Source organism: Microtus pennsylvanicus, chromosome 16 (assembly GCF_037038515.1).
Source record: "Microtus pennsylvanicus isolate mMicPen1 chromosome 16, mMicPen1.hap1, whole genome shotgun sequence".
Taxonomy (NCBI): Eukaryota; Metazoa; Chordata; class Mammalia; order Rodentia; family Cricetidae; genus Microtus; species Microtus pennsylvanicus.
This window is the reverse complement of record NC_134594.1, coordinates 40,686,841-40,818,318: the sequence shown is the minus strand read 5'-3', so window position 1 is coordinate 40,818,318 and position 131,478 is coordinate 40,686,841. Positions and strand designations below refer to the sequence as shown.

The 131,478-nt window shown below is 37.4% G+C and overlaps 1 protein-coding gene across 3 annotated transcripts; it reads left to right on the top strand.

Moving 5' to 3' along the window:
* The first annotated feature begins 37,195 nt into the window (after positions 1-37,195).
* On the top strand, positions 37,196-128,862 carry Zbbx (zinc finger B-box domain containing). 3 transcript variants are annotated; one of them, XM_075950558.1, is made up of 21 exons: positions 37,196-37,286; positions 39,435-39,527; positions 46,138-46,257; positions 50,524-50,637; positions 52,520-52,610; positions 58,696-58,744; positions 59,164-59,273; positions 62,393-62,488; positions 83,200-83,352; positions 89,636-89,810; positions 94,729-94,849; positions 100,758-100,867; positions 101,185-101,285; positions 102,382-102,461; positions 104,249-104,388; positions 108,167-108,471; positions 112,670-112,823; positions 114,050-114,166; positions 120,814-121,071; positions 126,207-126,342; positions 127,988-128,230. In XM_075950558.1, the coding sequence occupies exons 3-21, from the start codon at positions 46,190-46,192 to the stop codon at positions 128,112-128,114; spliced, it is 2,505 nt and encodes an 834-aa protein (XP_075806673.1). In that variant the 5' UTR covers positions 37,196-37,286; positions 39,435-39,527; positions 46,138-46,189; the 3' UTR covers positions 128,115-128,230. The 3 variants fall into 3 exon arrangements, with proteins under 3 accessions (XP_075806673.1, XP_075806672.1, XP_075806671.1); XM_075950557.1 differs by having other exon boundaries at positions 94,714-94,849; XM_075950556.1 differs by having other exon boundaries at positions 37,230-37,381; positions 94,714-94,849; positions 127,988-128,862.
* The last annotated feature ends 2,616 nt before the right edge of the window (positions 128,863-131,478 follow it).

The following is a 131,478-nucleotide window of genomic DNA, read 5'->3' as shown; positions in this document are numbered from 1 at the left end:
CTGCCTATGCCGTCAGAGTGCTGGGATTAAAGGCATGTGCCACCACTACCCAACTTGATTTGGCCCTTTTTTAAATTGAAGCTGCTTTGTCTGATGGTGATTGGTTTGCTGAATTATTCCCAATAAGTACATACAGTTTATGCTTTATGGTTTCAATTTATTTTTAAAGATTCAGAAATCAGATTGGCCTAATTTGTGATTATGCATCTATGGATAATTGCCCAGTGTTGTGTCTAAATGCGACCTCCACTTTTTTTTCCCCCTTGACAAATAAATAAACGTTTAAAGTGCCTGACTTCTTTATTGTTAGGTACTGCAGACATCAAGGTTGCAGATAATTGTATAAGAAAGGATGGGATTCAAATGCCTCAGTAATCTCCAAATGTCGAGCTCTGCAACTTCCCCGACAAAGAGCCTGAGAAAATGACAGGAGCTCTTCTCTTTCTTAGGTCAGGGAATTCTGGGGGCTTTATTCCAGAGCAGGAAGAGCGGTGTTAGAGTAATAGCGAACCAAACACAGAAACCGTGTCTGTGCTGTTACTTTGATACTAGTTTTGCAAGCGGCAGCTGTCAAACCCGTACTTCTCAGTCAGATGGAAACAGAAGTGGATAAACTATGTTTTTCTTTTCGGAGATGCTGAACAGCTAGTTCTACATGGATGAGCAACTGTGTTTACCGATAGTATCGGCCAGTCCTCATTCTTCAGCGGTAGACCAGTACTCTGCTGAATATAGTCAGTGTTACAGTAGCTTGAGTTTGCAAATGCAGGTGTCTGGAGACATCACTGCAGACCCCTGCCACAGCATTCAAATCTATACTTCATCAAAATAAAGAATTGAGGAAATTTTCTAACGTTTTGTTGATAACATAAAATTTTAAAGTCTTGACCATTTTTTTTCAAATATCTTTTTCTCCACCTAGTTTTCTTGCTTTTTAATTATATATATAGTGGACTATATTGATTCCTAACACAGAATTCTAATTTTTAAAATGTTTTTACTGTTTCATGGATTGATATAATTTGTTTTATATTATCTTATAGCTTATTAATATTTTATATTGGCTATAACTTGTATCTTATTCTATTATTTATTGTGTTACAGTTTTAGAGATTTCATTTTGTGAAGACTTACTCAGGTGTTTCCTTATTTATTTGTTTATTTCTAATTTTTAATCTGTTATTAAACATAGACTGTTTTCTCATGCAGTATAATCTGAATACACTGTGCTTTCCCTCTATTCCTCTCAGTTTCTCCGCACTTCCTCTCTTCCTTTATACTTTTGAAATTTATCTTCTTCAAGTCTCTGAATCAACCACAATATCATTATCATTTTAAGGTCTCTATTACTATTGACTAATTTGGGGATTACATTATCATCATGTTTATGTATTTATAGAGAGAGTTCATTAAAGGTAATTTCTGAGTTGATTATAAATATATAGTGCATAATATAGCATATATAAATACGTATAGTATATAAATGCTGATATACAAGTATATAAAAATTATATATACTATATACACACAGAGTGTTTATATTTGAGTTTTAGGTAATTTTTTAACTGATATTATGTTGGTATTCTGAATTTTGATATTTGTCTTAAAAGGGGATTAGAGGCTTTTTTACTAGCCAGTGAAACAACTTTCAGGCTAGACTTATACTTGCAAGATAAAAAAAAAAATAGAAAATCCATTATATACAAAAATAATAGCATGAAAGAAGTAAAATATGACTGGCATGTGAACGGTTAACCTAGGTGATAATTTCTAGAAACCACTAACAAAAATTCCATTTTCTTCTTCTTCTTAAAGCAAATGTTTACTTATTTAGCTTTATACTTTTTTTTTCTCACCTGTGTCTACACTGGCATTTCTCACTGAAAGAAAAGAAGGAAAGTGAGAAGTAGTCAAACCTGTTTTTCCTCCATGACCTCCATGGAGATTTCTCCTTTTTCCTGGGCCTCTTAGAAAAATGCTTTCTCCCCTCCCTTCTCAGAGGGCTGTTAATGAACATAATGGAGAAAGAACAATTATCATACTTGCAGTAAACATTGCTTTTGGCACGAAATGAAATATTTTAAAAGGTAGACTGCATCTAAAACCATGTGCTCTGGTGCATTTTCCAAAGATTGTAGGAGAAATCAATTACATTATCTAGAGATCATTAAGTAGTTTGTGAGTTAAGTGCACAGGCTGTCTCAAATATCCCAAATATTTACCTGCGTTCAGTTTTCAGTAGTGGTTTGTATAATTCTATACTTTGATTTTGAAAAAAGGATTAATGAAATCAGCAGGTGAGGATAAATATATACTAAATAGTATGGTTTGAGTCTTTAATGTCCCTCACAGTTCTGTATTTTGAGCTGGCCCCATATGCCAGGATGGGTGAGTAACTAAAGACTATATCTGCTTCTTTTCCAGTCTAGCTCTCTTGCTGCTCCTCTTCCACTGTGTGAGGAGGATTCAAACACATGTCTACTGCTGTGTACGCTCCCATGTTTTTCCCACCACGATGAGATAAAAGACACCCTTCTTCCCTCGTTTATGTTGATTCTATCATGTGTTTGTCGTGAAATGATATACCAAATCTGGAAAACATTGTGATGGTCCAGCTACATTCTAAATTCTAAGGTTTCTATAGAAAGCAATAACATGGGTAATCTAAAGGATTTAAGCAAATCAATTGCTAACTTAGTGATTTTTACCTAAATGATGATAAACCTAAATGATAAACAGCCCATTATATAGGTCACTATCTATAAATATTTAAAATTTTAATTGATCAAAGTATCTTTTATTAATACATCGAAAACATATATGTATGATTTTCCATTTAAACTATTTGATATAGAATGCTTCAAATATAAAAATTAAGTTGTCTCAGTTAAAATATACAAAAAATTAATTTTTAAGAAACACATTAATTCTTATTTTATTTTATACTGTCTATCAATGCTTATAAAAGTTTGTATGGAAATTCTTGAGGGAACATGATACTCTATGAAGTCAAACTGCCTATCTTATAATTTTAAAAATTGTTCTCCCCAGTTACCCTTCGGACTCTTATGAGCAACCAGTATCGTATTATAATGCAAAGCAACAGATAATGCAGAGACAGATAAAAGGCCAGGCTTATCTCCTACTGAAGAGAAATGAAAGAGATAAGAAAGATTCAAAGACAAGTCTCTCTTCTGTGTGATTTTTTTAACTTTGAAAATGGGATTTTTAAATATTATCAATTTAGATTGTATATTACTGATACTTTAAAATTAATTATCATAAATACATTTTACATTCACTTTATCTCCTAGTACAACTAAAGGATTGGGCATTCACAGTGATTTCTTTCTGTCTTTATGTCTCTCTCTTTGCTATTTAAAGTAGTAATATCATCTTTTTGATATTTCTGGTTTACAACAGTTTCACAAAACCAGAAAAAGACAGATTTTCAAATATAGAAATAGTACACAACTTTCTGAGAAAAAAATACTAATTTCTGAGGTGGCTGTACAAGTGTGTACTCCTACCAGCTCTGGAGGAATGTTCCCCTTGCTCCACATCCTTGCCAGCATGAGCTGTCACTTGTTTTTTTGATCTTAGCCATCTGACAGGTGTAAGATAGAATCTCAGAGTCGTTTTGACTTATGTTTTCCTGATGGCTAAGGATGCAGAACATTTTAAAAATGCTGCAGAGTGTTCTGGGACTGAAGCTTAGCAGAGTTGTCACCAAAGAGACTGGAAAGGTTTCATTGAATAACTAATGGAAGCTGATGCAAGAGTCCCACAGCCCAACATTCAGTGAGACTCAGGGTGTCTTTCCCAGGAGGGAGAGGAAGGATTGGAGGAAACAGAGGGGTGGGGGACACTGGTATAACAAATCCTACAGATCAAGTCACTGGGACTCAAGGGGGCTTGCAGAAATCAGGGAACCTGTAGGGGTCTGACCTTGGTCCTCTGCATATGTGTAATGGCTGAATAGCTAGACATTCTTGTGGGATTCCTAACAGTGGGAACACAGACTATCTCTGGCGCGTTTGCCTGCTTGTATGACTCTTTCTTTCCTACTGGATTGCCTCATCTAGTCTTAATGTGAGGTTATGCATTTGCTCTTATATTATATTGTTATGCCATGTTTGATGGATGTACCTGGGAGGTCTGCTCTTTTCTGACAGTAGGTGTGTGGATCTGGGAGAAATGGGAGATGGGAGGGGAGAGAGGAAAAATTTTGATTTGGTTTAATATATGAGAAAAAAATTTAAAATGTTAAAAAAAACAAATACTTCCTGAAACCATAAGTTTACACAACTGTTGTATATGATTATATAAGCTTCAATGGCATAGGAGAACCATTATTTTAAGACACATAATAAGTAAACAAAAGAGAAAATAGTGAATTTGCCCAACCAGAGTGTCTGCTTCTGGGGAAGAGGCAATGAACAGCTCTGCCCTAGGGGTAACTGTTTCAAGTACTCTAGCAACAGACCCTTTCCTATTACAGTAAAGAAGAAAGGATAGCAATCAGATATTAGAACATCACTACAGGACAGATAGGGAAGAGTAAAATTTGGCCATAGGAAGGTCCCAGAGACTCATTAGAAAAGTTTTCTAAATGTTATGGGTACATAAAGACATAGGCCCTAATTTTAGAGATCATTTATTCACAAAATGGAAAAGTATTTAATTTACTAAGTGTTTACAGAGGTCTTTTTTAGGGTAAACTAGAAATTTATTAATGTATAGTCAAGACTTTTGCCTACAAGAAACTCTCCCATGATATATAAGAAATAAGAATTTGAATATGCAGAGAAATTTGATTGGCAAAGGAGAAAGTACACAGCTATCATAAACACTCTTTCTAGAGGTAAGCAACACAGAAATTCCGCAGAAAATATCATAATACTGTATTTTTCTTCTCTTCTGAGCCTTCATAAAATTGATTTATCTTTGAAGATAGCCTTTGTAGCTGCTTCATACATATGGCTTGATAAAACCCTTGTAAGTTTCCTTTTACAAGCCAATAGCAGAGATTGGCTTGCAACTTTTCAATGTCAACTCCAAAGGTTTAAAATAATTTGGCAGGTCTATCTTAGGATATATGTCCACCTTTGTTCAAATTAGCTATTTCCTGGAGGATTTCGAGACATCAATATTGTTAATGTGTGGCAGTTTCCTCGGAGATTAAATTGTTTGATATCAGAGAAAAACTTCTTAACACATAGAAATGAAAGAGAAGTGAAAGAACAGTTTGGTTTAGGACAGGGTATTTTCAAGGATGCCCTGGGAGGAGGAGGAGTGAAACTCAGCAGAGGAGCTCCTTAAACTTAAGACAGAAGTAAACAACTCATAATAGCTCAACAAGTTCCTAAAATTTGCAAAATTTACTTAGCCTTTATCTCACCAAGAGTAATGACTGCTGAGATTCACTCACAGACCAGGTGAAATGCTTAAGACAGACTCAAGCTGAAAAGCCTGGAAGAAGCCGAGACCCGCCAAGCAGCCTGGAGCTGCCTAGGATAGGCTCAAACCCACAGAACCATCTGGAAAGGTCACCCTTCAGACTGCTGAGCTGCCTGTTAGTTGTAAAATGAACTCCAGGCATCCAGCTTTTGAGAACAGTCTCCATTGGTGGTGTGGGTTTTTGGTGATGCAGCTGTCTTTGAGATATTTATGCTCATGTTAATAATCTCTCAGCCATATACTGTAAGTTATGCCAACCCCACTTTGTCACCAGGTTGGACTTTAGTGCTATCTGTATTTTGATCTGTTGTTAAATCCCTATTTGGGATGAATAGACATTCATTCATGTTTACCCAGGAAGAGTATAACACAACCAGTGCTTATGGAAAAATATGCTAGTTTTCTCAAAAAGTAGTTTCTGAGCTATATAAACACTGTTTTTCTATAAGTGATATTTGTAAATATATTTCTAATATGTCTATCATTAAGTTTTTTTTGTCCTACTAGATCTCAGTCCAAACTAATTTTATCACATAATTATCACAGCCTTAGAAATGTCTATAAACACTCTTTACATATCATTTACAAATCTTCTTTATGAAAGTCTCCTAAACAATTTTCCTTATGAATTTTTGGATTTCTTAAGCAATGCGTTATTGAAAGGAGTTTTAACTCCTTTGGACTTAGGATTCTAGCCAAATTAATTTAAACCTATATTCAAGTACAGACTGGAGCAATTTCAGGAAATGACTATAGAAAAGCGTATGCTTGCAATGGAAGCCTATAACATTGGAAAATATGTTGAAACCATGCTTCTCAAATATTCTGTGTATGAAGGCACTATCATTCATATGAGAGAAGCCTAAATCTCACTCCCCAATGAGAGCCTAAATGTAGAAAATGTGTACTATTTGGTTTGACATGCAACAAAGACCTATCCCAGAACACCCAAAAGATGTACCTGTTTTGGTGGGAATGTGATTTACTCCCCTTAAGTCCTGTCTAGAGAAGCTGAGAAAAGACCAGTCTTAAGTCATTTATTTTGCAACCCTTCTATTTCTATCCTTAGTTAATGGTGGTGGGAATTAAAAGTCACATTGTGGTTTGTCTTACAGTACTTGTGAGCCCCTGTTTCTACATCAATAACTTTATTGAGAGAGGAAAATCGTTTGTGTATTTTTACTCTTCAGATCAGAAAGTTACATCTTAATCAGACATATTTTAGCTAGGTCAACACAGCATACATCGTTATAATAGATTTTTATAAATGATTCATGTGAAATTTTCAGAGACCCCTGTGATATTTTTATTTATGATGAGCTGTGCTTTTTCTTAGCTGTGCTCAGACATAATTTCTTTTCACAAACTCAGGAACTTGGTGTCGTACGACCTGTTTACAAGTCATTACATAGCATAGGAGATCACTAGTGTACTCAAAAGGCTGAATTTCAAATACGGAAGTTGTGAGGCATTAATAGGAAGCCGGTCTAGAGCCTAACTTCTCAATCCTATTCTATTTGCCTGTCTGCTTTCTGTCCTAGATTCAGTGGGTTCTTCACCGTGAGGTAAGGGAGTGTGAACCCATATAACAAACCTCCTCTTGTCCTCTTTTTGCCAAGTGTCTTAGTTAGGGTTTCTATTGCTGTAAAGAGACACCCTGTGACCACGGCAACTCTTATAAAGGAAAACATTTAATTGGGGTGGCCTGCAGCTGAGAGGTTCCATTATCATCATGGTAAGACATGGTATCATGGAGGCAAACCTAGTGCTGGAGACAGCCGAGAGTCCTGTATCTTGTGTTGGCAACAGGAAGTAAACTGACTTATTGGGTATGGCTTATATATGAAGTCTCAAAGCCAACTTCTACAGTGACAATTCACTTTTCAACTTCGAATTTATTTTGTAAATAGCCTCACGTCCACTCCCAATCCTTGCTTAGTTTGCTTTATGAAGTCCACTGTCACTGAGAAATTTTCCACTGTAGAATATCCGTTGTGACATCTAAGGACTGTGTGCTTCTAGGACACAGATGGAGTTTTGACCTGGAGGTTAGGTAGACATGCCACTAGATACAATACTGTAGAACAAAGTCGCAAGGGTAGAAGACATGAGGATGCCCTTGTGGGGACTAAGAGCTCCTTCTCCTAAAGCTTCTATACTGTTGAAGAAACTCATTGAATACAAAGAATTTGCATAGATGCAAACATAACAGCTGTTATGAAAGTTCCCTTATTAAGCAAATGAAAGGCCATTATTCCCTTTCAATTTGTGGTATATTTTACAAATTTTAAAGACTCATACATAATATAAGGGTTTTGAGTTGCCCTCTTGCCCAGTGAGTCTCGAAATTTGTAACAGCATTTTAGATCTTTTGAAGTTTGATGAAAATGAAAATGCTTTATTGAAACGCAATGGCCAAATTGAATTCTCAACTCCGAATTGTTTTACAGGTGAGGTTGGGAAAATAGAGACTTAAGTAAATTCCTTTACTTTCATAAAGTAGGGAATGTAAATCTAAGAAATACCTTTTAAAGGAGAATAAAGGAGACATGCATCACTATAAGAACAGGGGAGAAGCAGGCAAAATACATCTATTCCAGTATTCTGTTCTCTGAGACCTACCCAGAGTCCTGATAGATGCTTCTATTCACTTGGCTATGGGTTCTTAATGAAGATGTACAGAATAATCCTATGGAGGCACTACGTATATTTATGGAGACTATATGGGTTGAAAGAGCTATGGGTTGAAATTTTTCTTTCATGAATCATTTTGCTATTCTTGCTAAATTTACCTAGATATCACTCTTGAGCCTTCCTGCATCTGGGTTCCTAGACGTGGCAGGCCAAACCTACAACTGTACCCAAAATTATCGTGAATAACACATGACAGGGAATTCGCTCAAGCAATGCCCTTTACAGATTGATGATCCTTCAATGAAATTGATATCTTTCTTCGTGTGCCCTAACTTTCATAAGCACGGCCTCATATCATGCAGCAGGAAGACCTCAGACTCTGTAATACAACATCAGAGTGCCAACAGGATCATAAAGCTGAATTTCTTATCATCCTGCATCTGAGAGATTAGTTCCAGAGTATTCTTTCTGTTTGTGTTGCATTAAATCTTAAGATATTTCCCCATCCATGTGCTTTTATGACATCTGATATTAAAGCAGAGATTCGATGCTCATGCACGAGTGATGCCGATATTCACCGCTGATCTAAAGAACTGGCACATTTGGAGCCAGGTGAAGCATGGGCAATGTGCTCTGTTTTCAGGCTTGATGTTCTATGCAGCTACTTGAGGAGGCTACTACTTGTAAATCTTACCCCTTCCATGGCTCACCTTCTTGGCCAGCAGGTGAGGGAGCAGACCAGTGTGCCCTAGTTTTAGAAGTTCCAAGCGTTTTCTGTTCCTGTGTGTGAGCATCAATTGTGCACCTAGCCTTGTACTAAAGCTGTACTCTGCTGGACGTGAAAGATGATGTCCGTGGAAAGACGATGTGCTTGACTTCAGAGTCATTAGTGTTGTGCGAAGAGCAGATGTAGCTGGCTTGTCACAGAGTGGAAATCCTTGTACTAGAGGTGTTCCTGGTCATTAAGCAACTAGAGCTTCATGCTGACTGTGTTAAAAATTCAAACAGGGGAGATGAGTTCACTGGTCTATTAACGTCAGTACTACTTAGGTAAAGACTAAGCTACTGCTATTTAAAATATAGGTCTCAAATACAGTAGCTTAATGCAATTTGTGGTTCCTTAGGCAATGTCTTTACTTGTGTGATCAAAAATGATAAGGTTGAGCTTTTTTTAAAAAAAAAACTAATGGGTCAAAATTTTCACTTATCCCTTTCACATACATTTTTCTTGGAGATAACTAAATCGTATACCAGAAAAAAGTGCAGAGAAGTCTGAAATACATACTTGTTCTCTGAGTATCCTCCTAACCGCTGTAAGCTCTGTTCTTATGGAAGAACACCGTATGGGTTTGAATAAACAACAGAAGTCTCCCTCACAGTCTCATTCCAAACATCGAGATTTCTGCACAGTCCAGGCAACAAAGTGGCAATTGCTCCAGGATATTGTAGTGGGATGTTGCTATTAGAGGACCCAGGAGGAGGATAGTTTCCATGGGACAAGGCCAGACCGGCTCTCTGAAGGATGTTTGTACCTCCTTAGGAGCTGGCTAGGGAGGAAGTTCACATTTGCTTAGGATAACCTCAGAAGGCAATGAGATGGCCAAAGATAAGCATGGAGACACTGGAGGACATTGCCTGGGCACAGGGCAGAGCTCCTATGACAGTGGCACAACAGGAAAAACCAGCTCAATGCTGATAACAAGTATATCAGTAAGTATAATGGTCGTACACAGCTCTTGCAATCAATATGGTACCTAAGTCTGCCTTTTTACCTAGAAAAAACATAGATTGATATAGGCATTAGTTTGAGGCATTTTTTTTTCATGTGAGTATTTTAGCATTAATGGAAGAAAAAGTCTTCAATGCATTTATATCTGAAATATTTCTTTAAGCATTTTCCCTAGCATTCTAACTTGATTCTTGGATTCTTACTATATATTTGAAATATATAGTAAGGATTATAATCATGGCTATTCAGTGTGTGTGTGTGTGTGTGTGTGTGTGTGTAGCTAGCTATCTATGCATTTCAAACTTTAGAAACGCTTCATGCTTCTGGTTTCTTAAACTTATGTGATGATCTGGCGCCACCTAGCAGATCAAATGTGCATTGACTACTGTGTACTGTCCTGTGGAAGGACTTGAAGGAGGGGAAATGAAAAGGTGTGGAATTCAAGGATCAGCACTTTCTCAAGTCCTTGTGTCTGTAGGCAAAGAGGCCATCCCAGATACGAGGAGAAAGGTGAATTTTTTAAAATGTAATATTGTATTTTTATGTATATTCAACTTCATTTTTCTACACACCAAAGTTTCCCTCTTGTAAGGTTTCCAGTTCTTCCATCATTTACAGAGGCATTGAGGACTGGGTTCTTCCAGGTGCCTCCTCCTTTTCTGAATTTCCACAGATCTCAGTAGAGAACCGAGAATGTTTGCCAATTACCATGAAATATAAACTGTGAAATATTCTCCAGGATTTATTCATGGCAGTCATGCCAGGGATTATCCAAAGAGGGACTTTTACGGGCAGGACTGACTTAGATTTCTCAATCACTTTAATCAGTTTATACATCTTCCAGTATCATGAGTTCCCTGTAAAACCTCTCTAATTGTAAGCACTGCTGAAAATGAGGCCCAACCTGCTCACCCGATTGTTAAGAAAAGCAGATGTCATCTTTAAGTTTGTTATCTTATCTAATAGATAAATGCCTCCGTTAGACAATTCACACAGACAGGACTGTTCATGAAATGTGTGGCTAAAAGCTAAGTATCTGTGAAGATGTCATGCAAATTGTATTAAAATTATCCAGAAGAAGCACTAGTCATCTTTCTGGTTGGGAAGAGTACATTGGCCGCTCGAGAACCTGGGACACTTTTCTCACAATTAAAGTGCCAAGCTTCCGAAGACGAGCGGAAACAGTGTCCCAGGAATATCTTCCTTAATGACTCATTTCACGTCAAGAACTTCTACTTAGCTTAAAAGTCAAGCTCCCTGTAAGAACACATTGACATATTCTTCCACGGTGTCTTTCTTTTCAGTTTTTAACTTGACACGGTCAGATTCCCATCCTAATTCTTCTACTTGGTAGCAAAGCTTTGTTCGTTAGAAGTAGCTTTTATCTTTCTGTTTTTAGTATCTCTGCAGCACTTAGCTTTCCTGAAAATAATGCTCTTTTAAATTCCCATTTCTCATTGGATTGCATAATGTACTTTTTCTCAGTACCATTGAATTTCCTCAGGCATCCTTTTGTTCTCTGCTGTAGTATCATGTTCCACTGTCTACTGTGATGTTAGAGTCCAGTTGTCTTCTCTCTCTCTCTCTCTCTCTCTCTCTCTCTCTCTCTCTCTCTCTCTCTCTCAACACACACACACACAATGTCTCTCTTTCTCTGTCTTTTTTTCTCTCTCTCTCTGTTCCTCTCCCTGTGTCTCTGTCTCTCTCTCTGTGTCTGTGTCTGTCTGTGTGGTATCTGATAGTTCTCTTTAACTGTGTTTCAAACACTGTAACTATATTTAGAATGTCCAGTTTCTGGACTCATATCCTGACAATTCCATTGCTCACTTGACATTTCCAACAGTTCTTTACAGGTATCACAAAAGAGTCCCAAAGTGGTCTCCATGGCATTTCCTTTCCCACATGACGTTATGCCTTTAGATTGTTCTGGTGAAAGATAGAAATCAGGTTTTCTATCAATAATTTTTGAAGATTTTAGACATGTACGCATTGGTACCCTTCACCTGGACCAATTAAGTATGTCATGAAGCAAAATCATATGTAATAGTCTATTTCGTCATTTCCTATCATAAACTACGTACAAACCTATTACAAAAAAATTAAACATCAAACCTCAGTGGTAGTTGAGACCATGCTTGGCCCCATCTGTAGACAAGAGATGTAAACACATTATTAAATAATTAAGACACCAAATCAGCTATAACCACAGTATAGCCATGTTGTAGCAATTCAGATGTTGGGACCATTTGGAGTCCTGGCCTCCAGCTGCTCTTCCCTGCTAGAGATCTTTACTTTCCTTCTGATGTGAGTTGCTAACGGCTGTGTCAAAGTTGTTTACCAGCTCTGCTTCATGAGCATGTGTTGCCTTGGCCTTGAGGATCAGAGGATAAGGTTTTCACCTGTTGGCCCACCTGACTGTTGGGTACATAAGCCTCCATGTTGCTATTGAATAAGGGGCTTCTTACCAGTGACTAGAGGTCCGTGTCTCTATCTGTCTGTGTGTCTTTGTGTGCTTCAATCTCCAGCCCTTTGCTCGAAGCTCGCAAATGGTAGCGAAGAGAGCGCAGACAGGCGTTGTGCGCTGTATTCAGATGCAATATTTCAGTGAGTTCATTCAGTTGAGTACCCTCTTGAAAAGCTATGTAACCCTAGTCATATTTAGGACCCAGTCTTCCCTGAAAATTTGATAGCACAGTAAAACAATTCATGTCTCATGATTCGCACACATTTTTTCTTTGTATATCATACATGTAACACTCAAAACATAATAAGTGAATGCTTATATTAATAATCCTTTTGGTAAAGAAGTTACCTTTTACAGGGTCAGAAATCAATGCAAATTTTTTAACTGGAGTTGGGATGGTTATCTTTTATAGTGAAAACGTATTACTGGCTACATTATCTGGCTCTTTAGAAACCTTTTTTCCTTCCATGTTTGTTTCAGGTGACAATATCTGATACTTAGGACAAAATATATCTGCCTTTCAGTTGTTATCATCTTCTGCTTCTCATGAGATAAAATAGTGAAAAGAAGGGAAAATTCCACTAAGAAATCCTGACACATCGACACGTCCCTGAAACATAAATAAAGTGAGATTTTGAAAGCCTGCAATCATTTCCCCATTGTGGAGAGTCATTACCATCTTGCTTGATGGAACCATTCTCTGACTAAACGAGAATTAGAGCTCATTCATATTTTCTTCCCAGAGAGCGAGAGGAAAAGTCCCAGTACAAACAGGACCTACTACAGACCGCATTTTCACCGGAGTGTCAGGATGCCATCGGGATTGCTGTGCTTCGCTGCTGTCTCCATTCCCTCTACTTGGTTTTTTTTTCTGGCCAGCAACTTGTGCTTTCCTAAGATTAAGCTAATTCTTATAGGCAAGTACATTGAATCTATTTAACTAAGCTCTACATAATTGTCGGTGAGCTTGTTGAGGATTTCAAAAATCACCTAAAATTTCATCCCTCTCAACAGCTGCTGACTCAGCAGGACATTTTTCCTTTTCACAGCAGAGTTGTTTCCAGGGAAAGTTCTGAGGATGATTTGTTTTCTCCAAGGCTTCCAGCTTTTGTCATGGTCTGCATTTCTCTCATTGTAGAAGGCTCCCTCCTGCCTCTTTATTTGTTGACTACTGTGCTTACAATTTTTTTTTTTTGGAAGCAGAAACATTTTGCACCCTATGACTTTTGCTAGTCAACACAATTCTGTTTTGACAAGTTACATTTAGGAATAAAATATTAGTATATAGTACTAGGCAATGTTTCAAGAAAGTTAAAGCAAAGAAATAGCACACACACACACACACGGCAATTTTTTTAGAAAGTAAGAAAGGAACTGTATTTATACTTGTGTGTATTGAGAAATGTTAGGACTACTTTCAAGTTTAGAAATATATCATGGTATATCAACACATCATGCAGTAGTTCCTGTGGTGACATTAATCCCAGGTGCTGCTTACTTATTAAAACTTAATAGTTCATTGGGTGACCATAGATGTACCTAAAGGCAGCCTGGAAAGAAAACTTGCATGGGGAATAAGGCAAGTTGCAATCAACATCTCAGAAGTAATCAGTTTGTTTATGTTTATAAATAGAACAAGGAGAAATTTATTGATTAGGAAAGAAAAAGAAAAGGCAAACAATGCTATTCTTGTCATTGAACAGGATCACTGGCCTTTTTCTCTGTTCTTTATTCTCCAGTATTAGCCAGATGTAATATCATGATGATAATTTCTTTAAGCACTAGAAAAAATGGGAAAGGAATAGTGGAAAGGGGGACAGACATAGTGTATGAGAGAATGGCAGTGGGTGACTGTAAGGAAACAAGGTCTTCTGCATAGACATATCAGGGCAGATGCAGGTATGGACATATAGTGATTGTGACCGTAGGCACAAGACCAGTTCAACCCCAAGTTAGACTAAATCCCAGCATGGAGAGGGGAGTTGGGTATCACAATCCCACCCCTCCTCTTGGGACTCTTGATGGCTATCAGATGCTGGGTGAGTAAGAAGAAGCTATATCTAAAAGTGTTCTTGTTATGTCAACTATACTCCAGTGGAAGGCCACACAACTAATAGTATTTGGGCAGCACAATTGGTCTTGTTGATTTAAAGAAATAAAGCAAAACTGGGTAATTCGGGAAGTGGAGTAAAGTAGAAAGAGGGGACAAATTGATCAAACATATTACATAAAATTATCAAAGGATTAATAAAAAATTAAAAAAATCTGCATAGAGGAGCTGATGAAATTGCCAGCAAGTGAACACACTTGACTTTTATTCCTAAACCTAGAAGCAGGTAGCTGACTCCTAAAAATTATCCTCTGACTTATATATGCACGATGTGGCAGGTACATGCCCTTACATGTATATGCATACAGACAGACATGCAAATAAGTAAATAAATACAAAATAAACTTTAAAATATTTAGACATAAACTTTTAAAGATTTCAAAGAATCATTATTCATAAGTTTATTTTTTTCTATTTTTGTTCTTTAGGATTTTGTCTCTTTTTATATATTTATTTTTTTAAATTCATTTTACATAACAATCATAGTTTCCCCTCTCTTCCCACTTTCTCCCCTCCCTCCAACCCATCACTATCCATTCTTCAGAAAGGGTAAAGCCTCCCTTGGGGTGTCAGCGGGCCTTGTACATTTAGTTGAGGCAGAACCAACCCCCCTGTCCCTACATATAGACTGAGATAGGCATCCCACCATATGGAATGGGCTTCAAAAAGCCAGCTCATATAAATGTACTAGACCTGGTGCTTGGATGTGGATCTCTGCATCTACTTCTATACGTTACTGGATGAAGGGTCTATGATGACAATTAGGATAGTCACCAATCTAATTACAGGGGAAGGCCAGTTCAGGTGTCCTTTGCTTTACAGAAGCTTCTCAGTTTCAGGAGGTACCATTTATTCAATGTTGCCCTTAATGTCTGTGCTGCTGGGGTTATACATAGGAAGCAATCTCTTGTGCCCATATGTTGTAGGGTACTTCCCATTTTCTCTTCTATCAGGTTCAGTGTGTTCAGATTGATATTGAGGTCTTTGATCCATTTGGACTTGAGTTTTGTGCATGGTGATAGATATGGATCTATTTTCATTCTTCTACAGGCTGACATCCAGTTATGCCAGCACCATTTGTTGAAGATGCTTTCTTTCTTCCATTGTATACTTTTAGCGCCCTTGTCAAAAATCAGGTGTTCATAGGTTTGTGCGTTAATATCCGGGTCTTCTATTAGATTCCATAGGTCGACTTCTCTGTTTTTATGCCAATACCAAGCTGTTTTCAATACTGTAACTCTGTAATAGAGTTTGAAGTCAGGGATGGTAATATCTCTGGAAGTACTTTTATTGTATAGGATTGTTTTGGCTATCCTGGTGTGTTCATGTGTTCTAGATGGTTTTTATTTCTTGTTTCTAATCATTTATCATAGATACATTAATATTTACTCACTGTGACCCAGAGAGTAAATTTAGTATAGCAGTAACACTACTTTTGTTTACTAAATTTTGAACTTACATGGACTCCTCAGCTTTTTAATTATTCATTCAAAACATCACTGTTTGTTCTCTATTTGTTTTTTCGAGACAAGGGTTTCTGGTTGTCCTGGAACCAACTCTGTCCTAGAACCAGGCTGGCCTAGAACTCATAAAGATCAGTCTTCCTCGCCCCCCCCCCCCAGCCCTGGGATTAAACACACGTGGTACCACACCCGGCACTGTTTACTATCTTAAGAGAAATAGTCAGGTGGTGGTGGTGTGGGCCTTTAATCCCAGAACTTGGGAGGCAGAGGCAGGTGGATCTCTTTAAGTTTAAGGCGAGTCTAGTCAAAAAGAAATAGTTTCAGGACAGGCACCAAAGCTATTCAGAGAAACTGTTTCAAAAAATTCACATACATACCTACATGCATTACGTGTGTGGGTATGCATGTATGTATGTATGTAAAATCCCTGAGTTTTGCATATGCCAATAGCTTTTATTTAGAGTTCTTGTTATTAGTGCCTTGTATGATTAATATCCAGGTTATCATCTAATTCAAATTCAACAGGAAATTTGTTCCTATTAGTGATTCCTATGAAATACTACTGCTACTACTAACATATATTTTAAAATATTAAGTCTCTTAAGGTTTGATGATAATCACTTAGCAGTTTATTTGTGAATTATACAGGTGATCGTGTTTAATGACAATGAATGAGTTGTCACATGGTTAGTAATTCTGCATCATTTCTCTAGTGAAATATCTGTCAATATTTTCTTTTTTTCATGTTTATCATCAAGGTTTTTTTTATTGAAAAAATTTCCACCTCCTACCCACCTCCCATTTCCCCCTCCCCCCACTCCTTTCCCCCTCCACCCACTCCTCTCCCCCTCCACCCACTCCTTTCCCCCTTCCTCTCCAGTCCAAAGAGCACTCAGGGTTCCCTGCCCTGTGGGAAGTCTAAGGTTGTCCCCCCTCCACCCAGGTCTAGGAAGGTGAGCATCCAAACAGGCTAGGCTCCCACAAAGCCAGTTCATGCAGTAGGATCAAAACCCAGTGCCATTGTCCTTGGCTTCTCATCAGTCCTCATTGTCTGCCATGTTCAGAGAGTCCGGTTTTATCCCATGCTTTTTCAGACCCAGTCCAGCTGGCCTTGGTGAGCTCCCAATAAATAGATCAGCCCCACTGTCTCAGTGGGTGGGTGCACCCCTCACGGTCCTGACTAAATCAGAACCTCCAGGATAGATGCTGGATATTATTCATATACACATTAATCAGCAGTTCTGCTCAACAGTCATTAGCCTGACTGCGCAACCAGGAAGAACTCTGTGTGGACTTAGCTTCCCTGTATATCTCAAATTCCGGCAGCTTTCTACAGTTCCTGTTAAAGTATCCCATGGGTCCGGACTTGAATACATCTGCATTAGTCTCCATGGAGATGAAGTATCAGAAGATGAAGTTTCTTTCTTAGGACAGAACAAGTGAGTTTGAGAGCTGAAAGGGCAAAACAGCCTCTTCCCCAATCAATCATGACTTTCTCTTTAATCTCCTTAAGCTTCACATTTGGGAGAAAACACACAACTATGTTCTTTGAAAGGCTTGTTAAATCCTACATGGCATCTGTGTATATGAGGGTCATAACTTGATGTAAGCAGAAGTAAAATAACAGGTAAACTAAGCATTGTTGAGCAATGTCTAGTGGGAATAAAGCACTTTCAAAGACTTCAGGCAGAAACAGGGCATAGAGATTATCTGTGTAAAGATGAAGGCTAAAGTAAAAAGATAAATGTTGAGAAACATCTTTAAGTGTTTAGTTAGAGCACAACTCCACCACATGGATTTCTACTGAATTTCACTTCTGTTGGAAACACAATTCTGTGTTTTCTTAATGCATTTGAACTTTAAGCTAATAATTGCAGCCATGTCAAAAGTAATCAGTATTGAGGACTTAGAAGGGCCTGGGAGAAAATATACTCAGATGGAAATATGTCTTGGTATGGGGAGAAAATGTATTTCCTGTTCTGAATATATTTTGTGTATTTCATACCTATCTATCTCTGCATTTTGATCTATATAAATAAGTGATATCATTTTTACAAGGAACTTTACAAAGTTCTCAAGACAGTGCTTGGCTTTCTGCGTGACAGAAGAGTCCTGCTGCTTCTGCTCTTGAGTCATGTTCGTAATTGGTTGTGACCTGTAATCCAATAGTTCAATAAAACCATAAGTGAGATAATTGCATTTCACTTCCACCTTCTCCATTAACTTAGTGTGCTATTATGGGAAATAATTTAATATATCTACTCCAGTTTCCTCCTTAGTGAAATTCAGAAAGCCCCATTAACTTTTATATTTTAAAAATTTTAGTTTACAATCAATAATTTACTCAATTAGTAACTGGAAATAGTCACAAATCCACCACAAAAATCCTGATTAATATTCTACCATATGATAACAGGAGTTTAGATATCAAATCAACCTATTACTTTTTGAAAAAGTAGCCAAGTAAACAATGCTAAAAAAAAAAAACTCAAACAGACATGATTGTAATAAATACAATTAAAACAAAGAAAATAAATGCCAGTGGAGATCTGTTTAGTCAAGGCTAAGATATGATTGGATAAAGCTTCATGAATCAGTTAAGGGAAGCTTTAAGCTAGTCAATGAATAAATGCCAGACACACTTATGTTAAAATACAGGCTAAGTTTTCCTTTTACACAGGCCTGGCTTAGAGGGAGACATCCAGACAAAGAGGCTGAACACTCACATTTCAGTGTTAAGAATTTACTATTCAGCTCTATTTTTCTGTAAAGGAGGCTATGGCATGGAATCTCATACGATTCTACTGTATTGCATGGGTGCATGGAGAAAGGGAATGCTAAGCTGCCCAACATTCTTCTTGTTTTACTTAAAGAAAACATCGGAGGGCGACTGTAACTTGCATTTCTCCTCCTTGCTCTCATTCCATAGCTTGAAATTCTGTACCTCTGCTAGTGATTCACATGTTTAAACATCTAACCTTGCTTCCCTCCTTAATCTCCAGATTGGTACAGTAAGCAACACCTGACACCATCTCAAACTTAACATGTTAAACCTTACTGACACCAATATTTCCATGGAATTCGCTGTCCAGATTTTCTTCTACTTCAAATAAAGATAATTACTCATATTTTTCCCTCCTTCTTATTTTTGATTAAAAATCAGTACTTCAGTTAGAACCCATCACCCCATATTCAGGCTGTATTACTAGCTTCCTTTGCAAAAAGATGTGGTTCAGCAACTAAGATTTTTCTAATGGGACTTAGCTTAAAATTATAATGTAACTTCAAGTTTATATCTATGTCATAAATGGGTCAATTACTGGTTGGAATGTTTTTGAAAAGTATGACAATTGCTTATGAAGTTAAAAATAAATTTACCATTTCACCAATTACATCTTTCTACACAAAAAATTTAAAATTCTTACTAATAATGAAAATAGTTATTCACACAAAGACTGTATCAAGAATATCAACAGCAACTTTATTTATAATAGCTACACATGCCCACAGCAATTATCAGCAAAAGGCTAATGTAAATATAAATCATGGCATATATCCAAAAGCTTATTCTCAGAAATAAAGGGGAAAAAGCTGACGATCTACAGATATTCAAATCTCAAAACCATCAAGCTGAATAAGGAAGAGTTGTAAAGAAATATAAAAGCTGTATTGTTTATCCTCTAATGAATATTTAAATTTGTTATTACGTTTATTTAGTGTTTTGGGGAGGGCACAAATGACATGGTGTACCCAAAGAGATCAGAGGACAATTTCTAATGTTGCTTCTCTCCTTCCACCATTTGGGTTCCAGGGATCAAATTCAGGTTGTCAGAGTTGGGAGTCATCCTTTTAATCACTGAACCAGTTCACCAGCCTCCTAATAGAACTCTTTCTTTCTCTCTCTCCCATTCTCCCTCCCTCCCATTCTCCCTCCCTCCCTCCCTCCCTCCCTCCCTCCCTCCCTCCCTCCCCCTCCCTCCTTCTCTCTCCCTTCCTATTCTTCCTCTTTCTCCCTTTCTCTCCCTTTGTCTCCCGTTCTCTCTCTCTCTCTCTCTCTCTCTCTCTCTCTCTCTCTCTCTCTCTCTCTTCTTGAATTTATTTTGGATTATATTTCAGTGAAGGATATGGTCAATCATGGAAATAGGTATGAAAGACAGGAGCGGGAGGAGAATTGCCCCAGTGTGTCCAGAGTTAGGAAAGAGACAGTGATGAATACATGTGCTCAGCTGGCTTTCTCCTTTTCATTCAGTTGTGGACCCCAGCAGGTAGAATGATACTGCCCATATATAGGCACAGAGGTTTGCTCTTTAGTGATTCTAGACCTTGTTGTGTTGACAGTTGCTATTAACATTCACAGCTATAATCTACCACTGCCTGGAGTCCAGCCTTCAGCAGCAGAGGGCTTTGATAAGGAATCCATGGAATCCTCAACGCTAAATTTTTCTATCTGATGGAGGCTGGGGAAAAGGCACTCACAAACTCTCTTGATGGTTTCCTTTTTTATTCTCCTTTCTTTTTTTAATGCAATATTTTTATTTTTTTTATTTATTAAAAATTTCCACCTCCTCCCATCCCCCCATTTCCCTCCCACTCCCCCTACTCCGCCTCCCTCTCCAGTCCTAAGAGAAGTCAGGGGTCCCTGCCCTGTGGGAAGTCCAAGGCCCTCCCTCATCCACCCAGGTCTAGGAAGGTGTGCATCCAAACAGACTGGTTCCCAAAAAGCCAGTACATGCAGTAGAATCAAAACCCAGGTGTCATTATCATTGGCTTCTCAGTCAGTCCGCCCTCATTGTCAGCCACATTCAGAGAGTCCGGTCTGATCACATGCTCCATCAGCTGGCCTTGGTGAGCTCCCATTAGATCAGTCACACTGTCTCCGTGTGTGGGTGCACCCCTCGCGGTCCTGACTTCCTTGCTCGTGTTCTCCCTGCTTCTGCTCTTCATCTGAACCTTGGGAGCTCAGTCCAGTTCTCCAATGTCTGTCTCTGTCTCTATCTCCATCCATCGCCAGATGACATGCAAAATCTCTCTGTCTGTCTCTGTCTCTCTCTGTCTGTCTCTGTCTGTCTCTGTCTCTCTCTGTCTCTCTCTCTCTGTCTCTGTCTCTCTCTCTGTCTCTCTCTCTCTCTCTCTTATGTTTTTCCACAGATTTTATACCCCAACAAAATCTTCCAGGCAGTACAAGAGTCAAAATGGTTGCATTCCATTTCTCAAGTGAATTATAGGTAAAATCATTTTATGTATTACTAGCAATAAACCTACATACATTCATACTCAAGCAACTCTGAAGGCGTAAGTCACAAACAATGCCACACCAATTTGGGATTATGATTAATAGGGTGATATTTATTTAAAGGGGAAAAACTTACAGATCACTGTCCCAGGCAACAGCCCTCTACGCGACCAGGAGTCTAGTCGCCGGCGGAGCAGGAAGTGAAGAGAGAGAGGAGAGGGAAGTGGCCGCTTTTTTAAAGGGATAGAGACCACGCCCCAAGGGGCTGGTATCTCAGCGGCGATAGGTTGGAGGTGTGGGAGGACCTCCCGCAACACAACTCATTATAGATTAACTATGTGGGCATGTGAGGTGTTCTTTTCTGATCTTTTGATGGCAGGTAGCATTTTGCTGTTACCAAGAAACGGACAATTACTTTATTACTTACCTTGAAAGGTAATCTCATAAGGAATCTTTTTTGTTTGTTTGTTTTCTCGAGACAGGGTTTCTCTGTAGCTTTGGAGCCTGTCCTGGAAACTAACTCTTGTAGACCTGGCTGACCTCTAACTCACAGGGATCTACCTGCTTCTGTCGTCCAAGTTCTGGTATTAAAGGCGTGAGCCACCACTGTCTGGCTCTCATAAGGAACCTTAAGGGAATCATAAACCTAAACTTTTATATATGAAAAAGAATCAATCAGCTCTACTTTAAATCTTTAGGGTACATATCCATTCATTAATAGTTTTTTATATAAGGAGATTAAGGGCAGAAATGGGTTTAAGAAATTAATCATCACCTTTTGTTATCAACCAATTCTAGTAAGAATAGCGTGTCAGTTAGTAATGATTGGGCTGCTTTATTCTTGTTCCCTGGCCGTTTCCTAGTGCCACAAATATCAAACTCAAATACTAATACACATGGAAGTGATATTTTCTTTAGTTAATCCAAACTGTTTTTATATAAAGGAGGCTGAACCATATCCATAACTTCCTTTTGTATCATCTTTGTAAGCACAATCTTCACAATACTAGGCAAACCTAGAAGGATTCTTGGGCACTTTCAAAAGTGATCTCTGTAACGTTGTGCCAAGTGTGTTCAAATGTGCTTCCTCAAGAAGCATTTCCGAATGTGAATACGTTTGGGTTCACTGAATGAAGTGCTTACTCCTTCCCTTGCTGGATGCAGGTAATAAACCTGTCTCTATTATTTTATCTGCGGCTGTGCTTTAGAGTGTCACACTGCACAGCAATAGCAATGGGAAAACCTTTTGTGTTTAGTTACAAATTCATTACTGTAATCCTCAGCTCTCCTCAGCTGTCACTCATACACTCAGCGTAGACAAGCCAATCCATCGCTGAGTGGTCACAGAAAGGATCCATGAGAAAAGAAAATAAATAGCACCAATCCCTAAGCCTGTCTTGTGAATGCTTCAAGTCTCCCAAGCAAAATGTTTCAATTGTTTGTGTAAATGAATCCAGGCAACTTAAAGTTATAATCCATATGATAGCATCTTCAGAAAAATCAGTTGCAAAGGAAAATGCTTTTGTGAACATTGTACTCTCAAATTTAATATAAGCATAGCATTTCTTATTTCCACTGAGGAACCGGTAAACAGCTACTGTGGACACCAATAACCTCACAACTTTGTATAGATGGCAGCAATCTGCGTGTTCACTCAGATTCTGTCTTCTGAAAAGGTGATATTGAATCTGAGAGAGACTGGTGAAGCAGCAGTGTTCAGACAATTTCGATTGCAGAGATAAAAAATGAATAAGAAGAAGAAAAGGAAGCAGAGGCAAAGAAAAGGAGGGACATGCGGGTGAAAGAAGGGCGTGAGTGGGGACTTTGTCTAAGGATGTGTTCATGATGCATTCCTGGGTCCTTAAATTCTCCAATTCTCTTCTCTTTATAACTCCCTCTCTCCGTGTATGTGTGTGTGGTGCACACCTGTGACTAGGGGTAACCCCAGAGACTGGAAGAGAAGTCAGTTGCCTTAGAGCAACAGTTGTTACAGGTAGTTGAGAGCTATTTGATGTGGTTGGCGATAATATAGCTCTGACCTTCTACAGAAGCTGTAAGTCTAAGAACTACTGTGCCCTCTCTCCACCCATCCTCACTTTGCTGCTTGGACTATAATATATTGGTTTGGGTTATGAAGAACAAAGAATCATGTGTAAAATGACCAGAAGGAGAATTATAAAAATAATAGCAATGTTTTATGTAAATCAAGTCCAAAAATAAGAGTTCTAGAAAATCTCATTACAAGAGCATTAATCTCTGACTATCATAATTTTAAATTAGAATGAGATTGCAAATTCATTTTGGCATGCTTTGGAAATCATCATCTCCCCGAAAATCTAAAATATTCAGTTTACTTTTTAACCAGTTTAATTTCTTGGTTTATTTGTTTTAAGTTTAGCTAAACCACTTCTGCTGTGTGCAATTATTTATAATTGATGTAGCTGTAGGGAAAAGCTAATTTTAAGAAGGAAAAGGCTGGTATTTCAGTGGAAAAGTCATTCATTTCTGGTCCTTGCCAAGTTTTAATAAGTGTATCATCCTGTCTTCTGGAGATTTATGCACTGCTAGCTATACTTCATTTGAAAAATTTGCATTTTTCTCTTATGCACTCAAGCTGGGAGGCAAAAAACAAGAGTTACAAGGCTTCTTTGACATAAGATGTCTGACAGTAATTTTCTTTCGTCAGTTTTATTGTTCTAAAGTTCTAGTCCCCAAAGGTACATTTTTCATTAGATTTTTGAGAAACATTTTATAACAATAGCCTTAGCTTCACAGTTTCTCTGCAAAATGTTTCAGAGGAGTTGTCCTGACTCACTCCACTTGAGAATACATTGATGTATCAGCTCTTACACTTGCAGGGCGCCCTGCCCAGACATGTGCCCATTTTCATGTTAATTCAGAAAAAAAAAAACGCAAAGCATCTCTCTTAGTTTCTTTTTCTATTACCATGATAAAACATCCTGAAAAAAAATCAACTTCAGTGGAGAAATGGTTTCATTTGCATACAATCCCAGTCCACCATTGGAGGGAAATCAAGGCAAGACACTTGAAGTAGTTAGATGTATTCAGAGTCAACAGAGAATGATGCAAATCCATTATTCTACCTACTTTCTCAATTCCCATGCAATTCGGGACACAAACTCTATTCCTATGCAATCCAGGACACAAACAACAGGCTTATCGTCCCAAACCAAACTAAGGAAATCAATACAATTCACCACAGAAAGGCACACATGCCATCTTGAGCTAGACAAGTCTTCATCTGAGACTCTCTTTCCAGGAGTTTCTAGATTATGCTAAGAAAATTATTAGAGTTAACCATCATAGCATTCAACTTAGATGGTTTGGGTAGATGAGAGTTTTATTCAGACATTCCTCAAATGCTCATTGAAATCCAACTCTGTTCCCAGTATTCTGTCAGATAATGTTTTTGATAATTATATTCTGTACAGGAAGAACACATGGTCTTGCTAAATGATACAAATAAGTGTTCAGAATAATTATTACTAAAAACTGTACGAACATGAAGTAAGAAAGAATACTGATTCAAGTGTTGGGGGTTAAGAAATAGTCTTAGCTTCAAAGAAACCCTACCTATCTCTGACCCAGATGGTTGGTTAAGAAGAAAAATCAGAATGATTTAATGTTGTGAAAATAGTGAGTATTCTGTGTGTAGAAAATATGCAAACATTTCTACAATAAATTAGAAAATGATACATTTAGATTCCAGGGTAATTAAGTGGGACTATATATATGCTTTCTATGTGATAGGCACTTAGTTCAATGTCACATCCAACACACCTAAAACTTAGAAGGAGCAGACAAGAAAAAATCTTATTCAGACCAGCAGGTTCCAAAGAGGTGACAGGTTCCACAGAAAAAGATGACATGACCAGGGGGAAGAGAAAGAGAGAGAGAGAACAGAAAAGCTTGGGATCAGGAGGTCCTTTTTGAGTTATGTCTTATGCCAAGCAAGTTTACTAACAAGAATAGCATCACATACAGACAGCATCAGTAGAAATGAATCAAGTAGGCAGCTCATCAAGCACTGTTGCACAAAGGGAACACAGGATATTTCAAGGGTGCTACAGAGTGAACATACAGTGCCTTGGGGCTGATAAAGATAGCAGGAGTTGGGTTCTCAATATCTGCTGCTGTAGCTCCCCCAAGGCCATGGTGGAGGGTGGAGCTACTGTCTCTGTCAAGTATATTTCTGGGGTTAGAAAAGGAATTGTATTCTTTTTCCATATATAAGAACCTCAGGTGAAACCTACCAACGTCCTGAAGTCAGGCTTTTACTGGATGCTCCTGGGTTAGAGAAAGAGCCATGTTCTTTCTCTATACATCACGTTATCAGGAAACGCCTTGGATTAGCCTAGCACTCAACAAATCCTCCCCTTGAAAAAAGGAAAAGAAGTCACTGTTGAAAAATACCAACTACCCAGCCTATGGTGACAGAAAGTAAATCATGCTACTAGTTATATACTAAAAATATTCACTAAACATAGAATTAACTAGGTAAGAGAGTACTGAAGAATGATCCTAAAAAATTATAAGACTAACGACAGTGCAAAATTATGCAAATGACATGGACCTCTGGGGAACATCTCTTTATTTAACACTGAGTGTCTACTCCAGCACAGGTATTTTGGTAGGAGAGAGAACATTCACGAATCAGCTGACTTACTGCTTTCATTGACTTATTTTCCTTAATTTGAAAGAAAGTGAGAAAACACCAATGTCAATATGAGAACCTCTCTTAAGAAATTGTGTTTCCAGTGAGCCTATGACAACCTGGCAAGGAGCATCACTCCCCTTAGTTGGGAAGAATGAGTGTGAGTGTGGCAGATAAAGAAAAGGAAGTCAGCTATGACGACACTACAGATGGAGGGTAAGCAGATCTTGCTTGTGAGTTTAGAGAAATGGACACGGTAGGATGGAGAACAAGACAAGAATGATTAAAAGAGTGTACAGTATAATGTATTGTATAAAACTCATTTCTCAGAATGATAACTTATAGTTTATTAAAACATTAAAAAGAAATATATTTTACAGTATTTTGGTTAATAATGAAGGTCATAAACAAGTTTTCAAAAGGGAAGTAATAAATAATTTATATATTCATGAGTACAATAATGACCAGAGGATCTAAGAAATAAAGGGTCAAAAGGAGTACAGCCAAACCTGAGAGAGAGCTAATGCAATCATGCAGGCAAGATAATCACAAACTGATTACATTAAGGACTTAATCATGGTATTAAGATACAGGATGGCTATATAACAAGATCCAAAGTAGCAGTAGATGAAACAAGATTATTATTGACTTCTCTCTTAAGTGTAAGCAATCCAAACTAAATTGTGTTCAGAATAACAGAAGCCGAAAATCTTTGTATTGTGTTGCCTACTGGATAATACTTGACTTTCATTTAATGGTCTAAGAAAATTTACCCAACTCTTCTCATGAAGCTACCGTCCAAGAGCAACTGACTCAAAAATGTAGAGAATAAAAAATGAATATGTGTCTATTTGGGTTTTGTTTGTTTTTAATTAATTATTTTTTTAAAAGTTCTTTTCTCATTTTACATACTAATCCCAGTTCCCACTCTCTCCCCTCCTCACACTCCTTCTTCCTCCCCTCCTCAATCCATTCCTCTGTCAGGGTAAGGCTTCCTATGGGAAGTCAAAAAAGTCTAACACAATGAGGAATACTGAGAACTCAAGAACAATCGCAGTGGGTTTTTGATCCTACTGCACGTACTGCCTTTGGGGGAGCCTAGGCAGTTTGGATGATCACCTTAGGAGATCTGGATAGAGGTGGGCGGTCCTTGGGTTTCCCACAGGTCAGGGAACCCTGATTGCTCTTCGAGCAGATGAGGGAGGGTGACTTGATCGGGGGAGGGGGAGGGAAATGGGAGGCGGTTGCAGGGAGGAGGCAGAAATCCTTAATAAATAAATAAATTAAAACAAACAAACAACAAAAAAAAAGTCTAACACATTGCTTTGAGGGAGGACCAACACCCTTCCCCCTCTCCACTATATCTAGGCTGAGCAAGGTATCCTTCCAAAAAGAATGGGCTCCAAAATGCCAGTTCAAGCACTAGGAATAAATTCTGGTCCCACTACCAGTGCCCCCACAGTCTGCCCAAGTCATGTAACTGTCACCCACATTCAGAGGGCCTAGTTTGATTTTATGCTGGTTCCCCTGTTCAGAGTCAGTGAGCTCCCATAAACTCGAGAGGGGTGGTTAAGATGGGGGAAGGGCAGAGAAGGAGAGGAAGGAGATGTCTTGATTGATGCAACCATTATGGAACTAGTAAGAAACCTGGTACTAGGAAAATTCCCAGAAATCCACAAGGATGACCACAGCTAAGACTCCTAGCAATAGCGGAGAGGGTACCCGAACTGACCTTCCCCTGTAATCAGATTGATGACTACCTTAATTGTCATCATAGAGCCTACATCCAGCAACTGATGGAAGCAGATGCAGAGATTCACAGCAAAGCACTAGGTTGAGCTCCCAAAGTCCAGTTAGAAAGAGGGAAGAGAGCTAATATGTGCAAAGGGATCAAGAACATGATGGGGATATCCACTGAAACAACTTACCTGTTTGGGTTTTTTTTTTTTTTTTTTGTGTGTGTGTGTGTGTGTGAGAGAGAGAGAGAGAGAGAGAGAGAGAGAGAGAGAGAGAGAGAGAGAATGCATGTGTGTATGTTCAATTGGGTGTCTGCAACATGTATATGGAGGTCAGATTTCTTTTGAATTGTATTTCACTTTTTTATATTTATTTATTTATTATGTTTTTTTAATTAATTTATTTATTAAGGATTTCTGCCTCCTCCCCGCAACCGCCTCCCATTTCCCTCCCCCTCCCCCGATCAAGTCACCCTTCCTCATCTGCTCGAAGAGCAATCAGGGTTCCCTGACCTGTGGGAAGCCCAAGGACCGCCCACCTCTATCCAGGTCTCCTAAGGTGAGCATCCAAACTGCCTAGGCTCCCCCAAAGGCAGTACGTGCAGTAGGATCAACAACCCACTGTGATTGTTCTTTTAAGACAGTCTCTAGCAGAACCTGGAACTAGCTCACTAATTGGCTGGGCTGGCTGACTAGTGAACAGGAAGCCACCTGTCTCTTACATACATGCAACCAGCAGACACTTTTGACATGGATGCCTAGGACTTGAACTAATACCCTCATGTTTATGTGACAAGCAGTCTGCTGACTGAGCCATGTCCCCAGACTCATTGTTTTATTTTTAAAGTAATTTCATGTAAAAATTATGTCCTAAAATTTGCATTTCTGACAATGAGCTAGATTTTTTTCTAATAGGCATCCTCTCCATTTCTTTCCTGCTCCGCAAAGAAAAAGAAGAAGAGCAAGAAGAAGGAGAAGGCGAGCATGTAGAAGAGGAGGAGGAAGAAGAAGAGGAGAAAGAGGAGGAGGCTATAGATCAGTTTCAGTCCATCATGGCAGGAAAGAAGTAATACGATAGAACAGTCAAAGTCATGACAACCAGGAAAAAGAGCAGAGCAGTTTTAGCAAGTGGCCCGAGTAACATAAATTTCTCAGGAACATACCTTTGGAAACCAATGCTATTGAGTAGACACTACTTTACACAGTTCACTGACTAACAAAATTATATTCAAATTTAGAACATATATATATATATATATATATATATATATATATATATATATAAAACTAATTATTGTATCTGATCTTTTTATGATCCAATCATTTTTGGAATAACTGTCAGAAATAGGGGAGTGAAGTGTGATTATTTTAATCCCTAGACATTTTTCCAATCCAATTAAATTAATAAAATTAATCGCCAAGAATCTACTGCGTGTCAATTTAACACTCTAATGCATTTTCTTAAACCATAGCATTTTAATCCTCGTCTTTAAAGGGCTCATGTCCATTTTACAATCTAAAATGAATGCAGGCAGTCTCAAAAGTTCCCCCATAATATTAATATTTCAACATTTATGAAACCTCAAATTCAAAGAGGAAAGTATAAGGGAACTTCTTCTTGTGTAAACCCCCGTATATACAAGAGAGATTGCCATACTTCTAAGGCATAATGGCACAGTTTAAGATTTCCATTTCAATAGGAAGTAAGAAAATATCAAGGAGCAATATGGCAAAATGCAGAACTGTTCCCTCCAAACTGTAGCATTAACTCCAGGTGGGCTCATTAGATTAAGGAGTAAGAAGCTCAACACAAAAGTTTAAACTCACAGAGGTGGAGATATGTGCCTAGGTCAGGGCTTCCTAAAAAGGACACTCACAGCATAGGAAATAAGACAAACAAATGAAAATGGGATTTCATGAAGTTATGCTCTTGGCCATTACACAGGAAACTGTCAACTAAGTAAAGAAGTAGCTAAACAGTATAGGATAAAGTATTGACTATTTATACTATACATGTAGCAGGGAATTAATATCCAGAATACACAAAAACTTGAAAAACAAAACATGAAATTGGTTTTAAAAATAAGAGATAGTGATATTAATTTCATATTAAAGAAATTTCTTTCAAATGACTTAAAGTTCTATCCTTTGGGCCTATGATAGATGAAGTCAGACAAATTCTTAGACCACTGCCAGATGCAAGCATACAAGCATAAAAACCTAAATTCTGATCATTAATATTCACATAAAAATCCAGGGATGGCACAAGCAGACTTCTCCGTGCCCAGTACCCAGTAGGCACCACCTTTCAGAGAGAGAAAGAGGAATGTAAGTCAGGAGGTGTGGGTGAGTGGGATCACCCCTTTCCATCGTCTCAACTGAAGAGTCACAGTGCCTACCCTTGAGGAAGGTTAGAGGAAAGTGGGTTACCCTGCAGCCATCAACAGCCTAACATGTTCATCTAAATCCTGAGTCTTCCTGGTTCTTTTTAGAAGCCGATGACCTGTAAAATTCCTCCTGACCATCCTCTAAAGCACACACTTGTTAAGATGGTCTGATTTCTAGGCCTGACTGCTGGTCACTCATAAATTCCTTCCATTCAATCTCTTTCCTTTGAATGTGTGAAGACAACAGGTTCCCCAGGATGTATGAGGCGTTAGGTTCATGGCATCTACCTGCTCTGCATATCACAGGACATGGCCAGAGTGCTTGGAATCTATGCCAATAGTTATCAAGCTGGTCAGTGTGTAGGTCATGTACATATTCTAAGCAATGTACACTGTTTATCTATATGGAAGGATATAACAGAATACATGCTCTGGGTCCAATTGAAAAATTTTTTCTATTAAATGTACTTTTTGTGTGTTTTTGACTGTGCTCTAGCACACATATGGAGGTGAGAAGACACCCGGCAGGAGTTGATTCTTTTCTACCACCATGTGGGTCCCAAGGATCAACCTCAGGTCATTAGATTTTGGCAGCAAGCACACTTGAGTGGGATTCTCCTCTGTATGATATGAATATGTTATATATATATATATATATATATATATATATATATATATATATATATATATGTGTGTGTGTGTGTGTGTGTGTGTGTGTGTGTGTATCTATATACATGTATATATATATTCGATTAAAAAAATAATCTAAATTCCTACTTCCTCACCTCCTCCCATTGCCTCCACACACCCTCCAAGTATGAAGTACAACAGAATCTTTCTCTCATCTCTAGAGAGGAAGAGATCCTCAAAGAAATAGCAGCATATCAGTCAACATGCTGACAGGCAGCAGTAATTGGACCCAGTGAGTAATTAAGAACAACGGTAAAAATGACAGGAGATGAAAGGGGAGGAGACATGTTAAGAATGTCTAGGAGGGAGGGAGAAAGAGGAGCTGAGCTTTGTACAATCAAGATAAATGATTTACACACATGAGAGTGTTCAAAATAAATAAAAGATATTCTGTTTTTTTTTCAACCAGGGATGGCAGCACGTGCCTGTAATCCCATCAGTGAGGAGGCAGAAACAGGTGGAGCCATGGCGCTCACTGGTCAGTCAACCTAGTCAAATCAATGCGCTCTGGGTTTACTGAAAACTCTGTCTTGAAAAGTAAAGTGGAGAAAAAATGAGGAAGACACACAAGACACTATATTGACCCCTGACTTTCAGGGCAGTTACACATATGACCTCATGCACATCTATATGCATACAAAGCATCGTACAGCAAAACCAAAATTTGGATTATTGCTGTTGGTTATGCCAGAGAAGCAGCAAGTGGTAATTGAAGTTCCCAGAAGGGAATCATCTGATGGGCCAAGAGCGTTTAGGGAAGCCTAGGGGACTGCAGACCTCAGAATGTCTTTTGCTTCTGCTGTGCCTTTACATGTTTGCTGCAGCTCTCTTTCTCTGGTACCTGGCATGGTGTGAATGGATGTAGAAAGATCTCCACCACCTGTAATATGGTGTGTTGATCTATTAGAAACATCTCCTGAGCATTTTTGTCTGTGGATTGTGTTGATGACCCCTTCCTAAGCTTTACTGTCTAATTTGATAATAAAAGTGATAGCTTATCCAGAGTTTTAATGAATAAAACTAAATGCAAGGATATGTTTCATAGCTAGCATCTGTGAGTCTCATCTAAGTAGCTGCTGCATGGATTATAACTCAAGTTAATGACTAACAGTTGAGTCCCAATAGGCCAGCTAGTATAAATTCTTTTAACTTAATGTTAGGAGATGTGTTCACAGATCTTGGAGTGCATCAGAGCTGAGACAAAGCTTTGAAAATAACAAAATTAGACTAAAATGCTTTTGTTAAATAACTTGGAGGTGAAAAACCCAAAAAGACGAACTAAAGTTTCAGAAGGGCACACAGTTGAATGTGGAAGTCTTTTCCTATCTACTAACAAATTTAGCCAAATTGGTAGCCTTATTTCGGAGTGACTTGCAGTAAGGTCTTTAGGATAAGGACCAAGCAAGAACTGGTTTGAAGCTAAAGTGTTGAGGTACATGTCTTTATTAATGACATAACCATTCTAGCAATTTGAAAGTTTTTATGAGAATTTCCAATTTTTATTAGTTTCAGTACCTGTATGCTGATGACACTTTTGTGCACATTGCAACTGCTCATCATTTTCTAACACACCAGACCTATATTTTATTTCTATTACTCCCCATTCATATCACAAAATCTAGTGACTTCAAGTTGAATCCATTCCCCTTCCTCAATGGGCCGGCCCACTGTAGTACACTTGTCCATTCTCCCATGGTCCTTCGAGTGTGGGTCCGTGCTGTTTCCTCAGTTAGGCTAGCTATCAAATCTAGAGACCACCAGTTTCGCTCGCCGTTCCTCGCCAGTCACATTTCTTTGATCTTCAAACTTTGTTGAGAGTTTACAGTCTAATCATGTGGCCTCTGCTTTCTGCATTGCTTTACTCTGCACTTGGACCATTTTGTCTTGGACCTATATAACTATTGTTTAAGTCTGCATGTCACTCTATACTCTTGTTTCTATGTATCATGGCCAAAATTATCTTCTATGCTTCCGCAAGGATGCCGAGACTCTCATCTTCCTGATTTTAAATGACTGGAAGTTTCCATTATGGATAACTTGCTTTTGAATTTGATCTCATCACAGATTGTTATTTCTATCTATCTGACATATAAACTAATTTAGACTCTTCAGAAATTCCACGGAATGATACTAATGCTTTCACATAATCATATAATGCTTCTGTGTCTCATAATTGTTAGAATCATGCACGGCAGAGTAGATGTTTGTAAATTCTCAGTTGAGTTCCTTCATGGTATAAATGATGTCTGTTTTTTTCCTTACATCCATCTTAGGGAAATGCATGGAATAAAACACGTATTGACTATTACTGATTTAAAAAAGGAGGAATGTTCAAAAGATCCTGTATTTATTATTCAACTTGGCAAGCATTCTGTGCACTTCAGAATATGAACATATGGTCTAATGTTCCTCTTCCACTTGTAGAATATCAGTAATAATTTTTTTGTGTTACAAAAATTTATTTGATGAAGAATTCTATGCCATGGGTGACAGTTAAAATTTATAATTTTAAGAACAATTTTAATTAAAATGAATCATAGATTTTCTTTTTATGTTTTTTTGAAATTACAATGTAATTAAATAAATTCTCCCTTCCCTTTCTTCCCTCCAAACCCTTCCATATATCATTCCTTGCTCTCCCTCAAGTTTCTGGCTTAATTTTCATTTTTGTTTTCTTTCCTTTTATCAAAAATAGATTTATTAAAATAAAATGTATTATAATTGTAGTTTACTATGCCCAAACTTCTCCCAGATGATCTCAAAATCCATATCCTCTCTTCCTTCCTTTTCTTTATCTTTCCTTATTTCCTTCCTTCCTTTCCTTTCTTTCTTCTTTCTTTCCTTCTTTCTTTCTTTCTTTCTTTCTTTCTTTCTTTCTTTCTTTCTTTCTTTCTTTCTTTCTCTCTTCCTTTCCTCATTTTCTTAGGAAAGAGACAGAACTCTAAGCCCTAAGTTGGATGTCTCCATCAAATTCATCCCCTTAGGGCTAGGAAAACCAGGGGAGAAGATGTAGAAAGAATATAAGTTCAAGAAGGGATAGAGGACACTAAGAAAATATGAGGGCCTCTAAATCAATATGCTCAAAGCTCATAGGCACTCACAGTGACTGAAGCAGCAAGCCCCGGTACTGCATGAGTCTGCACCAGGTTCTCTGCATGTGTATTATGGCTTCCACCTTAGTATTTTTATATTTGGTACTGAGGACAATGGACTATCAGCAAATATTTGTTGAAGACACAATACGTGAACAAATGAATGAATAAATGAATGTTGAAATTATTTTGGCTGGTGATTTGAAGAGTATAAGGTTACAGAAAGGACACTGTGCACAAAAAACCTAAAGGTTTAATCTGGCCTCTTAACATCCATCATTTTACCAGGTTTAAAGGAAGGACCAGGGCAAGTCATATCATCGAATCTGCACTAGCAACTACGAAAGCCATGCCACCATTTTTACTATTTACACGTACTTTCTATGGGTCTAGTAAGGGTTAGGGACTTAATATGTTTTGTGCTGCTTGTTTTATTTAATACACGACAGGATTTATGGTATAGGTGTACTGGTATGTTATCTGAAAAGTATATTTTGGTGACATAACAAATTTTATAGCATTATACCACAATTTCAAGTATGTCTGACTCCAAAACCCAGATTAACGCCTTCTCTTAGGCAGAATAATTGTACTTTTACCCAATTTGGAATGGGAAAACAGTGAACTCTTTCTCAAGTGGAGGTTGGTGGGTACGGGAGACCAATGGTGCAGAGGTTACCATAGTAACTTTAATGGGTAAGAATACCTGTCTAGTGCTATGATGGATGCATTGTGGCTAAGCGTTCAGGTTATAGGGGAACCAACTGTAGAATCAATCACATTTTCTACCTGTAGTCTATAAATACAGAAATTTAATGAAAAAACACTATTTAGAGGCCAAAAATAGAATAAAATCACTACAGCAACCTCTCTGCTCAGGACAAAAATGTTTGAGTAGTATTGAGACTTTGGAAAGCAGCCCAGAATTTCTCTAGTACAAGCAAAACCAGAAATAGAATCATCATGTGACTAAGTCCATCACTCCAGGGGAATTCCCAAAGTCCCCAAAGTCCTACTGCAGAGATGCTTGCACATCCGTGTTTACTGCTGCTCCAGTCACAATTGTTGGACAAAAGAAGCAGCCTAGATTTAACTCAACTAATGAATGGAAAATCAAAATGTCATCCATAGTCATAGTAGGATTTTGCTCAGTTATAATAAACATGATGAGTGGGACTGGAGAAACATACTCCGTTAGTTAACCCAGGTCCAGACAGACAAAGGCCATATTCTCTGTCATATCTGACTGCTAGCTTCAATCTTTAGTTTGATGTTTTTAACTTGGAGTGCCTCTGGGAGCCATGAAAAATGGAAATAGAAAAGTTTAAATAGGAAGAGGGTAGAGACAACTGATGGAGACAAGAAAGCTTGGGAAAGAGTTAATCAAAAATCAAAGATATATGAAAATCAATATGGAAACCTATTACCTTATAATCTGATAAAATACAATTTAGATGATTATAAGAGACCATACATGTCTGGATAATGCTGCTTCTAGCCATGAGTTACTAAACACAAACCCCAATGCCAGATGTAGGCTCTGTTCTTGTGAGTATTGACAATAAGGGAAGTCTCAGTTGCCCTGACATCTACATACTCTTCTGTTTTTCTTCTTGGTTGATAAGATCCTTGTATTCATTTGGGTTTCTATTGTTGTGAAAAGACACCGTGACCATGAAAACTTTTATAAAGGAAAACATTTAATTGGGGCTGTCTTACAGTTCAATGGTTTAATCCAATATCATCATTGGGGGAAGCATGGTGGCATGCAGGCAGACATGGTGCTGGAGAAGGCGTTGAGAGCTCTGCATCTGGATCAGCAGCCATCCGGGAGAGAGGAGAGACACTGGATCATATTTGAGCATCTGAAACCTCAAAGTCCATCCCCAGTTCCACACTTCTTCCAGTAAGGCCATATGCACTCCATCAAACTCATATCTCTTAACAGTGCCACTCCCTATAAGCCTATGGGGAATATTTTCATTCAGTCCAACACAATCTTATTGCTACAGACATTACACATTTTGGTTGCATCATATAGATATATTGGGAAGTGAAACTAAGTTGGAAACTTCCTACCTGTTGACTAGCTTTCAGAGTCCTGTAAAGTACGATGACGTTTGGTGGGAAGAAAAAGCAAGGGCCATCTTCCTCAGCTCTGCAAGCGACATTACCAACCCGCTCATCAAGGTACACCATCTGTGAGATAGTGGTGTGACTGTTACAGGGACAACCAACAACCTCGTATTAAATTTGAGGCTAGCGTCAAAGGAGACAATCCCTGCATAGTACTGTAAACCCAATAAAACACATGACTTGGTACCTCACAGGCATTAGGGGGAACTTGATACTGTTTAGTTAAATTGGTGTAGTGCTAAACTCCCAGAAAAATAACTGTTTACACCTGTAGATGAATGCTACTCTCAGCCTTAATCTCTTTCCATTTAACAACAGCGGATTCCAAGACTCACAGCTTCTCCACATGCTACAGTAAGAGACGAATGAGTGCTCAGATCTAAACAAGAAATTTGTGCAGCCCCATATAAGGCTCAGATAATGTGGTAGAAGACCACCTTCTGGGTCTAACAAAGCCCCTCCCTGTAATCATGTACGTACAACTGTCATTATCTGACTACAGGGTTGTACAAAACTGGCCCTGTAAACAGTCAGTCATGGCAAGAGAAGAGTTCAAGGGCCCTACCTCTCCTGTCTTATTTATAGGCTACAGGGACTCTGCGAGAAGGGCAGTTCTTGTCTTTAGTTTTTGTGTTCACTGGTGACCCCACCAACCACCAGGGGGTTATAGCAAACCCACAGATACTCCTGTTAAACTCATTTAGTCAAAAACCAAAAAGACTTGAATGTGGGTTGCAAAACGGTTTTGTAGGGGGGATTGGCTGGGGAAAAAGGGAGATAGTTAGAATGTGTTATACATAATATATGAAATTGTCAAAGAGCAACTTCAATTAAAACATTTGAATGCATGATTTATCTGTATTTTTATGTATATGCATGTGATATCTTAATACATATGTCTAAAATACACATCCTTATGGATAAATTATTTATTACCAAGTGAATTCTGCACTTACCAAGAAAACTAGATTCTTGTCCTAATTTCTTGGCAGTCTTTTGAAAGCAGTACAACATTATACACGGGTGAAGGGCTTACTGAAGTTAAACAGCTGGAGTTAATTTGTGGGATTGTCATTTGCTAGCTTTGTAATTTGGTGTAAATTACTTGGATTTTTTGTGCCTTAATTTTCACACATAGATTGGGTTGCTATGAGGGTGAACTGAGTGGTACATGTAGGAATCTTTGATCCATACTTGCAATGCTGTAGCGGATCAGTAAATGTAGATCCATCCAGGCCAACCGAACGATCTCCCCAACACATCAACCTGTTGAATATCATTGCAGTTTCCTTCCCAGGATCAGAATTCCCATTCTCTTACCCATCATAGACTCTCTTCCTCCCTCTGGAGGCAGACAACAGCACTACCAAGCCCAGCATTCTGGTTGCTATGGGTACCGATGTAACGCGGTAACCAAGGGGACGAAGGCGGAAGCTTTAGGTGGCTGTTGCAGCAACTGCTGCAAAGAGGGTCGCAGGTGAGTTGAAGGATTAAGGAGGTACACAGCCAGTGGAGGATTTTGCCGTGGAGAGCCGGGAGATAAGCTGCATCTGGGTGGTACAGAGCGTGCAGGTGAGAAAGGAGACGCTCCGGGGTTGGGAGAAGAGCATCAGTCAGTCTAGGAGGTATATGCTGGACCCTTGCCATAGCAGACTCCTGGATCAGAAATAGCTCTGGATCAGGAGTTCACGTTTCTAAATAAAAGTCTTTGATCAATGATGTCATTACATACAAGAACCAAGCATGACGCCCAGACAGAGAAAGCCCAGCCTCTCTCAGTTACAGCATCCCCAATTCCCTTCTTTTCAAATGCTGGTCTCTTTTGTCCTTTGAAGTCACTGGTGCCCTGTAAAACATGTAGCTACCGCGGAAACCATCTCACATAATCCCTTTGCATCTTTCTTTCTGCCTGTCTGCTCTCATTTAGCCACTTCTCTCTTGAAGTTCGCTTCTCTCAAGTAATGGCCGGTAGGGCAGGAGTGCCTGGTTCCAGAAATACTAGAGGCAGTGGATGTTTAAGTCTTTTTATCTTTCTCATTCCTTTTTGATTGTTTTGTTTTGAAACCAAAAGGAGCATGAAGAGAGACTTTGGCAAGTAGTGTCAAAAAAAAAAAATACTTTGTGAAAGTAAATCTGGATAAGATTAAACTGAATTGTTTGCCCTTGGTAATCTCACCTCTTTCCCTGATCCTGTTGTTTGACCTGGCAGGCTACACAGAAGCTGGCCCTGATTTCCATAACAATGCTAGGTGTCTTACAAAGGAATTCCCTAAAATTAGTTTCCCTCTTTCCTTCTTCCCGGATGCTTAACATTTCCTGCAGTTATTTTGTTTGCTTTTTTTCGTGTTTTTAATTCCTTCATCAGAACAAACATTCAGAGAAGCTTGGTGTAACACTCACCTTGCTCTTTTGTACTTCATACTACACATAGAGATATTTGATAAACATTCATTGATTGCTCATTTGTATTTTGTAGCAGATATGTAAAAACACAAACATTTGTTGTGGGTCAAAGACTTAATATTTTTCTTCCTAGATATGATTGTGCGGTAAGTTAGGAGTAGTGGAAAATAAAATTTTTACAACTTAGTATGAGATTTTTCCACACTGTCAGATATGCAGAAACTGTGACAACACATGGAGATTCAAAGATCAATGAAAAGTTGCTTCTCAAATATCTGGGCTACCTAGAAAACAGCATCTATTTAAGCAGTTATGCAAAAATAGAGTCAATGATAATAAATGAAAACATACACAGTTTCTAAGAAGATTTCCCTTTTTCTTTTGGTGGAGGAAGCAGTAAGAAAGTCAGTCTTCCAACAGCTTAATGAATAGAATAATGGAAAAATAGAACAGGAGACTAGGAGGAAGTTGATACTTCATAGAAAATATTAATCCTAAATGCCAGCAGAGTACTAGAGTCATAGTTATTGTATGTAGAGTATTCCTTAAAATATTTATTGCAGTGTGCGTGTGTGTGTGTGTGCGTGTGTGTGTGTGTTACATATGGAGGTCAGAAAATGAGTGCAGAGAAGTTTTCCTCATTCCACCATGTGGATTCCTAGGCTTGGATTCAGCCTTTTAGTTTAATTGTCAAGAGCTTCTAAGTGGCGAGTCATCTTGCTGGCTTTCGAGAACTAGGGAAACAACTGGACACCAGACAGGTATTAAATATGTTACTATAAAATTTCCAAGTATGTAATCTTCTAAAGTGTGAAAGGCGATGACTGGGAAAGAGAAAGTAATATTTACCAATAAAATCTTGAGACATTTTTTAGACATTTAGATTGTTATGAATTTGACTTAATGATGTTGAGAGTAAAGAACTGTACTAGGTTTAACGTCTTTAGAGCAGCCGCCGGGACTAGAACAAGTAACAGAAGAGTAGTTCTGGTTATTTCGCCATCTTCACATGCTCAATGATCGAATGCCTAAAACATGCGTGGGGAAACAGAGTGACGGCGGGTCATGTGAGAACAGATGTAGCTGATAAAATATTAAAGGGCCTGGTTTCTGAAAACTGTAATCTAAAAATGTAAAAATTTCATTGTGGTTTGAAATCATCTAACTTTTTTTATTTGATCTTAAATTAATAATTGCTTCTTTCCCATTGTGTTTTTCATAGATTTTTAAAGGCAGCTAGAGAAGTGTTTACGTCGACAGAGTCCTCACTACTTAAAGGGGGGTCTTCTGACTTGAATCAGGTCTAACGTAAGATGTAAGTAACTTAAATTCAGTATTCTTTCTCATCATTTTTAACTTTATCGTCTCCTAAAAGACTATCTTACGTTGCTATCTAAATACAAACCTTCCCAGTTGTTTAGGAAAGCATTGGTATAGAGCATAAAATATTGGGCTGTGTGTGTACCTTCATTACGACTGAGCTGTGCCCTCCAGAGATCCTGAGTGGATAAAAAAGGCTGGAAATCAGACCTTCTGACTGATGTTAGGGCCTGTCATGGGCAAACATGACATGTGCCACTCACATCCAGCATCTTAGGCTGGAGATCATCTATGATCTCTTCATCCCTTGCACTTTTTAAAGATTTGACATACAGATATTAAGTAAGTGTTAATATCAGATATATTGAAATTTAGAGTTAATATTACTTTAGTACTTTGAAGTGTTTGTTTTCTAATAAACTTAATTTTTATTTAACATTTCTTTCATAAATCTCAGATTTCCTTGGACTATTTTACCCAATGAGGTAAAGGCGTTTAATCCTCCCCCAAAGAATCTAATCATTAGAAACTTTATAAATATGTTTTAAAGTAAAAAAAAAATAAACATTTTAGTGGTAAGCTCTTAAATTTTAGTGTATAAGGCTATTTGAGGCATTAGAAGATTAAAGTAACATACAAAGGAGTCTCGATTATGGCAGGGTATGTTCATTCATGATCTACTGACCATATACAGACAAGGATAGCTGTGAGCGTAATCCTGAATTGTAAGGTCACTTAAACCATTATGAGCTTTTGAGTTTCTGATGTAGCTTAACAACACAGTTCTCGAGTGTTAACTTTTTGGATTATATTATCATTTCTCAAGTTCGAAAGCTTGGATAATTCTGCAGAGATAAAATGTTCCTCAAAGTATTCATTCTGCCAATGGAAGAGGGCTAAGTTCTTTGGAAACTTGGGGTGCCTCTTAGCAACATTTTTTCTTGTTTCATGATCATTGTACATTCCTTTCTTCTATTGTAGTTACAAACACTCTCTATTCTGCTGGTCCCCTGGACTAGTTTCTCTCTACCCACAGGGTCCTGCTCACTAACTCCTGTAGGCCGCTTAAGAAATAACCACCAGGACAGGCTCCAAAACCACAGAGAAACCCTGTCTCGAAAAACCAAAAAAAAAAAAAAAAAAAAAAAAAAAAGAAATAACCACTTTAAGACTTAATATTAATTATATACTCTTTGGCCTATTACCTCAGGATTCTTGTTAATTAACTCTTACATCTTAAATGAACACATTTCTATTATTTTATATTTTACCACGAGGCTCGTGGTTTGTTACCTCTTGCTTTTTGGGTGGCTACATGGCATTTGCCTAACTTTGTCTCTTTTCTCCCTGCGTTCAGTTTAGTTTTCCTCTTAGCTATATTCTGCCCTGCCATAGGCCAAAGCAGCTTCTTTATTAACCAATGGTAATAAAACATACAGCATACAGATCGGTATCCCACATCATTCCATTCTGTGGCAATAGAGTGATTGGATTTCTTTCCTAAAATGAAAACATGTGTAGAAACAGTATCAAACTCTAATAGTAAATCTGGTATCCAATTTGATGCATAAATGTTAGTGAAAATTAATGTAGATGACAATAAATTATGCAAACAACCTAGCCAGGTAAAGGAAATACATGTGAGCTGGCTTCCCTTCACCTGTAACTTCAGTTCTGGGATATCTGATGACCTCTTCTGGCTTTTGTGAGCACTTTACATATGTCGTGCACATACTATATATACATACACTCAGACATACACATGTAAATAAATATATAAATAAACAAATCTTTAGAGAAAAAGAAGTCATTGGTATCTTGCAATTTTATGTTGTGTCTCCAGCTTTATGTTTTGCTATTTATGATTCAGACATTGTTATAGCTTTGCCATCTTGAGGAAGATGACTAATCATTTGTTGACTTTACCCAAAGAATCAGAGAGAATAGCATGACTCACCATAATAATCTTTCATTTTTATGCACGCCATAAATTGGCTTCTGTGCACGACTTGATAAACATTTAATTGAAAAGAAGCCTCAGTAACTGCATTCAGTGAAGTGAAGTGCCCTCTGAATAAGACTGTTTATTAGTTAAATCACATTATCATCAGAGCTGTAAATCTGAATCATCTCATTCTAATGAGATTTACAGGCCTTTCTTTCATCCTTTGTATGGATAGAATCAATCCTTGTGTGGAAGTTAAATGTCCTGCATATGCACATGCCTAGAGAGGCACATCCCACAAAGGTCCTAATGTGCAAAGGAAATTAGGACAACATATTATTTTGATGAACCAGAAGCATTAACTCCGGGCATCTTCTCCTGTTCTCCTAGTTTAGGCTTTTATGAAGTCATCCAGATAGGAAAGAAGGCTAGCAGTTTGATTTCCTGATGAATATCAGGAGGTGAGATGGACTGGGTGGACTCTATCTTACTGTCTGTTAATATTTCTGAAAGAACTGCTTGTTTTATTCTTCTCTCTCTCTCTCTCTCTCTCTCTCTCTCTCTCTCTCTCTCTCTCTCTGTGTGTGTGTGTGTGTGTGTTTGTGTGTGTGTGTGTGTGTCTCGTATGTGTGAATATATATATATGTGTGTGTGTATGTGTGTTTGTGTGTGTGATATGAATATGTATGTACACTCATTCATGTTGTTTATTTTCCTCTATCACTCCTCATCCTATTCTGAAGTAACATCTCTCACTGAACTTGTAGCTCAGCCAGCTGGCCAGTCATACTCCAGCATCCTCCTGTCTCAGCTCCACCCTGAGCCCCAACATTGGCATTACAGACACACACCTTTTCCTGTCTTTTATGTAAGTACTTGAGATATGAAAGAAGATTCTCATACATACTCAGAGAATACTTTATGGATTGAGCAATCTCCCCGGTACTCCTGTAGATGTTTAAAAGATACTTTTTATAGCCCCTGCTTGATATAAATACACAAAGCTACTTCCTACAGAGATAATTCTTAAAGGTGGAAGAGTAGATGAGCATTCCTTTTGCAAATATTACACTCTGCCCCCCCAAGCAAACCAGGTATTTGTTTTTTATTCCCTAGATACCTTTAGATAGCATGACAGTTGCTTTAGCCTTTAGAGACAAGACTTGGTGCCTGAGTGGGAGACAGATGCCTTCCTAGACTCTTTCTTTGATCAGAATGTGCCATAGTCCCACAATATTGTAACTATTCTATGGACTTTCCCTGGACAGAGTCTCTCTGGGGTAGACATTATGCTTTTTGTTTGTTTTGTTTTGTTCAGTATAAGGGGCATGCAGAGTAGCACATGAGAAACAGCTAGAATTATTTTTGTTCATTGAAATTATAAATATACCCCATGGCACAACCAGTATATTGCATGGCATGCAGCACTTCTGTGATTTTGCTTTTGTACTGAAACATTCGAATTATTTTCTTTGCACTTAGTGCCTTTTCCTTATATTATTGTTGGTTATTTGTATGTCTTATTTTCAGAATGTCTATTCAGACTTTTTTTTTCATTTTTTTAAACTGGATATAAATATTAGCTTTCGTGTGGTGGGATTTCCTTGTGTATCTGGAACACTGATTCCTAATCAGATAGTTTGCAAGTGCTCTCTTTCATTATTTTTGTTTTTATTAATTAAATTTATTCATTTATTTTATACCCTTACCACAGTTTTACCTCCCTCCTCTCCTCCTCTACCCTTCCCCCACCTCCCCCGTATTCCCCTTAATCCACTTCTCCTCTGTTTCTGTTCAGAATGGGGTTTGTTTCCTCTGGTGTCAACATAGCAAGGCCTATCATGGTGAGGTAGGACTAAGCTTTTCCTTTGTGTTAAGACTCCTAGCAATAGTAGATAGGTAGCCTGAACTGGCCGTCTCTTATAATCAGATTGGTAACTACTCCAACTGTCTTCACGGAGCCTTCACCCAATGACTGATGGAAATAGATGCAGAGATCCACAGCAAGCCCTGGGCTAAGCTCAGAGAATAACATTGAAGAGAGGTAGGAAGGGTGGTCTAAGCCTGGGGTGATGGTCGTGGTCATGGTCATCACCAGGGAACCCACAGAAACCATTAACCTGGGCTGGTAGGAGTTCACTGACTCTGGAACATATTTTATTTTTAAGAGGGATAGAATCAAATCGACCTATGAACTTGTTGGGTATGTGACTGGCTCTATAGACAGTTTTAAGAGAAGCACTCCCAAGTCATTGTGAAGAGTAATCATACTATTCAGATTCCATGGCAATTCTGCAGAGGAAGAACCTCACCAATTGCTTTGATTGTGTGGATTTCCATGTGGGGATGGAAATTTCTATATTGGTGCTGTTCTTAATTTTTTGAACAAACTTTTATATTCATCTTCTGTGTTTCTCTAAAAAAAATTTCATCAATTCTCCCTTTCTGAGGATTAAATTTTCCATGCTTGAACTATGCATTGTGTAGTACTGACTGGGCTGAGGCTCAAGTTCAGTGTTAAGCCTGGTTGTCTCACACTCCCAAGACCTTGATTTTGGTTTCTGACACTGAAAAAACAAAAACCAGTCCCTCATCATCTTCATCCTCTCTCTGTTCCCAGGATGCTGTTCTCTAGAAATTCTCTGCTAATTACCCAAACTGAATCTGTCATTAGTCCTCCTGAACTACTTTTCTCTCCCCATAGTATGGAATGATTAGCCAACTGATGTTCTGATCTCCAAACCCTTTGTTTTAAAACTTTATTTCAATGCGAGTCGGCCTGGATTCTTTCCTGTATCATGTCTATAAGTTTTATGGCCCTTATTATTTCTCCTTTGTTATATGGCTTTTATATGCAAGTTTATATGCTCTCTTTGACTTTAAGCTATTTGAGCTGAGAAACAAATTTTCTTAGGCCTTGACTCTTCTTACCTCCCAGCACAGAGCCATGAATACATTAGAGTTCTAGTACATATTTATTGAGGCCCTGGACACATAGCATTAAATAGTTTGGACAGTTAGGATATGGCCACTTCAGTATTTTTAGAAGAAATTTTTGAGATTTTTTTTTTATTTTGTAGATACGGTTTTATAGAACTACCCCCCTTTTTTTTGTTTTTGTTTTTTTTTTTTTTCGAGACAGGGTTTCTCTGTGGTTTTGGAGCCTGTCCTGGAACTAGCTCTTGTAGACCAGGCTGGTCTCGAACTCACAGATATCCACCTGCCTCTGCCTCCCAAGTGCTGAGATTAAAGGCGTGCGCCACCACCGCCCAGCAGAACTACCCATCCTTAAACTCACTGTGTAGCTTTCGATGACCTTGAACTTCTGATTTTCACGCTTCTGCTTTCTGAGTGTGTGCACAGCCACATCTGTTAATGGTCCTGTTTGGGCTCAAATCCAGAGCTTTATGTATCGCAGGCAAGCACCTTTTCAAAGAGATACATCTCTAATCTTAGATATTAACAATTTTTATTGATATGAAATACAGTAGTAGTGCATATGAATCTGTAGTTCAGCACTGCAGAATAAGTTGTTTTAAAATTCTGAGTATTTGAGACACTCAGAAAACAGTGTGCTCTTAATAATTTACTTTTATGGTTAACTCAGAGTTAACAAAAATATCTTTGTATTTACTTCTCATGGAGAATGTTTTTTGAAATATTCTCATTTTTTGTCTTAGACAAGAGTGTCCTTAAAGTTGCACATATATATATATATGTATATGTATATATATATATATATATATATATATATATATATATATGAGAATATCAGAATTCCTTTAGGTAATTATTACACACCTTAATTTTTGTGCTACATAATAGTTCTTGCAAAAAAGATATTTGAGTTGTGGCTCAAGGGTTCTTTTCATTCTTCAGTATATTAAGCATGTTTAGTATTTTAAATTAGGACTAAACAGTTGGTAAATAGTTATGCATTGTGAAAAGTGCATTTCAAGAGATGCATATTTAAGTGATTGGTCATTGTGAAAACATCATATACAAACTAATATAGCTTTGGGTTTACTAAAAGATAGTATTTTAAGGGATTGTGATCAAATATGGCTTCTGGTCTGGACCAAATGTTGGTATGAAATACATCACTGTCAATTTTTGTAGCCATTTAACCATGCAAAGAACCAAAACGTATGTTTTGTTTATTGAAAGGACTAGGTTCTTTTTTTGTTGTTGTTGTTGAGGACTAGGTTCTTTACTTTTAATTAAATATTTTCCAATTTTCTTTATTTCAGATGCAGGGACTTTGTACGTTGCCCAGACTGACTTTGAATTTCTCTGTACTCCAGGCTCACACTGAAGTCGATTTCTGCCATCTTGCTTGCCTTATTCAGTTTTGTCTAATTTATATTTGTTTTACTTGAAGTATATATAAGTATACATTCTGCATGTTAATGTACATAATATTTGTGTTATTTATTCAGACTTTGAAGCTTTCTCATCCTAAAGATTTTGATTTTGAAAGTTTTTCTGAAGGTCGGCCTCGTGACTCAGTCAGCATGTGCTTAACATTTCTGAAGTCCTAGCATTGATCTCCGACACTGCACAAACAAAGCAAAATAACAAAGATTTCCCTGAATTATGTGTGTGGTTTAGAATTTATAACTGCTTTAATCTATGGTTACTCTTTCTTTCTATTTTTCAGAAGTTTTCTGAAGCTATGATAATATTAAGACAGCATTAAGAAACAGATAATCATGAACACCAAAGATTTTGTAGTTATTCCCTGGGGAAAACCTGGAAATTCTGTAAAACTAAAATATAAGTAAGTACAGACATGTTTTCAAATTAAAATAGCTGCTAAAGTTTCTACATGTTATAAATTAAACTATTATTTTTTAAACAGGAAAAAGGTAAAAGTCAAATTTCATAAATTCTTACTCCTGTTTTCCTTCATTGCTGTTTTGTAGTAAGACTTCAAATTTATAAGCTATGTTCATATTATTGAGCATAAATTTATTAACTATTATATTACCAATGTGGAAAAAGTTATTTTATCACTTTAATGATAGCATCAGTTTAGTAATATAGCTTGTAAATTTAAGGTTTATAATTGTTTCCAAAATTAGGACTAAAATTATTTTATTAGTAGTAATGGAAATGTGAAGTTATATATAAAAGTTGGATTCATTTACTATTGAAGTAGTATAAGAGAAGGCTGTATTTTTGTGACCTATACCCAGGGTTAAGAGTTCAAAAAGAAGCTAAAATTAACGAGTCAATTAGGGCCAGAGATCTTTGAGCTTGGACACTGCTCAAGACAACATCCCAGGCACGGAATGGAATAGACTTAGAAAAATTTACCCTCCAGGTAAAGCCAAGTACTTCCAATGTCATGGCCGTCAATTCTGAGCATCCTCAGTATTTTGTAACTTCTCCTGGATACTAAAGGGATGCACTCACAGTTTTCCTTGGAGATTGGCTACTGTCATTGGAAGTTTTCTCAACTACTACTAAGAGCCAGCCAGGAAGGGTTGGGAACATGCTGCCCACTTAAAATTTTAGTTTTTGATTTTCCTGGTTCAAATCAGTGGTCTTATAATTATTGGATGTCCTCAGAGCATTTCATAAATTACACTTTCTTCACCTGTAAGTCATCGGGTGTAAAAATATTATAGAAACTGGAAAATGTTAGGCAAACACATGCTCTCACCATATTTAGATTTACAGTTGTTTTGCTGGTTATGGAAGTTGTTAAATTGTGAGTGTTGCTCTTTTGATCTTTAGAAACAAAGAAATGCCTGAGAGTACTCTATTGGATGTTTATTCTCTGTCTACACCTGCAAACTATTCACTAACAAATGTCTATTAGTGGTATACGTACTCTGAGAGCAAGTGGTGGCTACAAAGGGAAGAAACAAGAATCTTACTCTTTAAATAGCTTGCAATGGATATGTGGTACAGTTAAATTGACAGTATAGTCTGGTTTGTGGTATAGCATAGGCTACATGTAGGCCCAGGGGCTTGGGAGTATATCGTCTATGTGGGCAGAATTGAGCAGATGAGTCAAGTTCAATGGGAAGAATACAGGTTCTTTGGTAGTTGTTGAATGGGAATGTTGTATTATACAGCATAAACTTTGTTTTTAAGACATTATCAACTTGCCTAAGTTTATAATACATAGTCAGAGAGAAGGGACAAGCCTATATAATAACTAATGGGTATGCAATAATCTTAAAAGTGATGAGTAAAGACACTGCTTTATGCTCTTATATCTCATAGAACTGCAACTCACAAGAGTGTGAAGGAAGAGACAATATGCTTATGACCCTGTAGTTCTCTATTAATCCTTTCCTTGTTCCAAGCATCCTTCCTGTGGCACTCTTAACAGTGGTCCTTGTATTTCCTGACCCTCTGCTGTCAGCTTACCCACAACGTTCCCCCAACATCCTCTTTTATCTTTGCTGTGTTCATATGGTCTTTTCATGGTATGCCATGGTGCCTCATAGTGGACTTGCCTACCCTTCTAGCCCAGGGTTTAAGGTTTTTTCCTGAAAAAGGCCTTTTTCTCTTTCTTTCTTTCTTTCTTTCTTTCTTTCTTTCTTTCTTTCTTTCTTTCTTTCTTTCTCTTTCTCTTTCTCTTTCTTTCTTTCATTTTTCTTGCTGTCTTCTCTTTCTTTCTTTTTTTGGGAGTCATATAAAACCAAGCATGAAATATGCCCATTTCTCAAAAATAGTCTTTTCATCTCCAGCTTTTTCCTCTTTATCTGCTACAGTGGGGTCTTTAGAAGCAGTGTGTCTTCTAAGAAAATTAAATGACAATAATGTTTGTCCTTTTCAATGCTTCTTTTGAAAGCAGTAGGTGAACTACTGTAAGCTCTTGGATCATTGAGTATGTGGATCATCATGAGAATGTTTTGAATCTCAGCTCTGTTCTCCTGCTCAGAGTGTTCTAGTCAAAAACATGAGTAGTAATTCTGTGTTTAAGTTACTTGTCTGGGGTTACTTTAGATTTGTGCTTTGTACCCTCTTTGGTTAGCCATCTACTTCCTATCAGCCTATAAATTTAGTTCATTTTTTTAATTAAATGCTCCAATTTTCCTCTACATTTTCTCTCCTTAGATAATCATAATCACTACAGTTAGGATTTTTGGTGCCATTTCTTATCTGCCTGTCTTGCTTCTAAGCCTTTTTACTTCTAATTTGAATTTTCATGGTACAGCAGAGTGATCTTTATACACACAAGTCTGATCAAGTGTCCCTGAAGGAATCCTCATCGTTCACAGAACCCCCAGTCGCTGATCACACTCTCAGGGTTCTTTATGATCTGACCACCAGCCACCCAGCAGGCCCACTTCTTGATGTTTTCCCATCTTACACTTAGTGAGCTGAAGCATGGAACTTCTAGCTCCTTGATTCATGTTTTATCTTTTCCCCCTGTCCACACTTTTCTTTCTTCCTGGGCCACTGTTACTAGCACCTCCCTCTGAACAGGCAAATGCTCTCTAATCCTTTATGTATTAGCTCAGAATTCATTTACTCCAAGAAATGTTCTTAGTCTGAAGTTAAGGGTGTATTGTCTGTCCACAGGCTCGAAGTCCAGCTGTCCCTTCCCTCAGTAATAGCACAGTGACTGTCTGCCTTCACCTATTTCCTTCTTGATTGTATTCATACTGAATTGGAGACTGCATCTGTCTTGCTGCCTTTCATTCCTCAGTTCTTGTGTGTAGTGGGCTAAGTCTAACCTTTTGGATGTAATTTAAGTAACAAGCCATTTTCTCTATACTTTAGTTGCTTTGAGATATCACCATGGACTATTTTCACCTGTGAACCAAAGCTTGGTACATTTGCTTTTTAGTGAAGGTTTCTCACCTCTGTAATTTAAATCTCTTTTCTGTCTTCATTATTTCTTAGTTTGAATCAGACCATCATATTCACAATGATGTAGGAAAAGTTTTAAATTCACAATAGATACTGAAATCTAGACTCTTGGGTTGGCTTCTAGCTGTAGAATGGTTAGGATCTAAGTCTGGTAGGAGGGTGGAGCTTCAGATACTAATACAAAAATCTCTTAGGGATATGGAGATGATTCAGTGCAAACATGAAGATTTGAGTTCAGTATCAAGAAGCCACCTAATAAAAACTAGATATGCCATCACATGCTTAGAATCCTGGTGCTGGGCAAAGCAGAGGTGGGCAGATCTGTTTTTCTGGTTGGTTAGTTAAGCCTACTTAGTGAGTTCCAGCTCAGTGAGGGATCCTGTTTCAAAAAAAGGAATAAAGGCAATAAGTAAGTAAATAAATAAATAGGAGCAAAGAAAGATGTGGGTGATACCTGAGGAGTCTTAGCCAGTTTTTCCTCTGGTCTCCATAGGCAGTCACATAGATGTACACGTACATACTTTTGCCTTCTACAAACAAAGATGCACGTACACACACACACACACACACACACACACACACACACACACATCTTTTGTAGATAATCTCCTACAAAGTATTAATAGGAGCTTTCTTCCAAAGAGAAACAAATTGTTCTGATGCTCAGCTTTTTATATCCACATTAGACATTTACTGAAGGTTCCAAACTGCTGTTTCAACAGAATGAGCTCATGTAGAAGGAAAACAATTGTTTTAGGTGGAGGGTATGACTAGGTGATTAGAATGCTTACCTAGCAGGTATGCAGCTCCAGGTTAAATCTCTATCCCTGCATTAAATGGCGGTTTATGTACTATGTTATGAACTATGTGATATAGTAAAGTCAATTATAAAAGTATAATTTTCTTCTATTTGTCACAGATACTTGTATATATATATATATATATATATATATATATATATATATATCATGGCTCCTGTACAAAAGCAAATAATGTTTTTTCTGCTTTTAGATTTGAAGAGACACATGGCTTAAAGGGACTATTAATAACAGGCAAATACTTTTTAAAAAGGGCATAGGAACAGATGAACTAAGTCATTCTGTAAGCATTACTAATAGCTACAATTTAAGAGCAGAAGTCTCTATGAAATTTGCTCGCCTTGAGGCTTATTTGCTTGCTCTAAATGACTCTTCGAATCATCTGTCTTTAGAAATGCTCAGGAACTGCAAATGGAGAAAATTCAGCTAGAACTCGAGAACCAAACGATGGAAAAGAAATTCCGAGAATTCCAATCCACATGGAACAAAGGAAAGGAAGAAATGAAGTGAGTGAATGTTCAGAGAAGTTTTTTAAAAAGCACAAAAAGCACAATACTTCCTAATGTTGTACTGATTTAAATATTCTATTCATTTGACTGAATTATATAAAGATATTTTGTATAACTTTTGTTATTCTAGTAAAAACATTTGGTGGGCTGATGACTTTTAACTGTTCCCGAGGAAGAAGGGATATTAAATTCCCTTTACTTTTGATTTTTAAACACACTACATTTTAAAATTACCAGAACTTTGGTTTCTGTCAGATTACTAGCTTTTTTTCTGTTCCTAATTGCCTAATATGATAAGGTCTACAAGAACGTGAGGCCTGGAATGCACAGGAAAGCAATGAAAACTTGATTTTTTTGCTATGAAACAACTGCACTCAGGATACAGAAAACCTAGCTGATGTTAAGGGTATTGTTGTGAAGTGCAATTCTTCAGTGAGCAAGTGTGTCCTTGCACGACATCAGAACTATGTAAACCTGTAGGTATATTTAAAATATTTTAAGCAAACTATATAATTTTGTTTTGTTGATAAAATCTCCATAACAATGCATTACACTTATGCATTGTCGTGTGTTAATTTACTTTTTTATTATAACACTAACACACATCAGACTTATTTGTGTCAAGAGCAACTGACAGTTACATGATAAACATGATTTTTTAAGTCTAAGCTCACAACCAGTCCATTTCCTTGTACCATTTAATGAATAAATTTTTTTCCCACAAATGTCTCATCTTTGTATAAGTCTTTGTGGGAATACGTGGGTGTGTTTGGTATGTTTACAAATGGACTAATCTATAAGTTATGAAAATAATTCCCATCATAATATTTTGGTCTGTGCTCTAGCCATACACTGATTTATCCCATTTGTTAGTGGCTTACCTTAGCAATATTTTACAAATATAAATGCCACCATTGACCTGTACATGTACTTTTGCTTTTATACATGGCATCTTTGAATAAATTCCTCTCTCTGTCATTTTAGGTTCAGAAGCATGTTTATTTTATATTGTGCTTAACATGGATAAATTGCCCTATAAATGGACTGCAGGAGTTTACAGTCACCTATAAAGCAGAAGACTACACATTTCATATGTGTTTGGTTATTTTAGGTATCACTATAATTTGTAAACTGGAGTTCATGGAATCTGCTCCCGGAAGGGACTTTTCTTTAGCTGTGGAGCCTTTACTGGATGGTCTTTTAGAACATTCTTCAACTCAAATGGGTTTTAAGAGTAGAACTATTCTCTCCTAAGGTTTCACAGATAGTGTCACAGATAAAATGAAGACTTACCACCTGTTGCCTCCCAGGAAAAGGGAGACCCACAATTCCAGTTTGGGGTTTATTATTTAATATCTATGTGACATTGGGCAGTTTTCCAATGAAATATGATACTTTATTCTTGGCGTCCTCAAAAATGCTTTCCCCCCACAGTGGGCCTCAATGAACACTTTGAAATCTGTAACATTAGAACTTGCCTTCTTTGTAATCTGTGTTATTTCCAACATAGGAGCTCATTCCATCACCCGGCAGACCTGCTGTATTTTAGGGGTATAGATTTGTTCTTATTTTCATTTGTAGATACCTGGTTTTATAAATTTTAAGGCCATCTGTAATTTTTTCTATAAATGAGTAAAAGTCAGTCACTGTAAATGCCAAGTAGTGGAATGCTTCTGTGTTTACATGTTTCCCTTTCAGTCGTTGCTACACAGACATCACAGATAGAGAGGAGTGACCCTTAAAGTGATAAACTAGGTCATTTCTGACATCCTATTCCCAACTTATAGTGGTTTATCAGGCTGACATCCAGATTTTTATATGTTTTCACTAAAAGGACTAATGTTTTCAATAATTACATTTTGTTTTATGCCCATTGAAGGTCAAGTGGATATTACTGGAATTCTGGAAGTGTGGGCAAATTGGGTAACAAGTCACATCTAACATCACAAAGTAAAGTGAATGCCAGTAAGGTAAGAAAGAAGCCATTTTTTGAGCAAGAGGACATGCATTATGTTGTCGGGTTTTGCATTCTCTCTCATACTCAAAGATCCTCCATCCTTGCTTTACTAGCTTCTGTTTAGGTTCACAATCTTCAGGTTAATACTGGCTTTCATTATTCAGATATGCTTTGTTTTCCATGCAGAAGTATTTTTTTTTAAATAAAATATTTCAGAAGGTTCTTGAAAATTACTTACAGGGGAAATTTTGAATTCCAAACACAGTTATTCTATTTATTTAGAGGACATTAAATACAATGACAGTTCTATATTAAGGTGAAGACTAATATTATATGACATGATGGATTATGAGCTTCAGTTCTGACTTGATATTATTTTTTATTTCCTTAATATTGTTGCGTTCTGCTTGCATAATAATTACTCATACACTCTTAGCCACATGAGTAAAGACGTCCAAGAAAAGATTTGCATGGCAATTCCCAAGCAACCTATTCACTTTCTCATTACTGTGTCTCCCGAGTTCAATTGTAAATGATATCATGGCATCACATTTATGATTGCAAGTAGGTAGGTGTTTTTATATAAGGAAAACGTTTCCTCTGGATTTCCTTAGCACAACATTCGTGACTTCGTGAATTTTAACTTGCACAGCATTTTACTTTTATATACCTATTATTAAACTTTCATTGGGTCATTTGGCACCAATAAATATCTTACGCAGCACTTCTGTACTTTTTGGCTTCAGAGAAAGCATTTCTTTGTACACTGCCATCCCCTTTGTGAGTCAGGTTTCTTTCACTCTTGGGTTAAAAATTTGTAAGCCATATTTAACCCGTCATTATCTTTCCACGGTGCTGTCCTGTGTTGCATTTCAGATGTTACTGTAAATATGGTAAACATTTTGGCCACGAGCAATCGTGGTAGCATCCTCTTGTATTCCCAGAAATCACGAAGTTGAAGCAGCGGGCTTGCCAGAAGGTTGAGGCCAGTCTGAGTGATGGTCTAAGATCCCGAGTCAAAAAGAAAAGATCAAAACAAAACAAAAGGTGTTGGTTGTCATTGATCACCAAATCTGTGATCATGAGCTTGGATGTGAGGGCATTTGTAAAGTGCTCTTTTGGATTTCCAGCGATTTACTCCTTGTTTTCAAGGATGTCCTTGTCTAATATAGAAAAAATGAGTCATATCAAATATTTTTTAGTAAGAGCCAATAAAAAACATTTGCAGTCAACATTTTGGATATGAATAAATGTGTACTTGAGAAATAGCAATTTGGTTAATGACTTTATGTAGGAAAATATTTGAAAAATAAGTCAAAATCCTTGCTTCCATAAACATCATAGTTGTAAAAGAAGGTAGAAGTAGAAACTGTGGAAGGGATCTAGTGTATGAGAGACTGGAAAGGAGATTTTACAGAGGCTGACCAGTAGAATTACAATGTTATAAGAATGATTTGTGATGGTGTTTCTTTTCCAACTGACCATTTGTTTGTTACTAACAATATAAAGCAGGTAGGGTGTACACAGGTTGGTATGAAATTAAACAGTATTGAATAGACTTTGAACATGAATTTCCTATGTATATACTTCCATTGATTCAGGTGACTAACAGCTTTTCGCCCGATCATTAGCATGGAAATTAAAGGGAAGAGAAACAAAAATACAAATAAGTGTTTCTTTTCTACTTCCCAGTCACTTTGTGAGATGTTTTCACTATGTGTGCTTGCTGCTCTCTAGATCAGAGGGCACAGAGGTACAGAGGCAGTAGATGGCTAGAAAAACACCAGAGAAGTCATGCTAAGGACTGAATTCAAATGGAAACAGGAGAAATGTAAAGAACAGCATTGCCCCCAAAATACAGTGAGGAAAGAAAGAGGAAGTCAAATACACAGCATATGGTATAGACTTCATGGAGTAAGAGAGCTTAAAGGAAGAAGCAAGGAAAGTCTGTGGTACAAGTTTAGGATTTTTTATTTTAATTTTAATGTGATAGGTAAAGCCAAGTAAATCTATCCTTAAGAATTTACATAAATAAGAGAGATGTGAAGAATGAAATGCAAGGGAGGCCAGGGTGTGGTATATATGGTAGCCCTCAAAATACAATATTTACTCAGTATATTTTATACCAGCCAGGAGCTTATCTTAGTTGACTTTTTATTTTACTAAGCACTTATATCTCTCCCAAGAGTCAGTTTCTAATTATGGTTTCACAGATGAAGTAATTTCACATCAGAGAAGTAACCCGATTTGCTCAATGTCAAGCATGATGACCCACAATTCTGAATGCACGCTGTTAGGCTTGTTGTAGAATAATCTTCCAGTTTTCCAGTGAACATTGCCTCAAAGTAAAAGAAGGGCATGGGGCCAGAAACTTAGGATTTCTTAGAAGATTAAAAGCAAGGAAAAGCCTTTTTAGAACACGTGGAGATGCTAATGCCGTCCAGTATGTTGTACCTTAAAGAAATTTTACGGTAGAACAACTCTCAGTGAGGTAATTTTGTTTCTCTGGAGATCTTTGGCAATGTCTGAAGACTTTTGCACTTGTTACTGTCAAGAGAAGTGTTCTGTTTGATTATAGCAAAGATGCATAATGGGCCAGGACCAAGGTTGCTACTGAACTTGCTACAGTACACTGCAGATACTCCTGGTGTTAGCAGTGCTGAGGCCTTATAAATTAAAATTCTCATTCATTTAGCTATCCCCACAGTCACAGGAAAGTGAACCACTTTGACCCTCTGCTATGCATTCATAAGACACTCATAACTTTTAGAGTTCTGAGCAAGGTGAGAGATGTTACACGCAAACCTATTTTTGAATTGTTAGAATGTCTATATGTGGAAAATGAGACTATTAAAAGGCTGGGGTTCAGTTATTGAGCCACAATTAGATCATTGCAACCATATATTTCAAGTATTTTTTAAAAAAAATGAAAGAATGGGAGACAATGCAGACAAATTACTGTAGTGAACATAAGAGTAAGAACACATAGAGATTCAGTGGGGTCAAGGAAGAATTAAGTAGTTGGGGGTTTGGTGGACCCAAGTCAGTCCGTTATAGGCTGAGGAACGGGAGAACAAGTAAAGGAGAAATTGAAAATGCTAATGACAGAAAGACCAGTGGTTGGGCTGTGGTCTTTGAGAAGGTGGTTCATTAAAGACACCTTCATTGCGGAAGTGAGAACACATTTCCTCTGGCAAAGCAAAACAGAAAAAAAATAAGTGTAAATAAACATAAATGCTAAGGATTGTTTTGACAGATGATACAGTACCGTGGTACAGAAACCTGTAATGAGACACCGACATTCTCATGGAGTTGAATGTGATGGCGCCTGCTCAAGTGACAGACAGGAAACAGGACAGCTATGCGTTCTTGAGAGTGGAGGTGTGGAGTAGCATCTGTGGGAATCATGACTAGGGTTCAGCAGTAAATGATTGAACTCACTGCTAAGAAGTCCTGTGTGACCTGGGGGTGGGTGGTGAATTCAGCATGGGTTTGCAGGAAACCACATAGCATTATTTCATCACAATAGTAGGTAGAATGGGAGAGCTGAGAGTAGAAGGAAAAGGGATCTTACTTACCACTGAGAACTTCAGTGTTTGGAATTTTGTAGGTGTGGCCATTTAGAATGATGTCTAGCTGCAGGTTTGGTCACAATGGCGGGGAGCTAGAGGCATTGAGATGTTGCCAGCTGCCAGACTGTTGTAGGATCTTCAGTGTTTGGCATGACTAACGGGCAATGGGGTAAAGAGAAATATGGAGTAGGTTTCTGAGGTGTAGGTGGAAGAAGAACCTGGACATTGGTAAAGACAGTAAGTAGGAAGCGGTTATCAGTGGATGAGAATTTGCTGAGTGATGATGGTGGATTAGCACCCTGGGTAAAAGATGCAGATTTTTCCCACTCTATGCCAGTGAGTAACAGGGAGTGAAATAGTATCTAGTTGTCTGGGTAAGTGGCTCATTTGGAAAGTACTTACTTAGCATGCAGTAAGTATTGGGAAATGGAGCAAGTGGATCAGAGTTCAGGGTTATCTTCAGCTACATAGTGAGTTGAAGATCAGTCTATCCAAACAAAACAACAAACCCGCAAAAAGGAACTGGTTTCTGTAGACATTATTTTAGAGAAGCTTTGACCCATAAAATGGGCTTCAGTTAATATGAACTTTTGGGCTGAAATGCTTTTAGGAGAGATTAGTTAAGTGGATTTTTATACAGCATTTTATGGAACCCTAAGGAACTTGTGTTATATAGATAGTAAGCAGAGATGGAATATTTCAGGAGATGGAAATTATTGAAAAAGTCCTCCTGGGGGCACTTTGGGCACAGGAAGGCACTCGTGGAAGGTTGTAGGTATTTGTGTTGTTTGAGAGACCACTGACCATCACTTGGTTCACACCAGTTGCTCAGATGTTAAAGATTACAGAGCCAATTAAACCTTATTGAGAAGCTCTTGTTCAATACCTTCAGGCACAGCAATGAGTGGCTTTAGCATAATAAATTATTGTTTCAGATCCTTAGAATCATGTAAACACCAGTGTGTGCATTTGTATCCATTGGCTAACTCTACTTTATCACTCAATTATTTTTTCAAACATAAAAATCAAATTTAATGACAAAATTCAATTAGCTCAAAATAGAAGCTAGCACTTTGCTCACTCGAATATTTCTATGCAATTTAGATAAGTTGAAGTAAATATGAATACATTTATAGGATAGAAAAATATTATTCACAGCAATAAAAAGAAATTATGAAATTTCCCTAATAACTTCTTTATTTTCCTCACATACCTACTCATAAGGAGCTCATAGCCAGGCTGATCACATTGAGAGTCAGAATTCAGTTGTATCATTGAGGCAATCATGCTGGATAATTCAGTGAGGTTAAATTAGCTATAACTTGTATAACATCGCCAACTTAAAAAAATAAAAGTGTGATTCATATAAAGTTTGATTATTTCAATTCTATTTTCTTTTCTGCTGCGTTTGGTACAGAAAACATCTGAACAGCTACTTCAAAGAACGTGAACAATAAGTGTATCTTTGGAGCAAAACCACAGAGAATAATTAGGCCTAAATTTTCAAAGATGACTGCAGTTGGTACAGCCGTAGATATAGAGACGGCCATTGTTCTCATATCTTCATGTACAAATTGGGCAATTGAGCATGCAAATTGCAAATTGAAAGCTGGGCATGAATTGACAGTGTCTATGTAAATGCACACCATCCTCTGGGCTCACTGTGCACTTTAAAATGCTGGTTTTAATAAGACCCAGGCGAATGTGTTCAATTGGCAGGTCTCTTTCGCTGCCTACAATGTTAAGATCCAAAGGATTCAAAGGATTGTTTATATTGAAATTCACAGTATTGGCTCTTACGTTCTCAAGCATATTTTAGCAGTCATGTAGGAAAGTAAGGAATCATAAATAATACATAGGATTGGTTAAGACCACAGTGTTGAAATGTGGTTCTCTAAACTCTACAAATAAGATAATGCCATTGGCTTCTGCGGTTATGTGAACAGAGTGGTTCAGTCAGAATTCAGTGCGGATTCAGTGTTTATACATATCTTCAGGAGGAAGAAGAGACTTTTAAACCTTCACAGTATGTGAATGCTAGCATTTCCTTAAAATCAATTCACGATGGCATATAGTAGTTTTTTTGTCCTCCAGTTATATTACATACTTGCATAGAAATGTGTTTTTGAAACTTTGTATAATAAGAAAAATACTCTTGGTATGTTGTGTAATAATTGGTCTATGAACTGCATATGGCGGTTAATACTTTTATTGTCAGTGTTTAGGAGGAGTACCAGAAGGATCATGAGTTAGAGGTTAGTCTGAGATACATAGTGAGGTCCTGTATCAACAACAGAACACAACTAAAAATGATTTATATACCCAATATTTATTAAATTTTTCTTTTAAGTGAAATTTAAAATTTACATATGCAGTTAATTATCTTTTAGTTTCAAAGTATTCTCAAATAATATGTTTTCATGCAAAATGTACTCAGAGGGTAAAGCTATTTAACATTTTGTTAATATGCTTTCTTTGGGTAAGAGAATGTGTACCTGAAAAATAACATCTATTTTGTTCATGCAGCTCTCTTCTGGAAATGTGAAATTAAAGACACTGAAGGAACAGATTCAAGGTAAGCATCTTTCTGTATTATAGCCTAAAAGCAAGGCTCTTCATATATCATCTATAGAATATATATATATATATATATATATATATATATATATATATATATTAGACTATAGGGTCTAAATATCGGTATTGTCTAGTGACGAATGGTTCAGGTCAAGGAGGTCAAGGGTGTCTAAGCAAAGCAGGTAAAAGTGAATGCATGGTGTTGCCCTTACTTACGGGTGCTAGCAGACATCGCTATAGGTTCTATCAGATCAGACCTTCCTCATCAAGTTATGGAGCTAATGCATCAGTGCTGTGTGAACACGTAGAAACGTTCATAGTTTCATTACATTGCTAATCTAAAACAACAACAACAACGCCATCAAAAACCCCATCATACTTTAAACTGATTATTTTAATTCTTTGTTTTCCTTCTAGCACCAGCAAAACAGCAAGCAAATTATAAAATGGCTCAGTCTTTTGGAAGGGAAAAGCCCAAGACTAAAAAGAAAGTTTGTGGACAGTGTGAGAACAAAGCTGCGCTCCTTGTAAGTACACTACAACGCCAGCAGGACAGACCTACGAGGGCCCCTTAGACACCCTCTTCCCCTGGGTCTGCTTCCACAGTCCTAGCCCTGTAACTTTCCTCACATCATGACCAGGAGACTCAGTATGAGCTATCAGTGCTAGTCCTTAGCGTATGCAGACTCAGTATGAGCTGTCAGTGCTAGTCCGTATCGTTTGCTCGTTTCTTCCTAGACCTTCCAACTTATTTCTCTTCATCTATGTTTTGCCTCGCTGACTTTTTAACTTTTCTTCCCTTCTGTTTCTTTCTTTCATGGCTTCTCACATCTGGATGCCTGGTGATAGTCTGGCTTCTTGCCAGGATGCATCCCTCTCTCTCTATTTTTCTTCTCCTCCTTTTTCTCAAGCCTAGATTTCTCCTCCCACTTATTCTCTCCACCCACCAACCCCATCTATACCTTTTCTGCCTAAGTATTGACTACTCAGCTGTTTCAAACCGATCAGATGCCTTAGGCAGGCAAGGTGAAACAAATACAATGCATATTTACATAATTAAACAAATGCAACATAAGAAAATGTGTATCGTTACACACTTAGATATCCCACAACATGTGATACTCCTTTTCATTACTGTTACTCTATGTTCTGGCAGATAAGTTTAACATCTCTGGCCGGGCGGTGGTGGCACACGCCTTTAATCCCAGCACTTGGGAGGCAGAGGAAGGTGGATCTTTGGGAGTTTGAGGCCAGCCTGATCTACAAGAGCTAGTTCCGGGACGGGCACCAAAGCTACAGAGAAACCCTGTCTCGAAAAACAAAAAAACAAAAACAAAAACAAAAAACCAAAAACCAAAAAACATCTCTGAACATGATGCTCTCACTCTTTCTTGACGGCATCATTTATAATCAAGTCTGGCCTCTTTTCAATTATGCCTAGCAACACACAGAAGCAACAATATTTTCATAGCAAATGCAGTGTCCTGTCATAATTTTGAAAGGATGGACACCTCTGACACCATTCCCCATATGGTTCCTTTTAATAGTTTCATACCCTACCTGCTGTATCAAGATAGGTGTAAGCGGTTTGCAATCTGGAGATTTGCACGTCAGGTTTCCCCGTGAAGGACATAACCTTAAGTAAATTACTGAGTCCTTCTGAAGATGGTTTGCCACCTGTGACCTATGCCACAAAGCTAGCGATGGTTATAATTTGATAAAGTGCTTGTTGCTACATCTAACACATACAAGGGAAACAATACCTATAATGATTTTGTTGTTATCTTGTCAGCTTATGACTTTATGCACTTAAAAATATTAATAAAATCCAACACTTTCAATATTTTAAATGACATTTCAGAGGCCTCAGGCAGTTTCTCTATGCTAAAAGTAGAAAGAAAAGTTACCTTTTAATTTGGCACATGTGGATGATTTAATTAGAATGAAATGAGTTCTAAAAACTAATACAGCTGCTCTGGAATTTGCCAAATCAACCAGATAGTTCTTCAAATTGCACCCAGGAGTTTTTATCATTGAGGAAACTATGCAGCAAAATGGAATCCTTATCTATGGTTTAGTATGTTGCCGCCAGTTGCACAAACTGCCTAAAAAGATTTTCCAGTTGGCAGTCATTTTAACCCAATTTAAATCCAAATATGCTTGTATAACAAAATATGCGAGCTTGCTTGGCAACCCCAGCTTTGATCTTCTGGTCTAGAAATATCTGTTTAGCTGTTTTCATTAAACATCTGTTAATAAATACATGGCTTTGAATTCCATGCTGAACCTGGTTTTTCAGCTCCCTGACTCATATTATGTGGCAGAAACTGCCAAAGGTTTATGAAAAATTCAGAGGAATGTTAACAGGTATGTTCAAAAATTGGGATTTTGAAATATTCATTACTGTATTAATACTATCATATAGCTGTGTGAAATTATAACTTTAACATTTATTTGGCACTTAAAATTGTATAATTAAGGACTTTTTGTTATAACCTCTTAGAAAGACTTTATAGAGCTGTTGCTTTTTCTGCTTACATAAGATTTCCAGCTTTACGTTTTCAATTATCTTTGAAAATGTATTGAATTAATAATAGACCATGCAGTCATCTGACATACTTGATTCATTAAAGATTTTGCAAGGTTTTAAAGAAAGAACTGTTTGTTACATCATACTTAAGGATCTGCCTGGATGTACAAGTTAGTGAAGCCACAATGACATCCACGTGTTTCAACTCAGAGCTCAAGATCTCAACCATGATAAACACTGATGTTTGCTCAGTCAATCACTGACCATTGAAAACAGTACTAATCATTTCTTGACACAGACCTTCCGACACTCTCTCTCTTCTTCTATATAATTCCTTCTTCATGTTTCCCATCATTTTTTCATCCTGGGCCAATCTGAAACACATCACACTGTGAAGGTGTTGAAGCAATGTTACAGCAACTTCATAATAGCGACTTCAATCCTAGTAAAGCTTTTTTTCCCCTTCTCCTTACTTGCACTGTTTTTTAACAGAATCATGGGACAGGTACGTTGCATACCCAAACTTTCCACAGTTTAGTCAGTACATTTTCCTATTACTGAGAAGCCAGAAGGTAAACTGACCTGTGATTTTCTCAGTCACCAGAAACACCACATCTTGTTTTCTCTTTCCTTTGCACACACGTCTGACAACATTATCAAAACTGTATTTTAAGAATCACCAAGAAGGGAATGCATTCATGGACGCATGTGGAAAGTGTTGCAAGAGACATTATATATTGTTTTTAGCTAGTGTTGATGTGCATAAAAATAAAACATGTCATGAAATGAGAGTCTTAGTGTATAATATTTCCACATCATTTCCACCAGGTCAAGGAGTTTGACCGGATGCTATTAGTTTTTTATGACTGTTATAAAATGGTGCGTTTATATATGTATATAATATGTATAGCCAACATGACCACAACTATTATTTGTTCTCAGAGTAAATAGTTTCTCAGTGTTAAATTTTAGCATTTCGGCACTTTTTCATTCCAATGACATCTGTGTAGTTGGAGGAATAAATACAAAGCATATTAGCATCTTCGCGCAAACCTTTTCTGATGGTTGTGCTGCCTTTGTGTGCTCTCATGTACACACATGTGCGTGTTTTTAAAGGTGTGCCTGGAATGCGGTGAGGATTATTGCTCGGGATGCTTTGCTAAAATACACCAGAAGGGGGCACTCAAGTTCCACAGAACGACTCTTTTACAGGTAGGCCTCTTCCTAAAATGTTCCATCACAAATGAATTTAAACATATTTTATTATCTACAATTCATGAAATTTCATATTAACTTCTGATAATTCTGTTATGTATAGTCATCCTTGACTTGTATCTTAAAATTATTTCACTGAATGATAATCCAGATTCTAATTTACTGTGTAAACTTTTTTTTTTTTAAACACAGTCCCTCAAATACTTACTTAGCTCGATTAAAATCTTCAGATTATGCCTCTCTTGGTAAACATAAAATACTAAGATTATACAATATTTTTATGTGTCAAAGCTTTCAATTAATGATTTTTTTAAGTATCATTTCTAGCTAGTCTGTGAACAGGAATTTGTTTTCTTGCGTGTTGTGTAAACAGTCATTCGTCTTCATGAACTATCATTTAGATAAGCTCATCTCTCACTGGCACTCTTTTCTTCCCATATACTGGGATCTTTTATTTGTTCAGTTAAATCCATTGATTAGTGTGTAAAATGCCTTAGCTTTAGCCCTGATAAACGCCTTTAAAAAGTTTCGCACTTAAAGAATAAATATAGTTAGATATAGAGATGACATTACACTAGTTACACTTAATGTTGCATTCATTTGTACTAAACTTAAATACTTTTATAGCAGTTTATTCAACAGCAATTTCTGGAGTATCTTCTAGGATGCTAGGGTCTATGCTAGGCAGTGACGTAACACAGCTTAATGTTGCACACATCCTGCTGGTAAGAACCCAGAAAGAATGTGAGAATAAAAGACCCGGCTTACAGTTAAAGATTCCAATGGCCATAGGGAATGAAAAGGAGATGATCAAATTTGTGTCTGAAGACATCTCTGTGAGATTCGAATCTTTATATTTCCTTTCAACATAAATATGTTTAACTCCTAAAGATGCTGACCCATAATGAAAAATACAAAACACCTATAAATAAAAATACAAACTCCCTCTCTCTCTCTCTCTCTCTCTCTCTCTCTCTCTCTCTCTCTCTCTCCTTCTCTCCTTCTCTCTCTCTCTCTCTCTCTCTCTCTCTCTCTCTCTCTCCTTCTCTCTTTCTCTCTCTCTCTCTCTCTCTCTCTCTCTCTCTCTCTCTCCTTCTCTCCTTCTCTCTCTCTCTCTCTCTCTTCCTTCTCTCTCTCTCTCTCTCTCTCTCTCTCTCTCTCTCTCTCTCTCTCTGTGTGTGTGTGTGTGTTTGTGTACACTAGGGGACACCCACCATTCTTCACAAGCATAAACATTGTTTTTGCATCTTTGTTTCTCCCTGGGACCCAACTTCACTGCTTAGGCTCTATTGCCTGTCCCAGAAGTTCTAGAGATAGATTTTCTTTACCTGCCCAGCATAAAATTTACCAATGCATTCCATCATGCCTGGAGATTTATGTATGTGCTGGAGATTGAATTCAGGTCTATATCTTCCAAGGCAAGAGTACTATTCAATGAGCTACCTCCTCATTCCCAGTCCATTACTTTTGAATTGACACACAGTTTTTGGAGCTCACAAACAGAAAGGAGAGAGAAGGTGGTAAAATCCTACTTTTTTTTATCTTGGGGTAATTAAACTGAATATTACTAGAAGTAAAATTGATTTATAATAAGGAGTCTAATTGTTAAGATGTAACTGCTACAGAATTCATCCTGATGAAGGTAAATATCCAACCACCTGGCTGTAAATTCTTACTCGATAATTACCAGTGGGTGGCTTATTCCCTCATCACGTGTTTTTAACCACTATTTGGTGAGTGGAAACTTTGTTGCTTTAGAAGGAAGATACAAAGGAGAATGAACCTCAGCTTCTCCCTTTAACCTTAGTGTCTGAGTTTCTTGACGTATACAAATGGACTTCTCCTTTTCTTTGTCTTCTCTTCTCACTTTTCCTCTGTTCCCCTCCCCCATCTCCCACACATCCTCCCCAGGACTTTGATATAATATGAATTTCTATAGATATGTGGATATGAGTCAAATCATGCTTTCCGAAACCAACCTGAACTAGAGAGAAATTTATGAACACTGAGCTATTTCGATTGCATATTTCTCTATTACAATAACTGAAATGGATTCTATTACTCGATTGGATGAATTTAATCATTTTTATATTAGAATCCTATGGAATTCCAAATGTTGAATTGATCAAGAAAGTACGAAAGCATTTACTATGTATATATTAACTATTACACTTTTTAAAAACAAGAGTATACTTACTTTGAAATGTAAATCTCTTGTGGACTCCATAGTGCCTTTGTAGAGAGTATTTATAGCAATCTGTAGGCTATTTTCTTATTTTTACTGATATATAACTTATAGACACCGTAGCAGGTGTTCAAGCCCATTTGCTGTTTCTAAGTTTTGAGAAATACTACCCTAATCAAGTCAAGGCACATTTCAATCATTTCCTTCACCGTGTTGCTTTTCCTTTTCTTTTTGTGATAAAAGCCTACACTATTGCTGGCATTGTGCTCTCTAGTTTTGATTGCAGAGAAGAAAATGTTGTCAAGTCACAAATAGTAAAATGATATTTAAGCTCCCTGGGGATTTGAAATTGAGGAAGACACATTTGTCTCAAAAAGTTAGAATGGGTGAATTTCATGTTGTATTGAAGAAATCAAAGAGTATGAGAAGTCAATTCCTTGGAGGGGGGATGATGCACATAAAAGTGCTGTCAAATGACTCCTGAGAACACATTCTCTTTGGAGTTCATGGTTTACCATCCCTATTGCCTGCCAGTCTGTTGATACTGGTGCTGACATGGGACGAGTCCAAGGAAGCCTGCCTGGCCTACCTTCTGACTGTCTTCCTTCCTTCCTTCCTTCCTTCCTTCCTTCCTTCCTTCCTTCCTTCCCTCCCTCCCTCCCTCCCTCCCTCCTCCTCCCTCCCTCCCTCCCTCCCTCCCTCCCTCCCTCCCTCCCTCCCTTCCTCTGTCTCTTTCTTTCTTTCTTTCTTTCTTTCTTTCTTTCTTTCTTTCTTTCTTTCTTTCTTTCTTTCTTTCTTTCTTCTTTCTCTCCCTGCCTGCTCTTTTCCCTAGAGTTTCCTGTGCGTTCCTACTTCTCCCCATTTTTCTTTTTTCTCTTTTCTTTTACATTTACTTCTAAGACATTACCTAGTTTTACTTAAGAAAATCCCTACAATACTAAAATCAAGCTTTTTGTTACCATTTTCTTGCTAACACAATTTTAAACAATATTCTATTTTATTTATGAGTGATTTATGCTTGGCAGTGATTGAAACATCTCGGATTTCCATGCCTCTTCAAGCCCTATTACACAGTCAATCATGTGCGGAGTAAAGTATAAAGGCACAGGAACAACTGCAGACTATAAAAGTTATATTTTTTTAATTAGAAAAATTGTCAAGACTGATACTGGAGGGTTTTCTTTCTATAAGAAAAATAAGGTCTTCACACTGGAGCACTGGACTGAGCTCCCAAGGTCCCAATGAGGAGTGGAAGGAGGGAGAAGATGAGCAAGGAAGTCGGGACCATGAGGGGTGCACCCACCCACTGAGACAGTGGGGCTGATCTATTGGGAGCTCACCAAGGCCAGCTGGACTGTGACTGAAAAAGCATGGGTTAAAACCGGACTCTCTGAACATGGCGAACAATGAGGGCTGATGAGCAGCCAAGGACAATGGCACGGGGTTTTGATCCTACTTCATGTTCTGGCTTTGTGGGAGCCTAGCCAGTTTGGATGTTCACCTTCCTAGATATGGACAGAGGGGGAAGGACCTTGGACTTTCCACAGGGCAGGGAACCCTGACTGCTCTTTGGACTGGAGAGGGAGGGGGAGAGGAGTGGTGGGAGGGGGAGAAGGGTGGGAGGAGGGGGAGGGGAATGGGAGGAGGGGGAAAGTGTTTTTTTCCTTTTCTCAATAAAAAAAAAGGGTAAAGAGGCACCTGTGAACATTAAAATGAAGCAAATGCTCCGTTCTCAAGCAACAGTCAAACTACCTCAAGCTCCAGTTACCATGTAAATAGACTCATTTTGGCACAACATCCTACCGAACTCCAAAGAGAAGCAGACAGAGAGCTCTCTGTTCTCAGATACAGGCTTCATTCCTTCCCACTATGGTGCTGTTAGTTGTGAGAGATAGGATGAGTAGCACAAAATAAACAAACAGAACCCAAAAAAAGCAAGTAGGGAGTGCTGCACTAAAATGGTCAAGAGTTACCCAAATCTGAAATTTCTCTGACTTGCTTGTGCCTGTATTGTAGGTACCAGAGATCTGTAAATTAATGACTAGGTCTGCACAGAACCCTCCTAATTTCATCATCTTATGATGTCTCTTTTTCCTCCTCGCTTCCTTTTTCTTCCTATTTCTTCTTTTGTTTCTTCCCTTTTCTCTTTCTCTCATACTTCCTGCCTTTCTTTTCCTTTCTACCTACTCCTTTTTTCTTTCCATTCTTTTTTTGTTTGTTTTTTTAAAAATCCCTTTCTGTCATTACCTAATTTTATGGGATTATTTCTTCATGTTTAAAGATAAGAAGGAGTGAGATAAAATAATGTCAATTTTACAGGGTTAAAATTAAATGAGTTACTATCAAGAAAAAAAGAAAAATAAGGTCTTAATATAGCAAGCATTCGTATTTCTTTTTAACAAAATACACTCAGACACAGGAGAATGCTAATCAGAAGAGTAGAAGGCTGTAGAAACACAAAAAAGGCATTCTACTGTGAAGTAAGACAAGCACAGGGGAGGCTGTATTAACTAAATCATTAATTGATAGATTATAGTAAGTATCATTTCTTAATTGGAATGGAGATTCTCTTAACTGCCAAGTAGAAACCTCAGAAGATGGGAGGTTATGAACAAGAGAAGACGCCGTCCAGGCAGAATTTCATACTGTCTTGTATGAGGCTGTTTATCTCCATGGGAACGTGTGTTATATAAGCATGGGTGTAATTAGGAATATATGCTTGTATGAATAAACTTACCGGCAATAATTTGCTGAGTATATGAATCTCAGTGCTAGAAAACAATTTATACTTACTAACTTCATGATATTTTAAATTATATATTTAATTTGACGATGTCCATTACCAGGTTTTAGACTCACATTATTAGTGTCCCGTTAATGTTTAAGATGATATATTTTGACATAACGATTAGTCATTTTGGACAATGGTCTTATGAAGGCCATTTGCCATTCACATACATATTATACGTATGCTGGGCATGGCCCCCAGACTCTCTTATTTGCTACTTAGGGGCTCCGTTTTCTGACTGCTGAAACACAGCTGCAGATGGGGCATCATTGATACTGCCTCCGGAGTTTTTCTTGTCTATAGCATCTACCACCTCTAACATTGCTTCTAAAGGGTGGCCTGGTTTGTGTGTACTCTGCTATTACAAGACCCCACAGACTGGATTAAACATTTGTTCAGACCACAGTTTTGGAGGCCGGAAGGCTCACACTTGTCGGGAGGGGGGGGCGGGTTGGCTGCATTTGAAAAAGAGGGCCTTGTGGCACGCAAGACTCTGCAGAGTTTCAGGTTGTACAGACCATCGCATGGTTACAGGGACAGAAATCAACTTCCAAGATAAACTTGGATACATGATTTAATTAGTTATAATCACATGTAAAGATCTCATACCTCCACATCTCACAAATGGGGTTTATATTTCAATGAATTCTGGAAAGAAACCTACAGATCATAGCATAACCACCACCCACCAAATGTTCAAACATTCTCCTTGTTTCAATTTAGTCCCGCTCTGGAGGCCATGACACCTCCTGTCCCCCATTTTTTTTCTTACCAAATGCTCCTCCTAAGAATTAAGTGGGAGGTAAATCAGTACTGATTTGCTCAAGCGGTAAGGAGAGGCTCAAAGCCAGAAGAGGTTGCGGCTCTATTCATCTTTCCCCAATCTGTATTATGTATTTTATTATATTATGATATATTAGTAAATGTATTATTTTCCATGCTACGTTTTGTTCTCCCAGGCTGCTCCCTTTTTATATCTGGCATTGAGTTTTTTCTTGCCCTGCTTAGAGTTGGTGTTTTCTGAGCAATCTAGTAAAACACTGGAAGACACATCTTATAATTATTTTTGAGGAGAACTTGATTTCGTGACAGTGTAGAATTCAGAGTAAACTCTTAGCTCGTTATTAGCTTTGTTTTAGGGAATGAGAGAATTGTTAAAGGTCAGTGCATAGAAACTGAAAAGTTGGTATTCAAGTGCGAAGGTAGGGATAGGAGATGCAGCTATATTACAGACACAGTAAAATCTGCCATTATGCCAAGGATGTTAAGGCAAATCAACTTCTTGCTGCTTTGTGGAACTGCTGAAATTTCCTTTGGAGGGGAGAATTTTCCCAGAGGATTGACGGCTATCTAAATGAGAATGCAAACCCTGTACCTGAAACGGAACAGCTGAGCTTGCTCAGAGTCTTATCCCTCAAGCAGTGGCTCTCAACCTTCTTAATGCTGTGACCCTTTACTACATCTCCTCATGGCGTGGTGACCCCAGCCATACAATTCTTCCACTGCTGCTTCATAACTCTCATTTTGCTACCGATATGAATTGTAATGTAAAGATCTGATATGTAGGATATCTGTTATGTGCCCCTAAAGTCATTAGTAAGGTAGAACGATGCAGATACCAAGACATTACCCTTCAGAGGGGATTATCACATGTTCACTTGATCTTACAGTCAAACTGCAAAATTATCCTAAAAATAGTATAAATTGACTGCTTATAAATATTCATCCTGTACTTCAGGGGAAAGTAAAATACTTAAAATATATATAGCAACTGCATACTGCCGTTTTTCCTACTTCTTGAGTATGATTAATGTTTATCCCTATACTACAGGGCCAAGTTCATTGCTCTTTAACCAAACAATTATCAGTCTTGCCACCTCAGTTAAGGGACTTCTCAAAATTACCTTACTACTAACTGCTCACTCTTTCGTGTCTTCTGATAAAATTCCAACTCCTGTTAGGAATGTGTCAGATTTTTTCAGAACTGTATTCTCAGCACCTGTACCTGGCTCCAACAAATCAATTTTTAGGAGAATAAAAATAGAAATGAATCTGTAATGATATGATTAAATTCTCAAAATAAAAAAAACCAGCATTTTTAGGTAGCAAAAGATTATTTTTCTCCATATTTTGAAATCTAAAGAATTTATTAACTAAAATTGGATGAAGAATATAACTTATCTTAATATGTATGGGTGAAAAACTTATGAAAGTTTTTCCTCTTAAGTTTTAAATTTGGCCTTTAGTTAAGTCTGTAGTCCTTTCTTGGAGAAGTAGAAAAAGCTATCTCTGAAACATATTTACAGTAAATAAGACCTCTATTGGGCACACTGTAGTTTATCAGGAGTAACTGCAGATGGCAGGTAAGCTAGAGCTCCCTACCTGCAGAGAGGTTTGTAACCGATACATCCCCCGTGGGGTTTCAGAAGCCCTGGCGTGCACATTGCCTCCATGGAAAATCAGAAGTGCAAGCCAGACATATTATTCACATCCCAGAGTTGTGCTTCTGTCTGAACCCCTGCACAAGGCCCCTCCCAGAACAAACACTGATGCTTTCCCGCTAGCAAAACAGTATGCCTGTTTCTGAGCTGCCTGTTGGCCGGGGCAGCTTGCTGAAAGCATTGGAAGTCAGAAAGAATGCTCACTCAACATTTCATTTAAGTGTTTGATCACATACTCAGAATTTCAAAAATAGACTGAAGACCAAAAATTTTTTTTCTGGGGACAATTGATAGGATTGTTTTACACAGAGAAGTTATAATTCATATACCATAAATGTATTCATGTGAGATGTATAGTGCAGTGGATTTTAACACTCTTGCTAATATGTATAGATATTGGTCCAATTAATTTTGAACATGTTATCAGTTCAAAGTGAAACTGCTTATTTCTTCATGGCTGTGGTCATACTCCTGCTAACCATACAAATTCCCCACAATCTTCTACTTCTTACCTCTTATAGATTAGCCAGTTTTGCCACGATGTATAATTAGGGATCTGTTTACCTTATTTGTATGATGTTTAAAGCATTAATTGCTGTTGTGATTTAGTATTTCATTTATGTTTATGGATAAGTAGCAGCAGTCTGTAATATCCAACATTTGATGGGGCATCTGTGTCATCTTCACATTTAGGGCTGTTAGGAATAATATTAGGAAATTGTATATTCTGCTTTACTTTTGTGTATACGTATCAGGGATGAAGAGAATCTCTACGTAACTAAGAGTGGCCTTGAGCTTACAAATCTCCTGCCTCAGTCTCCTGTTTACCAGAATCCATTTCCCCTTCCCAGAAGGATCCATGCATGTGTGTTTTAGGGTTCTCTTTGTTGCCTAGTTTCTCTGGGGTCATGGACTATAAGTTAGCCATCCTTTGCTTTATGTCTAGTATTCACTTATGAGTGAGTACATATTGTGTTTATTTTTCTGGGTCTTGGTTACCTCATTCAGGATTATCTTTTCTTGTTCCATCCATTTGCCTGAAAATTTCATGATGTCACTGTTTTTCATAGCTGAGTAATACTTCATTGTGTAAAAGTACCACATTTTCTTTATCCATTCTTCAGCTGAGGTGGATCTAGGTTGTTTCCAGATTCTGGCTATTATAAATAATGTTGCTATGAATATAGTTGAGCAAAGGTCCATCTGAAATATATCTCTGTTCATCTAGAAAGCTTAGCTAACATGACTACAGTTTGACTATTACAGATGACTATCTACTAATCTGTATTTTTAAAATATACATTGCATTTTAAAATGAGCTATATAAACATAATACCTTAAATAATTCCTTAAACAAGAATATATATATATATATATAACAAAATTAACCTTGAAATAAACCTAAGTCCATACCATTGTAAAGTATTAATTTCTATATCATATCCCACATTAAATGATAATATTTATAAATAATCATTTTAGGAATTTAGGCCTACTTTTCTCCAAACTGCTTCCTGCTGTTTGTTGGACAAAGTATTTTTAGGGTTCATGGAGACCTTTTGAAGGGTCTTGTTCCATCAAATCATATTAGCCTGGAAGGAATCCGCAGGTCCTCATCTTGAGTGGAAATAAAGTAGAACCTCTTTTTCAAAGCAACATATCCTTTGACACAAAGTTTGAAGTTGAACCTTTATGTTGGTTTAACTTAGCAGCCTCCAGAATCAAATGTGTCTCTGTAGTCAAAAAATTTAAAGAAAATACAATAATATACATAATCCAGACTCTCTATGTATATTCCACTTTTATGTGGCTTATTTTGTTCACTCCTTTAATCTATGCCTTTCTGTACTCGTTCTCTCTCATAAGTCCATGTCCATAAGTCTAACACTATGACCCATTCAGAGTTTTTTTTGTCTGAATCTGCCTTATTGTGTATTTGTGATCATTTTCTGACCAGGAGTACTTTTAAAATAGTAAGCAGTTTGGTTGCAGTGGCCCTGGACACTGGCTCCACCTTTCTTGGCCTTTTAATATGGCAGAGGTATGTTTATTGCCAGCTTTGTGATCCGTGCTCATTGCACCAACTCCAGGGATGCAGGTGATCTATGTCATCATTAAGCAACTAGTAGCATCTGGCTCACAAACCACATTTAAGTGCAAGACTTCCTGAAAGTGCCAGAGCTGTTGTCTCTTAATGAAGCCATGCAGGAAGCCTTAAAGGAGCTGTGCCTCTGCTAGCTACCAGCAAACAGATCCTATCTGGAAAAAAATGTGGCTACCAAAAGGCTGTGCTTTGCTTCCATTTTAGTGGGTCTAGAATCTCTCTCTCTCTCTCTCTCTCTCTCTCTCTCTCTCTCTCTCTCTCTCTCTCTCTCCCTCCCTCCCTCTTTCTTTAATCTCTTTTATGTCTTATGTGGACTCATGCCCCAGATTGTGGATGCCATTTTTGTAAATAGGGATTGTATGTTCATTTACTCTAATAATCAAATAGAACCTATATTAATTACAACACCGCTTGGCCAATGACCCAGGCATATTGTTAGGTAGTTCTTATATCTTAATTAACCCATTTATGTTAATCTGTGCATCACCATGGAGTTGCGGCTTACCTGTGGGTTCCAGTGTTCTTCTCCTTTGGCAGATACATGGCATCATGGCATCTCCTTTACTCTGCCTATTCTTTTTCCATATCTCTGTTTAGATTTCCTTCCTGGTTTTACTCTGCTAAGTCATTGGTTAAAATAACTTCATACGTCAACTAATAAAAGCAGCACATACACAGAAGGACATCCCACATCATAAGGGTTCATCTGTCGTGTTGATTTCCTCAAAGAATCAGTTTGTTGTTTCACTAATTCTTTGTCCTGTTGTTTTTGCTTCTATCTTACTGATTTCAACCCTCAATTTGATTATTTCCTGTTATCTACACCTTGTTGAGCCTACTTCTTTTTCTTCTAGAACTTTCATGTGTGCTGTTAAGTTGATAGTACAAGATTTCTCCATTTTCTTTATGAAAGCACTATTCCTATGAACTTTCCTCTTAGCAAAGCTTTCATAGTATACCATAGGTTTGGGTATGCTGTGTATTAATTTTCATTGAGTTCAGGGAAGTTTTTATTTTCTTTCTTTATTTTTTCCTTGACCCAGGGGTGATTCACTTGAGCATTGTTCAGTTTCCATGAGTTTGTAGGCTTTCTGCAATTGGTGTCGTTGTTTAATTCTCACTTTAATGCATGGTGTTAAGATAAGGGGGCTATTCCATTTTTTTAATCTCTTGAAGTTATGCATTATATATCCATATATATATATATATATATATATATATGAATAAAAGATAGGTACCCTCCAAAAAAACTGAATCTGAATTAAAGTCCTGTGTCATCCAGCTTTTTAAAATGTGTATCAAAAGTTTGTGTCCTCTTGCCTCAAAATCTGGATGCAAGTTGTGTGTCTTCCTACCTCAAAGGTCCAGATTACAATTGTATCCACCCACTTCAAACAAAGTTGAAAATCTTTTACAAGTGTGCCCTCTATTTCTGGATTGTAGTTCATTTCAGATAAAATCCATGCTGATAACCAAGAGTTGCCATCACAGAAGGCAAAATATTATGTAATTCTAGTAGTGTGTTATAAGTAAAAATAGCCGAACATACACAACAATGTTTGCTAATGAATTCAAGGAGAAGGAAATCAGAGATGGAGTTCAATGGAGTCCATAGATGACAGAGTCTTGACACTGGAGAGATGGCACAGCCCCTGAGAATATTGACTACTCTTCCAGAGGAGCAATATTTGATTCTCAGTGCAAACATGACAGCTTATAACTGATTGCAACTCTAGCTGCACATGATATGACACCTCTCTGGCCCCTGATGGCAACAGACACTCGAGCTGTTGCATGGAAATATCTGCAGATAAAACACCCAAACACACAAAAGTACAATTAAAAATATTTTAAAAGCTGAAGTCCTATGGTTTTGATGTTCACAAAAGTGCCTGGAGTAACAGTAGGGCACCGTGTGCTGAGGACTTTTTCTATGAGTATATAAACCTATTTTGGAAAACTTTTATGATGTGGGAGTGTCATATATCAATCTGTTGATTTCATTCGTTAAGCAATAAAGAAAACTGCTAGGCCCATTGGATAGGCCCACCCTTAGGTGGGTGGAGTAAACAGAACAGAATGCCGGGAGGAAGAGGAAGTGAGGTCAGACTCCGCAGCTCTCCTCTCCGGAGCAGACGCAGGAGAGACGCCATGCTACCTGCTCCAGGGAAGACGCACGCTATGAAGCTCCGACCCAGGATGGACTTAGCCTAGAATCTTCCCGGTAAGCGCACCTAGGGGCGCTACACAGATGATTAGAAATGGGCCAGAGCAGTGTTTAAAAGAATACAGTGTCTGTGTAATTATTTCAGGGCATAAGCTAGCCGAGCCGGGCAGGCGGCTGGGGTGTTTGGGGACGCAACCCTGCCGCCGCCCATATCACTACACTTTTATAAAATAGTGAATGAAAGTTTCACATTTTGATTTATTAAATATTTAACAATATACACTCCTTCTTATTCAAAATTTTGGATAATAAAATGCTATTTGTAGAATTTTGAATGACCAACCACATACTTAAATATTTATTTGATGACACATTGCTGGATATTTCAGGATCCTTTAAAAAATACAGATACTAACTACATTGTCTCCTGATTTTTTTTACAAGGTTTGACAAACTTTACAGTTGTTTTGTTGGAATTAGTTTATGCTCATCGCTTTTTATAGAATAAAATTTTTCATTGGTGATTCAAGAGTGATTCTATATTTAACACCCAAATGTGACAGTTTTCTTGATCACTGTTTGCTGGTGAATTTATTCTGCTATGTCTGAAAATCTGTTATTCAAATAATTGAATATGAAACGTTTGTTCTTCATGTAGTTCAAATATGAGTAATTACTGAAAGCAGCTAACTCAGCTGAGTGCATTCATTATACACGTAATATTAGCTGAAAACAACAGTAAGTACTTGCTAAGATAATTATTATAGTGCATAATTATATGGCATCAAAACTGCAAATAGGTAGCAAGATTGCAGGTGTGAATTTCCTGTGTTGCTTTCTTTGGTTATCCTGGCTCACTTTAAAAATTGCTCCTTAAGAAATTCTTGATGCAATAAAAATTGAAAAGTACAATTATTTAGACACAAATCATGCCTTTTGCTTTCCTGAGACAGGATGCTTACAGTTTTTTTGGTAACACATTATATCTGGAGCAATAACATTCACATGTCATCTTGTCTTGTGAAAAAATGTTTTAATTGAATGAGATGTGTTTTATTTCATATGCACTGTTACTTTATGGTAATATTATATATAAAATCTAGATTAAGTTTATTTGGCATCATTTGTCTGTTGTGCAGTGAATTTCCAGACTCTTTATCATTTTGATTATTTCCTTAGGATACAGGAAAAATAATAATGCCTAAATCAACAATTAATAAAACCTGATAGGAACCAGTCAGTCCTTTATGGGAAAGGAACAACTGAAGGTATATGTTGCTGGAACTTCAGGCACATATTTTTATACTTCTAGGATTTGATTCCTGTCAGGTTTGCAGTTAGTACAATAAGTATTTCCATATTGGAATGATGCATGCTTTTGCAGTTATCACATGTTGTTTGGATATAATGAGCAGAAAGCTTCAATATGCATTCTTTTTCTGTTTTTCATTTGCTGAATTTTCAATGTGTGTGTGTGTGTGTGTGTGTGTGTGCATGAGCACGTGTATGTGTGCGTGTGTGTGTGTGTGCGTGTGTGTGTGTGTGTGTTGCATGCACACAGGTGTGTGTGGGTTGCTGATGCCCAGTCTCATATGCAGAGGATAGAGAAGGACACTGGTGATTCTGCTCTATCACTGTTTTGAGTCATTCTCAGGATATCTCACTGAACCCAGAATTAGGTCAGAGGGCAGTAACCTCCACCACTCTTCTTGTTCCTGTAGTGAAAAGTTTATAACCATGCCAGTGAGGACAACTGTCTTCTTTCAGGGATGCTGAGGACTTGAATTTAAGGTGTTTTTTTTTAACTAGGTGAGGCTGAGTCAAATTTGATGCAAAAGATAAATGTTTTTTATTGACTTTTTAAAATTTATTTATTTATTAAAGATTTCTGTCTCTTCCCCGCCGCCGCCTCCTATTTCTCTCCCACTCCCCCAATCAAGTCCCCCTCCCTCATCAGCCCAAAGAGCAATCAGGGTTCCCTGCCCTGTGGGAAGTCCAAGGACCACCCACCTCCATCCAGGTCTAGTAAGGTGAGCATCCAAACTGCCTAGGCTCCCACAAAGCCAGTACGTGCAGTAGGATCAAAAACCCATTGCCAGACAACAACAACAACAACAACAACAACAACAAAGATTCAGTCTCATATCAATAAAGCAAAATCTAACAAAAAAAAAAAAAAACCATTGCCATTGTTCTTGAGTTCTCAGTAGTCCTCATTGTCGGCTATGTTCAGCGAGTCTGGTTTTATCCCAGGCGCTTTCAGGCCCAGGCCAGCTGGCCTTGGTGAGTTCCCAGTAGAACATCCCCATTGTCTCAGTTTGTGGGTGCACCCCTCGCGGTCCTGAGTTTCTTGCTCGTGCTCTCTCTCCCTCTGCTCCTGATTTGGACCTTGAGATCTATGCTCACATAACACGCATTTTTTTCCCCAATGAGCTCTCCTTTTATCCTCGCCAAATGCTGTGGGTCCCTGCATTGCAACTTGTTTGAGTCTACACATTTGGCTTTCTCTGCATCTGTCCATGAACATGTAGGGACTTTGATACAAATTCTAGTTTTTGTTTCTAATTGCCTGCTGTTTAGAAAGTTTGTAGCTTTTACTTGATGTTTTCTTTGAGTAAAAAGAGTAGAAGAGTAGATGAAACTTTTGACCAATCATTTATTGAACTCCTCCCTAAATTCCTAAACAGAATTCGGTTAAGATAAAGACTACATTTAGGGGAAATACTTTAATACTTTAATTTGTAAAAATAAATTATTCAGAAAACAAACTAGTTTACTCTAAGAACAGAGGTATATTTTACTAATGAAAAATTGGAGATAACTCTTAAATTTTCCATACTTAATTAGCTGTTTAAAGTGTATAAAAGCTTGTATTTTTTAAATAAGTAATTTTAATTTTTAAAACATTTTAAGATAAATTTAAAAAAATTTTTTCAAGATATTGCTTTTAATCATAGGCACACAGACTATTACAATTGCTGTATGTATTGATAGGTAATTTAGTATGCAACTTGTCCTTCTAAAAATTATATAGTTAATGGTAATTCCAAATAGTCAATATGTATTAACTATTGTAATGAATTCATAGTACCCTTTGGGTCTATTCTTATAAGACATTTTTTTCTCTAGGTGTGTATTGCTTTGTCTCTTTATCTCTATGAACAGCAGAACTCTTCTGCTATGTTTAGAGCGATCAATTTACAGTGAAGTCTGGGTTTACAATAAATAATTTCTAAAATTTCACAAGTGGAAAACCAGAGAAAGCTAACACTGTAGCGGGAGAGTTCGTGTGGATGTGGTGATGTGTGACAATCAGCACACTGGAGCACCAGAGTCACAAGTTCAAGACCAGTATCCCATTGATTATTTAGTGTCTCTCTCATCCCTAAATCAAGCCGTACCGAAAATATAATGAATGGAGGAGATGAATTCCCACTTCTGTTTTCAAAAAACCTGCAAAGTAAGATGGCGTGAGCAGTGTGTTAACATTTTTAGAGCCTGAACTTAAAGAAATATGGCTGTGTCAGTGTGATCACTGGTATTTATTACTGAACACTGAGAGATTTAGTTGACAGCGGGAGGCACAGTCCTGTAGTACCGAGGCTGCCATCAAGCATGCCGTGTTTTTAAACTAAAACTTTTCCTCTTAGATTTTAACTTTTACAAGATGCCTGCCATCCACTCCAAAATGCTACAAATTATCAGCTCTCTTCACTTTGATTAATGCTGGATTGTAAGAGTGATGAATTCTTCTTGCGTGTAATTTGAAAGATAATATCACTCTAAGGGAAGAAAAGCTGAGGTGAGAATTTAGAACAGTTACAAGATGAAATCTGACCATCACACTGTGGGGTGAAAGATGTGAGGGAACATAGAAATGCTGGCAGTAGATCATATTCTGTGGCTTCAGTGAAATATACAATTTACTATGTTCTTTCAAGGCTGTGTTTATTTGAAATTAACCATTGTTAACATGGAGTATATTTGCACAGAAAAATTTATGCAATCTTAGTCTCCATATTTTGTCCATACCTGTTAGCACTGCTGATTTAAGTTAGAACTTAAATTCTTATGTTTAGGAGACATAAAGAAAATTATCTTTGAGTTGTTTCTCAGTTTGAAAACAATTCCTTAATATATGGTATTATTGTAAATAGACATACTAATCCATTATAAACACAATCATTTTTACATTATTATTCATTGACAATTTAGTGTCTAAGAAGATTGCTGTTGTATCACTAAATGAAAGATGATGTGACTTGCATCACAAGTTTAAATGTTTACCTCTAAATAGATGCAAAAGTTTTCAAGGATGTGTTCCCACATGTTAACTGTAGTTATCTCTAGGAAGAATTTAAGTATTTTAAGATTTTAATATGATGGTATGTTAATTTATATTTAACATGGTTAGTCAAATACAAAAAAATAGATTAATGGAAACTAAAAACAAAAATTTGCTTTTTACTGTTTTTCTGAGGTTAGGTGACTACCACTGAGAGGGAACTGCACAGAGATCTGCGGTGAGCGGTCACCTTCACCTCTCAGCATGCTCACCACCTTCTAAAGCTAGATTACGTTTTAAATTTATTTAATTTATTTTATATTCTATCCTCTGTTCCTCCTCCCTCCTGTCCTCCCATTCCCTCTCTCCTTCCCTATGCTCATATTCTCCAACTAGCACTTGATAGGATTTCTGAGGAAGTTTTAATTTTGAATGATCATCATTCTAACCGGGGTGAAGAATCTAAAGGTAGTTTTAAATATCATTCAAACTAGAGGATAAAAATACCAAGCATATTTTTAAATGTTTATTGGTCATTTGTACTTCTTCTTCTGAGAACGGTCCCATCATTTCATTAGACCAGTCACTGACCGGGTTTTATATTTTAGATGTCAGTCCTCTGTCAGATATATATCTGACAAAGATTATTCCCATTCTGTAGGGTGCTTTTAAACTCAAATATTTTTTTCTTTAGCTGTGCAAAACCTTTGCCATTCTATGTATTTCATTTGATATTCTAGTAACAATTTACTGAGCTACTGCAGTGTGTCTAGAAAAAACTTGTAGTATTTTCCCCAATATATTTCTGGTACTAAATTAAGGTCTTTGATCCATTTTCATTTTTTTGTTTGCTTTGTTTATTTGTACACAAATAGCTGGGTCTTCACCCCATAAGCCTTACCTGTGGAGTTATAGGTAGCTGATGGCTTCTGGAGGGGTCAGGTTTATTTAAGGGTGTGGCCCTTTCAGGAGATCATGCTCCAGTGGATGACTCCACATCCATTAGTATATAGACGACACAAATTAGACTAAATAGGTCATTGTAAAATACAAGAAAAGGTACAGAATAAGAGTAAGCAGAGAAGTGTTTGTGAATTTTGGAGAACTTATGGAAGAAGTAGAAGGTAACGAAACAAAGTCCATTACACAGACTTCTCAAAAATTAATTAAAACATTATTTTATTTTAGAAAGGGAGTTGTCTAGCTTCATTCTTCTGGATGTGGATACTCAGTTTCCTTTTTTTTTTGTTGTTGTTGTTTTAAAAGAAACATTTGCTCAACATGCTGTCTTTTTGCAAATGTATGCTTCTGCCATGTTTGTCCAAGATGAGTTGACTGTAGCTGAATGAGTTTGCTCCTGGCTCCTCTATATTTCTCTCATGGTCTATCTTTTCCCATCAGAGTCATGATGTTTTTGGTACAATGACTTTCCAATAAAAGATGACATCATTAAACGTTTAATTGATTATGATTGTTTTGATTTCCTGGGTATTTTGAGCTTTTGTATGGATAGTAAGTATTTTTTTTTCCTCTGGGAAGACTATCATTTGAAGTTTTATAGGAATTTCTCAAAGCATTAGAGCTTTTCTGGTTTGATAGCATTATCACAATATTCATTCTGCCAATTCATGGGAAAATATGGGAGGTTTTTCCATTTTCTAGAGAGGAGAACCTTCATCAATTTCATTCTTCAGTATTTTAAAATTTCCATTACACAGGCATTTCATGCCCTTGGCTAGGTTTATTTCTAAAAACTCTTCTCCAACTTTTTCTGGTCCATTTCCCAAAGACACTAGTAGACATCTCTCTATGCAATCTGCCATCTTCTAAAGGAGAAGACTACCATTTGACAGTAAATTAACTTCAATATATATTTTTCCATAAATTGATATTTAATATGCTATTTAAGGATATTATAAAGGTATTGGAATATTGGTATCAGAATTCATATTAGAACAAGAATAAGTCTTGTTGGCATTTTTTATCTATACTTTTAATGATTTTCTATAATATTTACTATACATTTGATATTTTATAAATATTATATGAACGCCAAACAATGTGAGTGCTTTTAAGATTCACAGGCATTTTTCCAGGTAATTTTCAATCAGACTTCTGCTCGGTTATTTTTTGGAATATAAGTAATGACTAAAACACAGTTGTTTCTTTAAGGCTGATCTTTATCACTGGCTTAAATGTCATCTAAAACAAAAACGGCACATATTTGCGTGGGTATGCACTGGGGAAATGTGGAGCAGCCGACGCAAGTCAGTGTATGGGACATGTAGCAATACATGTATGTCAGGCACATAGGCATATTTTCATGGGTAGTCTATACATTCAGTGTGAAATAAAACTGCTTGGCTTGATAATCACTGATTTATCACTAGTTCCGGTTGCAATGGATATTAACAGATTTGTAGAAGGTCACAGCTGAAGAGTTTCAATAAAATCTTAGCAAATTAATCTTTTTAACTAGGGGAATATTTTAAAATAGGAATATTGCCATGGCAGAGGATAAAACAGTAACGTCTAAATCTTATTGTACTCTTATTATTTTTTTTTTAATACTTTCTGATAAGTGAGATCCATATTTTGTGTTCTGGATGCTCAGTATCTTAGAGAGTCTTTGGAGACTCTGTGTTTCACTCTTGCAAATTAGTTGAAATTTAGATCCAATTAGTTCAAATTTTATAGAGTCATGGGACAGAGCAGCCTACCTGCTGATAGGAAACTTCCCAGAAAATAAACCTTTTCAAGTTTCCCCTGTCCAGAGTCATGCCCTGAGGAGACATAAGAATAGTTATTTTTAACATCATTTTTCAATTCATTTTAAAATCTCTGAAGCTCTTACCTCTTTTTAGACTTTATTATTATTATTATTATTATTATTTTTACCAATCACCATTTAGTGGACACAGTGATAGCTGTGCAAGGTTTAGTAAAGCTCCTTTCCATGAGCTTCGTAAAATGATAAGACGGACACATGCCAAATGGTGATGTGAAATCCATAGAATAAGTGATGGTAAAGATCTCCAGGTGTCCTAAAATAGAAGGCGAGGTGTCAAGGCACTGCAGAAAAGCAGGGGGTGGCTTTAGAGGGAGATGTAGGATATTTGGAGGCCAAGAGGATGAAGATAAAGATACAGTAGCAGAGCATTTCCTGTAGGTCACCCCTGGAGTGAAGACATAAAATGTGGAATGACTTGGAGTTTTAGGAAAGTACACAGAGAGAAATTTCTGCTGTCTACATCTGGATAGTATGTGCTTTTTGAATATATTTTGTTACAAAGGAAAACTCATTGCAACTAATAGATGTGATACATTTAGCGTTTTCTTTTTTGCCACAGCATACATAATGTAACACAGCGTTCTGTTTGAGGGTATCATAGTGGAAAAGCTATGAATCGTTAGACTTGCACACATCCCTTCTCTGCTTCCCACTGACTATGTGACCAAAGGCTGTAATTTAAACTTTCTGAGTGTGTGTTGCTTTATCCCCAAGACAGAAAAATAAAAAGGCTGGTTACATTTGAGATTTTCAATATCAAAATAACAAGATAAAGATAGTTAGAATATTATGGGTCTCAAATATTGTCTTCAGTAGATGGCTGCCACTGTTAGGATGGTTTATATCAGATGAAACAAGGCAAGCTTCCAAAGGAGGGAAGCAGCCAACAGTTCTTCCAAGCCGTGGTGTCCACAAATGACAGTAACTACCAACACGGCACAATAACACTGAGGGTACAGCAGTGGCTCCCACATAGTGGCAGTAGCAACACTCTAGTTGGACATAAGAGCTTCCAGCCAAAGGGAAATCATGCCTGGTATTGGAATCCTACCCAACCACTCAGAGTTAGTGAAAGTACAGATCTTGGAGGACAACCTACAATTGCCATGTTACTAAGCCAACATTTTACCTAATTACACTTTTAATTTTTGTTTACTACTCACAGGTCAGAGTAGTCTTCACAATGCATTAAGGAAACTTCTCTTTGCAATAGACAGAAAGCCACAATCAATCAAAATGTAGAAGCCTGAAGTTTAGTCCCAATAAATACACCTATAAAAATAGCTTCAATACTTGAGGAAAAGAAGCCATAAAAAATAAAAGAGCCATAGGTTCCAGGAGTTTGCTGTGGGATTGTTTCTCCTAGTAATTTTAAAAGCTGCAGTCTTAATGTCTTACAAACACGAATGCATAAAAAAGAGCTTGAACAAAGAAAATAACGATAGATATATAAAAATGCATGGGCGGCGGGGAGGAGGGGGCAGCCCATAAGGCCTGAATAATGCACAAAAAAATACAGGGAGTCAAGAAAGAAATCAGCTTCCTTAGGGAAGAGCACACCAATTATTTATCTAATACCAAACTGTCAGCCCTGAAAACATATAACCAAGTAACATTGTACATACTGAGCACGGTATATTGAGGAAAATAAATGTATGTACAAGCATATATACTTGTATTCATGTGACAATATTAAATGAAAATAGTATGTATTTGAATGAGAACAAAGGGGTGTATGGGAAAGTTTGAAAGGAGAAATGCAAAGGGTTAAATTATATAATTCTATATGATCTCAAATAAATAAAAAACAAAATGCTATTTTTTTATTTTAAGTAAAAATTAAATTTTATTAAATTTACTGAGTGGTACAATTCTGTAAACTTGATTTTTTTGTAAAATACTTAGGCTCCTATATTCATGTTGACAACACTCTTCCTTTCTTAATAGGCAAAATCTCAAATCTTATCCAACGTGTTAGATGTTGCTCATCAATTTATAAAGGAAGCAAATCCACCTAATGAAGGGAATATGTCTCCAGAAGCGTCCAGTAAAAGTCAAGAGAAAACTAAAGCCCCACTTCTTCAGGACAACAGCACTGAGGTAAACTGAGGGCAAAGCAGGCTATTTCCTGATCAACATCCATTCATGTTCATTACCAGAAATACACATTTGGGGATGATACTTTACAATATTGTGAGTTACTATGTACTCGTTTTAGTAACTGGATATACTCGACTATAAAAATAATTTTAAGATCACCTTGACTCCATTGAAAATTGTTTTTTAAAATAAAAATTTACTGAAAATGTGAAATTCTGGGTATTTTGACCTTGTCAGGAATTACATGAATGTTGGAGAAAAACATTAAAATAAAATGAAGGATATAACAATTTTTTCTTAGTTAGAATTTTCACATGCTCAAAATACAAAGGCTTAGGCGATAGGCCATTTCATCAGTGTATAAAGGTAGATAAGTGCCTAAAATCTGGCAGTTTGTCAGATTAACTATTGATCACAAAATGTGCTACATGTATTTTAATCTTCACATGTATAATACATGTATATATATATGTGTAGATATGTGACATAGAGTCATAACAATATTTTAAAAAAATGGATTGTATTTATTGAGGAAAAGTTAAATAAAAACTTCCCAAAAGTAGGAAGTTTCCAGGGAAAGAATCCTTTTCAATTATGTCTTTAGCAAGAAACACACTCTACATTCTGACTGACATTTTAATCCCCCTTCCCTTACATGGTATTCTGCTTGGGGAGGCTGCCATCTTCCCAGACTCGAAAGAGTCACACTTAAACTGTATTAATTGCAATACCGTTTGGCCAATAGTGTAAGCATATATATATATATATATATATATATATATATATATATATATATATAGCTAGCTCTTTCATCTTAAATTAACCCATTTCTATTATTTTTATATTTTACCAAGAGGCTCATGGCCTACTGGCAAGGTTCTGGCTGGCAGCTCCTGTCTTTCTCCTCTGGAGGCTACATGGCTTCTCATTGACTCTGCCTTCTTTCTCCCAGCATTTACTTTAGTTTGCCCACCTAGTGTTAATCTGCCCTATCACAGGCCAAACAGCTTCTTCAACCAATAAAAGCAGCGCATATACAGAAGGACTTCCCACGTCAGTATCCATTGTTTTCCAGTAGCTCACAGACTATGGTTTACTTAGTCACAAAGCATTGTTACTTTACTAAGTTTGGGTTGAAATGAAGTCTCTTGAGTTTCAAGTTCATGTACATAAGTGTTCTATTTCAGCATGATATCTTTCCTGCAAAGGAGCTATGTGTGAACTTCTCTAGAATGTGGGCACATTTCCATGTATTTCTTTTCCCCATAGACCTGCCAAAGATGTGTGTGAACCAACATTGGATGAGTTACAGCCTCATAATGGTGATATGATCCATAGGAATAAAGCATTCTATTTTATCTAGATAATAGACTTTTGTCTTTCCTTTTCATACCGTATATTCTGATCATAGTATCCCACTTAATCACCTCTCAGCTCCTCAACACCTCCTACCACATGCAATTTCATGTCTTGTTCTCCCTCTTCTTAGAAAATATAAAGGTTAATAAAACAAGTAAACCAGAAGAAAACAGTAAACATACAAAAAAAGAGAAAATGTTAAGAATTAGGAGACAGGGGACTGGAGAGGTGGCTCAGCAGTTAAGAGCATTGCCTGCTCTTCCAAAGGTCCTGAGTTCAATTGCCGGCAACCACATGGTGGCTCTGTAATGAGGTCTGGTGCCCTCTTCTGGCCTGCAGACATACACACAGACAGAATATTCTATGCATAATAAATAAATAAATATTAAAAAAGAATTAGGAGACAAAACAATGCACATTGGAAATGAAAATCTGATAGAAATGATTATCTAATAGAAATTTGTGTAGCGCTACTAATCAGCTTGACAATAACCTGAATTGATCTGGAGTTTCTATGAGCCTCTTGGGCAAACATCTCAATTAGATGTAACCAATTCCTACTCCTGGAGGTTTCATTTAGTGTCAAGAGAGATCCAGTAGGGTTTTGCTCTTGGAAGCATTTTGCCAGTATTTTATCAAAAATTTTTGCATTGATGATCAAGAGAGAGTCTGGTCTGTATTTCTGTTTCTTTGTTGCATTTTTGTGTGGTTTGGTATGAGGGTAACTGTAGCCTCATAAAGGGAGTTTGGCAATGTTTGTATCATTTCTATTGTGTGGGAAAAAATTGACGAGTATTGGAATTTGCTCTTCTTTGAAATTCTTTTTTTTTTTTTTTATTAATTTTTAAAACAAATTTCCACCTCCTCCCAGCCTCCCCTTTCCCTCCCCCTCCTCCCACTCTTCTCCCCCTCCTCCCACTCTTCTCCCCCTCCTCCCACCCCTCTCCCCTTCCCCCCACTCCTCTCCCCCTCCCTCTCCAGTCCAAAGAGCAGTCAGGGTTCCGTGCCCTGTGGTAAGTCCAAGGTCCTCCCCCCTCCGTCCATGTCTAGGAAGGTGAACATCCAAACTGGCTAGGCTCCCACCAAGCCAGCAGATTGCGTAGGATCAAAACTGCGTGCCATTGTCCTTGGCGTATCATCAGCCCTCATTGTTCGTCATGATCAGAGAGTTCAGTTTTATCCCATGCTTTTTTTGGTAATAGTCCAGCTGGCCTTGGTGAGCTCCCAGTAGATCATCTCCACTGTCTCAGTGGGTGGGTGCACCCCTCGTGGTCCCGACTTCTTTGCTCATGTTCTCCCTCCTTCTGCTCCTCGTTGGGACCTTGGGAGCTCAGTCCAGTGCTCCAGTGTGGGTCTCTGTCTCTATCTCCATCCATCACCAGATGAAAGTTCTAAGATGATATGCAAGATATTCATCAGTATTGCGCTAGGATGGGGTCATTTCAGGTTCCCTATCCTCAGCTGCCCAAGGAACTAACTGGGGACCTCAGCTTGGGCACCTGGGAGCCCCTCTAGGGTCAATTCTCCTGCCCACCCTAAAGTGGGTCCCTTAACTAAGAATTGTGGTTCCGTGCTCCCCTATCCAACCTTCCTTTATCCCGATCCTCCTATTTCCCCAAGTCCCCCCTCCTTCCCTTCTACCTTTTCTCTCCCCATCTCCCCTTACCCCCTTCCCACCCCACCCCCAAGATCCCACTTTTCTCCCCGGCAATTTTGTCTACTTCCCTTATCCAAGAGGATAACGCTATGTTTTTCCTTGTGTTCACCTTCTTACTTAGCTTCTTTAGGTTCGCCAATTGTAGATTCTGTGACCCCTATTTATGGCTAGAAACCAATTATGAGTGAGTACATCCCATGTTCTTCTTTTTGGGTCTGGGATACCTCACTCAGGATAGTGCTTTCTATTTCCATCCATTTGCATGCAAAATTCGAGAAGTCATTGTTTTTTACCGCAGCGTAGTACTCTAGTGTGTATATATTCCATACTTTCTTCATCCATTCTTCCATTGAAGGGCATCTAGGTTGTTTCCAGGTTCTGGCTATTACAAATAATACTGCTATGAACATAGTTGAACAAATGCTTTTGACATGTGATAGAGCATCTCTTGGGTAAATTCCCAAGAGTGGTATTGCTGGGTCCAGGGGTAGGTTGATCCCGAATTTCCTGAGAAACCGAAACACTGACTTCCACAGTGGTTGCACAAGATTGCATTCCCACCAGCAATGGATGAGGGTACCCCTTCCTCCACAGCCTCTCCAGCAAAGGCTATCCTTGGTGTTTTTGACTTTAGCCATTCTGACAGGTGTAAGATGGTATCTCAAAGTTGTTTTGATTTGCATTTCCCTGATTGCTAAGGAAGTTGAGCACGACCTTAAGTATCTTTTGGCCATTTGAACTTCTTCTGTTGAGAATTCTCTGTTCAGTTCAGTGCCCCATTTTTTAATTGGGTTAATTAGCATTTTAAAGTCTAGTTTCTTGAGTTCTCTATATATTTTGGAGATCAGACCTTTGTCTGTTGCGGGGTTGGTGAAGATCTTCTCCCAGTCAGTAGATTGCCTTTGTGTCTTAGTGACAGTGTAATCCATCATATAAATAAACTGAAAGAAAAAAACCATATGATCATTTCATTAGATGCTGAAAAAGCATTCGACAAAATTCAACATCTATTTATGTTAAAAGTCTTGGAGAGATTAGGGATACAAGGGTCATACCTAAATATAATAAAAGCTATATACAGCAAGCCGACAGCTAACATCAAATTAAACGGAGAGAAACTCAAAGCCATCCCGCTTAACTCAGGAACACGACAAGGCTGTCCACTTTCGCCATACCTCTTCAATATAGTGCTGGAAGTTCTAGCAATAGCAATAAGACAGCATAATGGGATCAAGGGGATTCGAATTGGAAAGGAAGAAGTTAAACTTTCGTTATTCGCAGATGATATGATAGTGTACATAAGCGATCCCCAAAACTCCACCAAAGAACTTTTACAGCTGATAAACAGCTTTAGTAATGTGGCAGGATACAAGATCAACTCCAAAAAATCAGTCGCCCTCTTATACACAAAGGATATGGAAGCAGAGAGGGAAATCAGAGAAGCTTCTCCATTCACGATAGCCACAAACAGCATAAAATATCTTGGGGTAAATCTAACCAAGGAAGTGAAAGATCTATTTGACAAGAACTTTAAGGCATTGAAGAAAGAAATTGATGAGGATACCAAAAAATGGATGGACATCCCTTGCTCTTGGATTGGGAGGATCAACATAGTAAAAATGGCAATTCTACCTAAGGCAATTTATAGATTCAATGCAATCCCCATCAAGATCCCATCAAAATTCTTCACAGATCTGGAGAGGACAATAATCAACTTTATATGGAAAAACAAAAAACCCAGGATAGCCAAAACAATCCTATACAATAAAGGATCTTCTGGAGGCATTACCATCCCTGACTTCAAACTCTATTACAGAGCTACAGTAACGAAAACAGGGTGGTACTGGCATAAAAACAGAGAAGTCGACCAATGGAATCGTATAGAAGACCCGGATTTTACCCCACAAACCTATGAACACCTCATTTTCGATAAAGGAGCTAAAAGTATACAATGGAAGAAAGAAAGCATCTTCAACAAATGGTGCTGGCACAACTGGATGTCAACCTGTAGAAGAATGAAAATAGATCCATATCTATCACCATGCACAAAACTCAAGTCCAAATGGATTAAAGACCTCATTATCAGCCCGAAAACACTGAACCTGATAGAAGAGAAAGTGGGAAATACCCTACAACAGATGGGCACAGGTGATCGCTTCTTAGGTATAACCCCAGAAGCACAGGCATTAAGGGCAACATTGAATAAATGGGACCTACTAAAACTGAAATTCTTATAACATTCTGTGCTGAAGTCATCTAGACCTGGGCATTTTTTGGTGGGGAGACTTTTAATGGCTGCTTTATTTCTTTAGGGGTTATAGGTCTATTTAAATTGTTTATCTGGTCTTGATTTAATTGTGGTATATGGAAGCTATCAAGAAAGTTGTCCATTTCTTTTAAGTTTTCCAATTTTGTAGACTACAGGTTCTTGAAGTACAATCTGATGATTCCCTGGATTTCCCTCAGTGTCCGTTGTTATATCTCCCTTTTATTTCTAAAAAAAAAAATAATAAAAAATAAAAAGCTTCCAAGATTTTAAGTGGAGAACTCTCTATGTAGGTGATATTTGAGAAATTGAATAGCATGAGGAAAATCGCTGTGTAAAGAAGTCTCTGAAGAGGATATTGATCTGATGGTTCACACTTCTCCAAGATTGTAAGAATAGCTGGATTAGGTTGAGTGATAGGGGAAAGAGGAAATGACGGTATAGGTCAAGGAGAGAGAAAGTACTTTAGGCACTTTGTATTCCCTGAGAGAAACTTTGTATTATAGATAATTAAAAGGTTTTGAGCACACTGACAGCAAAAATTAAAATCACACACACACACAAATCTATACTCATATCAACTAATATAATTGCATGCCTATAATCCCATAACTCAGGAGACAAAAGTCAGATATCTCAAATCTGAGAACAGTCGTGGCTACATAGAGAATTAGACCCTATCTCCTAAACACAAAACTGCTCTAACGTGAGAAGGTAAGGGGCATAAGATTGGGGGAAGAAGAAGGATGGATAATGTGTACCTAGCAGGACCAGCTATAGAGGAGGAAGAACGGACATAAAAATCATCAGTTTATAGTTTCTTACGTTATCATCTTCTGAGAAGACCGTTCGTAACTACCAATAGAGCCTTAAAGAAAACAAAGTATTTAGATGAATGTTATATAAAAACATATTCTTCTGAATTCAATATTTCTGCTCTCAAGTCTTATAAAATGCAGGATGTTTAATAAATACTCTTTGCTACATTTCTAACTTGTTAGGTAGAAACTACAGCAGCAGAAGGAGGAGAAAGTACAAATTCGAGGTACAAGCCCTTGTGTGAAGCGCCTTTTGATGAAGAAGCGTCTGCCCAGTCCTTTCGGGAAGCCTTAACCCAGTGGAGAGCTGGACATCAGGAGGAAAACAGACAGCAGAACGAACATGCAGCAGAACCAGGTATGAGCATTGTTCAAATATTCGTATAACAACATAAAGGAATCTTCATGTCTTTTCACTCCTGGCAAAACATGAATTCTCAAAAACAATAAAGAACAATTTGATACGGCTTCTCAAGGGAGTTTTGTGCACACACTAGGTGGTCAATGGTGAGTTGTTTCATATTTATGAGGAAAGCAATGATCGTGAAGCTTGTTTGCCTTGGTTTTCTATGTAAATTCAGATCATCGGATGAACTGAGCATTGAAGCATCGGCTTTTTTTTTTTCTTCTCCAAGGAAGCAGTCATTAGAAAACGATTCCGTTTTAGGTCTGCTGTTGTAATGGGCAGGAAAGCAAACAACCGTGTAGATGCAGTCGGTCTATAATATTTCTTTTCAGTATGACCTAATCTCTGGCAGAGCAACCTAAAGGATAAACAATTTATTTTAGCTCACAGTTGGAGATGATACAGCCCATCAAAATAAGGGAATAAGCAGGTGACTTCAAGGCCACAGGAGCAGATGACTGGACTCCTTGTTTCTTCCACCACAGTAGAGCAGGCAGCAGAGACAAGGCAGGAAGGTGAATGATGCTAAGTGTCTCACAGCATGCCTCGGGGGCTTTACTTCTTCCAGTGAAGGCTCAACCTCCATAAACTGCACAGCCTCCAAAACAGAACCATGAACTGAGCGGATGGGAGAACAAATGTTTACATGGAAACTGTAAACCATAACTTGCAGGTTGAATATATAACCACAGTAAACCTCACAGATTTTCGTTTGTAACATTTTTTTCTTTCCTTAAAAAAAATTTCTTTCTTGGAGCTGGTGGCTCACACCTTTAATGCCAGCACTCAGGAGGCAGAGGCAGGCAGATCACTGTGAGTTCGAGGCCAGCCTGGTCTACAAGAGCTAGTTCCAGGGCAGGCACCAAAGATACAGAGAAGCCTTGTCTCGAAAAGAACAAAACAATCTTTGTAATATTTTAGTTTCAATTTCTGGTTTACATATAAAATAATAGGTTTCTTTATGGCATATTCACATGAACTATACTGACTAATTTTTGTGTCAATTTGACATAAACTGGAATCATTTGAGAGGATCAGTTCTCAGTTGAGCAAATACCTCCATTACATTGGGCTGTAAGGCAAGTCTATATGACATTTTCTAAATTAGTTCTTAATGTAGGAATGCCTTGCCCATTTTGACTAGGGCCGTCTCTAAGGTGGTTCTATAAGACAGAAGGCTGAACAAACCAGAAGAAGCAAACCGCTAAGTAACATTTATCCATGGCTGCTCCTGTCTTCAGGTTCCTGTCCTGTTTAAGTTCTTGACCTGACTTCCTTCAGTGATGAACAGTAGATTGTGCATGCAATAAAACCTTTCCTCTGCAACTTTCTTTGGTTCCTCACAGCAATAGTAACCCTAAGACAGCCTCTATATTAGTAGAATGTAACCAGGAAATGCAACGAAGCAAAGACAATACACAGAACCCCAGAAACACACTTAAATTCCAACTTTTTGAGTTTAAAATAATTTATTGCACATGAAGTAAAAGATAGAGCCTGGCTTTGAATCTTTTTCATATTGGGTGCATTGGAAATATTTTCTTAGACATAAATATTGAAAGAATCTTGCATTGCAAATCTTAGAGGTATTATAAAAGTTGATACACTAGTACAGAAGCTCTTACCCTGCTACAGAACGTAGACATTTGCTGCAAGCTAGGTCAGCTAGTCAATGTTCTGAATGGAGTAGGGAAAAGGTCATAGACAGCGCATGAATAAATGAGCATCCTGTGTTGCAATAAAGCCTCATATTTATGAATACATAAATCAGTCATAGGAAAGTGATAGGTCAGATTTGGACAACAAGCTCTAGTGTGGTGATCCTTGACTCAGTAAACACATTTTTTTTCTATTTCTGTCACTAGTTATAATCAGAAATAATGGTACAATTCATATGGCAGGGTAAGGATGTTACTTCACTTTCTGATTCAAGACTTACATTATCTCTCTTAGGCTTTGTAGCATTTTGTAGTCTGCAGCACCTATGTTTACTTAAATTTACCCAGAGACATTGGTGGGCCATTAGGTGGATGTCACAAGGCCACTTAGGTGAACAGGGAACAATGGCCTATCACTAAGAATGGTTATACTTTTCTCATGAAAGCTGCAGTGATCTATCTTCATGGGTAAATACACGTCAGGTACAGATTTGTTTACCTTGCCTGCAGTAAGCTAGGTAAGCCTTATGTATCCCCCTGGTACCCTCAGAAAACTGCCTTATATCAAGGCTGTCATTTTACTATGCGAAAAGTACAGCAACATCCATGATATTCAGTGTTCTTACCATGTGCCACATTTCATGCACAAAAATATGTACGGTTGCCATTTCACCTATTATCAACATTTTCTCTTATGTGCCACCGTTTCTCAGTCTAAATGTTGATTATTGTTTAGAACATTTCTCATTTTGATCATATAGAACAATACTACCGTACATTTTCTTGTACAGATCTTGAAATATAACCCGGATATATTTCCAGGGATGCCAGTACTTGAGATGAGAACAGCTGCGTTACCAGAAATGTTTGTCCTCCCCTAAACTAGATAAACATGAACCTCTCAGAAATGTCCTTTCATAAATTGGCACTCCTTCTGAAGAGTGTAAGAGTATTTTGTTGTTCTCTTTATCATGAACACTTAATATTTTCAGACACTTAGAATTTGGTTCGAATAATGGGGATAAATACAATGCTTAAATTGTATAGCTGTTATTGCAAATTACTTTAAGAATCCTTGAATTTAATACCACTTAGCGTATCAGCATGATTTAAACATCTAGGTTGTCCAGTTATTTCAGTCACTGATTTTTACCTTAATTTTAGTCATCCACAGACTCCTTTTGGTGCTTTCTCTGGCCTGGGCTTTTCTGTGAGCTAAGGCTGTTTTTTCTCTGACCTTTCTTGCTGAAATGTTCCCTCATTGGCTTATTTGGACGCCTCTACTCTGGATCTTTGTGCTATGTATTAAGGAAACTGCCCCCATCACAAAGAGATGAGTGTTAGACCAGTTCCTAGAAAAAAAAGGCCGCTGAGCCAACAACAAGGCAAGGAGGCCCTAGCAACAGCTCATGAGCCTTTCTCTGAGGAAGACACACATCATGAATCTGTATGTCCTTGAATTGACTAGCATGCATGGTTTCAACGAAAGTATCTTGCTTAATGTATACTTAGCTAAAGAGTGTTCTCCTAGCGATTTGTGATTGTCATTAACCACAGATATCAAAACACTGATGAGCACACGAAGCCGGGCCAGGCCTCGTCTTCATTTGCTGAGACTGTGCCACTGGTGAATGGAGAAAAGGGAAGCACAGGCTGTTTGCTTTCACCCCTACTTCCCTCTACTGTTTCCAGATTTGGGAGTCATTTCTCAAGCACAGTTGTTCTTTTCTCTGAAAAATGCTCTTCCTTCTACCCACCTTCAACTTTTCTATCTCAATTCTTTTAACTTCAGTAAGGTGTGTGCACACATATGCACACACACATAAACACACACACCTGCCCCTCCTGCTATAATGTTCATATCCACAATTCACATTCTTAATTCTTTTTCTTCTTCCATTTATAGATTCTAGTTGTTGCTCTTAAGATTTCTTCTCTCTCTTTTCATCAAAGAAGTTGACTAAGTCCATTATTTTGCTTATTTAACTGCTTTCATTTGGCTGCTCCTCATTGCTAGCCGCTAAAGTCTTTACTGTGAGGTTGGGACCAGCTTAGCATTAGAATCCCTACAAATTTTGTTTTGAAACCTCACCACTCCCTTTTCCTATTTTCTTCCAGCATTTCATTCTGGGGGATGCTGCAAGCTCGAGAATGGGGAGGGATCTGGAGGTCAGAAAAGTGACCAGTCCTGGATTTATCAGCTTCCTTATCTCAGATGCTTCATTGCTTTCACATAGCTCTGAGTAGTTTTGTAGTCAGTGTCACTTCAGAAATAATAGCATTTGCATGTCTAGGACTGTAGTAGTAAGAGCAGCGGGGCTGCATTCCCAGCACCCTGGCCGCCTGGCTAACTTATTCCCCGAAATAATTACACGGAAACTGTATTCTTTTAAACAGTGCTTGGCCCTTTAGCTCTAGCCCTTACTGGCTAATTCTGATATCCCGATCAACCCATCTCTAATAATCTGTGGGCACTGGTCTTACCGGGAAGATTCTAGCCTATGTCCATCCTGGGTAGGAGCTTCATCGCGTGTGTCTGCCCGGGAGCGGGGCATGGTGTCTCTCTGAGGCATCTGCCCCCGAGAGGAGAGCTGTGGAGTCTGAGCTCAGTTCCTCTTCCTCCCAGCATTCTGTTCTGTTTTCACCACCCACCTGTGTTCTAACCTATGAGGGCCAGCCAAGCAGTTTCTTTATTTTTTAACCAATGACCTTCCTCTATCATATGACTTCAAAGGCAAACGTTTGTGGGAACCGATGTTTTCTTCATTCTGAATAAGATATAATTCATCACAAATTATTTATTTTTTATTAGCCATGATATTTAAACATTATTAGAATTGGCTATAATACATACTTTTGTTTGTACACGTGTCTCTGTGTGAGGATTCTACATGGTATTTACCTTGTTTCTTTTAAGAGCATGTTGTTTTTGTAAAGATTTTGACTCATATAGTTTTTTTTTTTGGATGAGATTTTGAAGATACTGTCCACAGAATCATGTATTAAAACCAATATTTTAGAAATCCTTTAACATTATTTACATCTAGGACTTGATATTATATCAACATTGTATGTCATAATATAATAACAAATATCCTTACAGAGATAGGTACCAAAGAACTGATCTCCACAAACAATGGACTATCTAAAGAAAGAATATAATAATTCACAGGCATGGCTACATTAATTATGTGCAGTGTGTATTTTTATAGACTCAGTGGAAGAATGTGAAGTACAAACTAATTTGAAAATTTGGACTGAACCAATTAATATCGAATTTACAGAAGACAGTCTGACATATATGGAAAAATTATGGCTTAAAAAACACAGAAGGTATGTAGTGCAATTTTTCTGCTTGTTAGGAAATAGAAGTTATTTATGTTTCTTATTTGTGGGACATGGCTTTATGAAGCAATTTTGTATGTATGTTACTTATTTTTATTTCCAATTTTAAAGCAATTTTAAATTCCTGTGAAGCTTTGACTATTAGCAACAATTTTAATTAATCTATATACAAACACATATATGGTATAGTCTATCCTTGAGAAATATAAAAAGATACGTAGCTGCAGAAAGGGATTTAAAATCAAGGTTGCAACATGAAACCAACATGATAGATGAGTAGATGTTATCATCCTTGGTAATTTTAACAAAGTTTCTGACTTGGCTCGTCATAAGCTCAATTTATTACACAGCAGAGATGCCTACACTCAGTTCCTTCCAGCTTTCTAGAGGATGGGGAAAGCACATTCTTCGGTAGGTCTGATGCTAAGTTCCGAGTTGTCACGGTTCCGATGCCTCATGAGTGACTTGGGGCTAGGATGGTGGTCTCTGGTCACATTTTGAAGGAACAAATGCAGGGGAAACTCTCTAGAGTGAGGCTGGAAAGTGATTGCAAGGCCTGTGCATCATCATAGGACAAACAATCTCCTTTTTGAGGTAGCCGATGTCATCTTTGGCACATTCTCAAACATATTTCCTGTGAGTGTTATTTTGTCTTCAAGTTTTTTCTAAGCCTAGTCCTAACTCTACTTTGCTGTTCCACTGATGATTTCCCAGTTCTTTCGCATTTAAAAATTAGAGTTCTTCAAGGCAGGGTATTATTTTCCTTCTTTTCTCTTTAATTAGTGCTGACCTCCTGACTGTGTGTGTTGTGTGTGGGGATCTGTTGGAGCATTGTCAGACTTCCAGGGACCACATCCTAAAGAGAAGTGACCCAGCCTCCCCTAGCAGCTATCAACTATCAATCGATCCTCAACTAGGGTGGGGCTCCTGAACTCCTTTCCCATATCATCTCCTTTCCTAACAGTTACTGTGTGTTAATGTATGCAATAACCCTGTCATCCTCAGAATACATCTTTTCTTCCCACTCTTCCCTAAATTCTGTTTCCTCTTCTATGCTTTTCTCTTATCCCTGGGAAGAGGGGGCATGTGGTAGATATCCCGCTTATGGCTGAGCACACCACAGACACTTATTCTCTTCATTTCAGTCACTGACAAGTCTTTTTAAGCTGTCGCCCCACTGTACAAAGAAGGGTTTCTAATGAGGATTGAGGGCTGCATTAATCTATGGATAGAGAGATCTGTGTTCAGAAAGCAGATAAATACAATGTCTTTTGGCAAAATAATAGCAGTGGCACTCTCCTAGGTCTAGGAACTCTCAGCCACAAGTTCTTAGACAGATTTACTTTATATTTACACGGATTTCTATCAATAATACTGAGTATGAGGGATAGATAAATAAGTCTGTGAAGTGCCTGTGATATAAACACAAGAACCTAACTTAATCCCAGAACTCACATAAAAATGCTGTGCATAATAGAAATGTTAACAGTCCCAGTGCCATGGAGGCAGAGACAAGCAGATATTTGGGACACATTGGCCACACAGGCAAAATCAAGACCAGGCAAAATCATGATCAGTGAGAGACTATGTACAATAAAATGGAGAGTAGTTGAATGTATGAATGGCCAGCCTTCTCACACTGCCACACACATGAGCATACAGATTCATATACTTGTTTATACAAAAAACACACACACAGAAACACACACAAACATACAGTCATGATCAAAACTATTTCAATAAAAATTTACTGAATTTTAAAGAGCAGATGAAGAGGTGACTACTGTTAAAAAAGGCATTTTTGCCTTTATTTATGTGGCATGGTTCTGTGGGAGGCGCCAGAGTTGGGATAACAGAAATATAGATTTTGTTTGTATTAGCTAGTTCCTTTCTCATGGGCAAAGCACTTAAATATTATTGATATAAATTTTCTCTAATTTAATATACTGAATTTAGAATAATTAATTTGTAGTATCCCTGTTATTAGCCCTACTATCAGGATTCTTAAGTCTTTACTTACAAAATCACCCATCTATCAGTAAGCAGAATATTGTTAGGCATCATTACATTGACATTTTTTCCCAATCATGTCTGGTTCTATCCTAAGTGTCTGGGCCATCCAACCTGTGGTCCTGGCACTGCAGGCAGTGTCGGAGGTAGACTGACTCTCGTGGCCATGGACCTAAGGCTGTACTAGTCATTGTGTGCCGTCCTACAATCTCTGCTCCACCCTTACCTTAGCACTACACATAGGCAGGACAGACAATAGGTTGAAGATTATGTGGCTGGCATCCTAATCCCTCCACTGTAAGTCTTGACTGGTACAGGAAAAAGCTAGTTCAGGTTATGTATTGATATTTCTAGGAGTGTTAGCTGGGATCATCCTTGTAGATTCCTGGGAGTTTTCCTTGCTCTAGGATTCTTCCTGACTGTGAAATACCCCCTTCCTCTTTCCAGAAATTGCTTTCAGTACTCTCTCCCTGTCCACCTTCAACCTGTTCTCTCATGTTCCTATTCCCACCCATCCCATCTCCCAAACTCCACCCATGAAGCCTCCTCTATTTTCCCTTCCCAGGGGGATATGAGTGCCTGCCCTTGAACCCACCTTGTTACCTAGCTCCTCTGGAGCTGTGGACTGTAGTATATAGACCATATATCTACTTATGAGTGAGTACAAAACACGTTTATCTTATGGTTCTGGGTTACCTCACTCAGGATGATTTTTTTTCTAGTTCTAGTTCCATTTATTTGCCTTTAAATTTCATGATGTCATTGTTTTTAACAGCTAAGCAATACTCCGAGTGTAAATGAACCACATTTTATTTATCCATTCTTCAGTTGAGGGGGCATCTAGGTTGTTGTAAGATCATGAATATTACAAATAAAGATGCTATGAACACAGCTGAGCAAGTTTCCTTCTGGTATGATTGAGCATCCTTTGAGTATATGCCCAAGAACAGAGTCTTGAGTAATTTATTCAGGACTTTCTGAAAAAATCACCATATTGTTCTTGATTTTTTTTTTGTTTTTGTTTTTTTGAGACAGGGTTTCTCTGTAGCTTTGGAGCCCGTCCTGGCACTAGCTCTTGTAGACCAGGCTGGCCTCGAACTCACAGAGATCCACCTGCCTCTGCCTCCCGAGTGCTGGGATTAAAGGCGTGCGCCACCACCGCCTGGCCACCATATTTTCCTTGAAAGTGGCTATATGTATTTGCACTCCTACCAATAATGGAAAAGTGTTGCTCTTCCTCCACATTCTGTTTGGATATTAATGCTTTTAATTTTAGCCATTCTGACAGGTGTAAAATGGAATCTCAGAGTTGTTTTGATTTGCATTTGTTGGAGGAAGGCCACTTTTTTATCCCTGGCCTCTTAGCTCTGAAACAATCACACAGAAACTCTAGTAATTAAATCACTGCTTGGCCCATTAGCTCTAGCTTCTTATTGGCTAACTCTTACATATTAATTTAACCCATTACTAGTAATCTGTGTATTGCCACATGACTTGTGGCTTACCAGCTAAACTTCTTGCGTCTTTCTCTTCCTCCTCCCATGTTATAGGCCAAGCCAGTTTCTTTATTCATTAACCAATAAAAGTAACACATAGACAGAAAAACCTCCAACACCATGCATTTTGATAACTGCCAAGAACTTTGAAAATTTCTTTAAGGATTATTCAGTAATTTGAGATTTTTTTTATTTTGGATTCTCTGTTTAAATCTGTATCACATGTTTTGATTATTTTGTTTTTTCATATCTGCTTTCTTATATTCTTTATATATTTTGGAGATCAGCCCTCTGTTAGATGTGGGGCTGGTAAAGCTCTTTTCTCATTCTATAGGTGACTTTTTTTATCCTATTTACAAAGTCCTTTGCCTTATTGAAGTTTTTGAGTTTCTTGAGGTTCCATTTATTAATCGTTGATCTTAGTGCATGTGCTACTAGGGTTCTATTCATTAAGTTGTCTCCTGTGTCAATGCATTCAAGGATATTTCCCACTTTCTCTTCTAGCAGGTTCAGTGTAACTAGATTTATGTTGAGGTCTTTGATCTACTTGAGCTTGGAGATTTATAGCATGATAGATATGGCTGTATTTGCCTTCAACATGCTGATGACCAGTTATGTTAGCACCATTTGTTGAAGATGCTTTCTTTTAACCATTTGTATAACTCTGGCTTCTTTATCAAAGATCAATTGTATATAGATTTGTGGATTTATGACTGGGTCTTCAATTTGTTTCTATTGCTTCACCAGTCTGTTATGCCAATAGTGTGCTGTTTTTATTACTTTAGCTCTGTAGTAGAGCTTGAAATCAGGGTTAGCAATACCTTTGGAAGTTCCTTTATTTATAGAATTGTTTTAGCTATTCTCAGTTTTTTGTTTTTCCATATGAAGTTGAACATTGTTCTTTCAATATCTGTAAAAATTATGCTAGAATTTTGATGGAAATTGTGTTGGAAATATAGAATGCTTTCAGTAAGATGCCCACTTTTCTATGTTATTCCTACTGATCCATGAGCAGGGGAGATCTTTCCATATTCTGATATCTTTTCTAATTTTTTCTTCAAATATTTGAAGTTCTTTTCATGCACCGCTTCACTTGTTTGGATAGAGTTACTCAATATAAATATTATTTGTGGCTAATGTGAAGGGTGTTTTTTTCCTGATTTCTTTTTCAGCCCATTTATCATTTTTACATAAGATGGCTACTGAAATTTTGAATTAATCTTGTATCTAGCCATTTCACTGAAAGTGTTTATCAGTTTTAAGAGTTTCATGTAGAATTTTTGGGGTTGCTTACATATACTCTCATATCACTTGCAAATATAAATGTCTTAGTCAAACTCTGTATGGAAGGAATCTCTCAAAGATTTTTTTAAAAGGTAAAGATTAGAAATACAATAGATTTTGTATTTATGTGATTTGTACAGTATTTAGAAAAGGCAGCTATTGTATTTACAAGTAGAAAACTATAGACTGCAAAATGAGACTGTAGCTAGGAATGTGTGCTTGATGAGGCAAGGGCCTCACATTCCTGCTCTTGTTTTCTCTGCCTATGTAATTTAGAACAACTAGGTTCTTCTTTCCCCCTCAATTTCATCTTTCAAAATGAGGATCAGAGTAGAGATTATTTAATCTAATGTCTAATAACACTGAAAGTTCCAAAAGGAGTTAGAACAAAAATGGGCAATTTTTACCTTTCTTTTGGCGTTAACAATATCAATGAGACAGCCTTGTCTTTTAATGGCAACCACGTGTGCTTGCAGGATCTGGGAGGGGTTCAGCTGTCTTTAATTACCTCCCGCATGAACTTTCTCCTCACAACTCTCTGAACATCCTCCAGAATTAATATACACCCTTGAACTCGGAAAAGTTTCAAGCTCTATCTTTTCCATTTGAAGCAGGCTGCATCCATCCTAGATGTTAATTAGGTAATAGATGCCACAGACATTACAGTGCACATTTGGATAACGTGACCCCATTTTACCACTCTTATGGTGTGCTGAAAATTTAGTTAAGTGTCCGCAGGATGCCTTAGAACTCATTACCATAGTGCTGTGTGTGTGAGATAAAACATACACTTGCAAATTAGCTTTGTCAACAACATGCCATGTATTTTGGACTCCATAAGGCTTTTGAGAGAATACTGACTTGTGTGATGACTTTGGTCTTCATTTTAAACAAAACACAATATGCAGCTGAAAAACTCCTTGGGTGATGTGGAATTGATTTAAAAACTTAATTAAATTAAAATTTTATTAATCACAATAATCTGATAATTAATATTATGGTCAAAATGTCGTCATTAATTTTCAGTTTTCATTCATTTGACAAGTACACATCTTGTCCAGGAAAGTTCTATTGATATTTTTGATTACATTTTTATTGTTTTGTAGAACTCCACAGGAACAACTTCGGAACATACTATTACACACGTCCCCACATCCCTCTGAAGCTACTATGGAGGCACAGAGCTCTCAGAATGAAAATGATGTTGATAGCGATGGTCAGTTGAGCTTTAACTAGATCTTTAACACTTATTGCTTAAAATTATATAAATAAGCAATTATTAACACATGCTTTTAACTTTTGTCCATGTATCATTCTTATCTTGACTTAAACTCCATCTCCTTTTATTTGGTATAGTACCCAACGTTAAACTCAATAGCTTTATGTTTTGCCTGAGCTGAAGGAATTCATAGTGTTTCCATCTTCGTGTTGATTCACAAACGACTGCTCTTTTATTGTATACAATAATATTTCTAGAAAACAAATTATCAGACGTGTTGTTTGCTAATACTGTTTTCCAATTTTTCTTCCTAGTTGAGGAGATCAAAGTCCAATATCCACCTCTTTTTATGCCAGTAGAAAAATTGAATATAGAGAGACCTCCACCATCTCTAACAATAGTAGAACTGGATGGTGTAAGTAGATAATGTTCGAAGTCTTCAACATGAAAAACATGTAATAGTGATATCTTATTATTATCAGTAAGGTTTTGCTAAAAGTTCATTAGAGTTTAAAAAGAATTTTACATTTGGATTCCAGATGGTTGATAAATATAAAACTATAATTTTCTTATAGAGAATAGATCTGCATGCAAATGCAGCATTTCTACTTTTATGGAGGCATTAATCGTGGGATGTGAAATCATGTTTTCTGTGTTAGTTCATAGAGTATCGTTTTGGTGTCTCTTTAGTTCTTTGTTTTTCTGAAGCTTCCACAAAAATATCAGTTTCATTACATGGAATGTTATTTAAATATAATCAAGTTTAAATGTTGTTTCTATAATATCATTAATATTATTTCCCTTTAAACGAAAAGACAGTATTTATAGTTTGAGAGGTTTTACAATAATGTCAGCACATCTTTGGAAGTTACAATGGAACCAGAGATAGCCAAGCAGAGCTCAAACAAAATGACTCAGATGTGATCCAGTCCCTGTGTTTTGACTTCCTACTTATCTAATAGCTGAATTACCACTTTCTCCAAATCATTCTGACTTTGGGGTTTGCTGTTTCAGAAAATAAGAATGTAGAGTCTACATCTTGCTCTTTCTGTGGCTGCTATATTGATAGCTGCTACAGCTTTTCTTTCTTTTATCAGTTTCATTTAGTCTCTAAATAAGTGAGAGATATTAGTCAAATACACACATACTTTCACACATACATATATTCACACACATGCATACACACACACATATACACCTTTTATTAAAATTTTGGTTCTTTAAATAAATTGTAGAGAGACAGTAATAAAACTGGGAAAGCACTAGTCACTAATCTACTGGGATTGACAGTTGTTGCTTAAGTTTCTATTATTGGTCGCAAATGTGACAATTGTAAAAATTGAATGAAATATTTAGTGCCCTCAAGGAAGAACAGTTGAATCTGGTCTCCCTGAAACATGTGTGATTTAGCTAGAGAGTCATTTGTAGGGAAAAATATAGACATTACCAACACTTAACTGGCTAGTGAACTTACTGAGCCTACTAATATTATGTAACATGTATTTAATAAGACTCATGAAGCAGACATTGAAGAACCAGAGAACGCTGTACCTTACAGAGTTGAATTAGCTGATGCAGAGAGTCAATTAAGGTAAGATTATTTTCATTCATTTTGGTTACTCTTTTGGGATTTCAAACATCAGTCACAAAGGGCAGGGTCATGGTAGAGTGTGTGTCTAACATGGATGAGGCTGTAGGGCTGATTTGATCTACAGATCAGCAAAAAATAATTCCAACTAATATATCCATGAAATTATCATCCATCTCTCTAGCTGGATATATATTAATGTTAAATTTTCTTAAGCCATGTATAAATTTCTACATATTACTTTTTACATACAAAATAATTTCTTTGTCTAATATTTGTATTACTTTATATATTATTGTGAAATTTGTGATTATCACTTGAAGTAATTTTCCATGTCAGATATAGTTTATATCAGCCTTCTTTTCTCTAACGATCCTATTTGACTGTGATTTCTTTGGAACTGTAAAATAAGAAGTTACATAATTGATCAGGTTCAGGAGCCCGCTAGTATAATACTGCTCTGAAGGAAAAGCCAAATATGTGATTGGCAAAAGAAGTATAGTAGCTCACTTTACAATAGTTTTGCGATATTGTGCCATTTCCATATAAACAATGAAATCTATTTTTTCTTGCTAGTAAAATTCAATATTCCCCCCCCCCTTTTCTATGAACCGTAGAATTTCTGGTGTCTAATCACGAAAGCTTGATGCGACTCAACAGTGGCATATAGCTTCTGGTAAGCGCCTCCTCTGATGGTGCTTCATTTGGATCTGATTCTGCCCTTCCCAATGCATTACAGCAGCTCTGAATCAAAGTGATGCCCGGGAACTCTAGGCAGCTCTCTGTCTGAACATAGGGTCCCAAATGGTGAACAGCAGAGGCGCAGAGGTTTTGACAGGAGACGCTTTCTCATCAGTAGTTGAGAGGCTAATATCTTATTGTGTTTCCTGAAGGAAATGAAAGCCTTCTTGCTTCTTTAAAAAACAATCTAATCTAATAATTAATTAAAATTTAGTAAGTGTCCTGTGTATTAATAATTTATTAAGTGTCTGTGCACTCTGTATGTTGTCATATACTTGCGTGTGAAGATCAGAGGACAGCTTGTAAGGAGTTCTCTCCTTCTACCATAGGTTCTTGGATTGAACTCAGGTTATAAGACCTCGTAACAAGTTTCCTCACATCACCATACTGCCCCCTATTTTCTTCTTTCACCAATATTATCCTATGTCTTCTTTGACTGCCGTGTAATTCGCTAAAAGTGGTGAAGGAAACTATCTGATATGGTTTGGCATTAGTTTTACCACATTGGTTTGTAGGTACCTACAGAACGATACTACCTCTTTTTCTTTGAATCGTGAATGGCCTGAGATGACATTTTGGATAAAAATAATCTGAGTTTTTGATTATAGAGTTTACATAAAAATCTGGGGTTGCACAGTCTGTTGTGAATATTGCAGTACAGCTGTGTATATAGATAGTAGACATTGTTGGCAACCATAATGTATTATATATTGCCTTTAACTTTCACCTCCGAATGCGGGTGCAGATATGTTCAGGACATGCTGTGATTATAATTTTACCAAATTTCAATGTTCTTGAAAGATGTCAGAATTCAAACATATCAATATATTATTAAGTAGGAAATTTCTATTAGAATTTTGCAGTTTAGTTGCAGTTAATGACATCATATATTTCTTACAAATAATATAACTTAGCTTATATTGTATAGAATATGTTTACTGAAAATTTAAAGCCAATACTATATTTTAATCTTATGCAACTACAAATCAGAACTTTCAGAGACTATTCCTTCCAACTTGTTATTTGTGCTTGTTCCCAAAATATGAAAGTTCTACATTTCCTGATTATCAGAATTGTTTTCCACGTGAAAATGGCATCCATCAACATCTTGTTTTCAACAAAGGAAAAACAGACCTCTTAAGTCTTTGTTTGAGAACAAATTCTACATACCGTAAGGATGACTTAAAAGGTAATGTTCTCCTTTTTGCTTAATATATCTTAATAATGAATGTGGATAATTTAATAATACCAAAGATGTAGTAGCCCAGGAACATTTTTCTTATTTTTCTGGTCATATAACACCAGAAAAAAGTGATACGTGTAAGAAAATTGATTGGGAACATGTAATTCTCTTGTAAATAATCTTTTAATCAATAGATAGCAGCTTTTCGGGCTGGGGGGGAGACTTAATTGGGGGAGGGGGAGGGAAATGGGAGGCGGTGGCGGGGAAGAGACAGAAATCTTTAATAAATAAATAAATTAAAAAAAAAAAAAAAAAGAAATGACTGGATTGGAGAAATAAATTTGAATCTTTGACATGCATGTGATTTTTAAAGTTATGAACATGGTGAATTCTTGGGGAATGGGAGAAGAGAGAAAGAGGATGTCCAGGCAGAACAGCATAGACATTCAGAGGTCTACACAAAGGAAGGAACTAGACTAAGACAGGGTAGCAGAAAGAGAGGGAAAACCCGACCAATACATTTTGGTCTTTTGGAAACCAAGAAAAATCATGTTTTTAACTGCATTTGTCTTTCAGTCTTCCTGATAGTACTTTCTTTTCCTCAATAAATCCTAAAGATTCCATGGCAAAAAAAAAAAAAAAAAAAAAAAAAAAAAAAAAACAAAAAAAAAACAGTGTTGTATTTATAAGCAATTACAATCTATATGGGACTCTATAAAATTTATTATGGGGTAAATGAGCATTTTAAAGCTTACATAGAAGAAATTTACATGATGAAAGTCTGAGTGGGGTTTCATTGCCTTCACATACAATTAAATATCTCTCCATGGTGCCCATGACCTTGGGAAAGGGTTGAAGGGGAGGGGAGAGGCAGGGAAGGGAGCAGAGAAAAATATAGAGCTCAATAAAAATCAATTAAAAAAAGAAGAAAGCAGGTTTGGAAGCCATGTGAAGCAAGCCAGTAAGCAGTCCCTGCCAAGGCCTCTGCATCAACTCCTGCCTCCAGGATTCTGCTGTTTGAGTTCCTGTCCTGACTTCCTACAGTGATGAACAGTAATGTAGAGGTGTCATCCAAATAAGCCCCCCCCCAAAAAAAAATAGCTTTCCATAAAAACATATGACGTGAAGTTTATGTGAGATAAATCCTTTGCCTAAGAAAGTCATTCTATTTTTATTTCTGTGCTATCATTACTTCTAGCTCTCTTGAACTTTGTAGATCTGAACACTGTATAGATATTTTCCTGACTTTGCCTAAGTTTTAAGATCATTATCTTCAGAGGCACACTGAAGTGCCCTGACTTGGTCATCAGATTTAATTTTCATATCTGCCCATCAATCTGTGTCACCTTGAAATGCCATCATCTTTTCCTGACTTCCTTTTATTAATCTATAATTTAGTTACTGGATGATTTTTTAAGCTTCTTTTCAGAGACTATATTTTATAAACCCAAGATGTTCAGGAAACCAGAAGGTATATATCTGAAGAACTTGACGGATACCCAAGGGCATTCTTTAAAATAACTGATTTAAATCTGATAATAAGCTGACTGGCCAGCAGAAGGGGAAGGAGACTAGTGGTTTCCCATCAGTCCTACTTCCCCTGACATTTTTCAACTGGCCTGACCAGTATGAGCTACATATACACATTGCAACTTAGTGCTGTGCACCCATATCTGGTTGTTACTGTCTCTCAGATAGAGTCACCTACCAGGTGGGTTTGAGAAAATTGTGAACATAAGTATCTGTGTATTAATTCATAGATCTTGAGATATGTTTTTTTTTTGCTTAGAAATGCTTTTGATTTACATCAAAGTTGAGCAGAAAGTGCACAGCACCCCCATACTTCCTTTTCACTCGCATCATCTACACAGCTTCCCCCACTAGCAACATTCCACATCAAAATGAAGTGGAATATTCCCTTGTATGAGTGGACTTCAAGTTATTTAGTTTTTCCATTAACGATGAATATTCTGTTTCTAGTGCTTGGCAACTATGAATATAGCCTCTACTAGATTTCATGTATGAGTTATCCTTCTGTGACTGTGATAAAATACCTTGACTCAACGATGACTGGGAATACAAGTTCTATTTTAGATTACATTACAGAACATGTAGAGTCCACTGTGTCAACGAAGGCATGGTAGGGGGATCCCTAGCTGTTCATGAAGCAGAATCATCACATGTCTTCTCTCTTCAGGTAGCAGAGAGGAAAACCAAAAAGTGAGGCTAGACAATAAAAGCTCAAGTCCCACCCGTAGTGATGTAGTTCCTCCCCCAAGACTCTTCCTTCCACAAGTTCTCTAACCTTGCAACCAAGCTGGAGAAAACGTGTGCAAACGCATGAGCCTGTGGATGGCAGCTCCTATTTAAACCAGAACGTTTCTATCAGAGTAACTGAGAGATTTTGCATTTCCTCATGGAAAGAAAATTCCTCTGCCTACACTCTTCAGTAGCTATTGGTGTTATTTCCAGCTCCCTAGTGAAATCGGATAGTTAATAGTTTTGATATATTTACTTACTATCTGTATATGATTTTGTTTATACATATGTGCACATGTGTACGTGTGTGTGCCTGTGTATGTGTATATGTGTGCGCGTGCATGCGCACGTGCATGTATGTGTTGCTGGGATTTTAAACTAGAGCTTTATATATTCTTCTAGGTAAGCACTCTAAGATATCTATCCCCTATATTATTTTAATGAGATATTTGTTCACATTTTGCCCATTTTAGTTTGTTTGGCTATTCTAGAATTTTAGGAGTGCTTTCTTTATTTTTGATAATATTCTTTGTCAGGTATAATATTTCCCCAAAGGCTTTCTCTCATTTTCTGACTTCTGTTATTTATTCACAGTCTTTATTACCTTATTAGTTACAGAGCATTATGAGAAGGTTTTCACCAGTAGTATCTTTCAGTCTTGCAATACATTATTAAAATTATCTGCATACTTTCCAAGACACAAGGCCATCATTTATTCTAATGAATCTGATATTTTTATATTTTGATCCACCTAAGAGATAAGCATTGTTTATTATTATTGTTGATCTTTCACTGTTTTCCAGCCTTCCTGACTTTCTTTTAGTAGTATATATCTGTTCTATACATTTATCTCATTTCTCATAATACTAATGATTTTATTAATTACAGCAGTGTGAAGGGGAGTTTTCACTTACTATGTATAAATGCAAAGTTATATAAATATTTGCCAATAATAGGCAACATTTTGGGATTACAGTCTACCATTTATACCACAGAATTCTTGGTCAAAGTCTCTCCTATTTTACATAATCTAGCACCTTGCTCAGTGCTTTTTCACCCCGGATTTATTTTAGTCATACATAGTGTTCAAAGAAGGGAGGGCGGGACCAATGCTGTCCCCTAAGTTTCACTTCACGGTCTAATTGGTTGAGGTTTGTCTATACACTGACAGTTTTACAGGAGAGTGGTGATAATTCCACTCTTCCTCCCAGTGAAGACTAATGATCTAAATGAGGACATTCGGGGCAGGCATAACGCAGTGATGATTAATATTGTCTTGCTCGTTTTGTGTCTTTGAAGAGCAGATGTCACTACTTTGCCCCTCATTGTTTTAAATCTACTTGACTCACTTCCTTTTCCACAGATTTGTACTATATGGACCAAATAGGTAAAATATGGAAATATGTAAATACATTTTGGTGAAATAAGATTCATAGGTTAAAAAAATTAAATCTGGACTTTTGTTAACAATTTAGTTTATGTTTTTAATATATTAGGATGTTGTTAAATGTGTTTTCAACAACAGGCTCTTCAAATACAGATTTTGGCAATAGTATGGAGTCTGGTCTTTCTTCTCATGAGCTCAAAAAAGTAGGAGAAACCAGCTCTTTTGAACAAAATGTAACAGAAAAAAATACAGACCCAGAAAACAACCAAAATTCTGGTGATTCCTACATGTCATTTTGGAGCAAGGATTCTAAGCCACCTGTAGATTTACATACATCCTTCATAGAGGGGAATTCATCTCAAGATACCAGCATATCCTTGGAAGGTAGCAATCTGAAAGAGAAGCCTAACTTGGAAGATTTGAAAACTACAAAGACACCACCGGTAAATACATAATAGGTTTATTAATTTACAGTTTATAAGGATAATGTTGAGAAAATGATGTTTTTATATATATACCAGAGTGTTATTTTCTACTGAAGTTATTGTGCTGTCTTATACTGTGATATTTAAAGCATGATTTGTATGGAAACAGACCCTAGGGGCATCTGACAAAATCTTATAAGATGAATATCTTTTTTTTTTTGAGACAGGGTTTCTCTGTAGCTTTGGAGCCTGTCCTGGAACTAGATCTTGTATGCCAGGCTGGCCTCAGACTCACAGAGATCCACCTGCCTCTGCCTCCCGAGTGCTGAGTTTAAAGACATGTGCCACCAATGCCTGGCTAGATAAATGTCATTTTAATGAGCATTTTTCTATAACAAATGGTACAGAAATGGAACCACTACATATTCATAATAAGAAAAATGGTTCTTTTTCAAACACAATTCTCTTATAGAGTGTAATGCAGCAGTCTAATATATATATATATATATATATGTGTGTGTGTGTGTGTGTGTGTGTGTGTGTGTGTATGTGTGTATGTATGTGTGTATATTTGCATCAATCCATTTATTGTTGGAAATACTATCAGTTAAGGTGCATAGAAAAGGACCACTGTCTGTGATGCAGGTAAAGAACGTCATGATTTCAGGAACATGGCTAAGGAAGAAGTAGTGGAGCAAACAACGTAGCTCATCTTTGCATTCATGCCTCTGTTTAAACTGTTTTGGAATCTTCGTTGTAATTAGCAGAGGTCTATTGTAGCTGTAATTATTAGTACTAAATGCCCTGTAAATCAGGTAAATCAACCCTTTTATAAGCCTTAAAATTTAAAATCCATTTATGCAACCTAAACATAAACAATAACCAAAACACATGGGGGAACGAAACTTGAGTTCATGCTAATTCTGTTTGGCATAGACTGGATTTTTCCTTGTGTGTGTGCACTGTCCTGTCAAAAAGGTAGTGCTTTTGAAATATAAAATTGGAACAGAGACTTCTTCAAAACCCCAGATTTTTGTACATTTTCTCAGATACTGTGGGAGGGATCTGGTACTAAGAGAATTAACCACAGGTACAATAAGATGAAAGAAACTGATCTGCACAGATCTGGACCAGGTCTATAAAATATCTGACATGGGAATGGAACCTTACAGCTATAATTTTTGCATAGGTCTGTATGTTCCTATCCAGTTGGGTGTACATTCTTGCCTGCAATTTCCAAACCAGGATATATGTACTGGTGTTGCTCATTCCTAGTAATGCCCTGATGTGTGTGTGGGGTGTAAACTCAAATCCTTTCCCGAAGGACATTTCCACAAATTACCCAGCCGTTGTTTTGCCACAGAAGGTCTCATTTCAAATGAACTTGTCTTCCTACTGCCCCACTGAAGAAAGCAGTAGATAATGGTGTGGATTTCAGCAAGGAGAAGAAGCAAGAATTCATTTTCCCAATTTCTACAGGTCATTGTGAAGACGATTTGACATGTCTGTTCATATAGGCGAGGAGTCTTGCACTTAGGGAATGCTAGCTGTGTGGGGGAAAATCTGACCTTATCTGTGCTTCAGAAAGCTCAGTCAAAAGTGGCTCAGGGAGCTGATATGGACTTTGTACTCTGACATGTAATGCATTTGTGAATAAAAAAATCCATTTCTCAGAGCAAAATGTCTGGAGCCTTCTGACAGCATCCCTGATACCATAAACAGTTCGCAGATGGTTGAAATCTTGGATCATTCCATTTTTTTCTCTCTTTTCCTCTGTTTTTCAGTCTCCTCTTTTTTTCCCAGAAAGAATCTCATATGTAAAGTTGAAAAACTAATTACTACAAAATGTGTACAGATGGTCTCTTACCATGGTTCTGTTTACAAATTATGCCTTTATTATTCCGTTAAAAGCATTACACATTTATTAGAGCCATATTTCAATTGTGAAGTTTAATTTTCATTGTCTTGGAATATTTAGTAAAATCCACAGAGGCTTCTAGTTAATGTTGACACCTAGATAAAGTATAATTTTGAGAGCTCAGGTGTATTAAACCCATTTTCAGTGTAAAATACTTTTAAGCTCAAGTACAAGTTTTTTGGGGAGGTATAAAGCCACTGTGAATAGAAAAAATACATATTCCAAAAATGAAGGAAAGAAAGCAAGAATAAATCAATGAATCATGGATTTGGCACTAAAAGTAATGCAGACTCAATAATAAACTAAATTCAATGTATTTAGAAAGAAACAGTGATGATAAGAAAGAAATATTACAACAAGACTAGAAACTGTTATTAGTATAAAAAGATTAGTAAGACACAATTCTGGATGTACAGGCTGGAACAAAAAGTACAAAAATGTATATAGTTAATTGAAAGTCAGGTATCATTTTAAACTGCTATTACATTGGTATATTTTCAAATAATTCAAAACTTTGAAAAGAGACATCGATTATCAATCAATACGACTTATGAAAATTTAGTGTGAATAAATTTAATAATCTAAAGAGACAGATGCCATATGGCGTGATTTGCTTGTTTCTTCCAAAGTTCCGATGTTGGAAACTTTATCTGCATTGCAACAAGTATTAAAGTCAAGAGGTAGAGTGTACAACCACTGATCATATCATGTGCGCATTTTCTTAGGATTGCCAGGTGGCTGTTGTTGGGGAAGTAGTTTTGTTATTTGGCAGAGTTGTTATAAGAGTAAGTTTGGTCTTCTCTTATTCTTTCCTTCCATCTTTCTCCATGGAATGGTTGGCGAAGAAGAATCTTAACAGACATAGACCCTAGTTCTTATACTTTTCAATATTTAAAATGAAAATAAATTCACTTTCTTTAAAAATGTGAGAGTTATATTATATAATGAAGACACAATGAATATTTGAACTAATGCTAAATGCATCTGCTTTTCTGCAGTTTTCCAATGAAACAAAGCAAGATTGTAGATCAATTTAATAAATCATTAAGTGATTTATGTTCTATTCCAATCACTCAATCTGTTCTGCAAATAAAAAGGAATAAAATTCCTTAATGACTTCATAAGACCAGTGTGCTTTTGATGGAGAAATTAGAAAATCACTGTTTTTCAGAGTATCAACTCAGAAATCAGAAAAAGAAATGGTGAACCAATTATAGTAACTTATTTGTGAAAAGTCAATCAAATGGCTTTGAAGAACCCATATACTCAGTTGATATAATAACCTAAATATACAGATATTTTTATTGAACAATAAAGTGCATTTTCCATTATCCTAATAAAGGGTATTTTGAAAACATGCATAGTTTGTGGTAATTGTTACTTGTTTCCTCTTAGGATTCATATTTTTTAAATAGGTGATCTCTCTATGTGTTCTGGTTGCTCTTATGTCAACTAGACACAAATTAGAGTTATCTGATAGGAGGAAACATCGGATGAGAAAATATCTCCTTAATATCTCACTGTAAGGCACTTTATTAGTGTCTGAGGGGGGAGGGTTTGGGGTGATCCCTAGGCTGAAGGTCCTTTGTTTTATAAGAGAACAGGCCCAGTAAGCCATGAGGAGCAAGCCAGTAAGGAACAACCCTCCATGGCTTCTGCATCAGATTTTGTTCCTTGTGAGTCTAGTGAAGGACATCTCACATAAATTGTACTTCATCTTTGGAACTATTTTTATAATAGTTATAATAGAGACACTAGTTCTGAGGCATATGTAAGAGTTTCCTCATTCCTGCATAATTTACGTGAAAATGTACTAAGACATTGATTTTCAACCTGTGTGTTGAGACTCCCAGGGGGTCAAATGACTTTTTCACAGGGATAGATATCAGATATTTATATTACCATTTATTACAGTAGCAAAATTACACTTGTAAAATAGCAACAAAATTCATTTATGTGTGAGAGTCACCATAACATGAGAAACTGTCTGAAAGGATTACAATATTAGGAGTATAGGAAACCATTGGACTAAAGGAAGAAAATGAAAGATTGAGAACAGAAAGAAAAAAAATATGTTTTATTTTGTAATTTCGGATTGATGACCACTTCTAGTTTATAATTCCAACTATTCATTGCTTGGATCCAGTTGGATCTAAATATTATATTGTTTTGTTTCTCTATTACACTGTGAAAGTTATTCTAGCTGAACTGGTGTTAAGGTCATAATAAGTTGCTCAATGAATGAATGCATGACTTTGTTTCCATGAGCTAGAAAGTAAATTGTTAAATGTTCTCTAGCTGCTACAAGACATAGCCCTCAGAAAAAAACCTGTAAATGAACGGTATCAAGGACTTGAGAAGTTCTTTACAGTCGGTAAGAATGAAAGACTCGGCTCCCTTCCTTCACCAAGCCTACGAGGCAGCCATTCCTGTTCCACGATCACACTCTCAGGTAAATTCTGCTCAGGAATCAGATGACCTTTGGGCCACCCGACTCAGAAAGTAAGGAAGGGACAACAATAATGTAGGAGGGAGATCATGTTAAGAATTTAAGAGCATTGTTTATTTCAATGTCACAAAATAGTAAATCTCTGAAGCACTTCATCACCTAAGCAATATATAATGGCACTTTAAATTTTGCCTTAAAACAGAACATAAAAAATATCAAAATCTCCTTAATTTCTAAGATTTACTTGTAATTTGTTTTTTTGAAATATTTGTATTGTCATTTATTGTTCTAAAACACAAATAACTTAAACTTGCTTTTTGACTGTTTTTCAGTGTACAACTCAGTGATACTGTTTACTTTCATAATGACATATAACATCAGTACCATTTGTCTTTAGAACACGTCTTATCTTATTAGATCAAAATTCTATTCTCATTAAACATAACTCATTAGCCTCTCATTAACCCCCAGCTAATACCATTCTTCAGTCTTCTTGTATTATTTTTTTTATTCTGCTTAACTCATTCATATAAGTAAACCAGTATATTTTATTTAGTATAGTGTTCCAAGTTTTATCATGTGGAAGAATGTGGAAAAATTACATTTTATAAAATAAAGTGTAAAAAATATGATGAGATTATGTAAGTCACTGTATATTTATTTATCTTTTATTTTATGTATGTCCCATACTTCTCAAACTCTAGGGGAAATAGTTGGAGAATCACTGTTAAAATATTGTGTTTATAAAGGAAAGCAACCCTTTCTTTTATGCTGCATTTGTTTAACTCTTGAAACTGTGTTACTTTATGTGTCTAAAATACCCTACTGGGCTAATAAAGAAGTGAACAGTCAGTAGCTAAGCAGGAGAAAGGATAGGTGGGGCTGGGAAAGAAGGAGGGTAAATAGGAGGAGAAATCTGGAAAGAGAAGATGAGGGAGTCAAAGGAGGAGGAGAGGATGACGTCAGAGGCCAGCCACCCAGTGACACGGCAAGTTATGGAGTGAGAAGTAAAGAAAGGTATATAGAATAGAGAAAGATAAAAGCTGTTCTTCTCAGGTCATGAGTGTGATGGTTGCAGCACATGAAGAAGCGCATTTTACGCTCCTTCTCCCCATCTTCTGGCTTTAACATTCCATCCATGTCTTTTCTGCTGTGTTCCCTGAACATTAAAGGTTGTGGACCTTACCTTATTTTCTACTTTGTTTTACGTTATCTTCTTCCTGTTTCAGAAGACAAAGTGTGGATCCCAGACAGCAGCTTAAGCAAGCATGCTGGTGGTGCAGATGCCTTGCAGGATCTGCCGAGTGCTGAAAATCCACTTCCAAATCTGCAACAGCAAAAGACAGGTACAGTCAACGGGAAAGCAGCAGTATCATGTTGCTGGCCTCCTCTGTTTGCTTCTTTGATTCTTGCCCAATTATTAGTCATCCGAAATGCTTTTTCCTTGCCATTATACCCCACTCCAAAATCTAAAGGCAGAAAATCTAGCCAACAAGTGAACTCATTATTTCTCTCAAAGATAGATTATATTGTTTAGCTATTTTCTACAGTAACATATTATGAATCATATTGCAAATATAGCTCAGAATATGGTATGTTTTGAGCAACCCTCAATGAATATCCATACAAGTTCTTTACAGTTTTGCTGCTTTTATGCTTTATTTCATATGCTTTACTTGATTCGTTCCGTTAAATAAAAATACGTTCTTCTCTCATACAATTCATCCTGACCACATTTTACCCTCTCTTTACTCCTACAATTTCTCTCTTCCCCAGCTCTTCCAGATTCATTCCCCTCTGTTTCCCTTTAGCAAAGAATAAGCCTCCAAGAGCCAACAACCAAACAGTCAAAATAAAATACAATTAGACAAGTCAAAAGCCCGCACACCAAAGCTGATAGGACAAAGCAACCCAACAGGAAGACAGGAGTCCTAGGAGCAGACAAAAAAAGGGAAAAACTCACCTGCTCCCACAGTGAGGAGTCCTATAAAACACCAAGGTAACAGACATAAACATATGCAGAGGACCAGGCAGAAACACTTGCAGGCGAGGTACTTGCCACTTCGGTGTTTGTAAGCCCATATGTATCCTGCTTAATTCATTTAGTGGGACGTGTTCTCCCGGTGTCCTCCAGGCCCTCTGATTCCTACTGTCTTTCGACTTTCTACTCCATAGGATTCTTCAAGTCCTGAAGAGAGAGACTTGAAAGAGACCTACAGATCTTGTGATTATCTATACCCATTTGTGAAATCACTGTCTTTATTTAGGTTTCATTAGAACCAGGATCAATATCATTTGGACTTATATCTAAGGTTCTATATTTTTAAACTGGGCTCTTTCATTTTTAAAGATTATAATTACATTTATTTACTTAGTGTGTTATATATACACAGTTATATATATGTTGGCTCTCTATTATAGTTATTTTCCTGATGCATTTACCCCCAGTAGGGCTAGCATATTACTCTTATTCCATCATACATGCTAAAGTATATCTGCTTTATTCTGCATTTCATATGTAGCTGTAATATATATCTAAAAGAAAAAAATCAAATCAGTTCAGTACAGTTATGTGTAGCATGTTAGCACCATCTGAGGGTCTGGGGACAGAGGATGCATGGGTTTTGTTCCTGGTCTCAGGAGGAATACTTGACAAGAATGCGCCTGCCTTTAATCCCATCATTAGGGATGTAGAGGCAGGTAAATCTCTGTGAGTTTGAGGCCAGGCTGGTCTACAGAGTGAGTTCTAGGACAGTCAGGACTGTACCATAGAGGAACCCTGACTCAAAAACCCCAAAAGAAAGAAAGAAAGAAGAAAAGAAAAAATATTTTTCAAGACAAAAATTTAATTACATATAAGTTGTTCATATGTGTAAGATTTATATATCTTTTTTGCCCTAAGTCTGTCAGCTAGCATTGATCCTTTCCATTTGAATTTTTGGTGATTTCCTGTCAGATATAAAATTTTTCGTATCAAACTATCGATTTGTGATTAAACGTTTTGGAGCTCTACAATTAGATGCCTATTGTCACATCAAATTTAAAAGCAGCCTCAAGTATTCTGCTTCCTGCCTCCTGAGCAGGGAGAAGGAACTGTGTTTTAAGTCCTATGTATTGTTGAAAATACATTTAGACACCTGCTGTGAGAACTCTGTTACTAAGACACAGCTTCCTAAGTAAACAGCCAAAAGCTTTTAGTATCTGGGGCAGCTCCATCAGTGAGAAACTTACTATGAAACACCTAGAATGCAGCGCCTCTACTAGGCCAGCCACTTCCATGTGATCTCCAGTGGCTGGAGGTGACTAAAAACTAAGCTTAGAGGCATTATAACATGGGAAAACATGTTATAATGCAAATTTGCTGATCTCATCCTTAAAGATGCTGAGTTATACAGAATTAAGACACCTGATGAGCCACATTTGTCAGTCAATCTCTGTTGTGTTACTGTAGATTCTTCAAAAGTTCTATTTTGAGAAAACTGCTTGATATAAGGACATGCAAATTAAATTATAGTATATTAGTTATAATAGGGGTATGTGTGCACGCATTTTTTTGGAAGAGGTGATAAAATAGGTATGTCAGATATTAGAGATCATATGACATTTTAGTTGAGTCTTTAAATAATAACAGTAACCAGTTAGGGAGTTGGGAAATGAGTTCTGAACAGAGGTAGTGGCCTGAAATAAAATTTGTAAATGCTCTTGGCAGTGAAGCAGGCTTCAGAGATTTTTATACTCTGAACTAAAGCCAGGGTAGGTATGAATTTTAATTGCCAAAATGTCTTGAATATCTGCGAAGGTAAACTGTATAGAATGCATACATGTTTAGAGGCAAGTCTCTTCCTCATTTAGTCTTCCTCAAAACTTCCTGTGACTGTATACAACACTGTGGGACATCTTCAGCAGGACACTTAATTCGAGTTGACTTGCCCTATCTTCATTTGTAAACTCTGCCTACCTTCCCTTAAATGCAGCCCAAATTTAGCCACTTAAACTTTCATTTCTCCTAATGAGTGCTCTGTGGGTGTCTGTTTCTATTGCTTCCACCAAACACCATGACCTAAAAGCAAGTTGGATTGGAGAGGGTTTATTTGGTTTACACTTCCATTTTGCTGCTCTTTACTGAAAGAAGTCGGGACAAAAAGTCAAACAGGACAGGATCCTGGAGGCAGGGAGGGGAGCTGCTTTCTGGTTTGCTTACACAGGCTTTCTCTGCCTGCATTCTTGGAGAGCCTACAACCACCCACCCAGGGATGGCACCACGCACAATGGACTGGGCCCTCCCACACTGATCCCTAATTAAGAAAATGCCTTACAGCTGGATCTCATGGAGGCATTTTCTCAACGGAGGCTTCTTCCTCTCCGGTGACATTTGCTTGTGTCAAGCTGGCACACAAAACCAGCCAGTACCATGTTAAATTTTGGCATGTGCTCCAAAATCCCTTTTTACTCTTTGAAAAACTCTCCTAATATGATTAATTTTCTAACAAATTCTGTTTATCATAAATGAGTAGGTTGTTTATGCTTTCAGCCAGATTAGTTTATATATTTTATAACTTATGAGGTTTATATTTTAAAATGAACAAAGGTTGTGACATTTAGTTGACTAAAAGAATACTGCAGCTACCTGCGGAAGGTAACACAAACACACAAAACCGTCTTCCTGAGGAATAATTCTTACCTGATGTGCTCCCTCTATTCTCCCCACTGCATCTCCTCCCAGCCTGGTCTCTCCCTGGCTCCTCTATGTTCTAAGGCAGATCACACGATTATTTTTAGCCTAGGGATGTGTTTCTCTCTTTCATACAGGATGCTTTGCAAACTCCCACTCCATCCTTAGATCCTCCTGGGGATGCTTTCAATCTCAGATCAGATGCTGCCTCAGTGAGGTCTTTGAGGCCACCCTACATATTGCTGTTCCCCAAGTCCTTCACCTTCTTTCACTCTTTCTTTACCTTCACTCTTCCTTCACCTTCCTTCACTCTTCCTTCTCCTGGAAGCCATGGTATAACACGACTTATATTTCTCATGCATTCTTCCTTGGTCAGAAAGCAAATATTAGCCTGTTTACTCTTTGGTGATTCCTTAGTGGTGAAGGCTGGTTCTGGTATTTTGGTGCAAATTGACATCAGGGACAATATCTGATTTGTTTTAGAATATCTTGATTTGGATAGAGAATTTAGCAGATTTAAGAGTTAATAAATGATTTTTATCACTGAATTAAGTATTAATTCACTGGTTCTCAGAGTTGGATGGAATTTAAGACATTACACTAATCCTGTATTTTGAGGGTAAGATTTAGGTTATGTGTCAAATCACAAACTGATTTCTGACTCAGTGAGTAACATAATAAGTTTCTTAGCAACCTAGCTAAGTATTTCCCCCATACGCCATGATTACATGTTTCTAGAAATCTTAGAAAATATTTCTATTTTTAATAGTAATGCTTTGAAATATGCAGAGTAACGAGTATTATAATTTTTAAAATGTAATTCATGGTTAAAGTATTGGGATCTTTGATAAAAATATTGTTACTAAAATGCTACCCAAGGAGGCTGGAGAACAGTTCAATTGATAAATTACTTTCCAAGCTTGCATTGAGACATGAGTATAATGCTAGAGCTCATATAAAAGTCAGGGACAACAGAGTATTCCTATAACTCAGACACTAAAGAAGGAGAGACAAGATGATCCCTGGAGCTAGCGTGGCCAGCCAGTCTAAACTGAATCAGTGTGAGAAATACTGTCTCAAAAATATGAGTGGCTGAAGAAGGAATTCTATATTGACCCCTAGCCCCTGTACACCTACACAGAAAGAAAAAATGCTACTCCAAAGCATATGCTATAATTGTGTCATCAAATTCTATGTTACACATAGAATAACAGTAGCATTATTTGGTGATTGATTTATGTGTCATAACCTCATCAATAGTTTTGTGTCCAGTACGTCACTATGTTTTGTCTTTTCAATGGTTAGCCTAGTTACAATACTAAGCATAGAGAATATAATTAAACCACTACCACAGAGAATTTTATTATATCTAGAATCTGATGGAAATCAATATTAATCATGTTCTGATATTCCATTGCTGATGATGGCACCAGTTGCTCCAAAAACAGGTAGAGGTGTGTGTGTGTGTGTGTGTGTGTGTGTGTGTGTGTGTTTAGTAAAGGATGATAGCTTCAACTGCCATTTTTCATCAGGGGCATCTTTCATGTTGTGTTGAGTATTAAATTTAACAATTATATTAATATGTTCAGGAATAAAATTCTAAAGTGAATGATAAGTCTACGTCAAGGAAAATAAATAAAAAAATAAAATCTCTGTGTTTTGGCGACTCCAAACTATAGTGGAGCATATTTCCAGCCGGAAAGATGGTCTGTCCTTTTGCTCTATGGTGAGCATATCTGATCTATCCCCTGGGTACATTTTCTTTCAATTGGGATCAATTAGCTTCAAATTCAGTGGTAACCAGATGCTGCTGAAAGCTCCAGCCAGTGCTGTCCTGAGTTATCTGAAGGGCATCTATGGAATTTGATAGTTTTCTCACTTCCCTTTGTTGCTGTTGCTGCTGTTGTCAAAATATCAGACCTTACTAATAACTTCTTCCTTTTATTTGCTATGTTTCAATAAGCGATATAAATTCTTTTACATTTTGCATTTGATGCAGCACCATAACACAGAAGAAAGAACAATATTTCTTGAGAATCCGGGATGTTTGATTTCTGTAAAGAATTACTGCCATAGCTGCTGTTCTGCTGGGAGATGGCATAATTCTGGGTGAGGGGACAGAGTGCTGCTTTCTGACTATGAATGACTTATTGAATCAGTTCACATTCTATAAAGGGAGACCACTTTTCAATTCTGATCATTGAAATATTCCTTGAGGGCATTTTAACAAGAATGAACACATAGGCATATGCCTGTTGATTAACTTTCTTTAAAACTTCTTTTTTTGTACTGTCACAAAAGGGTTAGATACTTAATTTATTCATAATTTCATTTAGCAAAATCATTTTTAAAACTGATTTCTGCAATGTTCTTTAAAGTCAGTACCCTCTGTGTGTTATGATGAGTTGTTATGAACTATTTACATGCTATAACCAGATGCTCATGAGAGTGTTCATATACTCACTATAGAATAAGAAGAGGAAGAACAAAGGAAGATAAACTGATTCTTAAGTTTATACAGGGTGACTTCCCTAGTTACCATTTTGCTTTTTACTTTTAAATTTCCCTTTGATTCTATATAGTTACATGTCGGTGTATCCTATCTTTCCCCTCTCCAAGGTAGTGCGGTATTTTTCTAGAATTTAAGGAACACGTAAGGGCATCCAGCTGTCGGATGGACTGGAATGGAGAATGAATGCTAGGCTGCTCTGAAGCTGGCTTATCGGATGGGCATTTTGCCTAAACTGCTGTAGATTAGATTCTCTTTTCCTGAGTATAGAAAAATGACTCCGCGGAGTTCTTTATGTTACTGTGAATGCAATTTGGGATTATTAACTGTGGGTAGCTCAAGTAAGTGATAGCCAAAAGCCACCAGAATTATGGGATGCTTTGTGTCCAGGAGTGCCGTCATTTGTATTGTAAGCATACAGTGGGGCTGGTGCATGGTGGATGGTTGGTCAGTAAAGTGTGTGCTGTCTAAGCACTGGGTCTTGAGTTTGACCCCTAGATCCTGTGTAAAAATGTCAGGCATGCTGATGTATGCTTTTTCTCCAGGGCAGGGAGCTGGGATGGTTGCTGTAAGAACAACAGTGTTACTCACTGTCCAAACACTGAACCCTAGTTGGTAAACCTAAGCCAACGGGAGGATTTCACTCAAATGAGTTGGATGGTGTTCCTGATGACGAGAACTCCAGTCTCCATTCAGAAGCACACCCATTTGTGTGCGTGTTCACATATACACATGCATGAGTACACTATATTAAATAAACGATACACACGTGGGCTCTTAACGCAGTTGTCTGCTTTCTTTTCTCTTTGCAGGCCAGAAATCCCAGAGACCTTCTACGGTGAACTTCCCTGTTTCCAGTTCTGCTCGCAAAGGCTCCAGCTCTCATTTGTCCTCTTATTCCCGACCAAGAAGTGTAGCTGCTCAACCCCTATCCAGAGCTGCGTCTGAGATTTCAGAAATTGAATACATAGATGTCACTGACCAGAATGAGCCTTTCCTAGATAACGCAGAAGATCAGCAAACTTTAGACAGTTTGGAGAAAGAGTTAAACACACTGAAAGACCTTGCAGGTAAATGACAGCCTTGACTTATGAAATGCTGTAAAAAAACCTGTGTTCTGCTTCAGTCTTTACATCTTGCTCTACAACAAGCAAATGAAGAACACATTTCCTTCCCATGTGTCTGTTTCCTTAGATATCCCCAATACCACACAAAAGTAGTCATAAAATATGTGGTTTCTTAACACACAGAAAAGCTAGTCCTTTTCAACCCATGTAATACTCAAAAAATATTTGACATAACAACCCTTATACTTAGGGCCAGCATTTTGTCTCCAAGTATAAAGTCATTTGACCGAGACTGAAAACTAGAATTTCATTCCAGGTAGAATTCCTCAAGTTTCTCTCTGACTTCCTTATGTGTGCAGTGGTATGTATATGTGTGAATTAACCCACACAAATGAAATGTAATAAAAAAGCTAGTTTAAAAGCAAAATCTTTCTGATCTTTCCTTCAAGTGCAATGAAGTCTTTATCTTTGTGCAATTGTCTGTACAGCGACCTTGTGGGAAAATTGAGCTGTTGGGATTCTTGAAGCAGTCCTTTCCGACCTTACTGTTTTCAACAGAATACTGCCTAGTTAACTATATAAAACTGCCTTTTATAGACCAGAAACAGTAGAAAATGGACAGTTTCTTCTGATTTTTGTGCATATTTTTTAACATTTAAGAACTGGAAGAGGAAAAACTAGGAAACTGATAGTATTTCTGCTTAAGTTTTTTTATTTTAATTCATCTCTATATAAAGATGAAGAATCATTCATTTGTTCACGTTATTAAATCCCGTGATATTCTAGAGTAGAGTAAATACATCTCAGTGAGTTATCACTTGTTATCTTGTCAAGATTTCCTTCTAGTTTGCTTCTTGGTCAAGATTCTGTGGATTAAGTTCTCTGTCCTAATCCAAAGGCCTATTATAATGATATTCTTGAAAATATCTGGCTTTGAAATGTCTTTTTTAAAATATTTCTTTATGTATTGTGCATGCTTGGGTATATGAATGATGAGGAGAGAAGGGGGAGGGGGAGTGTGTCATGACAAGGGTGGAGGTCAGAGGACAGCCTTGCAAGGCCACTTCTCTGGCTACAGCTTTACATGGGTGCCCAAGCTCAGCCTCGGAGCCAGGCTTGCTCAGCAAATGCTCTACCTGGAGAGGCAGCTTGCTGAGCAAATGCTCTACCTGGAGAGGCAGCTTGCTGGCCCACACACTGTGTCTGTTATGAGTGACCACTTCAATGTATGTAGCTAATAGATCTGAACTTTCTTTCCTTTGCACAATAGCAGACACTCAGCATCTTCAGTCCCTGTATTCCCATCGAAGTTTTGGTTGTTTGAGCCTAATGGTCTTGCCGTTTTTTCCCCAAAGGGAGGGCTATGTGGCTCTGTTACCTGATGTGCGTCCAGTTTAGAAACCCCTGAGAATTTTATACTTGAAACACAGATCAGCTTAGAATAGTAACATGTTGTCTCTTCTTTTAACGGGGACTTCCTTGGCTCTGGATTCTACATCCTGTCTGTGACATGATCCTGTCGTACTTTACAACCTCATCATTTCTTTCTCACACTTCATTCCTGGAAGAATATGCTAAACATCCTTTGTTTAACTGTTTTATTCATTTTTTAAATTTTTTCATACACTGTATTGTAATCATATTTTCTTTAAGCCCATGGCCTATCTCACCTCATACCCTTGGCCACTCAGTGACAGGACTAGGATGATTCAATTTCACTACTCTTAAAGTGACAGCCTTTCTTTCCGACTACAGAATAAATTCCTTATTTTCAGAAAGAAAAAGTTCTGCTTTTGTATCTTAGAATTGGTTTCTGTTACAGTCTGCCTTCTCCTGCTGGGAACCTATTCCCTTTAGTTGAATCCACTTTTAACAATGTATTTCCAATATGTCCTTCAGTTACTTTATTATCTGGGCTTCTCCCAGTTGCTGTCTTCCAACAGAAAGTCCAAAAATCTGATTATTGTTCAGTTCACAAGACTGAATGTTTCAGCTGGTCTTCAGAACATGCCAGCATTCGGAAGAAGTAGGCTCTAATGCTAGTGAAAAAAAATGGGCTTCCTAGTGAGAATGAGGGCCAACAGGCACAGAATGAGAGCTTTCTTTTTTATATCCTTTATATAGGCAGTCACCAGAAGTTGTGGCCCAGATTCAATTAAGGTCGATATTCCTATCTCAAATGATCCAATCAAGGAAAATCCCCCACAAGTGCACCCAGCTGCTTGAGTTTTAGCTAAATCCAGATGCAGCCAAGTTGAGAGCCAAGAATAGTCAACATGGTTGCTTTGCAAGGTTTTTATTTTCACGTGTATTTGGTGTGCTTTTTTTATTGCTTTATAAATAATACCATTCAAAATTTCCACCTCCTCCCCTCCTCCCATTTCCCTCCTGCTCCCCTCTCTCCCTCCTCCTCAAGTCCTAAGAGAGGGCAAAATACTTTGCCCTGTGGGAAGTCCAAAGCCCTCCCCCCTCCAACCAGGCCTAGGAAGGTGTGCATCCAAACAGACTAGGATCCCATAAAGCCAGTACATGCAGTAGAATCAAATCCCAGTGCCATTATCATTGGCTTCTCAGTCAGCCCCCATTGCCACCCACATTCAGAGAGTCCAGTTTGATCACATGCTCATTCAGTCCCAGTCTAGCTGGCCTTGGTGAGCTCCCATTGGATCAGTCACACTGTCTCCATGGGTGGACCAACCCTTCGCAATCCTGACCTCCTTGCTCATCTTCTCCCTGCTTCTGCTCTTCAACTGGACCTTGGGAGCTCAGTTCAGTGCTCCGATGTGGGTCTCTGTCTCTATCTCCATCCATCACCATATTCAAGATATTCATCAGTATGGCTATGGGACAAGGCAGTTTGGTGTGCTTTTTTGAAGCTTAAATTCTATCAGGATTTTAAAAACCAGTTTACTAATGATATCGCCTTCGCTTTTTCTTTGATATATTTGATAGACTTTCTGAAGTAATTCCAAACTTTTTGAAAATTTGTAAAATAGTAGAAAAAAATGGAGCAAACTCAGTTATATGTGTATGTTCTGAGAAAGAGAGAAGAGAGGATGAAAGGGAGACAGAGGGAAGGAAGAAAGGTGGGGGAAGGAGAGAACAGAGTGAGAGAATGCATTTTGTGTTTCTGTACTTTTAAGATCCATTTGAAAGTTAGTTACAAACATTGTGACTTTATCAGAAATCATGCCAGTATTATCTTCATCAACAAGAAAACCTCTTACACATGTGTGCTGCTGTGCTCAGAGTCAGTCAGTTAACATGATGAAGATGCTTCTCTATTCCACAGGACATGCTTAACAGTACTTACTGTCCTGACATTTTTGTTAGAACTCACTATTATTATTCTGGAAAAAGATCCAATTGAGCAATAAGTGACCATTTAACTTGCTTTGTTATATTGGATCTTTGACATCAGTTTTGTTGTTGTAAAAGTAGTTTGTTTTGTTATTTCTTTTGTAGGCAACAGATTTGTGTGGTATATTTTCAAGAACTTAAAGTACATTTTCTGCCAAATTAATTTTTTTTTCTTTTTTAGTTACTTGTTATAGTATTGACAGGTCCTGTCTCCTCCTTCAATTCTCTAGTGTCATGAGTTAGGCATGTAGTGCAATGTGAGGCTTTCATTTAACATTTCTGCTGAAAGGCTGAGTCGGGGAGAAGAGAATAGCTCAAACCTAAGAGTTAGACATTGTAGCACAGCCACTTGAGCTAAAGGAACTTGGGTGTAGTATCATTGTATAGTGAAAGACTATTTTCGTGTGTGTGTCTCCTTTCTCATTTTCACAAATGAGGGTGGTGGTATTTCTTTTTAATATAACCCAAACTTTTAGGAGTTTAGTTTCATAGTAAATCTTATCAAGAGTCCTCAAATATAAATGAGATTAGGTGACTCTGTCTGATTGCTTTGGGATTGTGAGGGAAGAACATAATCTCAAACTTAATTTATCTAAGTGTATCATAATTTGAAAATCACTGAGCTAAATAATTTTATGGAAGTTTCATTCTGTAAATATATTGAGGTCTATCTTTCAGTGGGAACAATGTAATTTAGTTTCGGTGGGGGAAATCTCTTTGCTCCAAAACTGAAAGTTACTATTAACTCTCAAAAGCTAAATATTTTTTAAGTCTAGTGCTAGAATATTGTTTGTTTAGTGTTTATTCCTTCCAACTAGGAAGTTAATTATCTGACACTTTTATAAAAGGGAAAGACTAGTAGCACCCAGTGAGGGTGATGATCTAAATCATCATAATACGTTATGGTAACTTAGATGGCTTAATGGGCTGGAATATAGTTCAGTTGGTAGAGTGCTAACTTATACAAAGCTCTGGATTCTAACTCTACTACCTCATAAACAGTACATAGTGGCTCACATCTATAACCACAGCATGCAGCTGGTAGATATAAGAGCTTGTGAAGTCAAGGTGATCCTTTGCTATATAATGAGTTAACCTAGCCTACCTAGACACTAAGTTACATCAATGTAAGAAAGAATGAATTGAGATCTCTCATAGAAATATTTATTTCCATGTTGTATTTCAAGTAAAAGTTTGTATAAAGATGACTTAAGATTTATCTACTACTCTCCCTCCTTCAAATACAAAAGATCACCTAACACTAAGAAGCCAAAAAAAAAAAAAGAAGAAGAGCATTACAGAACAAACAAGCACATAAATAATAAAGAATCTAAGGTGCAGGCAAATTTACAAACTGCACAATGATCTACTGTTACAAGGGATTACTTCATTTCATTTTGAATTTTGTGAATGGTCAGGCTATTTGGCATATTTCACCAGCAGCACGTACATTTCAAAAATCATTATCATTATGGTAACTTGACACCACGCCTTTGTTTATTTCCTTTTCTCTTGTCCCTCCTTCCTTTTTCTTTTCTTTCCTATTGGGGTTAGTTATTGGCCCTAGGGTTTTCCACATGTTAAGCAAGCACTGTACCCCTTACCCTGTGCTCCCTGGAATCTCACCACCTGATAAGCATTAAGAGATGGATGGGTGGCAGCAAGTCTGTGCTGAGCATCTTTGTGTGCTGCTTGTCATTCATCCTGGGTAAATTCCAGCACCATACGATATTTCTTGAATGTACATGCTAGTGATATACGGAAACAACATGTTTCAGATCCTTCAGAAAAACCTCAGAGTCTACCCTCAGAAGAGTTACCAGCCTTCACCCGCTATTCTCTGAATTTCAATCAGATGTCCGAAGACCTCCTGGAGATGCCTTGTGACGATGACGACTGTGAAAATGAGATGAGGTAAGTTATCCTAGACCTTCCTACAGGAAGATGGCACATAATAGCTTAGATGAGCTCAGTGTTCTTTACTATAGAAGAATATTTGCTCAAATGTGTGAAATTTATAACCGTTTTTATTTTATTTGTTTGGAACTTGTGCTGACCTAGTATTGTGATTTACTAAAAGACTTATAAAATTGTTACTTTAATTGAAAGACATTTCTCTGCTATGTAGTGTGGGTCATTAAAAGGGGACAAAGGCAATAACCCCCCCCCAGGATTATATTGAAAAAAAGTTGTCTTGCTTGAATTAATTAGTATAATACATCTCCATAGTTCACATTAATAGAATCTTACCCAATGTAAAGATTAAAGACTAGAATATTGATTGAGAAGTTTTCCCTTTAAAATTGACTCTGGAATTTCAATTTGCATAACTTTATTCCTCATTGCAAATGGGAATCACTTTAAAAAGATATAGAGGTCAACTTGACACATGTTCGACAAAGCAATGAGTTTGGCACTGGCAGTTTTGAAGGAGGAACTTATTTTAAAATAAGAAAATAAATTCAAAATAAAGATCTTTTAACTATAAGTCCCTAGGATTGTCTTGCAGTCTAATGCTCAACTCTAAGGGAATTAAGAGTGTGTAACTATATCTTTCTGAAAGAGAAAAGCTTTGCCTGAGCTCCTGAACTTTTTGCATGTCAATATAAATAACACTTTAAAAATGAATAGCATAGAAGTAGTTTTTCCCGTAAAATGTTATTAAAACCCAACTAAATCTATATGTGTTCTCACGATCATTTCACAAAAGAAATTTAATACTAAAAATACAGAGGGATGCATGATATAATGCAGGATGTACAACTAAAAGGATCACACAATAACCACCTGGCAGCTCTTGTAGTCTCTTCCCAGCTTGTTCACAGGTGAGTAAGGAATTGTTAATTGAGCCTGCTTTGGATTTAATAAAATTGTCTGTAAAGATGTCATGTCTATTAGGAGATGAACATTTTCACACTTGCTGGCATACATGGGCTGGAAATCCTGGTAACTTTGGACCCAATTATTTGAGTAATACAGAGGATTTTGTTCTCACAAGCTATGTTTGTTTCTAAACCACAGACACTCAGGTGTTAGAACTTTGGCTAGTCCACATCTTTCTACAGATAAAATACAAAACAAAACAAATCGAACAAGAACCAAAAACAGGCAAGTAATTAGTGTCATTGAATTTTGGCTTTGGTTGATCTCAGTGACTATCCATATAGTTTTAATTTACTGTACACAAGGGAGTGATTTATCTGAATGTCTATTCATTGGGATTCTTTTAAGCAGCCAATATCATGATGAATGTTCTTAATGATGACCCTGAGGCTCTGCAGGTTTTAGAAGTTTCTTCTAAATCATGAGGGAAGGGCACTACTGGAGCCCATAAATATCCTCTCCCTTTGCTACAGTTGTAGTTTGGTTTCCTGGGAGTGAGGAGATAATGAGAATTTCTCATTTTGAGGAGACTTAGTATATCCTAGGTGCATGGAAACTTACTCCCCCATTCAGCCTGCTTCCGATGGCTTCAGTGTAGGTAGTCTTGATTGTAAGACAAATGGAAGCTGAAACTTGGTGCCATATGCTGTGTACTGATCCTCTCGTGCATTTTCAGCACTTCTGGAAGAAATACCGAAATGCAGTCTTTGCTGTCACTTGGTGATTACAGTACAGATGAAGACGAGGAAGATATTCTTGACAAGCAACATGTCTCTACACTTCCATGGGTGAAGGATGTATAACAGATCATTACTTCTCCACTTTGTACCCAGAATAAACCAAACAACTGAGTGACTAACGTGTCCAGGTGTTGGAGATTATTAGTGGCTCAAATATTTTCAAGCTGGAAAACTAATAAGGATTCACCATGGTAAAAGTGGCAGATCCTTTTCTTCCAGATGCCATATTGTATGTCAAACACTCATCTATATTGCAGACCACACTGGTAATGGGTAACTTTATGTCAATGAAACTTACCTTAGAACAGAAAACTATTGGGTTTAAGCTAACGAATGTTTCTTATGTAATAATATTTGATATTTACATAGAGAATATTCTCTATGTCCATGCCAACACGGCATCATCAACTCACTTAAAATTACAGTGCTTTTTCCTGTGAATTTTTTTTGAATACCTTCTAAAGTTCCTCTTAATGGAAATTTCTAAAGTTGATGTGAAGGGTAATAATAAGATATAAAATAAAGTGGATATAATATTTGTTTTAGTTCCAGTACATTTTTAAAAACAGACCTCGAGGCGGACTGAGAAGCCAATGATAATGACACCGGATTTTGATTCTACTGCATGTACTGGCTTTTTGGAAGCCTAGTCTGTGTGGATACCCACCTTCCTAGACCTGGATGGGGGAGGCTTGGAATTCACACAGGGCAGGCCACCCTGACTTCTCTTAGGACTGGAGAGTGAGGAGGAGGGGAAGTGGGGAGAGAGGGAGGAAAATGGGAGGATGGGAGGAGATGGAAATTTTTAATGAATAAATAAAAATAAAATAAAAAGAGAGACCTCAAAGCACCTTAGTCTGGGCTAGTCAATGAATTGGTAAATTTCATGCGTCAGCTTAGCTAGACTTCAGGGCTCAGCCATCAGTACAGAGGTTTCTAGGTGGCAATTTTTGATGAGAATAACAGTTTGTTTTTCACTAAGATATGAGAAAAGCAGATTATTCTGAACAGTGTGAATGGCTGTCAATGGAAAAATGGATAAGGAAAATGTGGTACATTTACACAAAGGAATACTACACAGCAGACAAAATGAATGACATCTTGAAATTTCTAGGCAACATCTAGAATACACTATATTGAATGAAGTAACCCGACCCAGGAAGATAAATATGGTATGTTCTTACTCATAAGTGGCTTTTAGACATAAAGCAAAGAAAAACCAGCCTACGATTCACAATCCCAGAGAACATAGACAACGAAGAGGACCCTAAGAGAGACATACACTGATCTAATCTACAGGGGAAGTAGAAAAAGGCAAAATCTCCTGAGTAAATTGGGAGAATGAGTAATATGGAACATGGATAAAGGAAGAAGGGGAAGGGGGAGGAAGGGAGGGGAGCAGAGGAAAAATAAATAGCTCAACAAAAACAATTGAAATATATTTTATTAATAGTAAAGTCACTAAAAAACGAAAGAAAAAGTATCATTGATGTTTGGCTGTGTTTCTACAAATATATCTATTATTAATTAGTCTTTTTAATGTATTATTGGATTTGACTTGGTTTTATGAAAATATTTTATTGAGCAATTTTAAGTTCAGGAAAATTGGTTTATAATTCTTCACTTTGTTGGGACTTTACGTAGTTTAGTGATCATAGTAACTGTGGCCTCAAAAAACCAAACTGGGCAAGATTTCTTCTGTTGATACTTTGAAATAATTTGAGGAATGTCTCTGAAAGTCTGATAGAATTCTGCTCTAAAATCATCTAGCCCTGGAGTTTTCTTGGTTGATGGACTTCCATTATTGTGAGAGATTATTGGTCTTAAATTGCTTATTTGATCTTGATTTAACTTTACTAAGATATATGCATCAAAAAAATTTGTTTCTTTTAGATTTTCAGTTTGGTAGAATACAGGTTTTTAGAGGATATCCTTGTGACTCAGTGGATTTCCTTGATGTCTGTAGTTATGTCCCTATTTTATTGATTTTATCAAATAAGGAACTTATTTTATTGATTCTTTTAATTGTACTTTTTATTATTTTATTTTATTAATTTCAACCCTGAGTTTAATTCTTGCCACCAGTTACTCCTTTTTAGTATGAATTATTCTTTTTTCTAGAACTTTGAGTTGTTATGTTAGTAGTAGAAGATCTCTCCAAACATTATAATTTAGGCATTTAGCACTATGAACATGCATCTTTGAACTACTCTCATTGTGTCCCTTAAATTTGAGTATGTTATTTTCATTTTTATTCAATGCGAGAAAGTCTTAATTTCTTAATTTCTGTCTTGACCACTTTTTCATTCAGGAATGAGTTTTTCAGTTTCCATGAGTTTGTAATGTTTCTGCTGTTCATGTTGTTGACATTCAGCATTAAATCATAGTGGTCAGATAGAATACACAGTATTGGCTCCAATATTTCTCTCTTTAGTTTTTGTGTGTATGGTCTGCTCTTCAGTGGAAGTGGTTTCTTACAGTATTCCACTATCAGTGTAAGATGCTTAATATGTGATTTAAGTTATAGTAATGCTTATTCTATAACCTCAGTTGACCTTGTGTTAAAAGTACAGAGATGTTAAGCATTGCAATATTGTCTTGTGTTGGGAGCTGTGAGACCCCAGATCCTGAATTTCTTGTAATCCCCTGATCTGAGTGCCTACAGCTGCTCTGAGCACAAGACCTTCAGGAGTTCCTGATGGCAGGAGAGTGGTTTCTGGTGGGTTTGGCTGGGGAATGGCTATCTCTATATAATATGCCCCTGAACACAATAAAGGGGGCATTCTTGAAGAATTCAAGGATGACCTCTGTCGCTGTCTCTCTGTCTGTGTGTGTCTGTGTATTTTAACATCCAGCCCCCTTGCCCAAAGCTCATGAACTGGGTGCCAGCGCACAGAGCACAGACACAGGGGTGCGGTGCGTGGCAGTCTTGAAAGAATTTTCCTTTGAGGAGTATGTAGGGAGGTCTGCTTGTTTGTCCCAGCTGCCCAGCTAGCTTAGGCCCGAAATAACCACACAAAAATTGTATTCATTAAAACACTGCTTGGACCATTAGCTCTAGTTTCTTATTGGCTAATTCTTACATCTTAGTTTAACTCATTTCTATTAATCTGTATATCGCCACATGGCAGTGGCTTACCAGGTAAGATTCTTACCAGCGTCTGTCTCAGGCAGATGATCACATGGCTTCTCCCTTACTCTGATTTCTTCCTCCCAGAATTCAGTTCTGTCTCCCTGGCCTACCTAAGTTTGCCCTATTAATTTGGCCAAGGCAGTTTCTTTATTAACCAATGAAAACAGCACAAAACCAGAAGGACTTCCTACACCACCTTTCCTCTCTCTTATTAGTTTTGGTTTGAAGTCTATTTTGTCAGACATCAAGTTACTACACTGTCTTGCCTTTTGGTTTTGTTTGCTTGGCTTACCT

What these genes read in the sequence shown, in the direction of transcription:
- Zbbx (XM_075950556.1), top strand. Translation starts at nt 46,190, where the DNA reads ATGAACACCAAAGATTTTGTAGTTATTCCCTGGGGAAAACCTGGAAAT. An exon ending in AGAACAAAGCTGCGCTCCTT is followed by an intron (nt 59,274 to 62,392) that starts GTAAGTACACTA and finishes GTGTTTTTAAAG; the next exon opens with GTGTGCCTGGAATGCGGTGA. An exon ending in TGGCTTAAAAAACACAGAAG is followed by an intron (nt 94,850 to 100,757) that starts GTATGTAGTGCA and finishes ATTGTTTTGTAG; the next exon opens with AACTCCACAGGAACAACTTC.